The 144,179-nt window shown below is 40.4% G+C and overlaps 6 protein-coding genes and 3 pseudogenes across 9 annotated transcripts; 6 read left to right on the plus strand and 3 right to left on the minus strand.

The window, feature by feature from the left end:
- Positions 1 to 2,862: 2,862 nt before the first annotated feature.
- LOC308361079 (tumor necrosis factor receptor superfamily member 5-like) lies at positions 2,863 to 10,636 on the plus strand (annotated as a pseudogene). The gene is made up of 8 exons: positions 2,863 to 2,980; positions 3,110 to 3,235; positions 3,392 to 3,547; positions 4,293 to 4,380; positions 4,481 to 4,662; positions 7,246 to 7,303; positions 9,695 to 9,840; positions 10,535 to 10,636. The product of its transcript is annotated as a tumor necrosis factor receptor superfamily member 5-like (transcript).
- A 3,839-nt stretch (positions 10,637 to 14,475) lies between these two features.
- LOC308361080 (sialidase-3-like) lies at positions 14,476 to 16,305 on the plus strand (the record flags this gene model as incomplete). The annotated part of the gene is made up of 2 exons (XM_080833324.1): positions 14,476 to 14,709; positions 15,400 to 16,305. The coding sequence occupies 2 exons, from the start codon at positions 14,476 to 14,478 to the stop codon at positions 16,303 to 16,305; spliced, it is 1,140 nt and encodes a 379-aa protein (XP_080689450.1).
- A 6,572-nt stretch (positions 16,306 to 22,877) lies between these two features.
- LOC308361082 (tumor necrosis factor receptor superfamily member 14-like) lies at positions 22,878 to 40,811 on the plus strand (the record flags this gene model as incomplete). Its single annotated transcript, XM_080833326.1, has 7 exons — positions 22,878 to 22,911; positions 30,406 to 30,546; positions 32,381 to 32,506; positions 32,658 to 32,732; positions 40,101 to 40,190; positions 40,467 to 40,554; positions 40,655 to 40,811. 7 exons carry the CDS (start codon positions 22,878 to 22,880, stop codon positions 40,809 to 40,811), a joined length of 711 nt encoding a protein of 236 aa, XP_080689452.1.
- Positions 40,812 to 45,795: 4,984 nt separating this feature from the next.
- LOC308360648 (tumor necrosis factor receptor superfamily member 14-like) lies at positions 45,796 to 70,386 on the plus strand. Its single transcript, XM_080832683.1, has 9 exons — positions 45,796 to 45,872; positions 67,819 to 68,028; positions 68,156 to 68,281; positions 68,433 to 68,588; positions 68,911 to 68,998; positions 69,098 to 69,282; positions 69,500 to 69,552; positions 69,648 to 69,706; positions 70,079 to 70,386. Exons 2-8 carry the CDS (start codon positions 67,911 to 67,913, stop codon positions 69,690 to 69,692), a joined length of 771 nt encoding a protein of 256 aa, XP_080688809.1. The 5' UTR covers positions 45,796 to 45,872; positions 67,819 to 67,910; the 3' UTR covers positions 69,693 to 69,706; positions 70,079 to 70,386.
- LOC308361083 (tumor necrosis factor receptor superfamily member 14-like) lies at positions 53,366 to 60,404 on the plus strand (the record flags this gene model as incomplete). Its single annotated transcript, XM_080833327.1, has 6 exons — positions 53,366 to 53,483; positions 53,610 to 53,735; positions 53,899 to 54,054; positions 54,331 to 54,418; positions 54,519 to 54,703; positions 60,370 to 60,404. The coding sequence occupies 6 exons, from the start codon at positions 53,366 to 53,368 to the stop codon at positions 60,402 to 60,404; spliced, it is 708 nt and encodes a 235-aa protein (XP_080689453.1).
- A 6,914-nt stretch (positions 70,387 to 77,300) lies between the features above and the next one.
- Positions 77,301 to 79,582, plus strand: LOC308360650 (tumor necrosis factor receptor superfamily member 14-like; annotated as a pseudogene). Its single transcript has 6 exons — positions 77,301 to 77,487; positions 78,210 to 78,335; positions 78,482 to 78,637; positions 78,905 to 78,992; positions 79,092 to 79,279; positions 79,532 to 79,582. The product of its transcript is annotated as a tumor necrosis factor receptor superfamily member 14-like (transcript).
- Positions 79,583 to 89,507: 9,925 nt separating this feature from the next.
- Positions 89,508 to 92,645, minus strand: LOC308361084 (tumor necrosis factor receptor superfamily member 14-like; annotated as a pseudogene). Its single transcript has 6 exons — positions 92,459 to 92,645; positions 92,211 to 92,336; positions 91,136 to 91,291; positions 90,102 to 90,189; positions 89,814 to 90,001; positions 89,508 to 89,518 (listed from the first exon to the last, which is right to left on the minus strand). The product of its transcript is annotated as a tumor necrosis factor receptor superfamily member 14-like (transcript).
- A 16,768-nt stretch (positions 92,646 to 109,413) lies between these two features.
- On the minus strand, positions 109,414 to 116,744 carry LOC308361086 (tumor necrosis factor receptor superfamily member 5-like; the record flags this gene model as incomplete). Its single annotated transcript, XM_080833329.1, has 8 exons — positions 109,414 to 109,418; positions 113,476 to 113,684; positions 114,305 to 114,308; positions 115,018 to 115,202; positions 115,295 to 115,382; positions 116,039 to 116,194; positions 116,348 to 116,473; positions 116,582 to 116,744. 8 exons carry the CDS (start codon positions 116,742 to 116,744, stop codon positions 109,414 to 109,416), a joined length of 936 nt encoding a protein of 311 aa, XP_080689455.1.
- A 21,700-nt stretch (positions 116,745 to 138,444) lies between these two features.
- Positions 138,445 to 143,926, minus strand: LOC308361293 (tumor necrosis factor receptor superfamily member 14-like). The gene is made up of 7 exons (XM_080833589.1): positions 143,788 to 143,926; positions 143,536 to 143,661; positions 143,221 to 143,376; positions 142,320 to 142,407; positions 142,044 to 142,225; positions 141,702 to 141,846; positions 138,445 to 138,974 (listed from the first exon to the last, which is right to left on the minus strand). Exons 1-6 carry the CDS (start codon positions 143,903 to 143,905, stop codon positions 141,734 to 141,736), a joined length of 783 nt encoding a protein of 260 aa, XP_080689715.1. The 5' UTR covers positions 143,906 to 143,926; the 3' UTR covers positions 138,445 to 138,974; positions 141,702 to 141,733.
- Positions 143,927 to 144,179: the final 253 nt, after the last annotated feature.

Here is a 144,179-nt window from a genome sequence, read left to right on the forward strand (position 1 = left end):
GCTTGAACTTCTCTGAGCCTGATAGCATTATTGGCCAAAACCATGTTTATGATATCTCTCTCTTGTTCTTGCGTGAATATGGGCCCCCGTCCTCGTTTCAAGTTTATTTGATACATTTGGTCCTCTTCTTCTTTGAGCACGTTTTCCTCCTGCTTCAGGTCTTCCTCTTCCTCTACCTCCACCTCGGCCTCTGGCAGGCCTCCGTCACTTCCTCCTTCTCTCCCCCTCTCAACCGCACCCCTCTTCTTCTAACTCTTTACATTTTGGTTGAAGACAGGTGAACTCACCTGCTGCATTTCTATAGTGCTTAAAACTGTCTGGTGTGTCTACAACTAATCAATCATGTGTCTGGGCACTTGATGGCTGTGTTTAACCAATGGCTCACAGGTGTGGACATTTGACAGTCAGTGTTTTGGAATTGCAAGGATGAGACATCTTGATATACTTCTGTGTCTAATGCATTCAAGTGTGTTTAGTGTGTTGAAAATCACTTGTGTGTAGGTTTTAATAATTGTGTAATACTTTTGATTTTAGTGTTTATTCAATTGTAAAAAACTGTAAAGACAGGATGCACAAGCAAAGCTATTCTGCTACCCCTATACGCCCTGCATAAGTTAGCAGACAGACAACTCCTCCTCCAATCACCACGCTGAGGAGGGTGCTTAGGACTACTCCTCCTCCAATCACCACGCTGAGGAGGGTGCTTAGGACTACTCCTCCTCCAATCACCACGCTGAGGAGGGTGCTTAGGACTACTCCTCCTCCAATCACCACGCTGAGGAGGGTGCTTAGTTCGGTTGTTACACGCTGGCTGCAAGTAGGGCAAACCTACAAGAAATGTAACATAATATGTGCATGAACTTAGGGTAAGTGCTAGGGTTCAAATGTATAGTACAACTAAAAGTAGAAGTACTACATCAACAATCCTACTTAAGTAAAAGGACTCACGCAACGGGTTGTCTCTCAATGTCTAGGCTGTTCCATTTTGATAAAGAATGCCGATATAGCTGCTGGTAAAAATTATGCCTCTACAGATGTCACTACTTCTGTTTGGGGTGAGTGTTTAATGCCACGGGCGGGGTGGGATTACAATTGCACCCAAAGTTCCACTTCTTCAGGAGACAGACTGGGTTTCTGGGCCATGTCGTGGGGGGAAGCGGGAATGGCCACTGACCCAACTAAAGTGGACAACGTGAAAAGCTGTCTCGTTCCTTGTTGCAGAACTCCGGAGTTTTCTGGGTCTGGTATGCTATTATCAACGGGTTTTCCAGGACTTCGCTACGGTTGACAGCCGCCTCTGCACCAGCTGACACACAAGGGTCAGCCTTTTTTGTGGACGCAGAGCTGCAATATTGCGATCCACCAACTTCGGAGAGCACTGTCCGAGGCCCCGGGACTGCCGTTTCCCAACCCCCAGATAGAATAGAAGAGAATATATTTATTTGTCATTGCACAAGTGCAACGGAATTGAGGTGGCAGCTCTCAGACTTCAGTGCAATTGAAAAGTAAAACACAAAAACAATACAAATATATACAATATAACTATAGATACTAATATAAATACTCAGCTTAAGTAAAAACAAGTTTGAAAAAACCCACATATTACACATCATAGAGACAAATACAGGTTAGTTTTGTACATTGTTTAGTTCAACTTTAGCTCTTGGATAGAAGCTGTTTCTCAGCCTGTCTGTTTTTGCTTTGATGGTCCGAAAGCGCCTCCCTGAGGGCAACAGTTCAAATAGGTGGTGACCAAGGTGTGTTAAGTCTCTGAGGATGCTGTGGGCCTTCCTGAGGCAGTGTGTTCTATAGATGTCCTCCAGAGGTGGAAGAGAGTAGCCAATGACTCTGTGCGGTGTTAATGACCCTCTGGAGTACCTTTCTTTCTGCTGCTGTGCAGCTGGCAAACCAAAGCTAGATGCCATAGCTCAGCACTGAATTCACAGAGCAGCGGTAAAAGGACAGTAACAGTTCCTGTTTTAATTTATTCTTCCTGAGATATCAATAGTTCTGAATACTGACGCCAATGACGTCGGGATCGGCGCGGTTCTCGCCCAGGAAAAAGAACGGGGGGAACAGGTAATAGCATACTACTTCAGCCGTTCACTCAGTCGGGCTGAATGGAATTATTGTCTCACCCGATTCAAACTTTTAACAGCATCCGCCACTTTCATACTTATCTGTACCGTGAGGACTCTTTCCATTAAACGTTCAAAAGTTGCTGGCCCATTTCAAAGTCCAAATGGTAGCACTCTAAATGGCCACAACCCCTGGCCGATAGTAAACACAATCTTTGGTCGGGCTTCAGGGGCTAGTTCTATTTGCCAGTACCTACCCGCTACATAAGTCAATATCATTGTATATATCATGTAGTATAATATTATATTAAACACCTAATTATCATGGTGCAGCGTGATTAGCCGCAATGTTACTGTGCAATGTATCGCCTTTCCATAAGATCAGCAACACGTATAAATAATGAGAAGTGACATTGAGTACTGTATAAGCACATACATCTCTACCACAGAGACAAGAAGTGTTATCGAAGCAGTGGCTCCCCACCTCGTTGTCAAACATTGCACTGGCGTCTCACAATACTCACGGTTGCTTAGTAACTTCTGACTTTTAGTACCTTCTGACTCATAAGAAGTCCTCACTTGTTGGTATCATTTCTCTCTTGGGGGTCACGCTACAGGGATCCGGTGACTGCTATACTGAAACTAGAAATAAGATTACAGAGGCAATCTCTTCATTGATTTGATAGATGTATCGGTGAAACTTTAGGACATGAGTTGTTGCACAGCTTTGCAAACGCCATCTTTATATCAATTGGACCCAAAGGCGAGGAACGATGAGGAAATTATGATGAAATTGGTGATTATAGTCCTGATCATCCAGCTGACCATGTCTGGGGTCTCTCCTGCTTGTGGTCGAGCTGAATATCTTATAGGGCAGGAATGCTGTCCTATGTGTGGTCCTGGTAAGTAGCAGTAGTAACTGTATCATAGTAGTACATGACATGCTCCTTCGTTTGAGCTTTCTTCATGTTGCATCAATGAGATAAACCCATGTTTGATTTATGTATTAACTACTTATTTACTCATTAAAGGTTATTATGTACGGAGACACTGCACTGAGTTCAAAAGTACGACATGTCTTCCATGCCTGTCATATACCTACACTGATGCACCCAATGGACTCCAGTCCTGTACATCCTGCACTGTTTGTCACTCAAGTAAGTCAAATATTGCAGCGTTTTTAATTAATAGATCTTTATTAGTTTACTTTTCGTGCATTCTATGTATATTATTTAGGTACATTCTTTGCACTGTGGATTGCAAATTGAAATGTTTTTGAATCAACTTTATAATTATTCTATATCCTATTATAGCTGCAGGTCTAAGAGTGAAGACGGTTTGCAGCTCCACTTCAGACACACTCTGTGAGCCTCTGGAAGGTCACTACTGTACTGACCCAATCAAAGATGGCTGCCGAGGAGCTGTGGAACACACAAAGTGCTCACCAGGGCAGTACGTCAAACAGCCAGGTTAGACAATCCTCTCTAATTACCTTATAGAGACAGAATGTCTTTAGAGGAGGCGGTGAATACACACACATGCACACACACACATACACACACACACACACACACACACACACACACACACACACACACACACACACACACACACACACACACACACACACACACACACACATCCACACACACTAAACATACACACACAGTGATACAGGAACACAAGAAAGGGAACACATTACAGTAGTATGTTAGCTCTCAATCATTTCTTAACTGTTTCTTTTCTGTTTCTGGTCAAGCCTGTGTCCTCCATGTCAAACTTTGTGTCCTAGCTGATAGGGGTAGTGGAGTTTGTTTTCCTTAAGTTTTTGTCGCCTGCAAGATCACAGACTGTTATGCTGTTATTTTTTTGCCTTCTCTGTGAGCAGACATTATGGCAGTTTCTGTATCAGAGTAGTCGTTTCATACGTATTCATGTAGGGTTGGGACTATTGATTACCACCCCCTTCTGTCCACCTGGTAGGATACTTGAACTCAGTCAGTTTCAACCCTTGTCTGATAGAGACGTGGGTGAATCTTCATGTGAAACCTTCTTCTCTCCCTTGATACATAAAATAATAAAAGCTTGTTCCTGATTGAACACCATTCTCTGACGGAGTCTCCATTCATCTGTGGTATTAAAATGACCATCACCATCAACATGTGTCCATAGTGGATGATGTGTGTTTTCCTTTATTTCTGTCTGTCCATGCAGGTACAGCATCCACAGATACTGTGTGTGGTGACTGTGTAGGCGACACATACTCAGATGGATCATTCACATCCTGCAGACCACACACACGGTACGTTCATTCACTTGGAATGTTCCAAGTTTAGCAAGGATTATACACTTAGTTATTTACTCGTGTATCTAAAATGTAACTATTTATGTGATCTCTGTAGGTGTGAGTTGATTGGACTTGTTGTCCTAAGAGAAGGATCATCTTCTTATGACACTGATTGTGGTCAAAGACAAAACACTGTTGCCATTGTAGTTGGTATCATAGTTGCAGTCCTAGCTGCTACATGTGGGGCTGTGGTATTTATATATAATAGAAGGAAGAGAAAAAGAAAAGCTCAACAAGGTAAAACTGTTTCTTATTAAATTATTATCATTATAAAAGGTCTACTGTTATCATGATTGCCATTGTCGAGAATATTGATAAAGACACAAGCATATTAATGTGATTGTGTGATCTTCTCTCTTAACTTTAAAAAAATGTGTTAATTGATTCTTACTTTGAAATTATCAGTCCAGAATATTTACTTCATGATAATGCATATTAAATACAAACTCTCATTTCTGTTACACATTCTATTTTCATTTTTAAAATTTGTTTGTATTAATTTGTTTAGAAAGTTTGGAAATGGACACACAAGAGAGGTCAGGCCATACTGCAACAGAGGTACAGTTATTCACTAAAGCTTATGTCCTTATGTCTGTGTCAGGTCTTTATGCCTTTCTGATCATAATGTTTGTATTTCTGTAGGAATAAAGTGGTAGGATGGCAGCAGACATGTGATCAGAAAGGCTGTCATGACTGAATTTGATTTTAACCATATTTCTGTCTTGTAGGAGACTATACTAAAATCAAAGGAGAATGGAGAATAGTCTGTTACTGAAAGCAGGCTGCTGGCTGTTCCTGTGGTTCCTATGAGTGATATACTGCAGGTAACATCCTGAGGAACAGCCAGAATCTCATGCTTTCTGAAACACTATTTTCCAACAAGACAGAAATAAGGTTAGAATCAAATTGCAACATAGAAACACCATTGCAATTCTAATTGTGTTTATTTAATTGTGTTTTGAAGGCATTCAATGTGAAATAGATATACAAGCACCTTCTTATGTAATCCAACAGTCATGTTTTCTTTTGGACCATGGCAACAATAATCCCTTTCTCCCTCTTAACCCATATCCTCAAACTGTTTTTTAATCTTGCTATTGCAGTCACCAACCTTATTTTCCTTTATTTAATAGTCCGAGCCATCGTGAGATTAATGTTTTCTAAAAGGCCTGCACACATTCTAGCTGTCTTACATGGAGTAGAAATTAATAGTTGGTGGACAAGTTCAAAGAATGATACATGATCTCATCCAGTTTGTTTCTTTCAAGGTGCTTATGGAACAGACTGAACCAGACAGGACTGCGAAACACCTGTTCTCCTCCTGGACCAACTGACCACACTGCACCTCTCTATTACTGCTGTGCTACACCACCTCACTACTGCAGAGACTGCTGCCCTGAGATGCCAGAGTGGGGACCTGCATACCATGATCAGAACACCACTTGCTGGATGATGGGGAGGCCACAAGTCTAGTGTATTGTTCCCTGTATGTTTTACCTAGCAATTCACATGCCCATACAGAGATCAACACGGAAACATTGTATCTTTTTCTACAACTTCAGCTAGGCTGGTTTATTGTGAACGGGAGTCAGAGGTGCCACCTAGTGGTCACCATAAACGGAGCACCTTCAGCTTCGTACATAACATCTATGTTTTTAAGTTTTGATAAGAAAAGCAGGGAAAAATCTGACGTTTTTGGTGGTCCTGGAAAACTAGTCCCTGCTCACATTTTCTTAAAGGCTGCGATTCAGTTTCGGATTCACGAACGGATGTTATTTATTTACACAAGACTTTTTTACTAAAAAGGGTTATGTATGGACAAGTAGAATAAAGAAAGAAAGGACTGGACACACAAACAGACACAAACAAACAGCTGAATGAAACCCTGATAATGTATCTATTTATTTATTTATCTATTATCCTCAAGGCCGCACTGTGAACATCAGTGATTATTATTGCGCTCTATCTGGGGACCCGTTCATTACATGTCTCCTCTGAAAGTATCTGCAGCACTTCAACACTTTGTAATTTTTAGAACTTTATTGTTGAACAATAAGCTGTTGGCAGAAGAGAATTCATCATATAAACGACTAAACAAAATGGTTGTTTAAGGGGAAGATGTTAAAAGGATCTTGAGTATTCTGTAGCCAGAGACTCCTGAGCTCCATGTGTGTGGCCATAATCCTGTGAGCAGCTAGGTATGTTCATACCCTCTGAATGTGTGAATGTTTCATAGGTTTCCTCTCATTTATTTGTAACTGGTATGTTGGCGCCTCCTTCTGGGCAAATGAAAACCCTTAGTCAACCTGAGTCAACCCCGTCTTACAGTCATGTTGATAAAATATTTCTGATGTTTAAAAAAACTAGCCTAACCAAAGGCGTGTATATACTCTATATGTCTATGGGCCTAACTGTGATATCACCTTGTTTTGCTTGTTTTTCCTGTTTTTTGGTAATTATATCCCCTCAATGTTTGCATGTTTCATAGTTTTCTCTTGTTTATTTATATCTGGTATGTTGGCGCCTCCTGCTGGGCAATTGAGAACCCTTAGTCAACCTGAGTCAACCCCGTCTTACAGAGAGCCATGTTGAAATATCAAATATTTCAGACATTTAAAAAACGTGTTACAAATGGTATATAGGCCTTAATATGATATCACATTGTTTTGCTTCTATTTCCTGGTCCTTGGAGGTGAGAGTTTGTTGTTCCGCACACTGAATAAAGGAAGACTTCGTATGACATTCTTTGATCCTCTTTTATGTAAAACTAAAGATTTAGGAGCAAACATTTAAGCTTGCCCTTATCTGTGGTGCTTCCAGAGGGTGGCTAGGCACCTGGTGGTGGGCCCCTGTCACTGCACGCGGGTGTATCAAACTGGTTAGTGTGCAGTGCTGTGGGTGTACAGTTTGCTGTGGGTTGCTTGCCGTGGAATAGTTCACCTTACCACCACTTCTTCGAGTGTGTGTGCACGTGTGAGTGGTGTGGATCCAAGAGCACGCCGTCTGCTAGTCGCCTCCCTCAGGTCAGTCCTTGCACTGCCAACTCTAGTCTAGTATCTTCCCTGTTTTACTATCCAATTAATATATTTTTGTACCTTGCTAACTGGTGAGTCTTGTTTGCAGGTTATCTCATAATCCACCTCTTTACTCCCACTGCCCTTTCCCTCAGTTATCAATAAACATTCTTGAACTGGAATCCCCGTCTGTCGCCTCGTGCATTCAAACCTGTTTTTGCCTTTTGTGTTTAAACTGAGAATAACAGTTTACAAAACAGTATACTGAGAATGAGTATTCCCTGGGCCTACTGGAATAAGCTTTCCCTGGTGTGGTCGGACTATTGCAGTCATTCTGCGGAACACATCGGTTCTTGTATTTCATTACACAGGGCAGGGAGTTCTGAACATGAATACAATTTAATCTTGCCATTCTGGCACCGTTTGTGTGGTGATGTACAGCCCCCCATGAGAACAGTGACTCTACACTCACCGCTCCGGGTTAGTGTTACTTCACTGTGTGTGTGTGTGTGTGTGTGTCACTTCCCTGGATGGGTTAAATGCAGAGGTGGATTTCAGAGTGGGTACCCTGATGTCATGATGTGATCCCCAGACTCGCTCTGCCATAGAATTGTTTGTGACTCATCTCTCAACATATGATGACGTCTTCCCCCTATGTCTTGCAATGTGCCCATGTTCTCCACATGTATAGCATCTGTTGGGAAAGCTTCCTATAGCCGCAGTGGGGTGTGACTTCTTAGAAGTGGCTTGATCATTGTAAAACTGCGTCATTTTAGCAATAATTTCATCCCATGCTGAGAGATGAGTCACAAACATTTCTATGCTATACATGTGGAGAACATGGGCACATTGCAAGACATTGCCAAGACATAGGGGGAATACGTCAAGGCATTGTCTGTCATTCATGTGGAAAAGAGGGACACATAGCGAGGAACTGCAGAGACAACACATCAGAAAAGCAGAACTTTGTTTGTTTTTCTTGTGGAAAGAGGGGACACAAAGCCAGAAAGGTGTAACTCTCTTCATACAAGAAATAAAAGAACTCTTTCAGAAAATACATAGTCTACAGACTCAATTGACATCGCCTCAAGACAAAAGACCCAAAAAGGGATGTTATTATTAACACCTAGCCGGACAAATCACTGCATGAAGAGAATGACTGTAGCTCAGACACGAGGAGCCAACACATTGGAATTCCAAATGATGTTGATAGTATCACACATTGAAAAAGAGTGACTGCAATTATTCGTAGTATGTATTGTATTAATCATACTTTACCGGAATACAGACAAATTGCTGCATCAACCACTAAAGAAACTTCCTTTTTCTTACTAAGACAGATTGTTGAATCAACCACAAAAGAAACTTCCTTTTTCTTTCAAGCTTAACTCTACAGACCACAGACATGCCCCCAGTTTTCTACTCCAGAGAGTTGCTTCAAGATTTCCACATTTAAGAAAGCTATTGCAATTCACCAGCGTGACTGTCAAAGACTGTAATAGTAATGCTAGAACTTCTCATGGCAAGGAAAAGTTATTGTAGTTATAATACACTCATATATATAGGGGTCTTAAAACTCGTAAGCTGATCTGAGCTCCGCAAACACAGATAAATATACATGCACTCGCACGCACACACGCACGCACACACACACACACGCACACACACATGCTCACACACACACACAGACACACACACACACACACACACACACACACACACACACACACACACACACACACACACACACACACACACACACACACACACAGTGCTATGAAGGACCACTATGCCAATAAAAGAAAAATCACGGACCATCTAACTCAGGGGTGTCAAATTCAAATACACAGAGGGCCACATTTTAAAACTCCATCCAAGTAAATTTACTTTAAAAGTAAAAGTAAAAGTACTCATGCAATGGGTTGTCTCTCAATGTCTAGGGCTGTGCTATTTTGATAAAGAATGCAGATATAGCTACTGGTAATACTTATGCCTCTACTGAAGTCACTACTAGTAATAAGTATTAAGCAACAACATTTGTTTATTGGAAAGGTTGGTGTACTTATTGTGCTTACCCTCTGTAATACTTTTCACACTCTATATGGACACAGGATGACAAATGATCTACCATGGATTATCTGCAAAGTTAATACCACTAAGCCAAACCAAAAAAGACAAAGATGTGTATGAACTGCTGCTGGTTGATGATACTATACCTATAACTTAACAACCTATAACTCTACTTTCATAAATAGGTTTCCCCATCTCCTCCCATGGGCCAGAGGAGCATGACCACCTGGGTGAGGAGTTTCTGAATTATCAGACCATGTCAACAACCTCCCTTCAGGACGAAACTGAAATGGAAAGCTTCTGGGCTGGAATGGCAACACGGAAACATAAGGTATAATTTGTGTGGCTACATCTGTTGCTTTTATTGATGCATGCATATATTGTGTCCAGGGTGCGATTTGTCCAAAAACCAGAGGGGGGGATGTTTTTTTTTTTTTTTTTATCATGAAAAAAAATAAACAAGCAATACATAGGCCTAATTCTCTTCATATACATGCATCATATATGTCTATGATATGATAATCGCTGGTAGACGCTCAGTTCTTGTGCTCCCTCTCATTCACGTTGAAATACTGAAACCGAAACTTAAACTTTGAAACTGAAACGCAACTGTTTTGGACAGAACTCGCTAATTCAGTGAACAAATATTTTCATATTCAATGTACAGTAGCCTGGCTTTGCTCATTTCCGTGTTTGTAATGTTATTGTTACAATGTATATACAATGTGTTTATGTGCATGGGGACGTTCGCGAATTTTGAGAATGCCGACAGTTCGGGTAAGGTGAACGTTCATATTTGTCAGAAGTGTAAGAAAACGCTGTCACAACCTGTCTGTTTTTTCATTGTTTTTTTAATAATTGAGGGTTATCCCCCCCATGTATGAAATTCATCCAGCTGAGGTGGGGATGTAAAAACCAGAGGGGGGGTAAATCCCCACCATCCCCCCCGGCAAATCGCACCCTGATTGTGTCATACATGATGCAAACTAGGCATGTTGTATCTGAACTCAATAATGGCCATAAAGATGGCCGACCTGGAGTCCTGTTTCAAATGGGAGTCCCCCTCAGAGGTCATAAAGGCCTCCAAGAAGACCACAGGCCAGTTCAACCTTGCCCACAGATCTTAGGTGCTATGCACACGAAGTCTAGGGCCTCCGAATCGGATTTACTTTTCACACCAATCGAATCTTTTAATTTCGTAAATACGGAGGCTGGCAACGAGTGATTTGCGTAAACACGGAGGCAGCAGATTGTGGTGAACCGACTGTAGTACATACCTCACGCCTGTGGGTGGCGCTTTAGCGCTTTATTTACACAACTGAAAAAAACGTGAAAAACCTAGAAGAAGAGACTTCACAGCACGAGGATAAACACATTACACAAGACATTCAAGCTCCAATTAACAACATTACATTATGATAGTTAATATCAGTGGTCAGACTAAAGGATATGCGAAAATGAATTCTTTTTTCTATTGATAATAAAGAGTTTGGAACAGTAACATGACATGTCTGTCATCCCATTCCCCATGATGCATTGCTCCGAGCATTTTACATACATTTATGAATAAAAAAGCAAATTAAATCGCTGGCCAATTTATATTTGTGGTCATGAAAGTTATGTTACGTCTGAATAAGAAGAATTAGATCAAGATAGGGGGCTAATCAAAAATCAGAAGACTGGGTTAATGTTAGTGAATTCGAGGCCCACCACGAGTGAGATTTTGAGGGAGAACAAGAGAGATAAATACTGGTTGGAGATCGCGAATTAATCACGTGGGCAATGACGTCATCAGGTTGCGTGAAGCCGTGCAGACGAACACCAGCCCCCGTACCGATTCAAATCTACTCACTTTCTACCCCGGACTGCAATCGTTGCAGAAACAAGGTGCGGATAGAGAGTGTTCGTATGGATGATAGGGCTATCTGTATTAGCTATCCGTATCAGTTTGACAAACTAGGCTCCATGTAAACGACACTTTAGAAAACGACTAACCAGCTTCTGATCTGCATCTGATACCTCATTTTTAGTTATTTTTGTCATGTGTTGATCCATTGTATTGCTTAAAAAGGCTACTGTTAAAGCTCTTTAAGCACTTTTTTGTTTGATCGAACGTGTGGTGGGAGACTTTGAATAATGAAATTATGAATCCCTAACTAATCTTGTGTCATTTTTTGCTGAACATAAATAATTAAGTGTACTTAAGAATACAATTATTAACAATGTAGGTAAGGTTTCAGTTAAGAATTAGTTGAATACCATTGTAATCAAAATGTCAATCAACCTACCTTGGTCAAATCTTAAACACAGGTCTATCAATTAATTTCCTCGCCATAGGTGACGGGCAAGACTCTGGGTTGATGCCTATTAAGACGCTGCAATAGGTGCCCCTTACGTGACATCGCAACAACTAGACCTACATTTGGTATGGATTGGTCTACTTAAAATAACTAATGATAATAGATCATGTTAACTCTATCTTAGCCCCCTCTGTCAATATAACCACGCATTTAAGCAATATAGCACGAGTGGGAGTGGGGTAGGTAAGGGATAATCCCACGGGTGTTGTTGCCTACGAACACCACCCGTGGGATTATCCCTTACCTACCCCACTCCCACGAGTGCTATATTGCTTTTATAAAACAATTCTACAGTCAACAAATTAACATTTCAACACAAAGTTATTGATTAAAAATGTTTTATGGTTTATCATCAATGCAAATGTTTCATCGCGGAGTGATTTATTTTTAGCTGTGAAAAGTCCCGTAACTGTAGGTATGTTGACAAATAACCTATAGCATGGAACGTCTCTCGTCCAATCAGAAACAGCTAAATTACGCGATAGAACCCAATTGTTTTATAAATTGTGAATAATAGCAATGATGGACTTCTTTCAACATTGAGCCTCATAATTAGACCTACCTAGGCTACTACTTGGAGTCTTTCTGAGGCTACTTTTATTTCATTTTATTACACGGCTCTTCTTAATGCTGTAGAATGCTCCATTCACTTGAATGGGGCTTCCCAACGTTCTGCGGTCAACTATTTTCCGATAACTGACCGTTGCTATGCAGTTAATGACCGCTGTTTACAGACTTATATTCCCCAAACAATTTTCATTGTTTGGGGAATATAGTGTGCAGAGAGAAGTTAGCAAAGAATTACCTGGGAACGATGTCTTTGTCAAAAAGTCTGTAAAGGAAAGTTGACAACCAAAACAGCCTATGAAGGAAAAAGGAAAGACCATTTTTCTTTCATCTTACCCGGTTTTACTAATGGAAAGCCGACGTGTCTCATATCATGTGTAACAAAATTGTCGCGGTTTGCAAAACACAAACCTACGTATGAAGTTCAGTTGAAGTTGAGTGATGAAATTAAGAATGCAAGTCATGGTGCCCTGGTGTTCTCTGTCATTTCTGCTTAACATCAGCTTGCCTTATTCTTGAGCCTGTCGATCGGTGAAAAAGAAAACTCTGCTATACGATCAGAATCTATATCTGTGTGTGTGTGTGTGTGTGTGTGTGTGTGTGTGTGTGTGTTTGTGTGTGTGTGTATGGGTGAGAGAGAGAGAGAGAGAGAGAGAGAGAGACCAAATAGAAGGTGGGGCTGTCCATCTTCTATGATGCATTAGTTCACAAGAAATCTAGGTGTTCACTAGGAGGAGCCGGTGACACTTTAAAAAGACTCAAGCAGTTGAGCAGACCTCACTTTCCTGCTGAAGTCTGAAGAACAGCACCACTATCATCACCGTCAGCATACTCTTCTATCAGCACCGTCAGCATACTCTTCTGAGGTGAGTTAAAGCTGAGTGTACTCTTCTGAGGTGAGTTAAAGTTGAGTGTACTCTTCTAAGGTGAGTTAAAGCTGAGTGTACTCTTCTGAGGCGAGTTAAAGCTGAGTGTAACCAGTCACAAACTCATTATGTGTCTGTTTGTAGGAAAGAAAAAAAAGATTTGGGTTCCATAAACAGACACAGGAGACTGGAGAGTTTAATAATAATGTTACTTTCCTTCCTGTATGTAAATGGGCTACTTCACAAATTGTAATTTTTGCAATATTGACATTTGATATAGAATCCTAAACTACTCATCCTCAGCCTGTTTTCCAAACAGAGTTGCTTGTTGGGTACAGAGTACACACCTTCGGCTCTGGACCCAGGACACACACACACACACACACACACACACACACACACACACACACAGAGTACACACAGAGTACACACCTTCGGCTCTGGACCCAGGACACACACACACACACACACACACACACACACACACACACACACACACACACACACACACACACACACACACACACACACACACACACACCTTCGGCTCTGGACCCAGGACACACACACACACACACACACACACACACACACACACACACACACACACACACACACAGTTCACACCTTCGGCTCTGGACCAAGGACACATACTCACATTCACTGACTCTATAACCTGTGGAAACATCGTATAACCTGGAACCATTATCATCGAAAAAATATATATGATTGAAAATCATAACCAAATAACCATTTCCTGGGATAAATGCTTTGTTTATCAATGTAATTTCACTTTTAAATGCTTTGGTCTAGTCATTTATTATCACATCTACTGTGGTTTTTCAAGCTTCAGGGACTGAATTTATCTAGGAATAGAACTTAGGAAACCATTTAACACAATATGATCAACCAACTGACCACAGGTTTCAGAATATGCAAGGCAGCAAAAAAGAAAATAATTTTTAGAAGTTCTCTCATGTTTGAGAAAGTTCTCCTGGGCTTGCTCCTCCTTGAGTCAGTCTCAACATATATGACTGCATCTCTGACTACAGAATTCATCTGATAGACTGACTGAAATGATTTGGTCTTCTTACAGAACACACCTTCTTGACGATGGGATGCTCTGTCAGTAAATGTTGTGCCACACTTCTTCAAGAACACACCTTCTTGACGATGGGATGCTGTGCCAGTAAATGCTGTGCCACTAAATGCTGTGGTACTAAACGCACCTCCAGAGAAACACTTGTGTTTGCTGATGACGGCTACGACTTCAGAATTCCAGCTCTTCTTTACGTTAAAGAATGGAAGACATTCCTGGCGTTTGCAGAGAAGCGCACCTCTACCAACGATGCACACGCACAGAATCTGGTGATGAGGAAAGGCACACGGCAATGCTGCTCACTGCAGGTACCCAGTAGAACACCTACACCTCACATGTGTTTAATACTATACTACCACTCACTGCAGGTACCCAGTAGAACACCTACACCTTACATCTGTGTTTAAATACTATACTACCACTCACTGCAGGTAGCCAGTAGAACACCTACACCTCACATCTGTGTTTAAATACTATACTACCACTCACTGCAGGTAGCCAGGAGAACACCTACACCTCACATCTGTGTTTAAATACTATACTACCACTCACTGCAGGTAGCCAGTAGAACACCTACACCTCACATCTGTGTTTTAGTACTATTCCCCTGCCATGTCTACACCCCATACCTGTAGGCAGATGCTGCCTGTGGATGGTGCAGTATATTTCATATTTAGCTCAGAGAGTATAAATCCTGATATGGTTTTGTTGCACATACAGAGTTACTGTATAGGTCGACTGTATAGGGCGCCTCTTCTTATTTAGAAATCCAGATGGTATACACCTTTCACTGACCACTGGTAAGTACCACTAGGATGACTGCTAGGCTCTGGTTACTTACTGGTCAGTGCCTCTGACACTTTCCATTGAACTCTGTTTGGTAGAAGCTTCCATATGGAATGGAATAAAAAAGAAACTACAGTAGTGGCCTATAAATCATGTAGACTGTAGTCTTTTCGTGCCCACTGTTTATTTAAAACTTGTTATGTTATTTCCAGTGGTCTCCCACAGAGGACGTGAAGGAGGCGTCCATAGATGGCTACCGCACCATGAACCCCTGTCCAGTCTTTGAGAGGAAATCAAGAACGCTGTTTCTGTTCTTCATCTGCCTCAAGGGTAACACTTCGGAAAGGAACCTCAAGCCAGGCCAGTCTCGCTTATGCTACGTCACCAGTACAGACTGCGGGGAGACCTGGAGCAAAGTAACAGACTTAACGAGCAGTGTTAACTTTACCAATTACCAAACCTTTGCTGTGGGACCGGGCCACGGGATCCAGCTGAGCAGCGGCACACTGCTCGTGCCTGCCTATGTGAGGGTGTACACTGCCTCTGGTGTGAAGTCCTATTCTGTAGTGCTGCGCAGCGAGGACATGCACACCTGGAAGGCAGGCCAGCCCATCGGCGTGGAGTCCGGGGAGTGCCAGCTGGCTGAGGTGTGTGACGGAGGGGGTAAGAGGCAGGTGTATCTAAACGCTCGCCACAGAGCACCACACCCACGGGTAGAGGCCCTGAGTGAGGACGGCGGGGAAAGTTTTACCCTGCTAAATATGCTAAAGCTAAAGGAAAGGCCTAACGGCTGCCAAGGGAGCGTGTTGGGGTTCCCTGCCAGGGAGCTTCCAGCAGGAGAAGGGGGATCCTCAGAGACGGCTCTGCTCTTCAGCCACCCAACTGTAGGGGAGAACTATAACAGGCTAGACCTCGGGGTCTACCTGAGGAAGTCTCTCCAGGACCAAGACCCCTGGGGTAAACCCCTCATCATCCACAAGGGGGCCAGTGGCTACTCAGACCTCACCTGCTGTGAGGAGGAGGGTCTCTTTGGGTGTCTGAAGGAGTCTGGCGAGGGGAAAGAGAGTCATCGTCGTCAGATCGCCTTCAGAGAGTTCGATCTCAATGAGATAGTTTAGTCATTCAGATGTAGACAGAGAGGAAGCTGTGTGAAGCCATTGCTCTGTGACTGACTACAGACCCACCACAGACACAGGGACTTATTTGTTCTTTGTTGATTTAAATGTGGATCAGAAAATATATTTTTTTACTATTTTTTTCTGAATTTTGAAACAATTTTAACTCCACAGTTACAGTTGTTCGATAATGTTGAATGAAATGTGAAAATGACATGTGACAATGAAATGTGTTTAAAATGTAGTCTGATAAGTGGCTTGCTGTTTGATTATTTCTGAGTTTTATTTCTGAGAGGCAAGTTCTTTTCTGTGACTTTACCGTGATGTCATATCCCAACTCTCATGTTCCATTTCATTAGATCAGCTGTAAACATAAATATTTATATGATTTTTGCTTAAAGTAATACATCATTTAAGTGTTCATATCCAGCGAGCTCCTGCCAGGGCTCTTAATGTTTATGTTTGTTCTAATGATTGCTTTCATTAAAAACAATGCAAATGTTAGACACAAGGAAGTTTGTGTGTGTGTGTGTGAGAGAGATGTTGCGTTGAATAATGATTACAAACGTTATAACAAGTATTAACTCAATTAAACGAGAAATAAGAAGTACAGCAGTGAGCTGATACAAATATATCGTATTTCGAGTAAGTAATACAAATGACAAATCCTTTGGAGGAAGGTTTCAGAACTAATAGTGTATAAAAGTCCTTTAACATCCATCAAAACATTAGGTAGATAAAAATGCACAAAAAAAAACTTATTCAGCAGAATATGTACAGACCATTCAATCCTGTAATCTTATTAACCAATCAAAACAACAGAGTTAAGCGCAAACAGTAAGCACAGATCCAGCAACCAAATAGAAAGAACCCTGACCTTATGTCACACTAAAAGTCTTTCCCAGGCCCACCCAGTAACCATGGAGGAAACAAGAAGAGGAGTGTGTCCCATTCTGCTTGTGTTTCTCTCTGCTAGCGTCACTCCACACCCAACATCACTTCTACATCAGTCTACTGCTTCCCTCACATGGGGAAGAGCAGGTGGCCAGAGAGGGTGGTGTGGTGGTTTTAGCTGTTATAGACCCGTGCGTTGGGCCACAGCTTTACATAGACTACATCTCCCACCTCCAGCTAAATATCAATAATACTAACCAAGATCAAAAGAAGGGACTAGGCCTCATGGTCATGTCATCCAGAAATAAGAGCAAGAGCTGCTGTTTAGTAAATGCAGATATTCATTTTGGATATCCCAAACATGAGTAAGGCCTCAACTGAAGCCCTGAAGGTCCAGCTGCTGCTTCCTCAACCTGCACTACATCTGCCATGGATTTCTAATTTTCCTGTATGCATTTCAAAATATTGCCTTAATGAACAAAATGACCTGATGAGAAGTACATGCAATGCAATGTTTGTCCTGAAATTAATATGTAGGTAATAGGTTCAGGTTTTATGGAGCTGTTCTAGGCCTACATCATCTGAACTGGATTGCATTATATAATGCATATATTTGGGTATCCCAATTAATTGCACCTTTTTACTACCTACAAGTTTAACATGTGTGATCAGGGGCCGTATTCACAAAGCCTTTTATCTTACCACTAGGAGTGCTCCTAACCAGTGGTTAAATTGGGCCGGGGCTGTCCGGGGCGGAGCCCCGGCACATAAGCTGCCGGGTCTGGAGTTCTGCAAAGCAGATCTGCTGCGCAGCAGCTCCAGCCGATTTTGGCAATCTGCCTAGTCCATTCACAAGCAATGTTGTCCTACTCATTTACAACTTTTCCATTGCAAATCTATGTTGTTTTAAAACAAAAATCTAAATAATGGTAGGGAAAGGCTGGCCTAGACATCTGGAGCAAGTTTGAGAAGTAGGCATATCGCGCACGAAACTTGCGCAGCAGCTCCTCCTCCGCGATCAGACAACACAACGTCAATCGGTCATCATCAGACATATCGTAGTAGACAGGTGAATGGCGAGGTAAGAGAAACAAAATTAAAGGTGCACGGTATTTTGAAAGAGGTCGATCATCACCAATAGGCTAATATCATTAGATATGGGCTTGCATTTTCATTAAGCAGGAAAAATTAACCTTAGACATGCAGGGATAGCCTGCTACTGGTGTGTCAACTCGCAAGCGCTAGTTAAAAAGAACAATGCTGCTAATTCTAAATGATTTAGCAAGTAGTCTATGCGATCTCCGAATCACATTTCTCATTCCTAGCTGGATGAATTTCAAACTTATTTGTATCAATGAATCAGCTCTTAATGTGACCTCATCAAACACACTCAAAATCTACAGAGTACATATTAAGCAACATATAAAAAATGCTGGAGTTGTTGGCTGCTTGCTTCACTGCTTGTGGATGGTTGCTCATCATCTGAATCTTCCTCCTGGCTATGCATTGGTCCTTGAACATACACTACTCACAAAAAGTTAGTGATATCTGGCTTTTGGGTGAGTAGTGTATTTTAGCATTGACCCTGTGAATATTTTTTTAGAAAAGTAACCTACTAACAAATACTAATAATTGTATTAGTATTGATTGATTCACATCCATATGAATGGATGACATGACAAACAAGTGGTGGAAAATGGAAAGTATTTGTTAGTAGGTTACTTTTCACAAAGTTAACTTTAACGGTGATGTGTTTTTTGTTTAATTTGGCAACTTATTTACTGCATAATCCTCGAAAGATTTGTGAAATTTGCCCCTCCGGATCAGAGCCCCCCTACATAGAAAATCCCAATTTAACCCCTGCTCCTAACTCGCGCTAAAACCTTTTACGTAGGAGTAATTTCTTAAAAGTGATTCACAACGGCTCTGAGACCTACTCATACTAAGGATAATACCAACTCCTAAGCTTAAGATAAAAACTCCGTTGCTATGGATGACGTCGCTTCTCATGCACGAGTTTAGAAGGGGGGAGGACGGTGATTGGTTGTTGACAGGCTCTCTCATTAAAAACTCATTCGTGACGTCTCTCTAACAATCCCACTATATCGACTGAAAATAAGAGAATAACCTAGGCTTCAAATTAAGTCATATTAAATAGTTATGGACAGTGCAGTTAGCAGAATGCACGCATGATGACAAGTTTGTGCATCCAACGGGAATGACACTTTGCACGTTAAGAGAAATATAAAGCGATCAATATAAAATATGGCAATTGCATGTAATCAAGGCAGTAATAATTAAAGCACCCAGCAAACTGTAAGTCTATTATATTTCCAGCCCTTGACCACTTCAAATATCAGCACATGCGGCCCTTTAAGCCCTCCAATCTTAATTGATCAAAGCGAAACGAACGTGAAACGTAGCCTATAGTCCCAGGACCAATAGCCACTGTCACCCCAGCGGCATCCAGCTGGTAAGTTCTCAAAAACCTGCTGCAGACCGCTCTGCGTTGAAATGCACAAGTCATCGGTACATCCAACTGTTGGATGATGTGGGGTCTACAGTGCGTTGATAGTTTGATGAATTAAACGGCTGAATGATGATCCCCAGTGTCGTCATTTGCGTTTTCCGCGAAGCCAAATAGCCTATCTTTATGTTTCCAAACATTTCACTTCGGGACACATCGTTGTTTAAAGGCGTCATTGCATCCCGCGCTAATTCTACGACAATATTAATACCTTCACGGTTTAAGCAATGTCTTTTATCAATTCCAAGTCGGCTGCAGCCATCTTACGATTTTTTGTGAATAGGTCTTAGTGACTTAGGAGTCCTCATGAGGAGTTTTAAGCTGTCCTAGACTTAGGTGCTACTTTTAGGGATAAAATATTTTGTGAATTGCTCTTAGTAAAAAAAAATTAGGAGTCCTACATTTAAGACTGACACGCCCATTATTTTTAGGAGTTTCTCCTAAATTCGCCACTTATGAGCTACTTTTAGCCCTAAGATTCTTTGTGAATACGGCCCCAGGTGCTTAATTACCCCCCATAACCTAACTCTAAAGGCTACCCAGTAGGTTACAGGTTACGTTACCCCAAATGAATGGAGAGAAGCAGAGGCTGTTACAATATGAAACCAACAGTTTATTAACAATTTGGTGGTTATGACGGCATACCCAACCAGGAGGTGGTCACACTAAATAATACAACAGGAAAACGGAAAAAGAAAGAAAGTCAATGATGGTCGTACAGCTGTGACACCAAAATAAAGAGACACTAGCCTAACCGTGTATTCTTATCAGTAGCTCAACTAACGTGAATATCTATATAGTTACACACAGTTGCAAAACACTGCAAAGAGTCAAAGTGATGGACCACAGGAAGGCACACAGGAAATGTTTAAGCACACACGATTGTTCATACAAGTATTCAGTGGCCATAGAACACACGAGGCCACACACTTGGCCACTAGGGCGTGCACACAGCAAACACACAAAACAGCAGGAGCTACTGATATACAGCTACTTGGTTAACTAGGTTATAATTTAATAGTGGGTCACCGCTTGTACGGAGAGAGGGGAAAAGGGGCGGGAAGGAACAATCCTCAATGAACCTCGGCAAATGAAAGAAAACTACAATAAAAATAACCCGGGGAAAACAGTGGTTAAGAACCTTGTACCGCCGGCAAGCTGTGATCTACAGCAGAGAAAGCAGACATGGTTAGAACGGGAGGCTTTTACAATATAAAACTCTTATTGAGGCTTTTACAATATAAAACAACTCTTATTGAAACGTACTGCATCGCCTACCTTCGGCGTCTGACTATTTGCGTAGTCAAGGGAGAGACGGAGCAGCAACTGGGGGCAGGCCCGCTACACCACAATGATGCCAATCGCAGCTCAAAGCGGCGACAACCAACGTCCACTGAAGGCAAACAAAGGGCCTCATTTATAAAACGTACTTACGCACAGAATTGATCTTAGACTGTGCGTGCGATCAAATCCACGTCTAAGTACAGATTTATAAAAACCGTCTTAGACGTAGAAAAGGACGTATCTCTACGTCTGGTTTTAGTTCGTGTAAGTACATTTCCTTGTGGCAATACTGGAGTACTGCAGGAATTTAGAACTCAAAGCGCCGACACGCAGTTTCATCAACGTCAGCACCACCGTCACCATTAGGGCTAATGTTTCGCTCAATAAAATCAATTAAACTATTAGAACAATTCACACATGAATGAGATTCACGTCTAATAGGTATTCCGTTTTAATTTCACAAGTGTAAAACATTTCGCTCAATCTATAGCCTATAGAAAGTCTAATAGTGGCTTAGTTTTCATTAGGAGATATGGCTGCATTGGCGTTGTTAGAGGATATTGCCAACTGCGCAATAAGGAGAGAAAGGGTTTCTTCGTGATCGCGCAGACTTTTTGACACAAGATGATGTATGGCTGATAAGCAGGTACCGCTTGCCGAGAGCGTTGTGCCCAAATGGCCTCTCGTCTACAGAGGCGCACCAGATGCAACCAGGCCATACACGTTCAGGTTTTGGCTGTTGGATTCCTGGCTACAGGAACGTTCCGAGGAGAAATTGGAGACCAGTCGAGCAATCCCCGTCATCATTAAGCAAAATTTAGCCCGATGTTCTTTGCAGTATTATCCCTCTACATGCCCGCATCCCCGTCATCATTAAGCAGAATTTTGCCCGATGTTCTTTGCAGTAGCCTATTATCCCTCTATATATGCCCGCATCAATTAGAATTCCATACAGTGCCCAGGAACAGCAAATTGTGAAAGAGGATTTCCTGCGTAAAACAGGGTTGCCAATGTATTCTCATCCAGATTGTGCACACTCAAACAGCCTAGGAAGCCCACTTCAATACAACACATGCCCGTGCGCGGTCGGTAGAGGAGCGCACCAAAGCCAAAGCTGCCGTAGATGCGGCTACTGGTGCTTCGGAGACGTGTCTACTACATTTCACATACTTTGCTTTTGCCATTACGCCACCAGACAGGCTTTCTAACGATGTTTTGGCCCGCATCTGCTGTTCCATCAGCAGAACGTCGATGTCAGCCTCACTTTAATTCTTCTGTTTACATGTTTCTTTCTTGCTTGCCACTGTCACAGAGAGTTTGTGAGGATGCGCTCTGTTTGTGCATTGATATTATGCTGATTAGATTAAATAGGGGCGTTTTGAGGGCGGAGATTCAGTTGCGCACAATTTCACGAGCATTTGTGATTTATAACCGAAGGATTGGCGTACACGTGTTTTTTGTGTGTACGTCTGTTTACTGTGGATCTCACTTACGCTCATTTCAGGAAATGTCTTAGACAAAATGTAGGATGGTTTTTACGCAACGTTTTATAAATGAGGCCCATTGTCAGCTTAGTGCAAACTGTGGTTCGCTCACGTAGAGCGACAAAGCATCAACCAATTACCCCTCCCCTCGCACAAACAAAATGACCACTTGGTAGACAGCTAGCCTGCTACAAAAGGAGGGCTACAGTAATTAGTAAATCACGGCAATGCAGCGCTAGTAGCAGCAAGACGTTGTATTAAAACAGCCCACATACCTATGCCACAGCGTGAAGTTGCGACAAGTGTACTCCTCTCGTACTACTACCATCCAGTGACGGCGACTTCTGTCCTATAACATCGGAGAGCACCCCTATATCCGCGGTAGGATGACGTACCCATTTACCACCACCGTGCCCACAGGTGGGTGCAATCAACAGGAGCCTAATGAGCATGCTCACACATGTTGTAGAGGCCAAAGTGTTAAGCATTCAGTGGCGGTCCGTGCATTTCACGACTAGGCCTTCAGCGATGTCCTACACGATGTTAAACTGAGTGAATCCACCTCCTAATACCATCATTATGACGCCATGGCTCTCGAACCAGTATATTTTATACAGAAAGGCAGTATAAGTGAGCATTGCATCACCTTAACATAGTCGAGTACAACAGACTTTATTAATATTTCCGGAGCATTTCAAATCAATACACCCGTATTAACAATACATTAAGAGTAGTAAACTCTAAGTTATATGATCGCTTGGATATTACTGTCACAACTTAAAAATAAAAGGCGATTTTCAGGGATTAGTCTACAAAGTTTTATTAAGTCCACCAAAAGTAGCCTATGTTACTCAATGTGAGGTTTAACAAGTTTAACAAGTAACATCGCATTGTCCCACCTGCAAAGCAGTTTCATTAAACTTCCCATCCTCACGATATCCAGTTTTTCTTGAAAGTTCCGTCTTGAAAATGGCGTTGTAACTGTATCAAAAACTGGAATTATCAAGTTTGTGTAAACTAATTTATTTGAGTTGGTTAATGTAATTATATTTAGTCTTACCAATTGAAACAACTAGAAGAATAAGCATTGAAACCGATGTACGTCGTTTTAGCCAGCTAAAGCTGCTGAAGCACTGCACCGGTCTGCCTCAGTATCCAATCAAAGGACGTTTACGTGTCACGTTCAACACGAGGAAAGAAATCTTCCGGGCCTTCTAGAAGGCCCAGTGTCGCCAACTCGAAATCTTATTGGTTGTCACAACTGTCTGTTTCAGTTCATTCAACTTAAATGAACTGAAACAGCAAGTTGTGATAGCCAATCAGATGTACACGGGCCTTCAATGTGAATTCTGAAGGCCTCAGGGAAGATTTCTGTTCTCTGGGAAGATTTAAAGGAGCGTGGCAACACATGATAGCGGAAATATGATTGGATGAAAGCTCTAACATAAATGAACAACGCTGGAAGCATGAAATGAAGATAATGGACTATGGGGAATCATTTAATACATATTTATGAAAAGAAAATATTAAAATTAAATTTATTTTATTACATTTATTTTCTGATGATGTTTAGGCCAGCAGAGAAGGCCTTGAAGGCCCTGACGGACCGCCACTGTAAGCATTGTATTGTAAATAAGAATTCATGTTAAAAAGATATAATTTTGATTATTAAAGTTAATTTGATGGTTAAAGTACTAAATAGGATAAAAACATGCTAGAATGAAGGTGATTTGGTTAATATGTGGGAAATAGCGTACTGCCTCTTTAAGAGCAAGCCAACTCTGGCTTAATTATGTTTACTTTCTGTTTTGAGATTCAGATCTTGATACCGGTGGAAGCAAACGGTTTTCTTACCTGCAACTGTCAACTGATAACTTTTAGGAATCTTTTATTTCATTTGCGAAGTGTTTTAAGTCAGTTTTGTATCAAAGAATAAAAGCGGAGATTTATATTTTTATTAAAGTAGTGTAAGCCATTGCATTTTATTCAAGATCTTTAAACCTCTACACATGTATTCTCAAAAAGCCAGTGTGAATGATAACATTCAATGGTAACATAGTCTAAACATCCCATTGCATTTGAATGCAATTAAATGCAATTGCATTCGAATGCAATCTTTACCAAAATGGACAATTCAACGTCTCGTCAGCGTCTGAACCCCTGATGCATAATTTAAAAGGGAATTAAAACATTGAGTTTGAGTATGAGTCAAATGTCAATTTACTGCTTCATCATTAAGGCTGAAGGTCATCTCTGTCCTCTCGACTGGAGCCTTCAACTCTGGCAGAAGAGGTGTATGCAATCCCATTTATATATTTATAAAGGAATAATAAACATATGCAGTTGCAGATTTACTGAGGAAAGGAAGACACATGTGTATTTAACTTTCGCTGAAGGCATTGCGTTCCTCCCATGGACTAATCCACTTTTCTTTCGATAATTCCTAAATTCTGTGTTTATTGCAAAAATATTTGAATGCATAGTCAACCTCGAAAGGGGAAGTGCGCACCGCTCCAGTTACCAGTCAGCCATCTTTGTATCCCCACCTAGATTCACTTGTCATTGCTGAAATGAAGCGTTTCTATCTTTGTTTCATCGTTTGTTTATTTAAAAAAAATAAAAACCGTGACGTAAAATATGTACGTTCTTGACAGTCAAAAAACACTTGCATATGGCTGGATTTAAAGTTGATGATATGTAAGTCATTGTGGTTTTAATGCATTTAATTGTAATGGTGTCATGGAATCAAAATACATTTTTATTATTTTGCTCGGCGCCATCTGTATTTATTCTGGCCTGAGGTCCCAAGCGAATGTGAGTTGCGAATGTTGTCCACCAGATGGCGTGCTTATTCTAGGAGCCTGCTCTATTTAATCTGGCCTGATGTTCCCAGTGAATGTGAGTTGCGGATGTTGTCCACCAGATGGCGTACTTATTCTAGGAGCCTGCACTATTTAATCTGGCCTGATGTCCCCAGTGAATGTGAGTTGCGAATGTTGTCCACCAGATGGCGTGCTAATTCTAGGAGCCTGCTTTGTTTAATCTGGCCTGATGCCTGATCTATTTATAGAAACCATTCCTCACAGTCATCCTCACAATTCTCGCTGAACTATACTCACCTTGGACCATCTTAGAACCTGCTAACTTTGACGGTGACGTACTTGACGATTCAATAGGTCATTGACTCGTCACTCTCTTCATTGCGGGTAAAATCCCTTACACTTTTGAACTTTGGCCCTCAGGGTTATTCTCTAAGAGTGGCATAAAGAAGCCATCTGAGGGGGATTGAGAGACTTAATTTAGTTTAAATAAATATTTTGAACATCAGGAAGAAACAAGATAGCAACATGGAGAATGATCCAGAGTTAAAAGTGCAGTTCAGTTCTCCATGCAGTGTGTTGCATAAGCAGGTTGTCAGCCAATCACGTGAAACGTTTCAACTCCTGCCTGTGGAGTAATTTTATCACTGAAGGGCAAGATAAGAGTTGACAGGTCCTAAGGGAACGATGGCTGTTTCACGTGTTCAGGAACCAATCACTGCTTCATGTGTTCAGGACCCAATCACTGCTTCACATGGTCAGGATCCAATCACTGCTTCACGTGTTCAGGACCCAATCACTGCTTCACATGTTCAGGATCCAATCACTGCTTCACGTGTTCACTGCTTCACGTGTTCATGGCCCAATCACTGCTCTAATGTTCAGGACCCAATCACTGCTTCACGTGTTCAGGACCCAATCACTGCTTCACGTGTTCAGGACCCAATCACTGCTTCATCATTAAGGCTGAAGGTCATCTCTGTCCTCTTGACAGGAGCCTTCAGCCCCTGGCAGAAGAGGTCAATATAATCAGATTTATATATTTATAAAGGAATAATAAACATATGCAGTTGCAGGTTTACTGATGACAGGAATGCACATGTGTAATTAACTTTCGCTGAAGGCTTGCCATTGCGTTACTCCCATGGACTAATCCACTTTTCTTTCGATAATTCCTAAATTCTGTGTTTATTGCAAAAATATTCCTCAACCTCGAAAGGGGAAGTGCGCACCGCTCCAGTTACCAGTCAGCCATCTTTGTATCCCCACCTAGATTCACTTGTCATTGCTGAACTGAAGCGTTTCTATCTTTGTTTCATCGTTTATTTATTTAAAAAAATAAAAACAGTGACGTAAAATATGTACGTTCTTGACAGTCAAAAAACACTTGCATATGGCTGGATTTAAAGTTGATGATATGTAAGTCATTGTTGTTTTAATGCATTAAATTGTAATGGTGTCATGGAATCAAAATACATTTTTATTATTTTGCTCGGCGCCTGCTGTATTTATTCTGGCCTGAGGTCCCAAGCGAATGTGAGTTGCGAATGTTGTCCACCAGATGGCGTGCTTATTCTAGGAGCCTGCTCTATTTGATCTGGCCTGATGTCCCCAGTGAATGTGAGTTGCGGATGTTGTCCACCAGATAGAGTGCTAATTCTTAGCCTGACGATGTCATACTCATAATTCTAGTCAGAATATGAGTCTGATGCTGAGCCATTGGGTTGTGATTATGAGGCGTGTTTCAACGAACCAGGAAAAAAAATGCCTCTTCGCTCAATTAGATACCTACAACTAATCAGAGCAACATAGTATGACCATCTGATACATTAAAACTTTTACCGGATCCCGTAAGAAGGACGGCAAAAACATATTTTCAATCGACAAATGCCTTGATCGCGTTTCTCTGTTCCTCTTTCAAAATGAATGCGCTATCAATATCTGTGAGATATGCCTGATCACGTACTTATTAGCAGCAAGGCTATAGCTAGCTACCATTTGTTTGAATGGTTATTTTATCTACGCGTTAGCATAACCTATCAATAATGGTCTGGAGCGCTTCAGTTAAGACCTACAATCCTCGGCAACATTCGTGTTGCACATACACAACTAACCGAGTCAATGTAGACGTTTTAGATAGCTTAAATCATATAAAATATGTCCCACTAAGCTCCCGAGACGGCGCCATCTTTGTTCGATGTATATTCTATCTATCTAATCAACTCAAGCGTTGGTTGGTCATCTGTCCATCAACGTATAAAGCCCGCCCTTACAATTCTATTGGTCAGATCACTTTTCCGAGACGTTTAATCTCTCCCAACTAGCTCAAGTCCAGACTGAATCTACCAGACCAAACATTTTGTGGGCGGAGTTCAGGCTGGTATCCAGGCTAGCTTATTCTAGGAATATCTTTTAATTGATTTTTGGTGAATATTTAAAAAACTCAATTTCATACCGTTTCACTATTATGCCAGATATCAGCAAAATGTCACCTGTAGTAATTAGCTGCCATTGGCAACTACTACAGCAATCATAATGAAAAAATAACTTTTTGTTGATTTTTGGTGACCATTTTAAACATTGACATTTATATTGCTTCACTACGATCAATCAATAAAATGTCACCTGTAGTAAGTAAACGCCTATTATTGGCAACTACTACAGTAATCGGAATGAGTCAATATCTTTCGGTTGAGTTTTGGTGCATATTTTAAATATTTAAATGCATGCTGTTTCATGATGGCAGATATCAGGAAGATTTCACCTGTAGTATGTAGTTGCCTACCACCGGCAACTACTACAGCAATCAAAATGAGAATATGCAATCAGAATGCGAACGCATCTTTCGAAAACGAATATCTGTCGAATATCGAACGTCCGGCTTACTTATTCCCGCTGCCTAAACGCACCTTAGATTATCATAATACAGTCAGATGTAAAACGTGATGTCAGTGTGTGAAGAGGCGCAGCCAATCAGACTTCTTCTATTTGCCTTCCTTGAAAAGTGAGTCAATGCGCTGCGGAAAGTGCAAAGGTAGTAGTTGGTGAGTCTCAATTTGACCACCGTCAGCCATCCCCGACCATTTATCGGAAACGCAACGTTCAACCTTCTCAGCTCAAAGGAATTAAACTCTGTCGCTGTTTGCAGACTGCCGTCAGACGTAACGACCTTGCAAGTTGTTGGTTAGGTAAGGAATTCTATATTACATCTGGTCTTAAATTAAAGCTACCCGGCAAAAGTATCGATTGACAGATTAAGTACCGGCCACAAGTGTCCAAAAGCACAAAAGCCAGGTAACTAAAACCCGTAAAATAGTGAAGAGGCCAATCAGTGGAGCGCCCTCTGCCATAAAAACATGTCATATGCCTTGCGATCAAGGAGGTTTGATTTACGACTGACCCCACGTCTTCAAGCACTGATCAGGAAGCCAGCAGTAGCTTGTGGGATGTGGTGTATCATTGTCCAGGGTCTTTCTTTCCTTCTGGGGAAAAATATAGCTGTGTGGTAAACAACCCCATCAGCTCAAAGTAACAGACTTGACACCTACAGATTAAACCACACACATGTCTCTCCCATAGGCTTGCTCAATGATGTGTGCTTACAACTTGTCTTCTGGGAGGATCGCTTGTTTTAACTTGGCTCCAATCTGTGCAGAATAACATTTGCTCTGTTAGTGGTGAAAATGCCCTTTAGACTGATCCCAGCTGTTTATTAGAGGAGTGGGAAGTGAAGTGAGTGGGAAGTTGGAGTCAGGGTGAGACACCGGGGCAGATATGGATGGTAAACTGCTATTTAAAAGGCAAAAGCCATTTAGAATGGAATCTGCCTTGCAAACATCTCCTGCTTACTTGTTGCAACAACAATATAAACTAAAAGATGTTTCTGTTAGTCAGAGAGAACAAATAATTCAATGCAGAATTGAGCTTTGAGGTTACCTGGCACCTGAAATACCCATGGGTTTTATGTCAGCAACCTGTCACTGGCTTGGTCATAGGTGTTGTTATAGCCCTGGCTTGAAGTGTAGCAACATAATGAGAACACAAAACCCCAAACTTAATTTAGTTATTTATCAGTATAAATGCGGAAAGGGTAGGTGGAGTGTAAGCTGCATTTCCTGCTGCCAGGGAAGCAGCTGCAGAGTGTGTGTGAGAGAGGGAGTGTGAGACCCAAAGTATCTGAAACTGAGGTAAACAATCAATAACACAAAGAAGCAAATACCAGGCCTATAAGATTGTGCCTCAATATTTTACGGTAAAGTTATTAACTGCGGCAGCATTAACAGTTTCTTCATCGACAAACAGAAATGTTGGTGCTGTTACCCAAAGGAGGAATATCATGAGTGAAACTTTCACTCAACCTGCAACTGAAGCTGCTAATGCAGTTTAACACCCCAGTCATCAAGTCTCATCAATCACAGTCTGTTTTGGAGCCACTTAACAGGACAATAACAGACTGCAGTGGACAGTAAGGATCATTATTGCCTCCTGCCCACCCTACAGGACTTTTACACCTGAACACAACAGGATCAGGCAAAATAAATTACCACCCTGAACACAACCTCTTCCAACTTCTTCCCTTCTGGCAGCCCCTCTGTATGCCAAAGCCATCAAACATAAGAACAGTGATATCTACTGAGACATACCTATTCTCATAATTCTGGTTTTATTATCTATTACTATTACATTAATATCATACTAAATCGAGTGGCATACAAATGCTGTACAGTACCCCTTTCCTTTATATCATACAAATGCATCCTATTGTCTACTGTTCACACTTACACTTTATAAACAGTATATTGCTTGTTTCTTTTTATATTACATGTATGTTACATGTATGTAATATGTATCTGTGTATATAGTGTTTGTATATTGTTTTAAGGGCCACCAATGACCAGAGCCCATGTTTTTGTAGGCGTCAACATACCTGGCCTGACATTCTCGTACCAATCTGTCTCTTATACAATTGTAGGAGTTGGTTTTATATGTAAACATAGAAAAGATGAAACTAGAAATAAGAAAATTAAGAAGGCAATGAAATTAATTCTCTTCATTGTTTTGACACATGCATCAGTGTAACACATCTTTACATGAGCTGGACCTGAAGTTGATGACATCATGCCGAAGTTGGTGATTATAGTTCTGATAATCCTGCTGACCGTGTCTGGGGTCTCTCCTGCCTGTGGTCGAGCTGAATATCTTTTAGGGCAGGAATGCTGCCCTATGTGTGGTCCTGGTAAGTAGCAGTAGTAACTGTGTCATAGAACATTACATGCTCCTTCGTTAAAGCTTTCTTCATGTTTAATCAATGAGAATTAATTTCATTGCCTTCTTAATTTTCTTATTTCTAGTTTCATCTTTTCTATGTTTACATATAAAACCAACTCCTACAATTGTATAAGAGACAGATTGGTACGAAAATGTCAGGCCAGGTAATGAATAGTTGTAATGGTTGTAAGGCAGAATTCCCTCTGAGAATGTCCCTGTTCTGGATTACATCATTCACAGTGTTTGGTCAGGGAGATAAAAGGTAGTGGTCACACCACAGCTTCTCAACCTGGACTGTTTGTTTACACGGCAACCCCCATGCATTGTCTTTTCACTGGGCTGTTGAGGTCAGCATGTCAGAGATTTGGGCTGCCGTAGCTCTCCACAGTTGGACAGTTCTGAGTTTTGCTTTGTTAACCCTTGCTGTGAATATTTCGAGCATCACTATATCTAGAAAGTATGATAACGACCGCCGCATAACGAGAGAGTGAGAAGGAAGCCATCGCTGGGCTATCATTTTCCTAGCTGCTGTTGAGCCAGCTAGCCATATGTTCCTCTGTTTTTCAGTCAAGTTCAACCCACACTGTAAAAAATGTGCATAAAATGAATCATGAATAATACATTAATAATTAATAAAATCATGTAATAAAAAACTGTGAATAGAAATACAGTAGAGTATTGCTTATTTCACAATATTAAAATACTAACCGAAATATAACTGTTAATTTTAAATTAAGAATATGCATATTTCTTTGTAGAAATGATATATGGCTGTAATTTACAGAAAGGAAAACTCTAATACAAGAAGCAATGCAATGCAGTTTAAATTACAACATGGTGGTGTAAAAATACGAAACAAAATAATTAATTACTGTTCATTTTAAAGTAAGATTACCCATATTTCTTTGTATAAAGGACTTTTAAGGGGAATCTGCATGAAAAATCAGTTAAATAACAGTGTTATAATGTGACTTAAAAAGTTACATAATGTTGTTTGCTTGGTAATTCACTGTGAAATTCAACGGGATTTGATGTACAATTGACAACAACTGGATGTACATTTTTCTGAAATAATTCGTTTTATAGCATAATAGTCATGCAAAATCAGCATAAATCCAATGTACTTCTTCTAGTTTACTCCGCTTGACTGGGTAATACCAGGACCTTCACTTTTTCGTTGAGAAATTGTGTTGATCGCCTGACTTTGAAACGATCGTTGTATTTTTTATATATTTTTTATAAGTTATACAGCTCAATACTCAACTGACTTGTTAACCGAACTTTAACAAAGTCATACGACTTAACACACAAGTGATTGGCTGTTCAGGTCAGATGACAAGTTTTCACCAACCAGAGACCGGAGTAAAGTTCCAACTTCCGGTTTCAATATGGATCCCATAGGAAATACATATCCTCTACCTACAGCAACACCACATGAATATAACCTGCAGACCTGTAGTACACCACATCCCCAAAGGTGGCTTCAAAACACCAACACTGACTAAACTCGCTCAATTATGGCGAAACTCATATTAAACTCACAAACAACATTTTTAACTTACAGTCTAGGGTCAGGGGTAGCGCACCTTGAAAATATTTGCAAACATTTTTGTGGCTCGAAGTTTTGGTTGGCCCTAAGGCACGTTCCTTGTCTGCCAAATTGTTAATTCTGCACTGCATAAGGTTCATACACGTGTAAATCTTCCAGCTTGGTGTTCTCCGTCATTGGTAACATTTTGGCTGTCCATAGAAGATAAACCCATGTTTGATTGACGTATTAACTCCTTATTTACTCATTAAAGGTTATTATGTACGGAGACACTGCACTGAGTTCAAAAGCACTTCATGTGTTCCATGCCTGTCATCTACCTACACTGATGCACCCAATGGACTGGCGTCCTGTAAATCATGCACAGTTTGTGACTCGGGTAAGTCAAATATTTCAGCAGTTTTGTTTTGCCTTCCTCATTAATTACATTTTTTGTTCCATCTATTTATATTGTTTGTCAGTTCTTTGCACTGTTGATTGCAATTCAAATGTTTTTCTATCAACTTCATAATCACTTAATCCTTATATAGGTAAAGGTCTAAGAGTGAAGAGGGCGTGCAGCTCCACTTCAGACACACTCTGTGAGCCTCTGGAAGGACACTACTGTACTGACCCAATCGAAGATGGCTGCCAAGGAGCTTTGGAACACACACATTTGGGCATACATTATATCAGTTTTTTTATCAGAGTGGTCAGCTCATACTTATTCAAGTAGGGTTGGGACTATTTATTAACTCCCCCTTCTGTCCACCTGGTAGAATACTTGAACTCTGATAAGAGAAGTGGTGGAATCTACATGTGAAACCTTCTTCTCTCCCTTGAAACGTATCATTGTAAAGAATACAAGCTTGTTCCTGATTGAATACCATTCTATGAGTCTTCATTCCTATATGGTATTAAAAATGACCATCACCATCAACATGTGTCCATTGTCATGGATGTCAGGCTAGACACAAACTTAACGAGGATGGAGTTTATTCAGTCAATTACAGATAACAGGTAAACGGTAAACTGATCGGGGTAAAGCGGTTAACTGAACAAACTGAAAATAGTCTAACCTAGGAACTAAATATACAAAAGTAAGAGTAAGAGCAAACAGGGGGATCTTATATTCCGGAGCTTGACGAAGGTATGTCCATACGAAACGAGACCAGACAATAAGCTGTAACTCAGACTATATGCGTTGGAATGCGTTGATCTGTCAAGGTTGACGGATCCCCATTCACTTTGAATGAGGATCGGTCAGGGATCCGTCAACCTTGACAGATCAACGCATTCCAACGCATATAGTGTGAGTCACGTCTAAGTGTAAGGGAGTAAGGAGACTAAATAGTATGGTGGAGGGAGTGACAGGTGTTCATGATTAGGGAATCAAGTGACTGGGAATGTGACTGAGGGAGGTGAGTTGAATCAGGAGAGGGAGTGGCAGGGATCAGTGCTGGCGTACAATCTGTAGTGAGTGATGTGTGTTTTCCTTTATTTCCGACTAATTCTATTTCACACACACACTGATGCAGAAAACAAGAAAGGCAACACTTTACAGTCATATGTTAGCCACTTCATGCTTTCATATCAAGCCGGTCTGTAATTCACTTTTAGCTGGTCTTCCCAAGAAAACAACTGAAAGACTCCAGCTCATTAAAAACTCTGCAGCTAGACTATTAACCAAAACTAAAAGGAGAGAATATTAGTTCAAGTTCAAGTTCAAGTCTTTTATTGTCAGATGCACAGAACCAGTCAGGATGCTTTATATTGTGCATCTGTAGAAATTGGTGAGGATGACTGGATTCATGCCAAACTTCCTGAGTCTCCTCAGGAAGAAAAGGCGTTTCCGGGCAGCTTTGACCACCTTATCAGTGTGGGCAGACCAGGTGAGATCATTGCTGATGTTGACCCCGAGTAACTTGAAGCAGCTGACCTTTTCCACTTCGGATCCATTGATGTGAAGGGGTGTATGCTCCAACCCCTGCCGTCTCCTAAAGTCCCCACTCACCTCCTTTGTTTTACTGGTGTTGAGAGAGAGGTTATTTTCCTAACACCAAGTTGTTAGGGTGTCAACCTCCTCTCTGTAGGCTGACTCTTCATTGTTAGTGATGAGGCCTACGATGGTTGTGTCATCAGCAAACTTCACGATGAGGTTGGAACTGTGCATTGTCGCACAGTCATGAGTGAACAAGGAGAACAGGAGAGGGCTAAGCACACAGCCCTGGGGGGCGCCAGTGTTTGTGATCATTGTGGCTGACGTGCGGTCACCAAGTCTCACCACCTGTGGCCTCCCTGTCAGAAAGCTGTAGATCCATTTGCAGAGGGAGATGTTAAGTCCCAGGTCCACAAGCTTAGAGACGAGTCTGGAGGGGATGATGGTGTTGAATGCCGAACTGTAGTCAATGAACAGCATCCTCACATACGAGTTCCACTTTTCCCAGCCAGCCAGTCGGAGGGGGCGGTGTGCACTGTCAGGGCGATGGCGTCGTCTGTAGACTTGTTGGATCGATATGCGAACTGCATAGGGTCCAGCGTGGGTGGCAGTGAGGAGCAGATGAATGATTTGACCAGCCGCTCCAAGCACTTCATGATGACAGAGGTGCACGCCCTCTTCACTCTTAGACCTGTAGCTACAGGGAGACATTAACATCCATCCTTACTGCACTGGAACTGCAATAAAACGGAAAGTTATAAGAGACATTATAATACAGCGACTGACAACGACATCTCTGTTCTGTTCATGTTGTCTTTCATGCAAGGCACTGCTGAGGTAGATTTATCATTTCAAACTGTTTTCAACCCTTAACAGGATAACTGTTAATGTGACGTACCAAACAAAAAACAACAAATAGTTTTACACAGCAGGAGTGTGTGTTACCTTAACTTACAGGAGTGTGCTGTGGGTTTTCTGTGACGGCGAACTGTGAATCCAGTCAGGTGAAGTTGACACAGATTTTCTTTGATTTTATAGTAGCCTAAGTGATTACGTGATTTGGACAATGAAATTGACAATATTATATTAAACACCTTAATTTTCTTGATGCTAAACGTTTGACACACTGTGACTGTGAAATGTATCACCGTAGGTCGTAATACTTGCACAGCACTGAACTGCAAGTATGTGTACGTTTTCCTGCTTTGGTCCAGCGACTTTAGCAGTATCAGTTAAATCTCTTCAAAGATGTGTGCAACTGCAACTGAATGTGGTTAGCGCGTGCTTGTATGAGTGCTCGAGAGCTTTTTTTTTTTTTTTGTGCGCGAGCATTTTAGGTTTCAGACCACGCGGGTTTGATCAGCCCGGAACATTTGAAGTTCTTTTTCACTTGTGGAGATGAAAGCAGATAGTTGAAGTGTATGAAGTCTAACCGCGATTGCTAACTAACCCTAAATCAATATCTATTCAACTATGGATTAATGTTTTCATTTAGTGAGATATCGTTTAATCTTCTCATCGTTATGTCCGCAGACATGGACTCTGGCGATGTTGCCCATAGACATAATGTCTATGATGTTGCAGACAGCTGCTAGACTTAACGAGATAGCAAAGTCGTCTGCTAGGTAAGTCTTTCCCTTTAGCACTTGACACCAGTAACATACACCACATAATTTTGTCTGCATCAGGGGGATTTTTTTTTTTTTTTAGTTCTTCAGCTTGCAATACTTTTTGACGGTCCCTTTCGGGGTGAAAAGTGAATTCTAACTGAAAGTAAACCCAAACTGCTCATCAATTGCACAAGCAACATGGCTAATTAATCCTCATCAGTTGCACCAGGACGACAGAATAAGTTAGCTGCAGAAAATTTAATTGGTATCCAAATTATTAAAAATGCAGCTATGTGGTAGAGAACGCCCTCAGCTCAAAGTAAGTTCATCTGTGTTAGTGGTTACGGAGCAGACAGCGCTGCTTTCTAGGAATCGGATCTGCGAGAAATCTGCTGCCGGAAACACGCTGATCAGATTCTCTAGAATGCAGAGCTGTGGTTGACACACAGATCTCAACGATTGGCATGTTTCGGTGGTTTCACTGTCACGTTTCGAGTGCAGTACCTGTGCAACTCTTAAGCTACGTTGAAAATGCAGCTGTGTGGTAAACAACACCATTCAGCGCAAAATAATTTCAGCTCTGTTAGTGGTGAAAGTGCCCTTTAGACTGATCCCAGCTGTTTTAGAGGAGTGGGAAGGTGGAGTCAGAGTGAGACACTGATGGATGGTAAACTGATATTTAAAAGGCAAAGGCCATTTAGAATGGAATCTGTCTAGCAGCAAACATCTCCTGGTCACACCTAGTTCCTTGATGGAACAACAGCAAAAACTAGAAGAGTGTTATATAAGTCAGAGATGTTGCTTTTTGAGCAACAACTTAATATTAAAGAGAAAGGGAGGCAGTCACAGATATGTTTACTTTTCTACAAAAAACAGCCATAAAGTAAGAACTTCTACCCAACGCTAGGAGTGCATGGTTAACTGCTGCCAGCAATCTGTGGGTTACCACAGGGTTTGCCGATTTATCTAATTTGGGGCTGCCATGAGAAAAAAATATCCTACATTAGGCTACATCTAGTCTTGAATTATAGCTATTCGACAAAGTAAAGATTCGCCTATCAAGAAGTTACCCTACGCGTTCAAAAGCACAAATAGCCAGGTAACTAAAAACCGTGGGATCATAAAGATGCGGGTGGGGTGTTGATCATGGGAGAACAAGTGGCATTTCGTGGGCATGATGAATCTGCTCTTAGTCTGAGCAGGGGTCATTTCATTAAGCTTGTAAATGCCAGATAGTCTTGAGTTCGATTTGCCTCACTGGAAGAGAGGAGAATGCTACTGGTGTAAAGTGAGTTGGGCAGGATCTTTATATATGTATTTATTTTTAATACCAATCATCAAGAGATTGTCTCTTCGACTACCCAGTTATGAAGAGATAGAGCATAGAAAAGCCTAAATGTACATTTTGTGTTGTACATAGGCATACTTTGATAGCCTCAACCCTACACAGCATGCATTGCAAAACATTTGTAACCTGGATTATATCGTTCTTATTGTGATCTTTGAAACAGAATATCTTTTTTTATATAGTTTAAATGATTACTGGATTTGGAAAATGAAATTGACAATATTATATCAAACTTGCGAAATGATAAGGAACACCGTGATTGTGAAATGTATCATCCTAGGCCCTAGTCTAACAATTGCTCATGTGCTTATCGCGCTTTTGACAAAGATTTCAAGAGATAGCGACGCTCATCAGCGCAAAAGTCTATAGCATCTCTCAGAATCTGTCATAGACCACAGCCCAACCCGAACCCTTCAACCAAAAGCGGAAACAGAGAATAGAGTTCCATTGTTAAAATGTTCAGGTGCAGGCAGGTTTTATGAGTCAGATTAACCACAGAAGCAGCTGCCAATATATGTGGAGGCCACCTCGTAGTCTAACCCCGGTTGCAAACTATCCTCAGTTAAATGGTCTACTAAACTATGGATTCACTATTTCATTTAGGGATGAATCGTGATCTTTTCATCGTATCTTCACTGTTTAAAGCTCAGAGGCTGTTGCGGACTGTTGCCTGCCTTAACGACCGAACAAGTCATTAGGCAAGACTTTTACCTTTACTACTTGAATCCAACAACATAATCCTGCATTCAATGAATTTTGTCTGCATTAGAAGGATTCTTTTTTAGTTCTTCTCCATTCACCCCTTTCGGGGTGAATAGTGAATTCTAACTGAAAGTAAATCCAAACTGCTCATCTACTCCAGAAACAGCATGGACCATTAATCATCAACAGTTGCATCATGATAAACATAATAAGTCAGCTGCTGAAGAATCAATTGGTTGCCAAATTATGAGAAAAATGCAGCTGTATGGTTAACACCATTCAGGTCAAAGTAACTAAAGCAGACTGGACACCTGATTCCCTACACTACGTACAGTACAAGTCCAAAAGCTCCCGATCTCTCCCATAGGCTTGCTCAGTGATGTGTGATTACATGTTTACATGTTGTCTTCTGGGAGGATCACTTGGTTTGAATTGGCTCTGCCCTGTGCCGAATCAAAATTGCTCTGTTAGTGGTGAAAATGCCCTTTAGACTGATCCCAGCTCTTTATTAGAGGAGTTGGAAGGTGGACTCAGAGTGACACACCGGGGCAGAAATGGATGGTAAACTGATATTTAAAAGGCAAAGGCCATTTAGAATGGCATATGTCTTGCAAACATTTTCTAGTTACTCCTGATTCGTTGTTGCAACAACAGCAAAAACCAGGAGATGTGTCAGCAATGAAAGTCGGAGAATCTGACTATGAGTTGGTGGCAGTATTGAGCTGTTTTTTTTGTTTTGTTACCTTTCAGCTGAAATACCCATGGGTCTTACATCAGCAACCAGTCACTGCCTTGGTCATAGATGTTGTAACAACCCTGGCTCATAGGGAAGCAACATAATGAGAACACAAAACCCCAGACTTAAGTTAGAACTTTATTTATTAGTATCAATTGGAAAGGGTAGGTGGAGTGTAAGCTGCGTGTCCTGCTGCCAGCAGTTGCGGAGTGTGTGTGTGTGTGTGAGAGAGAGGGGTGTGGCCAGCTCTTAAAGGCATCTGGCACCTGCAGGTATTCTCAGGTGATTATAGATCCAAAGTATCTGAAAAACAATTAAACAATCAATTAAACAGTTAAACAATCAATAACACAAAGCAACAAATACCAGTTCTATAACAGTGTCCCTCAATATTTAACTACAATTATCGACTGTGGCAGCAGCAACAGTTTCTTCATTGACTTACAGAAATGTTTGTGCTGTTACTCAAAAGGAGGCTACAAATCCAGATTATCTCCACAGTCACCAAGTCTTATCAATCACAGTCAGGTTTGGAGCCACTAAACAGCACAATAACAGACTGCAGTGGACAGTAAAGATCATCAGTGCCCCCTGCCCGCCCTACAGGACTTTTACACCTAAAAAAACAAGAACAGGCTAAATAAATCACCGTAGACACCTCACACCCTGAACACAACCTCTTCCAACTTCTTCCCTCCTGGCAGCCCCTCTGTATGTCACAGCCATCAAACATGAGAACAGAGATACCTACTGAGACGTCCCTATTCCCCTTATTCTAGTTTATCTATTAAATTAATATTCTACATTTTGTGCCTCTATATCATACAAATGCATCCTATTGCCTACTGTTCACATTTACACTTTATCACCAGTATATTGCTACCAGTTATGTAAAGAGCCCTGATAATAGAAAAGCACTAATTAAACTAGAAATAAGAAAATAAAGAGAGCAATGAAATAAATGGTCTCTTCATTGGTTTGACAGATGCATCAGTGAAACTTTAGGACATGAGGTTGCTGCACAGCTTTGTGGACGCAATCTTTACGTCAGCTAAACCCAATGATGAAGCTGGAGATTATAATTCTGATCATCATGATTACCGTGTCTGGGGTCTCTCCTGCCTGTGGTCGAGCTGAATATCTTATAGGCCAGGAATGCTGTCCTATGTGTGGTCCTGGTAAGTAGCAGTAGTAACTGTGTCATAGTACATGCCATGCTCCTTCGTTATAGCTTTCTTCATGTTGCATCAATGAGATAAATCCATGTTTGATTTATGTACTAACTACTTATTTATTCATTAAAGGTTATTATGTACGGAGACACTGCGTTGTGTTCAGAAGTACAGCATGTGTTCAATGCCCGCCATCTACCTACACTGATGCACCCAATGGATGGGATTCCTGTAAACCCTGCACAGTTTGTGACTGGAGTAAGTCAAATATTTAAGCAGTTTTATTTTGCCTTCTTATTTAGTGAGTTAGTTATTTTTTGTGTGCATTCTATGTATATTATTTATGTCCATTCTTAACATTGTTGATTGCATTTGTAATGTTTGTCAATCAACTTTATATTAACTGTATATCCTAATATAGCTGCAGGTCTAAGAGTGAAAAGGGCGTGCAGATCCACTTCAGACACACTCTGTGAGCCTCTGGAAGGTCACTACTGTACTGACCCAATCAAAGATGGCTGCCAAGGAGCTGTGGAACACACAAAGTGCTCACTAGGACAGTACGTCAACCAAACAGGTTAGACAATCTTCTGTAATTACCTTGTAGACACAACTATAAGACTATTGATTAACACCCCCTTCTGTCCACCTGGTAAGATACTTGGTCTCAGTCTGTTTGAACCTGTGTCTGATTAGAGAAGTGGATATACAGTATCTTCATGTTAAACCTTCTTCTCTCTCCATTCTCTGACTGGGTCTTTATTCATCTGTGGTATTAAAAAAGACCATCACCATCAACATGTGTCCATAGTGGATGATGTGTGCTTTCCTTTATTTCTGTCTGTCCATGCAGGTACAGCAATCACAGATACTGTGTGTGGTGACTGTGTAGGCGACACATACTCAGATGGATCATTCACATCCTGCAGACCACACACACGGTACGTTCATTCACATGGAATGTTCCAAGTTTAGCAAGGATTATACACTTATTTATTTACTTGTGTATCTAAAATATAACTATTTATGTGATCTCTGTAGGTGTGAGTTGATTGGACTTGTTGTCCTAGAAGGATCATCTTCTTATGACACTGATTGTGGTCAAAGACGAAACACTGTTGCCATTGTAGCTGGTATCATAGCTGGTGTTGCAGTCCTGGCTGCTACGTGTGGGGCTGTGGTATTTATATGTAATTGAAGGAAGAGGACAAGAGCAGATCAACAAGGTAAGAATGTTCATGTTTCTCATTATTAAATGACTTTCATTATTAAGGCCTCCTGTTTTCATGAATGCAATTGTTGAGAATGTAAATGTATGTTTTTTTTCACCTCTCAACTTTTTGTTTGTTTATACACATACTCATGTACATTCAATATTTGTGTAAATTCAATATTTGTGTTTAAATGTAAACTATTATTTATTATTGCTGTTGAATTTTAATTCTTTAAATGTGTTTGTATTTATTTGTTTAACAGACCCATGTTTGATAAACGACACACAAGAGAGGTCAGGCCATACTGTAACTGAGGTACAGATATTCACTAAGACTTACGTCCATTTCTGTCCTATCTGTGTGCGGTTTATTTGCCGTTGGGCTTATAATGTTAGTATTTATATAGGAACTAAGTGAATTATGTGGTAGCAGTCACGATACGGCAGGAATCATGTGATAATAATGGTGACAGCCTTCTTTTTTTACCACTGAATTTGATTTTTAACATCCTAAGGAACAGCCAGAATCTCATGTTTTCTGTAACACACTATTCTCCCAAAAGACGGAAGTTAGGTTAGAATGAAATGGCAGCATAGAAACACCATTGCAATTGTGTCATGTAATTGTATTTGTATCGTGTTTGTAAGTTATTTGATATAAGACTATATAGGCATTAAATGTGAAATACATACTTACATGTATACAAAAGCATTTTCATGTAATCCACACAATAGGCATGTTTTCTTTAGGAACAGGACAACAATAATCCCTTTCTCTCTCTTAACCCATATACTTAAACTGTTTTTGAATCTTACCATTGCAATCCCCAACTTAATTTTCTTTTATTTAAAAAGTTTTGTAAAAAGCCTGCAAGATTACGGAATTAATTCAGTGTAAAATTCTGTCTGCTTTACATGGAATATGAAAAAATAGTTGGTGGACAAGTTCAAAGAGTAAAAAATTAACTCATCCAGTTTTTTTTCTGTCCAGGTGCTTATGGAACAGACTGAACCTGACAGGACTGCCAAATGACCTGTTCTCCTTCTGGACCAACTGACCACAGTGCCACCTCTCTATTACTGCTGTGCTACACCACCTCACTACTGCAGAGACTGCTGCCCTGAGATGCCAGAGTGGGGACCTGCATACCATGATCAGAACACCACTTGCTGGATGAGGATGTTATAACTCGATCAAAACACATTTTGTTTGTGGTATTTCAGCACCTGCTTTTACTCATAAGGAGGATTATGCTCTTTCTGAAGGAGCCACATTGGACTACTGAAGGATGGGGAGGCCAGGGCACACAAGCCTGTGCCGTCCCAAGTCCATGTTCCTGAGTTTTGCTAGATAAGCAGGGAAGAATCAAACCTTTTGGTGGTCCTCCATCAGTCCCTGCTGTCATTTTCTTAAAGGCAGAATCTGCTAATCAGTTTCAGTTTCGTGTAAGGATGTTATTTGAACTGTTTCTCAAGACTTTTTAATAAAGCAAGGGATATGTATGGACATGTACAAAGAAGGCAATGGACAAAAACACAAAAAAACAGCTGAATGAACGTAGAGAAACCCTGATCATTTAACAATCTGATGTCCTCAAGGCCGCGCTGTGAACATCAGTAAATATTATTACGCTCTGTCTGGGGACCCGTTCCATACATGTTTACTGTGAAAGTATCTGCAGCACTTCAGCACTTTGTATTTGAAGCACTTTATTGTTTAACAATTAGCTCTTTGCAGAAGAGAATTCAGCAAATAAACCCTATTAATTTTTGTAGCGGTGGCTTGCCATCTTTTTCCTCATTGGGGTTACCTACTAACAACACTCACTGTCAGAAAGCTCAACAGAAAAGACTCCCTTGAGGAAGTGGGTGACCGCTTACAGCTTTGGTCCATTGAATGTATTACTGTAAACTGAACATGTGATACCTGTTTGATGTCTCGGAATAATATTTTTGTAGAATAATGTGTAATAATGTAATTATATAATAATGTGAATAATAATGTTTTTTTTTTTTTTTTAAATGTCTGTCATGTTTGGGTGAATTTGAGTGGTCTCAGAATGGTACAGTGGTCTCAGCCTGCAGCTGAATAGATTAGTTTAATCATAGATCTCAGAAACATGTACATTCTGGTGCCAGTGGGCTTCAGGTTGACCCCCTCTGGAGGTGACAAATCCCTTCACTTGTCCTCTCTGTGTGATCCCCCATCAGTGTAAACACCAAATTCCATGTGATGAATTATTTAGCCAAATGTAGGACTAAACAAACGTGTTAAAGGGTAAGATAGTAAAAGGACCTTGAGTACTTTGTAGCCAGAGACTCCTACACTCCATGTGAGCAGCTAGGTATAATTATATCCCCTCAATGTTTGAATGTTTCATAGGTTTTCTCTTGTTTATTTATATCTGGTATGTTGGCGCCTCCTGCTGGGCAAATGAAAACCCTTAGTCAACCTGAGTCAACCCCATCTTGCAGAGTGTTAAAAACATAAATATAAAATATTTCAGACATAAAAAAAAAAACTAGATACACATGGTTTGAAATGTAGTCCTAACTGTGATATCACGTCGTTTTGCTTCTATTTCCTGGTCCTTGGAGGTGAGAGTTTGTTGGTCCACGGTCCACACACTGAATAAAGGAACTTGATCTGTCAAATTCACAATATAAAAACAAATTAATCTAAGGTAAGTACATTGAGCAAGTCAACTGTTTGTTACAGTAGATTCAAATTGTAGCACAGAATACTTTGATGAATACGTGTTTAGCAGAGGGCGTTGGTGTAGGACGAGACATCATCCAGAAATGGCACTGATTTGCTGAAGTATAGTTCCGCCCGAGTGCACTGTACTAGCTAACCAACCTTTCACCACACCCAGTAGCCTTCACTTAGTGTGGCGTTCTATTGACTGGAAATAGACCACTTCAGGTTGAGAGGATAAAATATGTGAATTTGCCAAACCTCTTCCGCACATTAGACAGCACTTCCCTGGACCAATCAGATATTTTGCTCTCAGACAACAGATGAGCTCAATGTTTGGGTGAGCAGTGAGCACACCCCGCAGAGGAGGGGGTGGGGTGAGCTGGCTCATTAGCAGGTAAAGGAACAGGTGCTTGAAACAGGTCGCTCTAAAGGCTGTTTTAGACAGGGTGAGAAGGGTAGGCCTACTATTCTGCTTGATCATTGTGGTATTTTGACCAAAGCATGTTGCAGACATTTCATTGAGCTTTTCAACTTGTGGAAAAATGGCCATGCCAACAGAAGAGATTTTATTTGGTGAGAGATTCCACATGCTCTTAATCAAGTTATTTCTTCTCTTGCATCGCATGTCATAATCTGTAGGGGCGCTGAGTTCCAACTGGTCAATATAAAACTGAAAGTAAATCCAAGCTGCTCCTATAGGGGAGAGTGGGGTAAGATGTGCCAGTGGGGAAGTTGTGCCACCCCTTATTTATAGGGAACCATAGAAAAAATTGGTCAAGTGACCATATTTTTGAAGAGTCAGCCATTTAACTCAGCCTGCAAAGAAGAGAGTCTCTTTGCAAGAGAGATAAGCACATTTAAGTCCAATAAACAGTTTTTTGCCTTCCAAAGTAAAATTTCTATGATCACGGTTTTTTGATTGTTGTGTCTAAACGGGTTTAGACAAGTTTAAAAACATTTCACACATGTTTTAGTGCTTTGGTAAGCTACACTATGAGTCTATATAGTTAGTATGAATTTAGCTCAAAACAGCTGGATGATGCATTTTTTCCAAAAAGGTGGGATTGGGGTGATTTGTGCCAAAGGGCCTGGGGTAAGTTATGCCAGTGATCTGTATAGAGAATTCCATTCAATTTTTTTTCTGAACATGTGTTCATGTAAATTACCTTTAAATAGAATTGGCTCAACTCAGCTTTGTTCTGATGTGTTCAGGAAGCTCTAGGCCTTGTTTAAGAAAATGTACCTTTGATGTGCTCATGTGGCGCAATAGGCTTGTAGAAAATCAGCTTTTGTTGTTGAAAAATAACTTTAAATACACCTTAAATGAGTAATTTTGCATTGAATTTGTCTAGCTTTTATATAGCAACACATTTTCTGAGATGCAAATATACTGTTTTACTTCAATAATCAATGGCACAATTTACCCAAATGTATTCTCTTTAATGGCACAACTTACCCCGCACCGGGGGCAAGTTGTGCCACGAGACTACTTTTTTTCAGTAAGCTATATTTCTTTAATACTATATTTCAGATCCAAATTGATTGTTCCCAAAGATGCACAACATCCTGAAATATATGTACATATTTTAGTTTGAAGCATTACTGTCATGGCCTCGCTTATAAGTCACTTTAAGTAAAAACTGGCACATCTTACCCCACTCTCCCCTAATGAAAGTTCACTTCATGGATTAGTGGTTGACCGCACAAAAATCGGACTGTTTTGCTGTCGGTTCAAATCAGGGCACTCTTCAAACAACATTGATAAATAATCCTCAACAGTTGCACCATAACGACAGAGTAAGTTAGCTAGTATGCTCTTTTATGGGAGGATTGGAAAAGCGGAGACACGTACCAACCCAGCATACAGTTTACCTGATCTGAATCCTAGAGAGGGGTTGCGCAAGAACTCAACCTCTGTGTCTGAACTTAGCAAACTGAAACGCAGCATAAATATTTTCTCTTCTGAAAGCCAGAGAGGCGGAGATTGCGAGAACGAAAGCAAAAATAAAAGGTTAGGGAATCTATACATAACCGATGATGAACGCCTTGCACGTCTTTGATAATGCTGGTAGCAGATGGGACATGTAGAGCGCGATCACGGTGTATTGTCCTATTTGTCGTCTTTCTGTTCTTGAAATATTGGCGCCGTGCCAGAGTCGAGGCAACCTTGACGTTTAAAACAGAGTTGCTAACTAACCTCATTGTAATAGCTTACGAAACCATGCTATACCTTTTGAATTCAGTGAAAGATCGCTTAATATTTTCATCGTAATTTCCACAGAGTTAAACTCAGACGCTGTTGTCGACAACTGCCAGGCATAACAACCTAGCAAGTCGTATATTAGGTAAGTGTTTACTTTTGCTACTTGACCATTTAAAAGATAGTGCACTTGTTTCTTTTTTTAATCAGAGCTGCTGCATGGACCACCACCCCAATTGAATAAAAAGTCTGCAAGATTGAATAAACTTCAGTTCATCATATTCGGTCTTCTGACTCTCATTTAAGTATCAACTCTAAGATTTGACGAGGTTGTTTCGCTACAACATTAAGATTAATGATGTTTTTATTCTATGTCACAGATGAGCTGGACTCTTGTCATTCCTGGTAGTTGTCAAGGTTGCCTCGACTTTGGCACGGCGCCTATACACAGCTGCATGTTTCAAATAGTTTTGCAACCGACTGACTCTATTGCAGCCAACTTTGTGAACAGTGGATCAAAGCTGCTGATCCACGCCACAAACAACATCGCGATTAAAGAGTTGCACCATGATGACGGAATAAGTTGGCTGCAAAGTCAGTCGGTTGCAAAATTATTTGAAATATGCAGCTGTGTATTGGCGCTGTCAAGCTAAAAAGGCACCGGATGCCTAAAAGAGCCCGGATGATGTAATGTTGACTTTCGAACGACTCTTGAGTGACAGTTGCTATGCCAACGCCAATACGTCACCCTAACGCGATTTACCTCAGAGCATCTTGCATTGTACTTTGCTACCTGAGACCAGCTTGCTTGTATTTGACCTACAATAAACCAACCAAAACAACCATGTGCTTGATGTTTGACTTTGGTAGGAAAGTGGTTGATTCGCTAGTTGGTTATAGTATCAAAGTAAGCACATTTCATTAGCTAGCTCGTGCTAGTGTAACGAGCTATCTTGTTAGCTTGAAGCTATTCATCTGTTGTGCTTAAATTAAGAAAGTCCTTAATGTGTTGTGATTTTAAGACATATCTGACGGCACCCACAATTAAATTTGAACAAAACAGGGCATTGTTTGCACAACATTTTACTAAAGAACAACGGGGGCTTGCTAGCTTTGACATGCTAGCGGACATTGCTAACTTACAGGTTACCAGCAGGCAGGTGTAGCTAAAACTTTGTATTCGCTTAATATTGTGCCTAAACGGATACTATGTACTCCGACACTTTTTGGCTATCAGTCAGAGAGTCTCAAGAGTAGTTCGAAAGCCATCAGCTACGTTTTAGTCGCTTAATATTGTCGCACAAAAGGAGGAATTGCTATTAGCAATATAGATGCTAGCGCGCGAAACCTGTTGATGTGTGCTTACTTACAAAAGACCGGCAGCCAATATTAAGCGTGTAAAAAGTACCTGATGGCTTTCGAACAACTCTTGAGACTCTCTGACTGATAGCTAAAAAGTGTCCGGGTGCGTAGTGTCCGTTAAGGCACAATATTAAGCGACTAAAAAGTAGCTGATGGCTTTCGAACGACTCTGAGACTTAAAGCTAATAAGCGCCCGGCCTACGTGGTGACCGGATTACGTAATGCTAACGTTGGCATAGAAACTGTCACTCAAGAGGCGTTCGAAAGTTAACATTACGTCACCCGGGCTCTTTTTGGCATCCGGTGCCTTTTTAGCTTGACAGCGCCGTGCCAAGTCGAGGCAACCTTGACGCTTACAACAAAGTTGCTAACTAACCTCATTGTAATAGCCTACGAAACCATGCTTTATCTTTTTGATTCAGTGAAAGATTGTTTAATCTTCTCATCGTCATTTCCACAGAGTTAAACTCAGACGCTGCTGTTGACAGCTGCCAGACAAAATGACCTAGCAAGTCGTCTGTAAGGTAAGTGTTTACCTTACTGCTGTTTATATTTCTTCCATTGCAATACTTTCACGTTGCTTTCGTTGTGAACAGTGGATTCTAACTGAAAGCTGCTGATAAATGCTGATAAATCAAAGCTGCTGATCCACAAACAACATCGCTAATCAAGAGTTGCACCATGACGTCGAGCTGCAAAATTTGGTCGTTGCAAAATGATTTGAAAAATGCAGCTGTGTGGTAAACAACACCCTCAGCTCAAAGTCACTTAAGCAGACTCGACACCTGATTCCCTACACTACAGTACGGTACATGTCCAAAAGCTACATACGCGTCTTTTTTCAGGCAGAAACGCTTCAGTAACGCCTTGGCAAAGTGCGGCGGCCAAAACAGAAGCGGTGCGCTACCCTGCCTTGCGCTGGAAAGTTGAGAATAGTTCAACTTTTAAGCGCACCTAAAAAACGCCACAAAGACGCAACGCGTGGTGGAGAAGGGGCGCCCACGCAAAGTGCGCCGTACCATAGGAATCAATGCATTTGCTCGCGTCCCGTTTTTAAAAACGCGTATGTGTATTTGAGCCCTTAGGGCTCAGATACACATAGGGCTCAGATACACATAGCCTACGTGTCTTTTTTCAGGCAGAAACGCTTCAGTAACGCCTTGGCAAAGTGCGGCGGCCAAAACAGAAGCGGTGCGCTTCCCTGCCTTGCGCTGGAAAGTTGAGAATAGTTCAACTTTTAAGCGCACCTAAAAAACGCTTCAAAGACGCAACACGTGGTGGAGAAGGGGCGCACGCTTTAAACGCGCCGTGGCATTTCGTTAGTCACGTATCACAAATATCAAACTGCAATCCCAAGATTCAATTTGGACGGGTTCAGCTTCTCGCTTTTTCTCCAAGGTGTATATTGCTTGAGATGAGAAGGGGTGCTCAAATTAAAATCTGGCGCCGTGCCTGTGGTGTAGGCCAATTCAATGTCCAACCTTGACAGATTATGCCAAATTATTAAATAAATGCAGCTGTGTGGTAAACAACACCATTCAGCTCAAAATAAGTTCAGCTCTGTTAGTAGTGAAAATGCCCTTTATGATGGATGGTAAACTGATATTTAAAAGGCAAAGGCCATTTAGAATGGAATCTGTCTAGCAAACATCTCCTTGTTGGAACAACAGCAAAACCTAGAAGCGTTTTATATTAGTCAGAGATGTTGCTTTTTGAGGAACAACTTAATATTAAAGAGAAAGGGAGGCCGACCCCATGTTTACTTTTCTACAAAAAAAACAGCCATAAAGTAAGAACTTTTTCTACCCAACGCCAGGAGAGCATGGTTAACTGCTGCCAGCAATCTGTGGGTTACCACAGGGTTTGCCGATTTATCTAATTTGGGGCAGCCATGAAGATTAATATACTACATTAAATCTAGTCTTGAGTTATAGCTATTTGACAAAGTAAAGATTCACCTATCAAGAAGTTACCCTACGCGTTCAAAAGCACAAATAGCCAGGTAACTAAAAACCGTGGGATCATAAAGATGCGGGTGGGGTGTTGATCATGGGAGAACAAGTGGCATTTCGTGGGCATGATGAATCTGCTCTTAGTCTGAACAGGGGTCATTTCATTGAGCTTGTAAATGCCAGATAGTCTTGAGTTCGATTCGCCTCACTGGAAGAGAGGAGAATGCTACTGGTGTAAAGTGAGTTGGGCAGGATCTTTATATATGTATATGGGCCATTCTACCGAATTGGTGCAAAGTCAGGTCGGAAATATTTTGATTTTTTTTATGTTTTATTCCCAAAACTTTGTCCGTATGTATATTGTACCATATCTAAAGTACACTTATCTAGTAAAAGAACAGTCAATTTTTATATTGTATTTTCAGAATGTGTTGGAATGTTTTTCCTCTTCCAAAAATTGTCACTACCGAAACATCACATTTACTATAGTAAAAAAGTATTATTATTCACCTGTTCAGATTGTGTTTCCTTCCCTTCTCTGAAGAGTATTTTTACAAATATTTCTTGAAGGTTTTCACAATGAAATCCATAAAAATGAATTTTTTACCAAATTTTCAAGTTCAATTTATACAATTCATCAAAATCTAAGTGCAATATTTCTTTGTAAAATGCAAAATACTGATCATATTGATTCCAGAGTTGTTGATTGATGAAATTGAACATACATTAATCCAATCAGTATCATAACATTTTAGTTGATTACTCAATATACTTAATTTTTTACAAAACATCCTGTGTTTCGGTAGTGCTGCACTGTTTCGGTAGTGACATCCAGTGTTTCGGTAGTGACTGCACTGTTGGATGGATGTTCATTTCTCTCCCAAAATCTTCCAAAAGGTGCTCTGGGCCACCCTTTAGTCCACACAACACATTTATTTAAAAAATTATCGGATTGAACTACTTACCATTTCATTTTGTCACTACTGAAATCATCAGGTCACTACCATATGTTTCGGTAGTGACTGTTTCGGTAGTGACAATTCTAGCTAATTTTAAGCATAAATAAAGAATTCTAACAAGCACACTGCATGCAAAGACATCTTTGAAGAGGTGAACACACATACAAACATAAGATTTTCCATGAAACCCCAAAAGGTTTACTTAATTGAAGAAAACATGCGTTTCGGTAGTGACAATTCTTAAGGTTACACGTCGATTTTCAGACTTTGGAACACATTTATATAAAAACTATGGGATTTAGCTACTTACCATTCAACCATGAGGGTCAGAGATGCAGTGTCACTGCATGGTCAAAAATGCAGAGTCGTGGCTAAAACACAGGCTCAGCCAATGGACTAAAACTCTTGTGTTTCGGTAGTGACATGAAAACTAGGGACATGATTTTTTGAGTATAGAAAATTGATTTAAAAATTAAACCCACAATAAATCTAAATATTCCAAGTTCTATTTCAACCCAATCATAAAGATCTTTGAAATTAAATCATTGAAAAAAATCTAAAAAAATTGAAAAGTGTTATTTAAAGGCATTGAAATTTAGATGTCAGGGTTGGGGACAGCTACTTCCCAATAGAAAGTACCCTATAAATGATGATTTTGTATATATTTAGCTTATCACTATCTCATGTAATGCATTGGGTTTATATAGACCATAACATTTTCTAATTAAATATCTATGCCTAAATACCTAATTGTTTTGTAAATAGTTTTTATTGTTGAGGGACTGCATATTACACGAATTCGGTAGAATGGCCCATATATTTTTACTACCAATCATCAAGAGATTGTCTCTTCGACTACCCAGTTATGAAGAGATAGAGCCTAGAAAAGCCTAAATGTACATTTTGTGTTGTACATAGGCATACTTTGATAGCCTCAACCCTACACAGCATGCATTGCAAAACATTTGTAACCTGGATTATATCGTTCTTATTGTGATCTTAGAAACAGAATATCTTTTTTTTATATAGTTTAAGTGATTACTGGATTTGGAAAATGAAATTGACAATATTATATCAAACTTGCGAAATGATAAGGAACACCGTGATTGTGAAATGTATCATCCTAGGTCCTAGTCTAACAATTGCTCATGTGCTTATCGCGCTTTTGACAAAGATTTCAAGAGATAGCGACGCTCATCAGCACATAAGTCTATAGCATCTCTCAGAATCTGTCATAGACCACAGACCAACCCGAACCCTTCAACCAAAAGCGGAAACAGAGAATAGAGTTCCATTGTTAAAATGTTCTTGCAGGTGCAGGCAGGTTTTATGAGTCAGATTAACCACAGAAGCAGCCGTCTCTAGCTGCCAATATGGAGGCCACCTCGCAGTCTAACCCCGGTTGCAAACTATCCTCAGTTAAATGGTCTACTAAACTATGGATTCACTATTTCATTTAGTGATGAATCTTGATCTTTTCATCGTATCTTCACTGTTTAAGGCTCAGAGGCTGTTGCGGACTGTTGCCTGCCTTAGCGACCGAACAAGTCATTAGGCAAGACTTTTACCTTTACTACTTGAATCCAACAACATAATCCTGCATTCAATGAATTTTGTCTGCATTAGAAGGATTCTTTTTTAGTTCTTCTCCATTCACCCCTTTCGGGGTGAATAGTGAATTCTAACTGAAAGTAAATCCAAACTGCTCATCTACTCTAGAAACAACATGGACCATTAATCATCAACAGTTGCATCATGATAACATAATAAGTCAGCTGCTGAAGAATAAATTGGTTGCCAAATTATGAGAAAAATGCAGCTGTATGGTTAACACCATTCAGGTCAAAGTAACTAAAGCAGACTGGACACCTGATTCCCTACACTACGTACAGTACAAGTCCAAAAGCTCCCGATCTCTCCCATAGGCTTGCTCAGTGATGTGTGATTACATGTTTACATGTTCTCTTCTGGGAGGATCACTTGGTTTGAATTGGCTCTGCCCTGTGCCGAATCAAAATTGCTCTGTTAGTGGTGAAAATGCCCTTTAGACTGATCCCAGCTGTTTATTAGAGGAGTGGGAAGGTGGACTCAGAGTGAGACAACGGGGCTGAAATGGATGGTGAACTGATATTTAAAAGGCAAAGGCAATTTAGAATGGAGTATGTCTTGTAAACATCTCCTAGTTACTCCTGATTCGTTGTTGCAACAACAGCAAAAACCAGGAGATGTGTCAGCAATGAAAGTCGGAGAATCTGACTATGAGTTGGTGGCAGAATTTGGCTGTTTTTGTTTTGTTTTGTTACCTGTCAGCTGAAATACACATGGGTCTTACATCAGCAACCATTCACTGCCTTGGTCATAGATGTTGTAACAACCCTGGCTCATAGGGAAGCAACATAATGAGAACACAAAACCCCAGACTTAAGTTAGAACTTTATTTATTAGTATCAATGGGAAAGGGTAGGTGGAGTGTAAGCTGCATGTCCTGCTGCCAGGGAAGCAGTTGCGGAGTGTGTGTGTGTGTGTGTGTGTGTGAGAGGGGTGTGGCCAGCTCTTAAAGGCATCTGGCACCTGCAGGTATTCTCAGGTGATTATAGATCCAAAGTATCTGAAAAACAATTAAACAATCAATTAAACAGTTAAACAATCAATAACACAAAGCAACAAATACCAGTTCTATAACAGTGTCCCTCAATATTTAACTACAATTATCGACTGTGGCAGCAGCAACAGTTTCTTCATTGACTTACAGAAATGTTTGTGCTGTTACCCAAAAGGAGGCTACAAATCCAGATTATCTCCACAGTCACCAAGTCTTATCAATCACAGTCAGGTTTGGAGCCACTAAACAGCACAATAACAGACTGCAGTGGACAGTAAAGATCATCAGTGCCCCCTGCCCGCCCTACAGGACTTTTACACCTAAAAAAACAAGAACAGGCTAAATAAATCACCGTAGACACCTCACACCCTGAACACAACCTCTTCCAACTTCTTCCCTCCTGGCAGCCCCTCTGTATGTCACAGCCATCAAACGTGAGAACAGAGATACCTACTGAGACGTCCCTATTCCCCTTATTCTAGTTTATCTATTAAATTAATATTCTACATTTTGTGCCTCTATATCATACAAATGCATCCTATTGCCTACTGTTCACATTTACACTTTATCACCAGTATATTGCTACCAGTTATGTAAAGAGCCCTGATAATAGAAAAGCACTAATTAAACTAGAAATAAGAAAATAAAGAGAGCAATGAAATAAATGGTCTCTTCATTGGTTTGACAGATGCATCAGTGAAACTTTAGGACATGAGGTTGCTGCACAGCTTTGTGGACGCAATCTTTACGTCAGCTAAACCCAATGATGAAGCTGGAGATTATAATTCTGATCATCATGATTACCGTGTCTGGGGTCTCTCCTGCCTGTGGTCGAGCTGAATATCTTATAGGCCAGGAATGCTGTCCTATGTGTGGTCCTGGTAAGTAGCAGTAGTAACTGTGTCATAGTACATGCCATGCTCCTTCGTTATAGCTTTCTTCATGTTGCATCAATGAGATAAATCCATGTTTGATTTATGTACTAACTACTTATTTATTCATTAAAGGTTATTATGTACGGAGACACTGCGTTGTGTTCAGAAGTACAGCATGTGTTCAATGCCCGCCATCTACCTACACTGATGCACCCAATGGATGGGATTCCTGTAAACCCTGCACAGTTTGTGACTGGAGTAAGTCAAATATTTAAGCAGTTTTATTTTGCCTTCTTATTTAGTGAGTAAGTTATTTTTTGTGTGCATTCTATGTATATTATTTATGTCCATTCTTAACATTGTTGATTGCATTTGTAATGTTTGTCAATCAACTTTATATTAACTGTATATCCTAATATAGCTGCAGGTCTAAGAGTGAAAAGGGCGTGCAGATCCACTTCAGACACACTCTGTGAGCCTCTGGAAGGTCACTACTGTACTGACCCAATCAAAGATGGCTGCCAAGGAGCTGTGGAACACACAAAGTGCTCACTAGGACAGTACGTCAACCAAACAGGTTAGACAATCTTCTGTAATTACCTTGTAGACACAACTATAAGACTATTGATTAACACCCCCTTCTGTCCACCTGGTAAGATACTTGGTCTCAGTCTGTTTGAACCTGTGTCTGATTAGAGAAGTGGATATACAGTATCTTCATGTTAAACCTTCTTCTCTCTCCATTCTCTGACTGGGTCTTTATTCATCTGTGGTATTAAAAAAGACCATCACCATCAACATGTGTCCATAGTGGATGATGTGTGCTTTCCTTTATTTCTGTCTGTCCATGCAGGTACAACATCCACAGATACTGTGTGTGGTGACTGTGTAGGCGACACATACTCAGATGGATCATTCACATCCTGCAGACCACACACACGGTACGTTCATTCACATGGAATGTTCCAAGTTTAGCAAGGATTATACACTTATTTATTTACTTGTGTATCTAAAATATAACTATTTATGTGATCTCTGTAGGTGTGAGTTGATTGGACTTGTTGTCCTAGAAGGATCATCTTCTTATGACACTGATTGTGGTCAAAGACGAAACACTGGTGCCATCGTAACTGGTATCATAGCTTGTGTAGCTGTCCTAGCTGCTACGTGTGGGGCTGTGGTATTTATATGTAATAGAAGGAAGAGGACGAGAGCAGATCAACAAGGTAAGAATGTTCATGTTTCTCATTATTAAATTACTTTCATTATTAAGGCCTCCTGTTTTCATGAATGCAATTGTTGAGAATGTAAATGTATGTTTTTTCACCTCTCAACTTTTTGTTTGTTTATACACATACTCATGTACATTCAATATTTGTGTACATTCAATATTTGTGTTTAAATTTAAACTATTATTTATTATTGCTGTTGAATTTTAATTATTTAAATGTGTTTGTATTTATTTGTTTAACAGACCCATGTTTGATAAACGACACACAAGAGAGGTCAGGCCATACTGAAACAACAGAGGTACAGATATTCACTAAGGCTTACGTCCATTTCTGTCCTATCTGTGTGCGGTTTATTTGCCGTTGGGCTTATAATGTTAGTATTTTATTTATATAGGAACTAAGTGAATTATGTGGTAGCAGTCACGATACGGCAGGAATCATGTGATAATAATGGTGACAGCCTTCTTTTTTTACCACTGAATTTGATTTTTAACATCCTAAGGAACAGCCAGAATCTCATGTTTTCTGTAACACACTATTCTCCCAAAAGACGGAAGTTAGGTTAGAATGAAATGGCAGCATAGAAACACCATTGCAATTGTGTCATGTAATTGTATTTGTATCGTGTTTGTAAGTTATTTGATATAAGACTATATAGGCATTAAATGTGAAATACATACTTACATGTATACAAAAGCATTTTCATGTAATCCACACAATAGGCATGTTTTCTTTAGGAACAGGACAACAATAATCCCTTTCTCTCTCTTAACCCATATACTTAAACTGTTTTTGAATCTTGCCATTGCAATCCCCAACTTAATTTTCTTTTATTTAAAAAGTTTTGTAAAAAGCCTGCAAGATTACGGAATTAATTCAGTGTAAAATTCTGTCTGCTTTACATGGAATATGAAAAAATAGTTGGTGGACAAGTTCAAAGAGTAAAAAATTAACTCATCCAGTTTTTTTCTGTCCAGGTGCTTATGGAACAGACTGAACCTGTCAGGACTGCCAAATGAGCTGTTCTCCTTCTGGACCAACTGACCACAGTGCCACCTCTCTATTACTGCTGTGCTACACCACCTCACTACTGCAGAGACTGCTGCCCTGAGATGCCAGAGTGGGGACTTTCATACCATGATCAGAACACCACTTGCTGGATGAGGATGTTATAACTCGATCAAAACACATTTTGTTTGTGGTATTTCAGCACCTGCTTTTACTCATAAGGAGGATTATGCTCTTTCTGAAGGAGCCACATTGGACTACTGAAGGATGGGGAGGCCAGGGCACACAAGACTGTGCCGTCCCAAGTCCATGTTCCTGAGTTTTGCTAGATAAGCAGGGAAGAATCAAACCTTTCGGTGGTCCTCCAGCAGTCCCTGCTGTCATTTTCTTAAAGGCAGAATCTGCTAATCAGTTTCAGTTTCGTGTAAGGATGTTATTTGAACTGTTACTCAAGACTTTTTAATAAAGCAAGGGATATGTATGGACATGTACAAAGAAGGAAATGGACAAAAACACAAACAAACAGCTGAATGAACGTAGAGAACCCCTGATCATTTAACAATCTGATGTCCTCAAGAACAGACTGTGAACATCAGTAATTATTATTACGCTCTGTCTGGGGACCCGTTCCTTACATGTTTACTCTGAAAGTATCTGCAGCACTTCAGCACTTTGTATTTGAAGCACTTTATTGTTTAACAATTAGCTCTTTGCAGAAGAGAATTCATCATATAAACCCCATTCATTTTTGTAGCGGTGGCCTGCCATCTTTTTCCTCATTGGAGTTACCTGCTAACAACACTCACTGTCAGAAAGCTCAACAGAAAAGACTCCCTTGAGGAAGCGGGTGACTACTTACAGCTTTGGTCCATTGAATGTATTACTGTTAACTGAACATGTGATACCTGTTTGATGTCTCGGAATAATATTTTTGTATAATAATGTGTTATAATGTAATTGTATAATAATGTGAATAATAATGTTTTTTTTTTTTAAATGTCTGTCATGTTTGGGTGAATTTGAGTGGTCTCAGAATGGTACAGTGGTCTCAGCCTGCAGCTGAATAGATTAGTTTAATCATAGATCTCAGAAACATGTACATTCTGGTGCCAGTGGGCTTCAGGTTGACCCCCTCTGGAGGTGACAAATCCCTTCACTTGTCCTCTCTGTGTGATCCCCCATCAGTGTAAACACCAAATTCCATGTGATGAATTATTTAGCCAAATGTAGGACTAAACAAACGTGTTAAAGGGTAAGATAGTAAAAGGACCTTGAGTACTTTGTAGCCAGAGACTCCTACACTCCATGTGTGCAGCTAGGTATAATTATATCCCCTCAATGTTTGAATGTTTCATAGGTTTTCTCTTGTTTATTTATATCTGGTATGTTGGCGCCTCCTGCTGGGCAAATGAAAAACCCTTAGTCAACCTGAGTCAACCCCATCTTGCAGACTGAGTGTTTTAAAACATAAATATCAAATATTTCAGACATAAAAAAAACTAGATACACAGGGTTTGTAATGTAGTCCTAACTGTGATATCGCGTCGTTTTGCTTCTATTTCCTGGTCCTTGGAGGTAAGAGTTTGTTGGTCCACTGTCCACACACTGAATAAAGGAACGTGATCTGTCAAATTCACAATATATAAACAAATTAATCTAAGGTAAGTAAATTGAGCAAGTCAACTGTTTAGTATAGTTTGGCCCGAGTGCACTAGAGTAGCCAACCTAGCTTTTCACCACACACCCAGTAGCCTTGACTCAGTGTGGCGTTCTATTGACTGGAAATAGACCACTTCAGATTGAGAGGATAAAATAGCCTACGTGAATTTGCCATACCTCTGCCGCACATTAGACAGCACTTCCCTGGACCAATCAGATATTTTGCTTTCAGATAACAGATGAGCTCAATGTTTGGGTGAGCACACCACGCAGAGGAAGGGGGGTGGGGTGAGCTGGCTCATTAGCAGGTAAAGGAACAGGTGCTTGATACAGGTCGCTCTACACAAGGTTGTTTTAGACTGGGTGAGAAGGGTGCTATTCTGCTTGATCATTGTGGTATTTTGACCAAAGCATGCTGCAGACATTTCATTGAGCTTTTCAACTTGTGGGAAAATGGCCATGCCAACAGAAGAGATTTTATTTGGTGACAGATTCCACACAGCCTGACTATGTCATACTCATAATTCTAGTCAGAATATGAGTCTGAGACCGGACCACTGGGCTGTGATTATGGGGCGTGTTTCAACGAACCAGGAAAGAAAATTCCTCTTCGCTGAATTGGATACCTAGAACCAATCAGAGCAACGTAGTATTATTACCATCTGATAGATTAAACTTTTACCTGATCCCGTAGGAAGGACGGCAAAAACATATTTTCAATCGACAAATGCCTTGATCGCGTTTCTCTGTTCCTCTTTCAAAATGAATGCGCTGTCAATATCTGTTGAGATATGCCTGCTCACGTTACTTAATTAGCACTCAAGGCTAGAAGCTACCATTAGTTTCAATGTTTTTTTTGTCTACGCTGTTAGCATAACCTTTCAATAATGGTCTAGAGTGCATAAGTTAAGACCTACAATCCTAGGCAACATTGGTGTTGCGTATACACAACTAACCGAGTCAATGTAGACATAAAAAAAGTCGTGTAGATACCTTAAATCATATCAAATATGTCCCACTAAGCTCCCGAGACGGCGCCATCTTTGTTCGATGTATACCGGTATTCTATCTATGTCTGTCCATCAACGTATAAAGCCCGCCCTTACAATTTGAATGGTCAGATCCCTTTTCGGGGCCGTTTAAACCCTCCCAACTAGCTCGACTCCAGACTGAATCTCCCAGACCAAAAATGTTGTGGGCGGAGTTCAGGCTGGTATCCAGGCTAGATTCCACATGCTCTAGAGTAAGGCCACACTAAGCCGATTTTCATACTTTCCGGAACGTATTCGGGTTTAGTCAATCGCTGCCAGACAAAGCTGTGCTGCGCTGTTCTACGGCCACACACACCCATTGAAACTGGTGAATATGCTGTAGTACATATGCAAGGCCTGTTGGTGGCGCTGTGAAGGGTGCTACCGGAAATGGAGAAGGAGACTCGTAGAAGAAGACGACAAGTTACAACTAGTTAAGTTGGTGCAGACAGTTCAGTTTGTCGCCAAGTAGTTGACCATACTGTGCCTTATACATTTCCTATGCTTAAATCATCATTGTTCGACCTGTATGTGATGCATTATGTGCATACCTAATGAAAGTAAGGGTTTTCATGAAGTTGCTACTGTGATAGATCGTGTGTATTAAATACCACATTTTGGGCTACCTTCTAGTGCTATTAGTAGTGATTAGCACGCTAAGCGGAGATTTAGCTATGTTCTGTTCTTATGTTGATACGCTGTAATAAAGATGTGTTCAATCCTGCTAAGATTTCGACTGGATGAGATATGAATGAGATCCATGTTGCCTAGTGTAATGTCCACTATTATATGTATCTGGTAATATTAGTTGTGTAATTCAGTGCAGTGTAAATTAGTCCCCATAAAGAAGACTGCTTTGGTAACTCAGTGAATAAAACGTGCCCTTCTTAGATCGTTGTTTGCCAGCCATAAACAGAACAGAAGACTTACATTTTTTTGTTTTTATTGCGATTGGGAAGATGTACGTGACTACTTGACAGCTTCCAGCGTTCACGTGGGATAATTACGTCATCAGATTCGCGGATTCAAACCCGATTTGCGGCCAGACAGGCCCTGATAGCAGGGTAGATTGCAACCTTCCCACTCCGGAGAGGGGATTCTAACCTTGACGGAAAGTAACGCTCCAAATGGCAGATTTATCTGGCCGGGAGGCCAGTTTGTCAAGTTATTTTCCGCAAAAGTATGAAAATCCGCTTAGTGTGGCCTGCCCTTAAGTCAAGTTATTTCTTCTCTTGCATCTCATCACATAATCTGTAAGAGGGGACGCTGAGTTCCAACTGGTCAATATAAAACTGACAGTAAATCCAAGCTGCTCCTATATAAAAGTTCACTTCATGGATTAGTCAAACAGATGACGTGTGGGTGGTTGATCGCACAAAAATCGTACTGTTTTGCTGTCGGTTCAAATCAGGGCACTCTTCAAACGACATGGAGAAATAATCCTCAACGGTTGCACCATGATGACAGAGTAAGTTAGCTGCAGGAAATAGTGGTTGAAGGCTCAAAGTAATGTAAGCAGATTTAAGACTACATACCCCCGCAAACAGGGGACGTCCCCAGGACCTATAGAAACACGTTTCCCAGACATCACCGCAATGTCCTAGGGACGTCCTGCATTCTAGCCCATAGGCTTGCTCAATGATGTGTGTTCACATGCTCTCATGGGAGGATTGGGAAAGCGGAGACATGTACCAACCCAGCATAGTTTACCTCATCATTTCCTGAACCCTAGAGAGGCGTTGTGCAAAACTTAGCAAAGTAAAACGCAGCATTAATCTTACCTCTTCTGAAAGCCAGAGAGGCGGAGAGTGCGAGAACGAAAGCAAAATAAAAACGGGTTACATAACCGATGGTGAACGCCTTGCACGTCTTTGATAATGCGTGTAGCAGATGGGACATGTAGAGCGCGATCACGGATTTGGTGTAGCCTATTGTCCTATTTGTCGTATTTCTGTTCTTCAGATATTGGCGCCGTGCCAGAGTCGAGGCAGCCTTGACGTTTAAAACAGAGTTGCTAACTAACCTCATTGTAATAGCTTACGAAACCATGCTATACCTTTTTAATTCAGTGAAAGATCGTTTAATCTTTTCATCGTCATTTGCAGAGTTAAACTCAGACGCTGTTGTCGACAACTGCCAGACATAACAACCTAGCAAGTCGTCAATTAGGTATGTGTTTACTTTTACTACTTGAAACCAATAACATGAACAAGCATCCAAGGACTAATTTCTGCGTTACTGGAATTCTGCTTATATTTCTTCCGTTGCAATACTTTCACATTTGCTTTCGTTAACAGTGGTTTCTAACTGAAAGTAAATCAAAGCTGCTGATCCACAAACAACATCGCTAATCAAGAGTTGCGCCATGATGACGGAATAAGTTGGCGGCGAAAGAGTCAGTCGGTTGCAGAATTATTTGAAAAAAATGCAGCTGTGTGGTTAACAACACCCTCAGCTCAAAGTTACTTAAGCAGACTTGACACATTCCCCAAACTACATGTCTAAGAACTCCTGATCTCTCCTATAGGCTTGCTCAGTGATGCGTGATTACATGTTCTCTTCTTGGAGGATAGAATGGTTTAACCTGGCTCTGCCCTGTGCAAAATAACACTTGCTCTGTTTGTCGTGAAAATGCCGTTTAGTTCAGAGTCAGACTGATCCCGGCTGGTTATTAGAGAAGGGGGAAGGTGGAGTCAGAGTGACACACCGTGGCAGAAATGGAAACTGCAAACACCCCCTGGTTACTCCTAGTTCCTTGTTACAAAAAATAAAGTGAGTTCATCCAAAGATCAGGCTGTTACAAAACATTTTGTGAAGTGAAAGTATTTCAAAAGGAATTTTCCTCAAAAGGAGTTCACAAGAGTCCAAAGCTTTAGGGAATTTCCATGCTTTATGCAGCACTTTCACCTTTGTTATCTTTATTCTACATGACGCCCTGTCAGCAGGCCTACCAGCTCAGTTATTATCGATACTTGGTGAAATGAATGTAGGATTAAACATGGTTATAATACAGTGGTGTGTTGAACATGAAGCAGTTTTGCGAAAAGAAGTGCCATGCAGAAAGGGTGTGCAGAGATGAGTGTCTTGTAAGGTCAAGCAGAAAGGCCTGTTTCCAGAAATGAATGTCTTTTAAGGTCGAGCAGAAACAGATGCAGGCTGTTGGAGACAGCAAAGCATTCATGGAGGAGATCCAGACAAGTCAAGTGCAGATGAAACCTCCAAAAACACAAGTTACTATTTACTTGAAATGTTTCTCAGCAACAAGTGAGCAGAATATTCTGATTGGCTGAGCTAGGATAAAATGTGTAGGTTTGAGAGAATATTCTGATTGGTTGGATAAGTTTTGGGTTTTCGATTTGTATACGATGTTGATTTTTGATTGGAAAAGCAAAGTGACGAAATATACCATTTAAAAGATAGTGCACTCGTTTATTGAATAAAAAGTCTGCCAGATTGAATAAACTTCAGTTCATCATAGTCGGTCTTCTGACTCTCATTTAAGTATCAACTCTAAGATTTGACGAGGTTGTTTCGCTACAACATTAAGATTAATGATGTTCTCATTCTATGAAGAAGAGCTGGACTCTTGTCATTCCTGGTAGTTGTCTTAAAATCACAAATGGTCTCTCCCCAAATTGATCTCCACTGGTCTCTTGAGTGTGTGAGCAGCATTCTCAAACCAGCTGAGCCGCAGGAACACATCAAGCTGACATGCTGAAGTGGAGAAGCTGTTAAAGAGCATCAGGGCCTGGGCAGGCACTTGGTCAGGAGGCTGGAGTCAGAGGCACAAAGAAGCTGGTTGATATTAGTAAAAGAACAAAAGGGTGTATGAAGGGCAAGGAAGGAATAAAGATCTCACGGGGGAAAACACGTACAGGAGGTGACACAATTGTAGCAGGACAATCTACACATTGTAGTACACACCTGATGGAACCGAATATTGCTATTCTCCTGTTGTGCCAGTGCTTACATCATTTTGTATCATCTGACTCTGTAACCTCTGGATGTGTACTAGTGGTGGGCAGGGCCGGATTAAGACATTTTGAGGCCTGGGGCTAATTACCAGGATGAGGCCCCTATATCGCCCAGACGCACATCGTGACACGCACACAAACCCACGCCAGGTGCACTGTCACATCAGTGTTTTAAAGTCCACAGAACCACTCTATAAATATGATCAGTTTAAAGCCAAGGATAAAATGTATGTATGTAGTAGACTACACTGTAGACAATAATAAACCAATAATGCAAATGTATACATATTTCCATTCATTCAAAAGCAAAAACAAGGCTAAATAGCCAGGGAATTAAATAACGAATTGATTAAGCATATGCCTATTAGTGAAGCAACAGCTTGGCTCCGCGCCCACGTTTCTATGCGAGAGCACCGACGTGCGGTCAGGGGAGGCAGAGCTTCACCTGACATCATTGAAGTAAAAAAACAAATAACGATCAAAGGAAATAAATATTTTCTACTGGTCTGTGATATAAATGTATTTTCTGCATGATTCCAATCATTTCGAGCAGTTTTATAATCAAAATCCCTGAATTTGCGCATGTCCTGTTCAAACAGACAGGAGACAGCAAGACGATGAGGCAACGACGAGCTGTGCTTCATCTCAGATTGCGCAATACCTCACAAACTGGACTGAGTGTAGAACCTATTTAGTCCTGCTGATCTGACAAAAAACCTCAGTGAAAACCTCTACACTAATATTTGACCATGACTGCGAAAATGGAAGATTCTATAGCTAAGCTAAAACATTTCACTTAGCTATGTCTAACTGGCTTGCACATAATTTGTCTATAATTTTCAACGAATTAGCCTAATCTGCAGCGATATGCGTGAGGATAAGAACTCATACATCTTCAATTGCTGAAAGAATTTACGTTTTATTAGGCCTATTTAGATGGAACCGGGTAGCCTGGCTTGTTACCTGCATCATCGTATTTGAAAGCGCGTTATTAAAAGCGTTTATCCCTGTCTTTAAGATGTGGTGCGAACCAAAGCAAAGTTTAGAAATGTGAATTAATCTTCTTCAGTCTTACTTTGCACTTGAGGGCTTTTGCGATTAGAAGGTCACGGTCCACGGACCAGTCTTTTGGCCCCACTCTCGTGCTTTCTTTGACCGGACATTTTCGCGCATTATAATTTGTTTCACTCTGAATGTTTCTAATGTTATGCGCGGTGCGGTGCCGTTGACTCACTCGACATCGGGCGACCTGAGGCCCCCCTGGTGGCGAGGCCCGGGGCTGCAGCCCGGTCAGCCCATTCGTTAGACACGGCCCTGGTGGTGGGGGGGAAAATCGATTCCGTTCAGTATCGCGATATTTTGCGCAAACAATTATATCGATACAGTAGCGCAAAGTATTGCAATATTTAATTATATAATTATGTGTTTTACTTTTGGGGTTTCTCCATTGTTTTTCTCAGAGTTTACTCTGAAAATATTACATTTGCATATTACATCCACAAGGTAGCGCTTGTTGCGTTGCTTTGTTGTCGTGCATTCAACAGCAAATTCAAAAGGAAAATGGCATCACCATCACAAGCTGTTGCACACGACGCTCCGTCTTGTTTCAAATCGAAAGTGTTGATTTACAAAAGCGAAAAGTAAAGACCTTGACATGCAGTATGGCATCTGCGAATAATGGCACATGAAAATTAAGTACCTTTCGATTACAACAAACTTTAGAGCCCATCTCACAAGGTACCATTTGTAGTTAGTGTAACAAGTTAAGAAATAATTAATATGTGTGCAGTCTTTAATTTTGAATTTTGTGTATATAAGTTTTATTTCGCCAAAATCTTGTTTTCTTTTCTGATAGCTAGGGTTTGTAATTATTATTTGTTGGGTAAGTGCGCCCTCTATTGGTTGGTTTTGGTGACTGCAGTTTTGTGACTTGCTCAGTCTATGTTTTTGCCTGCCTACGAAAGGTACGTGTTAATAGTGTGTTCATAATATAATGTAGGTTTGTAATATATTTGTTTTTGCGTACATTTTGCTGCACACGGTGGTTTATAAATGTGTTTTAGAGGTTTGTTTGGATTGTTTTGGGGCTTTGCTGTTTTGTAAGTTTGGGAATTAGATATGATAGATATAGCTAACCTCGTGTGTTAACTATTTAATTGTAAGCTAGTTTTCGTTTTTCTGTCGTTTTGTAATGTAGCCCATATGTTTCAGTTGTCCTTCTTTTCTTGTGTCTGTCTATGTTTTGCCTGGCAACGAAAGGTCTACATTTTACATGTTAGAAAAGAAAGTAAAGTGGCTTCAAAGAACTTCAGCGTCCTGTTATAATTGCACCTTGAAAACAACGTAGTAGTCGGCGAAGCAAGACCACGCCGGCTACATTAGCGGCCCTATACGGATAAAAAGAATAGCAAAATAGAATGAGAACGGCAGAAACGCAGTCAGACGACGAGACAGTGATACAGGCTGTTTTTCTTCTGTATATGAAGAATGAAACATTCATACCTTTTAATTCAGTTGTACTGGTGGTCCTTTTGTGATGTTAGCGAATGAGAGGTGAGAAGCATAACTTCCAGCTTCGTTTGAAGCGTAACTTTTAGCTCCGGCAAATTGTTTTGTCAGATCAGCAAGACTTAATAGGTTCTACGCATGGCTCAACCCAGTTTGTCAGGGATTTCGCAATCTGAGATGAGGCGCAGCTTGTCGCTGCCTCACCGTTTCGCTGTCTCCTGTCTGTTTGAACAGGACATGCACAAATTCAATGATTTGATTATATCAAATGCTCAAAATGATTTTAATCATGCATACATTAGATTTATAGCACAGATCAGTTGAGAAATATGAATTCATTTTATCTCATATATATGTATATAAAAATGTTCATGCTCTGCCTCCCCTGACCTCCATCCGTGGTGCAAACACCTAAAAAACACAGCAACTTTTTGGAAAAGCTCCCGCAAATTTACAAGTTTTTGCACTTGTTTTTAATGTGTAGAAAATAATTGTAAATTGTAAATGTGACATTTGAAGTGAGTTGAGCAGTCTTATTTTCCTCATTTCTTGTAATGCCTTCTGAATAATATGGGGGACATGAATCGCAATATATCGCAGAATCGAATCGCAATACATGTATCGCTGTATCGCAATATGTAAAGAATCGCAATCATATTGAATCGTGGCCCAAATATCGCAATACTATCGAATCGTCATCTTTGCCAATTCCCACCTTAATGCGTACTCTGTGTGTCAGTCAGTGTGGACACATGATGGCAGCACTTCGATCCCATTCAATTCTCTCCATGGGGTCTCCATGGGGGGTTAACTGCTCTATCTCTAAGCACATGGCAGTGACACAACTAGTTCTTGGCCGTGTCAGTTCAAATCAAATGCGGAATGTTTACATCTGCTACCGTTGATTATACAGTAAATACGTTGTGAAATGAAACAAAAACACACCACAGTTAAATTTGTATTAGTATTGATTGATTCACATCGATATGAAAGGATTACATGACTAACAACTGGTGAAAAAGTAATATGAAAATATTTGTTCACTGAATTAGCGCATTCTGTCCCAAACAGTTGCGTTGCAGTTTATAAGTTTCAGTTTCGCTTTCAGTATTTCAACGTGAATGAGAGGGAGCACAAGAACTGAGCGTCTAGCAGCGATTATCATATCATAGACATATATGATGCATGTATATGTCTGTGGGCACGATCTCAAGCACGTGCAAAAGTTGTTGTTGTCCAATTTCAATCTAGTTTCGAGAGACACATGCGCGCCCAGTCCAATTCCCAGCGGAATCGAATCGTGTGTCCAGGGGTTTACATCGGAGTCCAGTCCAATTACCAGCGGAATCGAATCGCTCGAAAACACATGTGTCCAATATCCAATTTAAATCGGACTGAAATCGGAAATTGGACGCATGTGTCCACACTGAGTGTGGACACATGTGTCCAATTTCCGATTTCAGTCCGATTTAAATTGGATATTGGACACATGTGTCTCCCCAGAACTAGATTCATTGTGTCCGACTTGAGTCCGACTGCACTCCGATGTAAACCCCTGGACACACGATTCGATTCCGCTGGTAATTGGACTGGGCGCGCATGTGTCTCTCGTATCTGATTCAAATTGGACAACAACAACTTTTGCACGTGCTTGAGATCGTGCCCACAGAGATATACATGCATCATATATAATGTATATGATATGATAAACGCTGCTAGACGCTCAGTTCTTGTGCTCCCTCTCATTCACGTTGAAATACTGAAAGCGAAACTGAAACTTAGAAACTGGAACGCAACTGTTTGGGACAGAACGCGCTAATTCAGTGAACAAATATTTTCATATTACTTTTCCACCCGTTGTTAGTCATGTAATCCATTCATATCGATGTGAATCAATCAATACTAATACAACTTTAACTGTGGTGTGTTTTTGTTTCATTTCACAACGTATTTACTGCATAATCAACGGTTCTGTTTCATTTCACAACGTATTTACTGTATAATCAACGGTAGCAGATGTAAACATTCCGCATTTGATTTGAACTGATCTAGATTTGTCACTTCCATGTGCTTTGAGATAGAGCAGTTAACCCCCCATGGAGACCCCATGGAGAGAATCGGATAGGATCGGAGTGCTGCCATCATGTGCCCGCACTGTGTCTTTATCTCACTGAGACCTGAGCCATTAGCAGGAAAGTCATAACAATGAGTTGGCAATGCAGAATCCAGCTGTGAGGTTTTCTTAGTTACCTGGCACCTGAAATACACATGGGTCTTATGTCAGCAACCAGTCACTGTCTTGGTCCTAGATGTTGTTATAGCCCTGACCTGTAGTGAAGCAACATACTGAGAACTGAAAACCCCAAATTGAATTCAGAACTTTATTCATTAGTATAAATGGGAAAGGGTAGGTGGATTATAAGCTGCATGTCCTGCTGCCAGGGAAGCAGCTGCAGAGAAAGTGTGTATGAGAGAGTGAGAGGGGTGTGGCCAGTTCTTAAAGGCATCTAGCACCTGCAGGTAATAACAGGGGATTACAGATAAACAAGCAATAACACAAAGTAACAAATACCAGGCCTAAAACACTGTCCCTCAATATTATACAGTAAAGTTATCAACTGTGGCAGCAGCAGTAGTTTCTTCATCGACTAACAAAAATGTTAGTGCTGTTACCCAAAAGGAGGCATATCGGGTAAACGTACCTATTAAGCCCACGTACCATATAAGCCCACTTGTGACTTCTGAGTCAAAAAAAATAAAAAATACATCACCATTTTTGCAGGTTCATGGTTCTTCCAATGAAGCTGCTTGTTGCATAAACTATACTTTTTATTGTAAGCCAATTAGATTTGTCGATCTTGAAACGAAACTAGACATAAAACAAATTACTAGGGCAATGCAATTCATTTTCTCTTCGTTGGTTTGACAGATGCATCGGTGAAACTGTAGAACACGAGTCTGTTGCACAGCTTTGTGAACGCCATCTTAACGTCAGCTGGACCCAAAGTTGATGGTAAAAACATGGTGAAGTTGGTGATTAGAGTTCTGATAATCCTGCTGACCGTGTCTGGGGTCTCTCCTGCCTGTGGTCGAGCTGAATATCTTATAAGGCAGGAATGCTGCCCTATGTGTGGTCCTGGTAAGTAGCAGTAGTAACTGTGTCATAGTACATGACATGCTCTTTCGTTAGAGCTTTCTTCAAGTTGCATCAGTGAGATAAACCCATGTTTGATTTACGTATTAGAAAACGTATTTACTCATTGCAGGTTATTATGTACGGAGACACTGCACCGAGTTCACCAGTACGACATGTGTTCCATGCACATCATCGACCTACACTGATGCACCCAATGGACTGGAGAACTGTAACTCCTGCACAGTTTGTGACTCAAGTAAGTTAAATATTGCAGCAGTTTTGTTTTGACTTCCCTATTAGTTAATTTTTTGTGCATTTTATGTATATCAATTACAATTATTTGCACTGTAGTTTGAAATTGAAATGTTTGTCAATCAACTTTGTAATCACTGTTCATCCTAATATAGATGCAGGTCTACGAGTGAAGAGGGCGTGCAGCTCTACTTCAGACTCACTCTGTGAGCCTCTGGAAGGTCACTACTGTACTGACCCAATCAAAGATGGCTGCCGAGGAGCTGTGGAACACACAAAGTGCTCACCAGGGCAGTATGTCAACCAGAGAGGTTAGACAATCCTCTGTTATTACCCTATAGAGACATTATGACAAAGTTAGAAGAATAGGTGAATACACACACACACACACACAAACAAACACACACACACACACACACGCACACTGATGCAGGAAAAAAGAAAGGCAATACGTTTCAGTGATACCTTCCAAATATTTGTCAATCATTATTCTACAATATTTTCTATCATGATTCTCCTTTAATTATTCTTCACTTTATTCAAGTGTGTCTTCTAAATAGAATTAGGTTCAAACTGAAAAGTTTCTGGTTTCTGATGAATTGTGTTTTCCTCTGTTTCTGTCTGTCCATGCAGGTACAGCATCCACAGATACTGTGTGTGGTGACTGTGTAGGTGACACATACTCAGATGGAACATTCCCATCCTGCAGACGACACACACGGTATGTTAATTCACTTGGAATGTTCCAAGTTTTGCAAGGATTATACACCAAGTGAGTTACTTACTAATTTAAATGTAACTATTCATGTGATATCTGTAGGTGTGAGTTGATTGGACTTGTTGTCCTAAGAGAAGGATCATCTTCTGATGACACTGACTGTGGTCAAAAATCAAACACTGGTGCCATTGCAGCTGGTATCATAGCTGGTGTTGCAGTCCTAGCTGCTACATGTGGGGCTGTGGTATTTATATATATAAGGAAGAGGAAAAGAAAAGCTTTACAAGGTCAGAATATTAGTGTTTAATGTTTAATGTTCCTGTGATTATATACTGCAGGATATTAAGGCCTACTGTTATCATATTTGCAATTGTCGAGAATATTGATCAGATTATCAGTCCAGAATATTTACTGTATGATAATGCATATTAAATGCAAACCAACATTTCTGTTTCACTGTCTATTGCAATTCTTCAAATTAGTTTGTTTTTATTTGTTTAACAGCAAGGAGTTTGCAAGGAGACACACAAGATAGGTCAGGCCCTACTGTAACAGAGGTACAGGTATTCACTAAAGCTTAAGTCCATTTCTGTCCTATCTATCTGTGTCAGGTTTTATTGCCTTTCTGATCATAATGTTTGTATTTCTATAGGAACAAAGTGAACTGTGTGGTCACAATACGGCAACAGTCACGTGATAATAATCGTGATGGTGAGTAGCCTACTTCTTTACCACTCAGTTTCTGACTGAATTTGATTTTAACCTTACTTCTGTTTTGTATGAGAATAGTGTGTTACTGAAAGCATGAGATTCTGGCTGTTCCTGTGATTATATACTGCAGGTAACATCCTGAGGAACAGCCAGAATCTCATGCTTTTGGTAACACTATTAACTGTGTTTAATTGTTTTTGTCTTCAGGAATTTCATCTAAGACAATAAAGGCATTAAATGTGAAAAGGATATACAAACACATTTTCATGTAATCCACAATAGTCATGTTTTCTTTAGGAAAATGGCAACAATAATCCCTTTCTCCCTCTTAACCCATATACTTAAACTGTTTTTTTAATCTTGCCATTTCAGTCCCGTTCTCCTTCTGGACCAACTGACCACAGTGCCACCTCTCTATTACTGCAGTGCTACACCACCTCACTACTGCAGAGACTGTTGCCCTGAGATGCCAGAGTGGGGACCTGTATACCATGATCAGAACACCACTTGCTGGAAGAGGATGTTATAACTCGATCATGTCTTGGTATTTCAGGACCTGACTTTCCTCATGAAGAGGATAATGGTCTTTCTGAAGGAGCCACACTGGACTACTGGAGGATGGGGAGGCCAGGGCACACTAGACTGAGCCGTCCCAAGTCCATGTTCCTGAGTAGGGAAGAATCATACCTTTTGGTGGTCCTGGACAATTAGTCCCTGCTGTCTTTTTTAAAAGATAGATAGATAGATACGTAAATACTTTATTAACTCAGAGTAAGTGGTAAACCTCCTAATAAAAGAACCCCTATTGGTTCATTCTCCTAACAAAACAATGTCAGAGGGCTCTCCTATTAGGAAGGGTACTACTTACTCTGAGTTAACTTATCAAAGTTTGTCACTAATCCACACACCACGAAGACCCCCCTGGCTCTGTAAATGGGAAACAAACAAAGTGGTTCACACCAAGCTATAAACAATCCCAGCCAATCAACATGGTGCTTTAGGAGCGTGGAAGGGAGAGGTCAAATTTGATTGGCTGTTGAGCTCAAATTTCAACAACCTTTTGCCAAACCAAATTGCACACTGCATCTTTAACATGCTTTCAGTCAGACACAAATGTAGCCAAATGCAGAGAAAAGGTACTTAAACTGAAACTTTAACTCGATGTACTGAAGGAAATACTAGTTGTTTATATTGATATAAGTTAGTAGTTTCTCATCTCACACTCACTCTGATGGTAATACAAGTCAACTGTAAAACTAAATAAAAGTCCACCTTGTTCACTTTCTGGTCTTCACTTTTCGGACCACTCATTAGTGATGGATGACACCACAGTGATTGTGTATTGACGGCCATTATCAAAGGCAAACTCAATGCAGACAGATAGGGCTGGCAGTAGCAGCACTGCAGCAGAAACGTAAAGTTTGTGGTGGGTGGTACTTGTTAAACTGCAGGTAGTTGAAGAACAACTTCCTCTCTCAGACCTTGAGGGTCTTCGCTCCCTTCTCTGCTACACAGAGATATCAATAATTTAAAACACAACACAAGATATTGCTAACTATAAATTACATTTTAAATGATTTGGTATTCTCTTACAGATAGTTAGATCCTCCATCACATCCTAAGTCGAAGGAATGCATTGATTCTTGTTAGGTTGAAACCAAACAGGTTTAGCATTGATCCAGCTTGTTGTTAATAGACACTGAGGATATTGCTGTTAAAATCTCACCTTTAAATCTGTTTCTCCAGCATATCCCACTCGGGTCTGTGACACAAACATGGTCCAGATTAGAAAAAAATCTATAGATAAAGCTATAGATCCATGAAGGATCTGGCCACTAGGGTGCAGTATAACACCAAATGGGTCTCCATACACACACTGTGGTCTGCTGCGGGGAGCAGTGGGAGAGGCACACACACACACACTGAAGGAGATGGTACTGACAGTATTTACTGATTCTTATGAAAAATGACCTCTCGATGAGACAAGTAGACCATCAATGCCACAGTAAGAGCAAAGTGAACAGCCAGACACAAAATGGCAAACAAAATAAAGCTAGCTTCAATATTCTTGGTTATGAACACTTGACTTAACTGTCAAAACCCTTTCTTCTTGCAGTCTCTAGAGCCTTCAAAGATTGGAACTTCTCCACCCTGACCACATCTGGTGCCCTGCCAAGTGCCTTCTGCCTTTACCCACAGAATCTTCATTGCCATCAAACCTCAGTGGGCACCACATGCCTAATAGGCAAGATGGACATTTGTGCAGTGACCATAACACTTCCACCAGCATGCAGCTACCATAACCCTTCCACCAACATGCAGCTGCAGCTACCATAACCCTTCCACCAACATGCAGCTGCAGCTACCATAACCCTTCCACCAACATGCAGCTGCAGCTACCATAACCCTTCCACCAACATGCAGCTGCAGCTACCATAACCCTTCCACCAACATGCAGCTGCAGCTACCATAACCCTTCCACCAACATTTTTTTTTTTTTTTTACTTTTCTAGATTAAGTGAGAAATCTGACCAAGGGTGAGGATCTAATTAGAATATAAAAGACGGTACTGGTAATTCAAAAACGAGTGCATCATTGTGAGAAGGTGAAATCCCTCCCCCTTCTCACAGTGGTCCAAAAGGGGAGAAGGACTCTGATGAAACAAGCACACAGTTCCTACTCCGAAAACAAGCATGGCGCCAGGATTTAAATCAATACACCTCGCCTTTCATGCCAAACAACCTTCCCCCAAAGAAAATAAGTTAAGGACAATAGCACACGATGCAATAACACTTGCATGTTTAAAAAAACCGGTAAGGGCTGAAACACACCTGGGGGCTCAGATATACATACGCGTTTTTGGAAAAACGCGACGCTAGGAAATGCGTGAAAGCGCGCCGTACCATAGGAATCAATGTATTTCCTAGCGTCGCGTTTTTACAAAAACGCGTATGTGTATCTGAGCCCAAACGCGTTTCTACAGGTGCAGACGCTTCAATAACGCCTTGGCAAAGTGCGGCGGCCAAAACAGCCTGGTGCACCTGTGAAGCAGGGCTGCGTGCGCAACCAGGCGATCAAACGTATTCAAACTGTTGGTGTTTGAATAATTGTTGGTTTCGAATTGTATAGTTCCTCGTAGTTAAATACCGCTTAAATTAAGGTTTCATCTATATTTGCCATCGCCGATTTCGTTTGTAAAATACCGTTCAGACCAAATCTAATAGCATCAAAACAGGAAAGAAGTGGTAAAGTAGTTAAGCCCGCCTGTTGCTTGATCTGATTGGCTGCCTGGGCCGAGTGTGACATTGATGAGCGGTGCGCCTCCCTGCCTTGCGCTGGAAAGTTGAGAATAGTTCAACTTTTAAGCGCACCTAAAAAACGCTACAAAGACGCAACTCGTGGTGGAGAAAAGGCGCACACGCAGAGCGCGCCGTACCATAGGAATCATTGCATTTTCTAGCGTCCCGTTTTTAAAAAGACGCCCATGTGTGGCCGTGCCCTATGCATGCGCTGCCGCGTTGAGATTGATTGGAGTCTGTAGAAGCGTTCTGATTGTTCTAATTCTACAGACTCTGGATCACTTGCGTACAGTTACTGACCTTTTCACCACTGTAGACTCGATTTCTAACCACAACGCAACATTTGGGATACATACCGTGGTTTAACTATTTATTTGAGTGAGAGATCGTTTAACTTCTCATCGTCATTATCATGGACTTTTATCTCAGACGTTGTTGTCGACTGCCACCAGACGTAACGAACCAGCAGCTCGTCGATTACGTAAGTATTTACCTTTACTAGAAACCAACATCATAAACCCGCATCCAAGGAAGGTTATCTGCTATAGGGGAATTCTAGTTGCCTATGTGATATAAAACTGAAAGTAAATCCAAGCTACTCAGCGTATTGTCATTCTGAAACTCTGCAATTCCATCAAAATTATTTTAAGTAGGCCTAATGATATATTGCATTCAATTCACATTATATGTTAAAAAATGTTGGTTTTAAGTGATATTGTGTATATAAGTGTATATAGACAACTTATTTATTATATATGTTGTAGACTTCAGTATATAAATTCGGATCCCCATTCAAAGAGAATGATAGCAAGCTCAGACACCTCGCAAATCCTCTCAGACGTATTTTTCAGTTACAATAATGGGGTTTTTACATTGTACAGCGTCTATTTCTCGGTAACTTTATACAAATGAATTGGCCTGATAGTTGTCATGTGTCCTGGTTCACACACTGATGCATTTTAAAGTTAATAGGTCTTCAATGAGTTTGAGTTTTGCAACTGTGGCTATGAACTAAAATATGCTTCATAACTGTTCCCTGTGGCCTTTAAAGTATATAGTGGGTGTAGAAAGGTCAAATTGGCAAATCTTAGAGTCTCTTGATAAACAAAAGGAGTGTCATATCTGCTGTTAGATTTAATTATACCCAAAGGGACCATCAGGTCATTAAGTGACAGAATGAGGAAACAAATAGCACTGAATGTGAGCAATGTGGGATAACTTATGTGGTTTACAAATTAAAGTTGAGACGTTTTCTTTTTACCGAGTGAGTTTGGACTTTTGTCCCTGAGTTCTTATAAATGCAACACACATGTTGGTCACAGTTCCTCTGTAATGAGGAGTATCATGAGGAGTATATCATCAGGACTATGGGGATCTCTCTGAGGCAGACATGTGCCACCATGTGACAAATTATTGACACAACCTGATGTAGAGAAGAACAATAACATGATTGGAGGATGCATGTAGTTCTCAAACCACAGGAACACATCATGCTGACATGCTGGAGTGGAGAGGTTGTTGAAGAGGGTCAGGGCCTGAGCAGGCACTTGATCAGGAGGTTGGGGTTAGGGATCTCACAGGGGAGAACACCTACAGGAAGAGACACAAAGAGCCCACATTGTAGCAGGGCAATCACATACCTGTAAAACCGCATCATTGGACATAAGAGTTAAGGGCTTCATCTCTCAAACAAAGATGGTTTGTCAGGAAAGTCATTACAATGAGTTGGCAGTGCAGAATCAGATGTGGGTTTCCTGGCACCTGAAATAAAACATACCTGAAGTGTGGCCAGTTCTTACAGTTTTTTCTCGATTGCTAAAGCAGGGGTTCTCAAACTTTATGGGGCCAGGGACCCCTCAACGGGCATTTTCCGAGGACACCTCATAATCGCATCCCAAATTAAACCATATAGGCTTAGCTATTTGTAATTTTAAATGCTTTTGGACTTGTTTACTCTAGAAATCATATAACTAATGCCACAATTCAATCATATCACCCCCGTTCTTAAATCACTTCACTGGCTCCCTTTACAACAAAGAATTGAGTTTAAAATACTCCTTCTTGTATATAAATCCCAAAACGGCCTTGCCCCACCCTATATTTCCGATTTGATTTCTTTTTATGATCCATCGCGTTCCCTAAGGTCCTCCAATAAATGTCTTCTCACGACCCCAAGAATAAACACCAATGCTGCACACGGTGCCTTTAGTTACTGTGCCCCAACCCTCTGGAATAGCCTACCTCTGGAGTTAAGGTCATCGCACTCAGTGCTCTCTTTTAAAAAGGGAATTAAAACTTTTTTATTTTCTTCAGCCTATTCACGACTATAGGTATTTTTGTTTTTAACACTTCATTTTATTGTTTTTATTTTTATTTTATTCATTGTATTGTTTTTTATTACATGTATATACATATATATATATATTTTGCTAAGTGTGTTTGTTTGTTTATCTCAAAGCACATTTTGTCTATGTATATCATAGTCAACTGTATGTCTATGTCTTTATGCCTGTCTGTTGACACATAGTTTGTACAGTCCAGTTTATTTACCCGGTCTTGTTGTCACTGAGTGATGGCTACCTTTGGACAATCTGCTGTTGTTTTATGGCTGATGTGATGAGCACTTGTCTGTATTAGGGTTGTCACACAACCACACACCCAATTAGCACAACACCTCAGATCCTTTGCAAAATGAAACACTCTTTTAAAAACTATACACTAATTTATCAAAACCATATTTTGTTACCATATGAAAAACACTTGCAAATGACTTAATTCTATTTGTACCAGTTACACACTGCTGTTGCCTTAAACACATTTAGCAATTCTACTTCTCAGTGATTAGAGTAGTTTAAGAGAAGTACACAGAGAAAGTGCAAATATACAACACATTCACCAAACACAAGACCAATGCTGCAGATTGATACCTATAAGTTGTTTCTCTCCATATACCCAAATCAGTCAACATAGAGAATCACAACAAAACTTGTCCCAGTTTTCACACTACTACAGTAGTGCGCATAACACTATTAGCTCAGCAAATATCAGACAAACACTCAATTCTGTATCCATATTAAAAAGAAGAAAAAAAAACAGTACAGATAAAGTTGATTCATTTCAACCTGATGTATTATCAGGATTTTGACTGAGAGACCTGATGGACATTATTAAAAATGGCATGGTCACCGATAAAAGACAGTCTTGAATTCAAAGTGATCACAACTTTTAGTGTGGACGGTAGGGCTAAACGGAGAAATATTTATGAGTTTCTATATATATGAGTTTCTATACTTACCTGGGTGAGTTTGCTGTAACCTCGTGAACCAAAAGCTCAAATTCTAATTTTAACTCATCATCCACAGGAACACGCAGGCTCTTTCTTCCCTGTTTTAGTTGCGTGTTTTTAACACTAATGAGCGGGGTTAGGCGCTGATGACCAGGCGAGGTTCTTGTTTAATAAATACAATACCGTGCACTATATGCGGTTTGGCAAAGGCGCTGATTGCCCTGCGGTCACAATGTTAGTAAATAAGGCCCTGACTGTCAAATGACCACACCTATGAGCCATCAAGTGCACAAACACATGCTTGCTTAATTGTAGACACACCAGACAGGTTTAAGGACCATAGAAATGCAGCAGGTGAGTTCACCTGTCTTCAACTAAATGGCAAGTAATTACAGGTGAGACCCAAAGTATCTGAAACAGAGGTAAACAATCATTAACACAAAGCCACAGCCATCAAACATGAGAACAGTGATATCTACTGAGTCGCACATATTCTCCTTATTCTAGTTTTATTATCTATTAGATTAATTTACATCTACTGGGCTATCTATTCTCCTTATTGTAGTTTTAGTATCTATTCCATTTATGTCATACTAAATTGCGTGGAATACAAACTGTACACTACCTTGCCTCTATATCATATAAATGCATCCTATTGTCTACTGTTGACTCTTGCACGTTATGTGCAGGATATTGTTTGTTTCTTTTTATATTATCTGTATGTAATAAGTACCTGATCTGTATTTCATATATTGTCTGTGTATTGTTTAAAGGGCCATAAATTACCTGAGCCAAATGTTTTGTAGGTGTCAACATACCTGGCCAATACAAATTATATTGATAACCGTTCCATATGACACATTCAGACTTGCACCAATCTGACACTTATGCATTTGTAGGAGTTGGTATTACAGTTATGTAGAGTACAAATTAATCTAGAAATCTGGATTGCAATATAATTAATGGTCACTTCATTGGTTTGACAGATGCATCAGTGAAACTGTAGGACATGACGTTGTTGCACAGCTTTGTGAATGCCATCTTTACATCAGCTGGACCCAAAGTTGATGAGGACATCATGCTGAAGTTGGTTATAATAGTTCTGATGATCCTGCTGACCGTGTCTGGGGTTTCTCCTGCCTGTGGTCGAGCTGAATATCTTATAGGGCAGGAATGCTGCCCTATGTGTGGTGCTGGTAAGTAGCGGCAGTAACTGTGGCATAGTACATGACATGCTCCTTCATTAGAGCTTTCTTCATGTTGCATCAAGTCAAGTCAAGTCAAGTGTACTTTATTGTCAAAAATCTATGTAACAGGGTTAGCACAGAAGTCTGAAATTGCGTTTGACCAGTCTCCAATGTGCAGTTTAAAACATTTAAATAAGACATTGACAATAATCTCTCTCACACACACACACACACACACACATACACACACACACACACACACACACACACACAGCAGCAAAAGTACAATCAGTGGTCACAAGGTGCAACAGTAAAGTGCCAGTGGCATGGTGAAGTGACTTTGGAATGGTGGTTTTCTTCATGGCATGTGGTTTTCTTCAGTGTGTTGATGAGTCTGATGGCTTGTGGAAAGAAGCTGTTACTCAGTCTGCTTGTGCGAGCCCGCAGGTTGCTGTACCGCTTCCCTGATGGTAGAAGGGAGAACAGACTGTGTGCTGGATGAGTTGTGTCTTTGATGATGTTCATTGCCCGCTTGGAACAGTGTGAAGTGTACAGTTCCTGAATGGCTGGTAGGGGTGACCTGATGATCTTTTCTGCTGTCCTCACCACCCTCTGCAGTGCCTTCTTGTCTGCAGCTAGACAGCTGCCGTGCCAGACAGAGACGTTGCTGGTCAACGAGACAAACCCATGTTTGATGTATGATGTATTAACTACTTATTTACTCATTAAAGGTTATCATGTAAGGAGACACTGCACTGAGTTCACCAGTACGACATGTATGCCATGCCTGTCATCTACCTACACTGATGCACCCAATGGACTGCGGTCCTGTAGATCCTGCACAGTTTGTGCCTTGAGTAAGTCAAATATTGCAGCAGTTTTGTTTTGCCGTCCTTATTAGTTTATTTTTTGTGCATTTTATGTATATTATTTTTATGTTCGTTATTTGCACTGTTGATTCAAATGTACATTTTTTCAATCAACTTTGTTATCACTAATATAGGTGGAGGTCTAAGAGTGAAGAGGGCGTGCAGCTCCACTTCAGACTCACTCTGTGAGCCTCTGGAAGGTCACTACTGTACTGACCCAATCAAAGATGGCTGCAGAGGAGCTGTGGAACACACAAAGTGCTCACCAGGGCAGTACGTCAACCAGCCAGGTTAGACACTCCTCTATAACTATCCTATAGAGACAGAATTACAAAGTTAGAAGAAGAGGTGGATGCACATACACACACACGCACACACACACAGATGCAGGAAACAGCAATATGTTAGCCACTTCAAGAGTTGAGAATCAGAGTCATTATTTCTCAATCATTATTCTTGACTTTATTCTAATTAGAATTAAGTTCAAAGATAAAATGTCAAGTCTGTGTCTTCAATGTCAAACCTGTGTTTTCCTTTATTTCTGTCTGTCCATGCAGGTACAGCATCCACAGATACTGTGTGTGGTGACTGTATAGGCAACGCATACTCAAATGGATCATTCACATCCTGCAGACCACACACACAGTACGTTCACTCACTTGGAATGTTCCAAGTTTAGCAAGGATTACACACAAGTTATTTACTTGTGTATCTAAAATATAACTTTTTATGTGATCTCTGTAGGTGTGAGTTGATTGGACTTGTTGTTCTAAGAGAAGGGTCATCTTCTTATGACACTGATTGTGTTCAAAGACAAAACACTATTGCCATTGTAGCTGGTATCATAGCTGGTGTTGCAGTCCTAGCTGCTACATGTGGGGCTGTGGTATTTATACATAACAGAATGAATTGGAAAAGAAAATCTGAACAAGGTAAGAATGTTCATGTTTCTTATTATTAAAGTATTGTTATTATTAAGGCCTACTGTTATTATCATGGTTGTATTTGTTTAGAATATTGATAAAGACACATAAGACTGTATGTTTTTCCATCTCTCAACATTTAGTTTGTTTATACACATGTACATTCAATATTTGTGTTCATTTTGTGTGTTATGAAATGTAAACTATTATTTCTGTTTCGCTGACTATTTCATTTCTTATTCTTCTTATTTATTTGTTTAGCAGACATATGTTTGAAAAGCGACACACAAGAGAGGTCAGGCCATACTGTAACAGAGGTACAGTTATTCACTAAGGCTTACGTCCATTTATGTCCTGTCTGTGTCAGGTTTTATTGCCTTTCTGATCATAATGATGTATTTCTGTAGGAACAAAGTGAACGAGGTGGTATGATGGCAGCATTCACGTGATCAGAGCAGTCTGAATGGTGACGGTGACGGTGAGTAGCCTACTTTTTTACCACTCAGTTTCTGACTCAATTTGATTTGAACTATTCTTCTTTAAGTCTTGTAAGAGAATAGTGTTTTCCTGTATCTGTGGTTCATACGAGTGAGATACTGCAATATACTTAAACTGTTCTTTAATCTAGCCATTGCAGTCACCACAAATGCTTGCTGTCTTACATGGAGTATAAATGAATAGTTGGTGGACGAGTTCAAAGAGTAATACATGATCTCATCCAGTTTGTTTCTTTCCAGGTGCTTATGGAACAGACTGAACCAGACAGGACTGCCAAATGACCTGTTCTCCTTCTGGACCAACTGACCACAGTGCCACCTCTCTATTACTGCTGTGCTACACCACCTCACTACTGCAGAGACTGCTGCCCTGAGTGGGGACCTGCATACCATGATCAGAACATCACTTGCTGGATGAGGATGTTATTACTCGATTCTGACTTATCAAAACACATATTGTTTGTGGTATTTCAGCACCTGACTTTTTCATGAAGAGGATTATGCTCTTTCTGAAGGAGCCAGACTGGACTACTGGAGGATGGCGAGGCCAGGGCACACAAGACTGTGCTGTCCCAAGTCCATGTTCCTGAGTTTGGTGAGAAAAGCATGGAAGAATCAGAACTTATAGTGGTCCGGGAAAATCAGTCCCTGCTCTCATTTTCTGCGATTCAGTTTTTGCGATTTGCAAAAGGTTTTTTTGTTACTCAAGACTTTTTAATAAAGCAAGGGTTATGTATGGACATTTACAAAGAGGGAAAAAGGAAATGGACAAACAAACAGCCTAATGAATGGAGAGAAACTCTGATAATTTATCAATCTATTATCCTCAAGGCCGCACTGTGAACATCAGTAATTATTTTACGCCCTACCTGGGGACCCATTCCATACATGTTTACTCTGAAAGTATCTGCAGCACTTCAGTACTTTGTATTTTTTGCACTTTATTGTTTAACAATTAGCTCTTAGCAGATGAGAATTCATCATATAAACCCCATTCACTTTGTAGCTGTGGCTTGCCATCTTTTTCTTCATTGGGTTTACCTGCTAACAACACTCACTGTCAGAAAGCTCAACAGAAAAGACTCCCTTGAGGAAGCAAGTGACCGCTTACAGCTTTTGGTCCATTGAATGGATTGCTGTAAACTGAACATGTGATACCTGTTTGATGTCTCAGAATAATATTTGTTTGTCAATGTTTTTTTAATTTTCACACACCCACTCAGGTTTCCCATACAGGAAATGCATACGTAACCTACTTGCACTGTGAGGTGATTGATTTAACATTCGCTTTGAATCCACACATTTAAAATTCAGATAACAGTACTGTATTGAAGGGAGCGAGTGGTTACCCCACCCAGCCTTGAAGCCGGGTCAGACTTATTGGCCTGAAGGTCATGGTGCAGGTGTGGTCCACCGTACACCTGGGTTAAAGACCATGGTGCAGGTGTGGTCCCCCATAGTCCTGGGTTAAAGGTCATGGTGCATGTGGGGTGACTGCTCTTTCCCTTCGCTACCAGTATTCTTCATATAGGGTACACAGTAATTGGATTCTGTACAGATGAGCTCAGTGGTTGTACATGATCTGTTGCCTTTCAGACATTCACTACTTGTCTCACCTTCATCAGATCTAAGTGTGTGTGGGGGTAGATAGTCATTGACGTCAGACGCTTGAATATAATATTACAATAATTTATCTTGTGATCCAAGAGGGCTATCAGTGGAATTTCCCCAACCTTCCTGTACTTTAGTCATGCTTATATAAACAGTCACAAAGCAACCACCCACAATCAACTGTGTAGATATGATCTGTATCTAAGTGATTGGGGTAGTATTAGTACAAATTAATATGTATTCATTCAGCAGAAACGTTTATTTAAAGTGACCTTCCGTATTGTACGAGTACAAATGTTTAAATCCGTATGTATACCACCTTTACCTGGGCAAAGTGCGGCCCCAGGGCCATTTGCGGCCCCTTGGCTGTCCCTGACCGCCCTGCGGAGGTCAATGGTAAATTAGGAATCAAACGTTAAACGATATAAATTGGTATTACTATTAATTGGTACTAACTTATAATATTGCATTACAAGCTTGCTCTCGTGTCTGTGTGTGTGCCATGTGTATTGGTCGTCTGGGCACACCTTTAATACTACAAAGCATGCTAATTATTCATGCTGAATTGAGTTCAGCCTATTGAGTCAAGCCCTCCACAACAGTCCCACTATCTCATGTGGCCCCTTGAGGAAATTAATTGCCCACCCCTGAATACTCTAGGGTTCTCCAGTCTCACTCCAGCCAAAATCATATTTTTTTGTATTCCCTATCGAAAGCAAGCAGAGTTTTGTCAAAGTTTATTTCTCAGACAAGACTGGGCCTGATGTCTGTCTCACTCAGAGGACAGAATGAAACGCTTACTTAGTGAAACACAAAACTAAAAGCTGACTTGTGGTGACACTGCAAGCTTGAGGTGCTCTGTGGGTTTGTGTTCAATGCAACGAAAGCAGAAGTCCATTTGACCTCAGCATGTCAGCTAAATGTTCAGAGGAACTGTGCCAAGACACAAGTTAGTTAGGAAAATAGACATTGTAGGGAAATTCTAGAGCATTTGTACAGTGTTAGCGCTATACAACATGAAAGTAGAGATGTCGACAGAAAAATAACCAAACATAAGATGAAATAACAGATCAGCTGTTCAGAGTGTGTTGACACTGCAAGCGCTTGTGTGGAAAGAGCGTGTCATGTGTTTTAGCGTATGCCTAGAGGTGTGTGATAGCTTGTGATTATCCCTGCTTGAAGGTACGAGTAGGGGATACCCATGACCGCACTAAAGATTGTTTTCAGTGTTTTGCAGTGTCACAGGGAGGAACAAGGGTTTATTTATGTCCATGACTGTCTAATTCTGTCCTGTTAGGTAGCCACACATGACTGCAGTGTCACAGTGACACAAGATTTTTTGTGGCAAAGTTCCTCTTCCAGATGCTGAAAGCACCCCCCTCTGTTTTTTGCCTTTCTGTGGATGTGGAGTGGATGTGGGAGTGGATGTGGATGAGGAGTGGATGTGGAGGAGATGTGGAGTTGATGTGGAGTGGAGTTGATGTGGAGTTGATGTGGAGTGGAGTTGATGTGGAATTGATGTGGAGTTGATGTGGAGTGGAGTTGATGTGGAATTGATGTGGAGTTGATGTGGAGTGGAGTTGATGTGGAGTGGAGTTGATGTGGAATTGATGTGGAGTTGATGTGGAGTGGAGTTGATGTGGAGTGGAGTTGATGTGGAATTGATGTGGAGTTGATGTGGAGTGGATGTGAAGTGGATGCCTCCCACCTCAGGTTCTGGTTGATATTAGACCCCAGAAATGTGACGGTTTCCATGGAGTGCTGAATGTGGCGATGGTGCAGCTCAGATGAGGCTGATAACTGTTGTGTCTTCTGCAAAAGTCAGAGTTCAGAAACTCAGCATGTGTTGCGGCTGTCACCAGCCAGTTGCGTGTTGTTGTATCCTGCTGCACAGGATCCATGGTTAGGCAGTAGTTATACTGGTTAGGTAAGGTTGCTTGCATGTGACAGTGAGAAGATTGGCCACTGTGGGAAGTCCCCAACCAATAGCACAAGGAATTTACCATATTTTCCTGTGTATAACTGAAATTATATGAAATTATAACTAGAAAAGTAAAAGGATCAAAGTCAACCTTCTTCTTAAAGGATTTATGTTTCACCTCAGATGTAAAATATCAGCATTACCATCATATGGAGAGCTCAACATGGATTGGAAGGAGGAAGTGGCTGGTTATTATGCTCAATATATTTATGTTTCCAGTTACCCAGGGCAGATTGACTGGCCACCCTTTTGTTACTTCTCTTTTAGTTATCTTTCAGCAGCTCCCTGCACACACGCACACACACACACACACACACACACACACACACACACACACACACACAGCCAGCTGCTTTTTTATGACCCCTGAACTCATCTCCTCTCCCAAACCCACTCACTGAGAGGAATTAAACAGGCCCATGGACTACTGCCTGATACCTCCAGCAATGTACCTGTTTGACCTGCATGGATTCCCCCTATTTGTTACCTGCAGGAAGTCTACTGTGTGTGGCCTGTTGTGCTTGTACTGCTGGCTTTATCAGGATCAAAGTGCAGAGGATGAGTTTCATTCTGAGGAACCACATGAGTAAACCTCCATATAGTGTCACGAGTTACAAGTTACTTTTCCATTTCCTCATGTTGAGTGTCAGCACTTTCTTGCTTTAATGTGTTAAGCACTGCATGGATACTTCCAAAATAATGATCAGTGCACTAGAAGAATATAAAGCATGCTCTGTGATACATTATAGTTTTTACATCATGTGCACATACTGCTTTATGTTATATTTGTTTTTATATTGTTTATATTCATGTTAAAACATTTTATAACAAGGTTTGTTCAGTGACAGTTATGAATGCTTATATCAGCAATTATAATATATCATAAATATCCCTAAGCCTTAATAATATACTTAGAATACATTATACTGTAGATGAGAATGTTTTGTAGAAAACAAAAGTTCAGTTATATACATATAAAAGAAAGCCAAGTATATTTCTAAAACATTTGAGAACAAAAAACTTATAAAAAATAAATTAAGTTTAAAGCTTAATCTAAGTGTCTTATATTCAAGTCATCGATTTAAACGTTAAAGACGCTGAATCCCATTGATAAAAACAGACGTTAAAAGCTAATGAGCAACGAGTTTTTCACATTGTCACATTTTCCAAGAAATGCGTATGCTGATGCTTTTGGTTTATAAGCTTTTGTTGGTTCAAGAAATCTTTCTCTTTCACTTCTCCTCTATAAACCTGATAAACCAGGCTTGTTCCTAAGACCTACGCACATTAACATACACATACACACACACACACACACGCACTCACACACACACACAGATTACCCGTTACATTCCATTGAAGATGCCCATATCATGCACTGATAGTATTTGGTAAATTAGGAGGAAACCTTCCTTATTTACAAATATTTCTGTTATCTTGGTTATTGCCCCTATACCCTTCTGAGAACCAAGAAAAATTAACAGAATAGCTCAAAAGAGTGAGAGGGTATGCATGAAAAACAATTGTCAACTACACAGGACACAAGTCAATGTTCTCATATTATCTTGCTTTACAGCACAATATTAACTTTACAGCCACTCTTTCACATGACTATCTTGCAGGCCAAGACTTTGGTTGTCATTTTTGATGTTTAGGTTTTTCTTCCTGTTAAAACACACAGCTACATATACAATGTATGGTGTGTTTAATACTTGTCTTACAGAACAACCATTTTCAATGTAATAGTTATGACTATGCCACAAGCATTGATCATCATATTATTCAACTGCTTTCTTTTGAAGTACAGACATGAACAAGACTTGGCACCATTCAGCCTGTTCTCCTTCACCTGGTCTGCTATCTCCAGTACAACATTACACAATCTTGCTGGGACCTGTTCTGCTGGCTTGTCTGCCTCGCTCTCAACATTTATAGAGAACAGCGTAGTCAGCCAAGAGAACTATTTCCAGCGTCAGTTGAGAAGGAACAACAAATTGTACAGTGTTATTTTCCAGGAGCGTTCATGACAAAAATAGTTAACCGAGAATCTCACCATACTACCTCACATGTTAGCCACCCATTCTCAGCTTTGAAAATATTAGAAAATATCTATTAAAATGTCACTTTGTGTACATGCTGAAATTGGCCGAAATTACTGATTTGACCCCAGCCAAAGCCTATCTAGCCCATGTAATGCATAGATACAATTAAAAATGGGAATTGATAAGATTTTAGCGATGGACCAATGGACAAGGGAAAAAAATGAGTACAAACGGGTTTATTACCATTCATTTTCTTTTATATAGTATTCTCTGAACAGATGATGCACAGCATATACAGTATGTATGTAAACATTTACATATTTTTTTAAATAACCAAAAACAAACCTAAGAATAGGTCAACAAACTCTCCAAATGGAAATGGAGATTACTCATATTGTGAAAGCTGGTTTACACAATGAAACAATAGACAATGGCTGTTTTTTTTTTACATGTTGGCTGCCTGCGGTGTATTCAAAACCACAACTTTCACACTCACACCCTGTAGCACCCTATATTTCTACTGTAATTCCTTCATCTGTGGCTCCACCTCCTGGTAATACAGCCAGCTACATATCTCACATTAATCAAACGCATTTATTGTCATCCCTGTATCACGTTTATGCTGTACATTCATCTATGTAAAAAACCCGCAATTGAATCAGCTCTAAGTGCAACCTTTATATATCAATGTTCTTAGGTTTCACACGACTCATTTTGCTTCAAAACCACTCGTGATAATGCAGAAATTCCTTTTACAAGCAAAATCACGGAAGAGCAAACAGTTGAACAGTAGGTAGCGGTCCTGAATAGACTTTCGTAACATTGTGAGTTTGGTGCTTATTTAGAAGATGCACTGTGGGACAGATTTGTCTGTGGCTAAAGGGTTAAACACTGCAGAAGCGCCTTTTGACTGAGAAATATCAATTTTATCCCGAAAGCAGTCGATTATGCTCTGTCGGTACAGACAGCAGCGCACGACGTGCAGCAGTTAAGCGGTTCACTCATGCAATGCTTTCCCAAAAATGTGACCAGTGCCGTCGCTGAGGGAAGGTGAATCATACGGATGAGGACTGGTGGTACAAAGATCCTGACTGTCACCAGTGTGGGAAGAAATGCCACGCCAAGCACATGTGTAAGAATAAAGCCAGAAGCATTCAAGACAGAGAATGAAACAGAAAGGTAACGCAAGTAAGCGCAGTGTTACAGATAGAAAGAAGATAATTCATCATGTCTATGCAAGGAAAAATGTAAGTGAAAGTGATGAAACTAAATCTGACACTGGCTGTGACATATGACTCTATTCCTTGTCCGAAAAAGGGAAATATTCACGAATATCTGTGCTTCCTACAGTAAATGAGGAAAATGGAGATGGAATTGGATACAGGTGCTGCTGTGTATTTGATTTCTTGGGAACAGTATAGAAGCAAGCTGAGTCAATTGCCCCTGAAACCCGCTGAGATTATGCTGAAAACAAGCACAGGAGAGCTGTTGACACCAGAAGGGGTCATCAAAGTACAAGTTCATTTTGAGTAAGCAGTTGGCTGATTTGCCCTTGTACGTAGTGAAAGTAGATGCACTCCCACTGTTTGGAAAGAGTGGCGAGAGTTATTAAACTGAATTTAAAGATTGTGCATGCCATCAAGCAGAGAGAGAAAGACAATTTGAAGACTGTGTTAAAGAGACACTCAGCTGTTTTTTCTACAGAGTTAGGCACAATAAAAGAAATTAAAGCCACATTGACATGTTAGGCCTAACAGTGTTCCCAAATGCTCCGTGTTGAAGCACCTAACTGAGAATAGGGTGATCTCACCATTGGAGAATGGTGACTGGGCAACACCTGATGTGCCTGTAATCAAAAAGGATAGCACAGTGAGACTTTGTGGCGATTTCAAGGTTAACATAACAGAGTCTTGAGGTGTGGGGGCGGGATTAGAGTCCAAGTCAGGTGGGGATCCCAGGCCTTGTTAATAAGGCCAACTGCAGCCGGGAAGAAGCTGGATTTGTGTGCCATCAGAATAGATGTAAAATGTATATACAAACTTGTAAGTTGCTTTGGATAAAAGCGTCTGCTAAATGAATATTGCGTTTTATTAATAGTGGCACCTGTGTCCCGATCAGTGAGACACGACTACAGTGATGGGCACAATGGCTGAGGTAACGTAATTGGAACTCGAAAAAGATTCTTAAAAAAAAAAAAAGATTAACGATGAAACGAAGTTAAAAACTTTCTTCCAAGTGGTGTTCTGATCATGGTATGCAGGTCCCCACTCTGGCATCTCAGGGCAGCAGTCTCTGCAGTAGTGAGGTGGTGTAGCACAGCAGTAATAGAGAGGTGGCACTGTGGTCAGTTGGTCCAGAAGGAGAACAGGTCATTTGGCAGTCGTGTCTGGTTCAGTGTGTTCCATAAGCACCTGGAAAGAAACAAACTGGATGAGATCATGTATTACTCTTTGAACTTGTCCATCAACTATTAATTTATACTCTGGTCTGGGGAACACTGAATTCATTCCGTAAACTTACAGGCCTTTTACAAAACATTAATCTAATGATTGTTCGGACTATTTAATACAATAAAATAAAGTTGGTGACTGCGATGGCAAAATTTAAAAACAGTTTGAGTATATGGGTTAAGAGGGAGAAAGAGATTATTGTTGCCACGCTCCTAAAGAAAACACAACTATTGTGGATTACATGGAAAGGTTTTTGTACATTTATATCATACTTAATGCCTTTATTGTCTTAGACAAACACAATTGAACACAATTCAATCAACACAATTATAATTGCAAAGGTGTTTCTATGTTGCAATATGTTCCTCAGGATGTTACCTGCAGTATATCACTCGTAGGAACCATAGGAACAGCCAGAATCTCATGCTTTTAGTAAAACACTATTCTCCTACAAACCAGAAATATGGTTAAAATCTAATTCAGTCAGAATAGGGTTTTTTAAGGCAAAAGTAGGCTACTCACCATCACCATTATTAATACGGTCATAAGAGCCATTCAGACCGTTGTGAGTGACTGCTGCCATCTTAATACATAGTTCACTTTGTTCCTACAGAAAGACAAACATTATGATCAGAAAGGCAATACAACCTGACACAGATAAGACAGAAATGGACATAAGCTTCAGTGAATAACTGTACCTCTGTTGTTACAGTAGGGCCCGACATCTCTTGTCGCTTTCCAAACGTGTGTCTGTTAAAGACATAAATACAAACAAATTTGAAGAATTGAAATAGACAGCGAAGCAGCCCCACATGTAGCGGCTAGGACTGCAACACCAGCTATGATACCAGCTACAATGGCACCAGTTTGTCGTCTTTGACCACATTCAGTGTCATCAGAAGATGATCCTCTTCTTAGTACATCATGTCCAATCAATTCTTGTAGGATAATAGTGTGATACTGAAAGCATGAGATTCTGACTGTAACACACTATTCTCCTACAAGAGGTTAAAATCAAATTCTGAAACTGAGTGGTAAAAATATAGGCTTCTCACCATCACCATTCAGACCGTCCTGATCACATGACTACACCCAAGGCAATACAACCTGACACAGATTAAAACAGAAATGGACATAAGCTTTAGTGAATAACTGTTCCTCTGTTTCAGTATTGTCTGACCTCTCTTTCTCTATAGACAGCGAAACAGGAATGTTGGATTACATTTAATATGCATTATCATAAAGTAAAATATTCTGGACTAATATTTACAATACACCAGTAAAGATAAAGTGATACAAAATAACACACAAAATTAACACACATCTTAAAAAGTGATTGTAAATGTGAGTGTGTACGTGTATACAGAGAGGAAAATAAACTATACATTCCTATGCTTGTGGCTTAATCAATATTCTCTACAATTGCAATCATGATAACAGTAGCCCTTAATAATAACAATGATTTAGTAATAGGAAACATTTTTACCTGGTTGATCTTTTCTTTCCAATATAAATAGAAATACCGCAGCCCCACATGTAGCAGCTAGGACTGCAACACCAGCTATGATAACAGCTACAATGGCAACAGTCTCAACAGTCTTTGACCACAATCAGTGTCTTAAGAAGATGATCCTTCTCTTAGTACAACAAGTCCATTCAACTCACACCTACAGAGATAATATAAATGGCACATTTTTGATATTCAAGTAAATAACTTAGTGTATAATCCTTGCTGAACGTTGAAAAATCCAAGTGAATGAACGTACCGTGTGTGTGGTCTGCAGGATGGGAATGATCCATCTGAGTATGTGTCGACTACACAGTCACCACACACAGTATCTGTGGATGCTGTACCTGCATGGACAGATAGAAATAAAGGAAAACACACATCATCCACTATGGACACATGTTGATGGTGATAAGTTATAATAAGAATAATATAATAATAGGAAACATTTTTACCTGGTGGATCTTTTCTTTTCCTCTTCCTTTTATTATATATAAATACCACAGCCCCACATGTGGCACCTAGGACTGCAACACCTGCTATGGTACCAGCTGCAATGGCAACAGTGTTTTGTCTTTGACCACAATCAGTGTCATTAGAGGATGATCCTTCTCTTAGGACAACAAGTCCAATCAATTCGCACCTACAGAGATCACATAAATAGTAACATTTTAGATAGACAAGTAAATAACTTAGTGTATAATCCTTGCTAAACATGAAACATTCTAGGTGAATGAACGTACTGTGTGTGTGGTCTGCAGGATGGGAATGATCCATCTGAATATGTGTCGACTACACAGTCATCACACACAGTATCTGTGGATGCTGTACCTGCATGGACAGACGGAAAGCACACATCATCCACTATGGACACATGTTGATGTTGATGGTAATTTTTTATACCACAGATGAATGGGGACTCCGTCAGAGAATGGCGTTCAATCAGGAACAAGCTTTTATTCTTTACAATGATGCACATTAAGGGAGAGAAGAAGGTTTCACATCAAGATTTACCCACACAGGGTCTGACCTTGCAGGCGTATTGAACTTTAAGCAAACTAATTCCACTACCCCTACTTTGACACGGAGGACGACTTGATCAGAAACCTTTCTGTTTGAAATTAATTCTAATTCGAAGACAAACATGAATAGAGTGAAAAATAAATAAAGTACAATCGTGATAGAAAATAGTTAGTGAGTCTGGTTTACAACTCTATCAGTAGCTAATGTATAAAGGAATCAGAATGTAAGGTGCAGAGTTAATAAGGATATGCCATAGTCAATAATTCAATGTATCTCACACCTAGTTGTAATTGTTACTTTTATTTGGACTTGTGTAAAATGTAAAACTTCTGATGTGTTTTCTGGACCTGACCTGCGTGAGGTGGGAAAGAGCTCTCACTTCCTCCCCGGCCAGGCCCTAGTATCTGAGGTGCCTCGGCCTCATTAATACAAGGCTTTTGAGTTACTTGATCATAGCCGGAGCTCTTTAACGGGTCCTGGACTTCCCGACCCCAAGGTAATAATTTGATAAATATTCATGAAGGGATGGAACTATGGGTTGACACCCCTTGTTTTAGGAAAGGATAAAGTCTGTATTGTTACAATGGCTGGCAGAGGAGAGTTAGGTGAATCCCTTGAGTGAAATCTAAGTATCTCTCCTCATCATTGTACATCATTGCAAGATTAAACCTGAATCTTTGGCTGATCATACCTCAGACTCCTCTTCTAACTTTGTCATTTTGTCTTATAGGGTAATTACAGAGGATTGTCTGACCTGGCTGTTCGATGTACTGCCCTGGTGAGCACTTTGTGTGTTCCACAGCTCCTCGGCAGCCATCTTTGATTGGGTCAGTACAGTAGTGACCTTCCAGAGGCTCACAGAGTGTGTCTGAAGTGAAGCTGCATGCCCTCTTCACTCTTAGACCTGAACCTGTATTAGGATATATTTTAGGGTGGTGAACAACAACGCATCACTGGCTCCTCACTCCCCACCATTGAGGCTGTCCAGCGCAATAGATGTTTGCGGAGGGCGCGCATCATCGTGATGGACAGCTCCCATCCCAGCAACAGACTGTTTGCCCTTCTCCCCTCTGGGAGGCGCTACAGGGCCCTCTGTTACCGAACCAGCAGGTTCAGGAACAGCTTCTGCCCTGCGGCTGTCACCCTGCTGAACTCTGCACCATGGTGATAGCCCCCCCACGCCCCCTCACACACCTTCCTCCAGTGACTGTATTTCCACCCTACCCTGGCCTGGACTGCCACAAACCTTCCTCCAACCTCTGAACATTTGTACTAGACTGTTTATAACTACTGTACATTTCTCACCTATAGTGTGTTCATATTTATATCTATTTATTTACAATTTTTGTCCATATTCATCGGATTTATTTCATATCATGCCTCTATCCTCATCCATAACATCTACTGCTACCTTCACCTATACTTACGTACACCTGCACTTTATATACACCTATATCACATCTGCACTAATCACCACTATTGCTCCTCATGTTCTTACTGTTCATAACCCATATATCTAGGGTTAGGGTTACAGTATCATACTGTATATAGCTTTTTATTTATTTTTTCATATTACCACATATTATACACATAGCACTTTTCTGCTTTTTGCACTTCTGGTTAGATGCTAACTGCATGTCGTTGTCTCAGTACTTGTACTCTGTGCAATGACAATAAAGTGGAATCTAATCTAATCTAAAAAATTAAGTTGATTGAAAAACGTTTCAATTGCAATCAACATTACAAAGAATTGACACAAATAATAAAGAATACACATAAAATAAACTAATAAGGAAAGCAAACTAAAACTGCCGAAATATTTGACTTACTCGAGTCACAAACTGTGCAGGATATACAGGACACCAGGCCATTGGGTGCATCAGTGTAGGTAGATGACGGACATGGAATACATGTCGTACTTTTGAACTCAGTGCAGTGTCTTCGTACACAATAACCTTTTATGAGTAATAAGTAGTTAATACGTAAATCAAACATGGTTGTATCTCATTAAAGCATAAAGAAAGCTTTATTAAAGGAGCATGTCATGTACTATGACACAGTTACTACTGTTACTTACCAGGACCACACATAGGACAGCATTCATCCCCTATAAGATATTAAGCTCGACCACAGGCAAGAGAGACCACAGACACGGTCAGGTCGATGATCAGAATTGTAAACACCAACTTCACCATGATTTCCTCATCAAATTTGAGTCCAGCTGATGTTAAGATGGCGTTGACAAAGCTTTGCAACAAACTCATGTTCTACAGTTTCACCGATGCACCTGTCAAACAAACGAAGAGACCATTTATTTCACTGTCCTCTTAATTTTATTATATCTAGTTTCATTTGTGCCATTGATTGTTTACCTCTGTTTCAGACACTTTGGGTCTCACCTGTGATTACCTGCAGGTGCAAGATACCTTTAGGAACTGGCCACACCCCTCTCATTCTCTCTCTCTCACACACATTGCAGATGCTTACCTGACACCAGGACATGCTTTCTCTGACTAATAGAAAATCTCCTAGTTTTGCTATTGTTGCAACAAAGAATCAGGAGTAACTAGGAGATGTTTGCAAGACAGATTCCATTCTAAGAGGCCTTTGCCTTCTTAATCTCAGTTAACCATACATTTTTGCCCCGGCAGTATCTCACTCTGACTCCACCTTCCCACTCCTCTAATAGACAGCTGGGATCAGTCTAAAGGGCGTTTTCACCACTAACAGAGCAAGTGTTATTCTGCACAGAGCGGAGACAAGTTCAACCAAGCTATCCTCTGTTGGAGCCAAATATTAAGTATTATAAACTAATTCACAATCAGAAGTCAGACAAAGGACGCATTGTTCAAAATGGATTTACTGTAAGTAAGTTAGGCCTACAGTAGAGATGCACACCGGATATTACATCTGCCCGTAAACTTCCCGCAAAGACATTTAAACCAACAGTAAACACCACCCATCTTTGCTTCATTGGCTGACCTAGCCAGCCAATTAACATGACCTCCTCATCTGACCCCAACCAAATCAAAAGGTGTCCCTGCAACCTTATACCACACCCATTTTCTAGGTAAAACCCCCTCAACATCGTATTGTGTGTGTGTGTGTGTCTAATCCCTGAAATGTATTATCTTAAATTACTTCTTAATCATTAAATAATTCCTACATTTCCCCCCTTTGTGTCTGATCAGACACACTAAACATTATCTACATTTCTCTATCCAATACACGCTATCAATCCCCTATGTGATAAAATTACCTCTGAACTCCTATAAACCCATTTTTAGCATTATTTTTAACAGTCCATTTACTCCCTCTAAACAAATATAACTACACCCCCATATAATATATCACAGTCTCACTAGGGTGGTCCTAAATGAGATCACATTAATGTTTACAGTCTTAGGTGGGCAATATACGTTCACATAAAAACATACAATACAAAACAATAAACATCCAGTCATGTATCTTCAACAGGACATGAGTCGATCAAGGCCACGTTTAAACAATCCGTCCATAATCCTATACCCAATCGCGTTCGGGATCACCAAAATGTTGGAGCCAAATATTAAGTATTATAAACTAATTCACAATCAGAAGTCAGACAAAGGACGCATTGTTCAAAATGGATTTACTGTAAGTAAGTTAGGCCTACAGTAGAGATGCACACCGGATATTACATCTGCCCGTAAACTTCCCGCAAAGACATTTAAACCATAGACATGTATACATGTCTATGTATACATGTCTATGTTGATGTAGAGATGCACACCGGATATTACATCTGCCCGTAAACTTCCCGCAAAGGCATTTAAACCAACAGTAAACACCACCCATCTTTGCTTCATTGGCTGACCTAGCCAGCCAATTAACATGACCTCCTCATCTGACCCCAACCAAATCAAAAGGTGTCCCTGGCACCTTATACCACACCCATTTTCTAGGTAAAACCCCCTCGACATCGTATTGTGTGTGTGTGTGTGTGTGTCTAATCCCTGAAATGTATTATCTTAAATTACTTCTTAATCATTAAATAATTCCTACACCTCCTAAAATATATCATGTGAAAATGTAATCACACATCACTGAGCAAGCCTATGGAGAGATCATGAGTTTTTGTACAGGTATGTACTAGTGTGGGGAATCAGATGTAAAGTCTGCTGAAGTTACTCTGAGCGTCTGATGTTGTTTACCACATAGATGCATTTTCTAATAATTTGCCAACCGATTGACACTTCTGCAGCTAACTTATTGTGTCATCATGGTGCAACTGTTGAGGATTATTTAGCCATGTTGTTTATCGAGTGGATGAGCAATTTGGATTTTGTTTCAGTTAGAATTCACTATTCACCCCAAATAGGAACGTGCAATGGAAGAACTAAAAACAGGTTCATGTATAACCATAAAGGGTTCATGTTATTGGTTTCAAGTAGTAAAGTACAAACTTACCTAATAGACATCTTGCTGGGTCTGAGTATAAATCCGTGGTAATGACGATGAGGAAACTAACATATCTCTCACTAGATGAATAGGTAAACGCTCTTTTAGTAGGCTTTTAAACTGATTAGTCAGCAATCGTGGTTTAATCGTCAAGCTACCATCGACAGCAAGCACGGCGCCATAGTTGAATTATGTAGCTCACTAGCTTGCAGTCCGAATAGTCCCTTTCCTGAGCAAAAAAAGGTTACAGTCAACGGCACTTCAATTACCCTACTAATCTGGTAACCGCTGTCACAGGCTTTATATTCCTCGAGTGCATTTCGCCATCGTTATTGCTATTGCGTAACGACTCGACGTTATCTTTACAACCAATCAGCACTCAATGTCTTGTTACTATTTCCAGAACACAACGGTTGCAAGATCTTTTGTTGATTAGCACAAGGACATATTCATAATGTGTTTGCGAATTTATTTGTACTGCCTGAACTTCTGTCCAGATATATTGGGTGGTATTGTTGTTATGCTATAGGGATATGGATTTTGGATTAGGTGTTTAATATAATATTGTCAGTTTCACTGTCCAAATCAAGCAAACACTTTCTATAAAAACAAAGAAAATGAGTTTCAAAGATCGAAAATGTCTTGCAATGCATGCTGTGTATGATTCGGGCTATCAAAAAATAATTGGACAAATGGACTGCCTTGTCAGACACTGTAAGAACACAAACTGAACATCGGGTATGGGGCGCTGTTTGTAAAAGGTTGCACGCTCTAAAATCCTGCTCAGTTTTGGTACATTAAGCATTATCATATGGAGAAAGCACGACAATATTCAAAGGTCACTTTTCAAACAATTAGAGAGAAATTCATGTAAATTCCTGTGATAACTTTTCCAAGGATACTTTTTGGCAGTACCACGAAGTTGTTAAATAATATAAATCTTTCATCCAAATGTTAATGTTAAATGTTAAATGTAAATGTTAAATATATAGGCTATGTAGCCTAAATGTTAAATGTAAATGTTAAATATAAACGTAAATGTTTGATGTTATATATACATGTTAAATGTAAATACAAATATCAAATGCAAAATGTAAATGTTAAATGTAAACATAAATGTTAAATGTAAATGTTCAGTCTACATGTCAGACTTGACGACAGAACATTCAAATATTTACGGTTATTCATAGCTCTCAGACAGTCAAGTTACCACAATGGGTACCTTGCGGGCAAAAAGAAAAGCTGAACAGCAAAGATGTTGACTAACAGTGGACATCTACGAGTAGTGCAGCCTACTCAATTACGATCGCCATCTAACACAGATCATACCACAATAGCCAGACAGAGATATCTAGAAAAAACTATTTTTGGGCGAACTTGTGATCCTTGTAATGTAATGGCACTGGTTTATGTGCCGCGTGCAGCGCGCTGTAACATGTATTGATACTGATATCGTGTGTATGTGTGGTAGCGTGCTGATACATGTATTGATACTGATAACGTGTGTAAGCTTTGTGTGGTACCGTGCTGATACATGTATTGATACTGATAACGTGTGCATGTGTGGTAGCCTGCTGATACATGTATTGATACTGATAACGTGTGTATGTGTGGTAGCGTGCTGATACATGTAGGCCAGGGGTTTTCAACCAGGGGTCCGCGGCCCCCTGGTGGTCCGCGACGGCATTGCAGGGGGTCCGCGGATGAGCCAATGTTGATCAGTTCACCATTACATTTTTTTTTTTATTAATATTTTCTTTCTCAAATAAGAAAAATATGTCAATCTAAATAGTCTGAATAGCCACATGGTCTGAAACATACTAATGTATACCCATATTCAGCGAAGAAATTACACTGACAAGTGCTACAGGCAGACTATCTGTGCGGGGGGAGGGGGCGTGTCGACGGGGGCGGTTACAAACACGCGCGTGCAGGTACATCAGTGGGCCGTGAATACTTTCTAGTCAGAAAGGTGGTCCCTGGGACAAAACCAGTTGAAAACCCCTGATGTAGGCTATTGATACTGATAACGTGTGTGGTAGCGTGCTGATACGTATTGATACTGATAACGTGTGTATGTGTGGTAGCGTGATGATACGTATTGATACTGATAACGTGTGTGGTAGCGTGCTGATACATGTATTGATACTGATAACGTGTGTATGTGTGGTAGCGTGATGATACGTATTGATACTGATAACGTGTGTATGTGTGACCTACATCAGTTGATGAGTTCATGAGTTATGTACTGTTACGGACGCTCATATTTTTGTGTTTTTTTTAGCACCCCCTGCTGGGGCAGTTATTGCTTTCACCCTTTTTGTTCGTCTTTTCCAGGCTGATTGCTGTGGCTATCAGGCGCACCTGGCGTTCCCTATTTAAGAGCCCAGTTCCCACCTGAGCTCTCTCTCTCGACCACCAACGGAAGGATTGCGTGGCTGGTCTCCGGCTTCGCCACCGCCTCCGTTACCTCTTTCAAATTCGCTCTCCTGCGTGAGAGCTTACCTTTTTGGCCTTCGGGTCTTTTGTCTTGTGCGGGAATTAATAAATACCCCTGGTTAACTCTACCTCTCGCCTGGACCTCAATTCTTTGTTTAGTGCCCAAGGTGGGCCGTAACAGGAATTGATTGGGGGCTCGTCCGGGAGAGAGACTTCCAGAGAGCATTGGTCCCCCCTGCTGGGGCAGTAACTCTGCTGATCCGGTTAAATGCACTGTTCTGGTTACACTGCGTGTTCTGATATTTGTTGCTGTGACTTGACTGACTTTTTGCGTGTTTTACGCTTTGTTGTAAAATTTCCGCGTTGCCCTTGGTAGCGCTTTGTTAAGGGGTTTTTGAGCGTTGCATTTTTGTGTGACGACTGCGTTACATTGCTCTGCAGTGTTGTGTTGTGCGCTGCTTTGTCAAGTTTCACCATAGCTTGATTTGCTGTACACTTCACCAGTGGTTTTAACGCCACTTCCTTAAGCTTTGCTTAATTCAGTAGCTACGGGCTGCTTCCGAAATCGTTTAGATTTCCCGTGTGTCGTTTGCGGGCGCACTTCTAGAGAGCATTGGTCTAACCTAGTGTTAAATCATATTTTGTAAAAGGCAATTCAGTGTACGTGATGGCGTCTGTAAAAGAGTTTATTGATAAACCTGATGTGGCGTTACTGAAACAGTTAACGAAGGATCAGCTGGTCGAGGTAGCCGCTCATTATAATATTACTCTTACTTACGATGTACGGCGTAAAAAGCATACCACATTGAGTGCCTTAATTACTGGTCTAGTTGAGGAAGGTATCATTCCTAGATTAGATGAACCACTTGAGCTTCACTTTGTCCACTTCGAGCGCGTCGCGACTTCGTTGTCTTGGCCCAGGTTTGCTTGGCCGCTCCTCCTCCAATGTGTGTTGGTAGGGAGGGCCCAGCAAGTCTACTCCTTACTTTCGGTGGAACAGAGTGCAGACTATGAGGGAGTAAAAAGTGCCATCCTGCGAGCATATGAGCTGGTACCCGGAGCCTATCGCTTGCGCTTCAGAGACTTTCGCAAGACCGATGAACAGACTTTCGTAGAATTCGCTCGAGAGAAAGAGCAGTTGTTTAAACGTTGGTGCGCTGTACAGAATGTGGCTGATTACGCGCAACTCTGTCAGCTAGTCCTGATTGAAGAATTTAAAAACTGTCTCCCCGACACCGTCGCTATGTATGTCAACGAACAAAGAGCTACGACCCTTGAGAAAGCCGCTGTTTTAGCGGACGAGTTCGTGCTCACTCATACAGTTGGGATGCGCGGCCGGCTGCGGGAGACTGAGACCTCGCACAGGGTAAGCTCGCTGTCTGAGGGTAGCCCACGCCAAACTGATTGTTTCCAGAGTCCGAGCTCCGACGTTAAGTGCAATTACTGCAAGAAACCCGGTCACCTAGTGGTGGATTGTCCGACGCTCGAAAAGAGAAACGCTTCTGCTGGCACTGGCAACACTCGACGGGCATCCTGAGCAACCAACGCCTTATGTGTTGGAGCCTTATCCTCCAGCCATTAGGTCGAGGGAAGGGGTTATATTTGTTTTTCCTCTTCTGATCTTTAGGCTTTGGTTATGGCCATTTGGGTTTATTCTCTTTAATTAAACCGTCTTTACCTGACGGGCTGGAAAAGTGTTCCGGGTAAACGCCTAATTTGAGTCCCAAGTTAGGAATTGCTTAACTGTTTCTGTGTTTTTCAATAAGATAGATATTTTTTGTAAACATCTAGGACTTGTGGGTTTGAATGTTAATGTGGATGTATTCCTCCTGTACCTGCAGCTAATTTATGTTGGCTAGAGCCACCATTTCGGTGAGAGGGTGTTACGGACGCTCATATTTTTGTGTTTTTTTTAGCACCCCCTGCTGGGGCAGTTATTGCTTTCACCCTTTTTGTCCGTCTTTTCCAGGCTGATTGCTGTGGCTATCAGGCGCACCTGGCGTTCCCTATTTAAGAGCCCAGTTCCCACCTGAGCTCTCTCTCTCGACCACCAACGGAAGGATTGCGTGGCTGGTCTCCGGCTTCGCCACCGCCTCCGTTACCTCTTTCAAATTCGCTCTCCTGCGTGAGAGCTTACCTTTTTGGCCTTCGGGTCTTTTGTCTTGTGCGGGAATTAATAAATACCCCTGGTTAACTCTACCTCTCGCCTGGACCTCAATTCTTTGTTTAGTGCCCAAGGTGGGCCGTAACATGTACAAACAGCAAGTTGATGCTCTCGTATGAATTGATGAGTTACTTAATAAACCAGTCTTTAGAAAAAACTCCTGCTGATTAATTACCTTCTGTTATTCTACAATCCCTTTACTGCATCCGCTGATATTTTTATTTCTATAACATCGTCGCTGCCTGAGCTCCAGTTTTGAGATATTTACATATAGGCTATATCAAATAGAAAATCGCACAATAGCCAGATAACTAAAAACCGGGATATAGTGATGAGGTTAATCAGTGGGGTGGAAAGTGAGAGTGAGACTTGAACAGGGGTTTTTCCATTGAGTTTGTAAACGCTAGTTAGTTATTAGATGTTTTTGCAACACTGAAAGAGAGGAAAATACCTCTGCTCTAAAATTGTCTGACCTAGGTAGTAAAATGCCAGACTGTGAGGAGACAAGCCTGGATTGTGTTTTTATCATTAAAACCCGCCCACGTTGTTGCCAGCTGATTGTAGATGTCTTGTGTCAACTTTTCTCAAAGTAATTATGCGTTTACAAGCTCAATGGAAATACCCCTGTTTAGACTTAAGGCTATATCTAATTAGGGATATTTATGTCTTGTGCCTGCGAATTGCTCTAACCCAATTAGATACATCTTTAAACAGATTTCAACCTGAAAAAAATCTTCTTACCATTTTATTCTGAGGAGGCCTGTCTTCCCCTAAGGGAAGGCTCTCATTAATCCATGCAGGAATGGTGTCATATTGTTAGCAGCAGGCCAGACTGGCAGGTCTTGGTGCTGGGTGTGAGGCAGCGCTACCTGTGCCTACCCATCGGGAGAAAAAGACTGTGAAACGTCATGCTGCAGACAACTCTGCAGTGGCTCATAAGAAGGAATTTTCCACACTTGGCTGAGAGCAGCAGGTGGAATCTGTCATCTGACACAGAGCAGATTCAATATCTCTCTTGTTGGCATTAAAGGAGTAATCGTAGGCCATCACTTCTTGAGATGGTGAATTGGGGTCTTAATGAAATGTCTGCAACATGCTTTGGTCACAATACCACAATGATCTAGCAGAATTGCACCCTTCTCACCTTGTCTAAAACAACCCGGGTCAGTGAGGCCTGTTCCTTTACGTGCTAATGAGCCAACTCCCCCACCACCCTCATCCGCGGGTGGGACTCACCCAAACCTCAAGCTCAACTGTTGTCTGCGTGCAAGCCGAAATTTGCTGATGACACTAGTGTAATCTGACTTATCTCAGGAGACGATGAATCAGCTTACAGAGATGAGGAACAGAAACTGGCAGTCTGGTGCTTACACAACAATCTGTCACTGAACACCACAAAACAAAACAACTCATTCTGGGCTACAGGAGGTGAAGTGCAGGACCGGCCCCACTCCACATCAACGAGGACTGTGTGGAGAAGTTCCTGGCAGCCACTGCACTTTGTTGTTCTCTTAATATTTTTTAGCTTATTGATTGTTGTGTGGTTATATGTTCTCAAGCTGTCCGTTCAACTCCACCTGACTCTGTAAATGGGAACCAAACATAATGCCTTTGGACAGAATCATAAACAATTCGAGCCAATCAGCACTATGCTTCAGGCGCACTATAATGGAGGGGGAACTGCTTTAATCCCAAAGTGGGCTCTCTCTATGACTTGATTGAGACCCAGGGCTGTTCTCTGAGGTTGTCTGGTAAGAACAATAACAGATGTATTGACGTGGACACACACACAAACACACACTCATGACATACGCTTATCTCGACCGAAAGCCATGATTCTCGTGATGGCGTGAACATTGTTAACAGTGAATTGCCTTGTTATTGTGGACCTTGAACATTGTGAATAGCCTTGATATTGTGACCTTGAACATTGTGATAAGCCTTGTTATTGTAAACCTTGTTAACAGTGGCTTTCTCTCATGGACGCACTGCAAATTGAACATGTAAATGTTCTGATCTGAAATCTATCCACCAAAACTGCTACTGCTGATGATTCTCTGCTCCAGCTTCTTTCAACAAACACTGAAAAGAGTTGGGTCCAGCTTATGTAGCTGTAATGGGACAATGTGATGGACAGGTCAAGGGGCATTCTGATAGGCTATTATTAGTGCGATCTGGGGGAGCCCAGAAACTGTCTTGGGGCAACTGAACACCGTCTTGTCACCTTCTCTGCACGTGAACCCAATGCTCAACCCATGTTAAACTGGAAACACAGGATTGGTTGACCTCTCTGTGGGGTGACTGCTCTCTCTCTTCGCTCCAGTTCTGTTATCTGATTTTCAGGCTCAAAGGTTGAGATAACCAATGGTAACAAAGGAATCACTGCAAGTAGTATGCTAGTGACATATCACCATTATTCATACACTCATGAAAGCCATTCAGAGCGTTCTGAGTGACAGCTGCTGTCCTAACACATACTGTAGTTCACTTTCTTCCTACAGAAATACAAACATTATAATCAGAAAGGCAATAAAACCTGACACAGATAGTACAGAAATGGACATAAACTTTAGTGAATAACTGTACCTCTGTTGTTACAGTATGGCCTGACTTCTCTTTCACTATAGACAAACAGGAATGTTAGTTTGCATTTAAAATGCATTTGACCCGTCTGTTCAGCTCCTGAAATTTGCAGACGATACAACAATCACCGACTTCATCCGAGATGGAGATGAGTCTGCATACCGGAGGGAAGTTGAACAGCTCGCCCTGTGGTGCAGTCGCTACAACCTGAAGTTGAACTCGCTCAAAACTGTGGAGATGATAGTGGACTTCAGGAGGAGCTCCCCATCACTGCCCCCCCTCACCATACTCAACAGTACTGTGTCTGCTGTGGAATCCTTCAGGTTTCTGGGTTCCACAATCTCCCAGAACCTGAAGTGGGAGCCTAACATAAAGTCAGTCATCAAAAAAGCCCAGCAGAGGATGTACTTCCTGCGCCAGCTCAGGAAGTATCATAGCTGGTGTTGCAATCCTAGCTAAAGTTTAAGTGTGAACATTAGACAATAGGATGCATATTGATGATAGAGAGGCAATACAGTACAGTTTGTATGCCACACAATTTAGTATGATATTAATGTTATATATAGGAAAACCTGAATAAGTAGAATAGGTTGGTCTCAGTAGATACAGTATGTATAAATATAATAGATAAGGAAACTAGAATGAGGGGAATAGGTTAATCTCAGTATGTCACTGTTCTCATCCTGTCTCCTCAGATTAAATAGAGCAGGCTCCTAGAATAAGCACGCCATCTGGTGGACAACATCCGCAACTCGCATTCGCTTGGGACCTCAGGCCAGATTAAATAGAGCAGGCGCAGAGCAAAATAATACAAATGTATTTTGATTCCATGACACCATAACAATTTAATGCATTAAAACCACAATGACTTAAATATCAACAACTTTAAATGCAACCATATGCAAGTGTTTTTTGACTGTCAAGAACGTACATATTTTACGTCCAGGTTTTTATTTTTTTAAATAAATAAACTATGAAACAAAGATAGAAATGCTTCATTTCAGCAATGACAAGTGAATCTAGGTGATCTACAATCTACAAAGATGGCTGACTGGTAACTGGAGCGGTGCGCACTTCCCCTTTCGAGGTTGACTATGCATTAAAATATTTTTGCATTAAACACAGAAATGAGGAATTATCTAAAGAAAAGTGGATTAGTCCATGGGAGGAACGCAATGGCAAGCCTTCAGCGAAAGTTAATTACACATGTGCATTCCTGTCATCAGTAAACCTGCAACTGCATATGTTTATTATTCCTTTATAAATATATAAATGGGATTGCATAGACCTCTTCTGCCAGGGGTTGAAGGCTCCTGTTGAGAGGACAGAGATGACCTTCAGCCTTAATGATGAAGCAGTAAGTTGAAATCTGATTCATACTCAAACTCAATGTTTGAATTCCTTTTAAATTATGCAATTTAACTAAACATAGCACAAAAAGTAAGGACATTTGTTTTCGGTAGATTATTTCTTTGTTGTAACAATGCTTTTTGGCAATACATCTTATGCCGTTGGAAAGCCTGTTTAGTTCCCTTTTAAATGGTGCCAGATTTGTAAGGAACATGCATTTGTGGGATGAGCAGCAGAGCTAAGTATGTGGGTTGCGCCCATGAAAAAATTGCTAAAATGCTAATTGCTGAATGCTTAACAGTTTATTCTTATGTTGGTATTCACTCTTGTTTTGAGTTGTTTGGTGGATTGGATGATTGAACTCTCGATCAGTAACAAGGAACAAACAACAAGACATATTGGCAATTTTACACTTTTTTCATTTAATACACCCTCAGGAGCCTCAGGAGCGGGTGGAAGATCCATGGGCGTAGGTTTGCATAGGATCCATAGGGACTACTCACGCCCAAAGTTTGGGAAAGACACAATTGTCTCCACCAATATTTTGTTAATTTGAGAATTTGAAAAATATTTTGCATAATTATTTTGCATCAATATTCACGTCTTAATATAATTATCTAACAATGACTTACTCGAAATACGATATATTTGTATCAGCTCACTGCTGTCCTTCTTATTTCTCGTTTAATTGAGTTAATACTTGTTATAACATTTGTAATCATTATTCAACGCAACATCTCTCTCACACACACACACATACACAAACTTCCTTGTGTCTAACATTTGCATTGTTTTTAATGAAAACACTTCACAACGGAGTGGTCAGTTAAGTAACAAGAAGTAGAAAAAATTAACATTAGAACAAACATAAACATTAAGAGCCCTGGCAGGAGTCATTGGATACGAACACTTAAATTATATATTACTTTAAACAAAAATCATATAAATGAAATTAAAACAGCTGATCTAATGAAATGGAACATGAGAGTTGGGATATGACATCACGGTAAAGTCGCAGAAAAGAACTTCAGCCTCTCAGAAATATATCTCAGAAATAATCAAACAGCAAGCCACTTATCAGGCTACCTTTAAAACACATCACATTTCATTTTCACATGACCACGGATATGAATATTTGTCTCAGCATAAGATGACGTCTTCCCCCTATGTCTTGGCAATGTCTTGCAATGTGCCCATGTTCTCCACATGTATAGCATAGAAATGTTTGTGACCCATCTTTCAGCGTATGAAAAATTATTGCTAAAATGACGCAGTTTTACAATGATCAAGCCCCTTCTAAGAAGTCACACCCCACTGCAGCTATAGGAAGCTTTCCCAACAGATGCTATACATGTGGAGAAGATGTGTCTGCTGTAGTGAAAGCAGAAGTCCATTTGACCTTAGCGTGTCAGCTAATTGTTCAGAGGAACTGTGCCAAGACACACATTAGTTAGCAAAAAGAAATTGTAGAGAAATTGTAGAGCATTTGTACAGTGTTAGCGCCATGTAACACGAAAGTAGAGATGAAGACAGAAAAATAACAAACATAAGATGTTACAAAATATGACCGCAGAACTGTTCAGTAGGTTTTAACACAGAATGAGTCATGGTTGTCAGTGTGTTTGTGTGTTTTTATGTGTTTTGTGTATGTAAATTGGTTTGTGTTTCATTTTTATGTATTAAAGGAATTATTTGTGATAGATTTTGATGATTTGGTAATGTAATGTTTTGTGTCCTTCTTTTTTGTGGATTGTTTTGGTATATTTTTCTTTTGCAATGTAGTTTGTTAAAACAGGTCACATAAAGAGGTGTGGAAACAAAGTGAAGTTTCCAACCACCAACAGGTGGCGCTATAGGTGGTATCAGTCAGGCATATGTACAGGCATATGTACGGGTTCGGGCCAGCATCCACCCTAAGACATTTTCTCTGGATCAAACAATGTTCGCAAGAGTTATAAGAGACTTTGTGTCTTGTGGCAAGCACTAACAAGTTGGCAAAGTTTGAGGGTCTGCCACGCCCACACCTTCCGACTAAGACAGACTTTTTGGTGCGTCCAGAGATGATGAAGACGTGTACCAAATTCCGTTAAGCTACGCCAAAATAACTCCAATGCGCAGGGGTTTTTGCAATGTTCTAGGGGGCGCTACAGAGCCATTTTGCTCCATCCATGGACAAAAACTCTACCGAAGATGGACGGTTACAGGCTTGATGTCCCTGGCAAATTTGGTAATTTTTCGAGCACTTTGACATATATGCGATTGAGTTATAAGAGACTTTGTGTTTTGTGGCAAGCACTAACAAGTTGGCAAAGTTTGAGGGTCTGCCACGGCCACACCTTCCGACTATTGAGAAAATCCCATATAACTTTTAGTCGCCCATGGCTGAAGAGTATCCTGACCACATTTCAAGGCGTTACCATTAAAGCTGTCGGAGGAGTTCGATCAGATGCGAGGTGTGCAAACGCCGTCAAAATGCATCTTCCACTCAAAATGGCCGACTTCCTGTGGACCTGCCACCATGGTGTCTAGAGACTTTTAGGTGCGTCCAAGCATGATGAAGACGTGTACCGAATTCCGTCAAGCTACGCCAAAATAACCCCAATGCGCAGGCTTTTTTGCAATGTTCTAGGGGGCGCTACAGAGCCATTTTGCTCCATCCATGGACAAAAACTCTACTGAAGATGGACGGTTACAGGCTTGATGTCCCTGGCAAATTTGGTAATTTTTTGAGCACTTTGACATATATTCGATTAAAACACCTCATTTTTGCTTTTTAATTTTTAACTAGGTGGCGCTATACATGTAATGACTGGTGATGGTATGGGTTGACATGGCCCCTTGACACAAACATACAAGAACAATTTGGTCCTCCAAGGCCCTACGGTTCTCGGGATATTCGAAGAAAACTGTGTCGCGCCACCTACAGGCCAGTTGGTGTATAATCATATAAATCAATTTATTGCATGCCCCCCCGTGAACGGAATTCCACGAAACTTAACGTGCAGTCAGAAGGTGTCATAATGATCCCACACCTCCGATTTCGTGCAGTTCTGACCTTGTCAACTTACAATTAAAATGTTCACTCCATTTTTGCTTTTTCATTTGTAACTAGGTGGCGCTATACATGAAATAAGTGGTAGTAGAATGGTTGACGTGGCCTCTTAAGACCAACATACAAAAAAAATGTGGTCCTCCTAAGCCCTACGGTTTTCGACTTATTCACAGAAAACTGAATCGCCCCACCCTCTTTAAAAGGGGTCCAGTCCGACGGGGGTGCAATGGATCAAAACGAAAATCAATGGTTCCAATCTAGTGGGGCTACATGCTCACCAAATGTCGTGCACCCCGGTGTTTCAGTGTCCCGGGAATCGTTGACAGAAAATCGGCCGGCAGAAAAAAAAAAAAAAAAAACACGACTAAACCTATATGACTGCCGCAGCGCTCTCGCTCGGCGGTCATAATAACAGGTCAGCTGTTTAGAGTGTGTTGACACTGCAAACTTGTGTGTGGAAAGTGCATGTGTCATGTGTCATGCTTGTGATGATCCCTGCTTGTAGGAACGGGTAGGCAGTGGCGGTTTTAGGCACAGGCGACCCGGGCAGCCGCCCGGGGCGGCACTTTTTCATGACACGTGAGGGGCGGCACGAGCACTTAAAAAAATAGTCATAATAATCTGGGCCGCGAAGCGCTTTTCTATTTCTATATATCATATCACTGCGTGAGGAATTGGCAAATTGGCGCCCCCTGCAGCTGCAGGCGCACCTGCTCGCTAAAAAGGTGCAGCGCAATCCTGGGTGAAAGGGGGAAAGAGAGAAAGAGAGAGGGGGCGGCGGGCAGTTCAGCTCTGGGTCTCCCAATAAACATTATAATTACCCTATACTTTTTGTTTTTCTGAATTGTGTGAAATGGCTTATAAAAATAGGTAATACAGAACGATTATGTGGTCACCAAGGGCAAAGTTAATTGGTGGAAGGAGACCACTAACTGCATCAATTTATCCAACTGGTGAAGGTAATAGTGAGCAGAGTAGGCCTATAGATAGATAGATAGTCAGATAGATACTTTATTCATCCCGAGGGAAATGTAATACATCTTTAACAGAGTAGTCTATTACATTATCGATAAAGCTATTGAAGGATGCTCGAGTGGACAAGGTAAAAATGTGTTTTATTTTATCAAGTGTAGCTTAACCAATACTCTATTACTGTAAGGCAACCAGCTAATGTTGAGCACCAACTGAGTTGTTTGCTAGCTAGCGTTAGCTAGCTAATTTGACCATAGGGTATGAACATGTTCATTCATCTGACACTAGGCTAAAGTGTTAGCGAAATCCCGCTAGCCACAACTACATAATGTAACAGCATACAGAGTACTAGGAGGGGATATCGCCCGGGGCGTAATTCCATGCAGAACCGCCACTGCGGGTAGGGGATACCCATGACTGCACCAATGATTGTTTTCAGGAGGAACAACGGTTTATTTCTGTCCATGATTGTCTGTTTCTGTTCAGTAGCCACACAGTGACTGCAGTGTCACACTGACACAAGAAGTTCCTCTTCCAGATGCTGAAAGCACCCTCCTCTGTTTTTTGCATTTCTGAGGTTGGAGTGGATGTGGAGTGGAGTGCAGTGGATGTCTCCCACCTCAGGTTCTGGTAGATATTAGACCCCAGAAATGTAACAGTTTCCATGGAGTGCTGAATGTGGCGATGGTGCAGCGGAAGGAGACATGTTTAGTGTGCTCAGCTCAGATGAGGCTGATAACTGTTGTGTCTTCTCCAAAGGTCAGAGTTCATGAATGAAAACAGCGTGGTCTATGGAGGTGCAGTTGTTGGAGTACAGTGAGAGCATTGGGGACAGACACATTCATGACTCTTCCATAGAGCCTCTTGTCTATCCATAGAGCCTCTTTTGTTGATCCAGGCCCACTGGAGAAGCCTGGGAGGAAAATGCAGAAACTCTTCCCCTTCTTTGCTTTATAAACACAGAGGCAGCTTTCATTTCCTTGACTTCTCACATCGGACACTGACAAAACAAGCAGACATAATATTCAATATATTTCCTTCTATTAAAAATAAATCAATTGTAATCTTACAATATTTAGTGTACATCAGCGCTTAGTTGTATCCTGCTGCTCAGGTTTTATGGTTGGGCATATTGTGGAACTTGTGGGCTGAAGACAGCGCATGTTGTACTTTGAAGGATGGCCTTTACGGATCCTGGCAACAACACGTGGCACAACACTTGGCATGTGTTGCGGTTGTCACCAGACAGTTGCGTGTTGTTGTATCTAGCTGCACAGGATCTATGGTTGGGCAGTTGTTATATTGGCTAGGTTAGGTTGCTTGTTATGAATACTTGCATGTGACAGTGAGATAATTGGCTGCTGTGGGAAGTCCCCAACCAATAGCCCAAGGAATTTAACATATTTTCCTGTGTATAGCTGAAAATATATGAAATTATAACTAGAAAGGTAAGAGGATCAACGTCAGCCTTCTTCTTAAAAGATTTTTGTTTCACCTCAGACCCCAAATACTATCAGCATTACCATCATATGGAGAGTTCAACATGGATTGGAATGAGGAAGTGTCTGGTTATTATGCTCAATATATTTATGATTCCAGTTACCCAGGGCAGCAACACACACACACACACACACACACACACACACACACACACACACACACACACACACACACACACACACACACACACACACACACACACACACACACACACACCCCTAAGAAGGGAGTGTATTGGTGTTCTCTGCCTACACACTGATTCCCAGCTGGTATCCCCAAGCTGCTTCCATGACCCCTGAACTCATCACCTCTCCCAAACCCACTCACTGAGAGTACACTGAGGCCCTGGACTACAGCCTCATTCCTTCACTGAGAGGAAATAAACAGGCCCATGTAATACTGCCTGATTCCTTCCAGAAGCGTACTGGTTTGACCTGCATGGATTTCCCCCATGTGTTTCCTGCAGGAAGTCTACTGTGCGGCCTGTTGTGCTTGTGCTGCTGCCTTTATCAGCAAGTGCAAAGGGCGAGTTTCATTCTGAGGAACCACAAGAGTACACTTTCAAATAGTGTCACAAGTTGCAAGTTACTTTTCCATTTCCTCATGCTGTGTGTCAGCACTATCTTGCTTGAATGGCTACTTTAATGGCTGTGTCAAGCACTGGATACTTCCACAGCACTGACCAGAATAATGTGGCCATCAGATTGCTGTGGGTAAAAAAATGAAGTGCCCAAAAAGAATGTAAAGCATGGTATATGATACATTTCGGTTTTTATATTATGGGCATATACTACTGCATAATGTTATATTTGTGTTTATACTGTTTATATTGTTCATGTTAAAACGTTTCATAGCAAGGTTTGTTCAGTGGAAGTTATGAAGGCTTATCCCATACCCTTAAGAATACACTTCGAATACATAGTAGATGACAGTGTTCAGTTTTAGGTAAAGTTCCGTTTTTTTTTTTTAAATGTACAAAATTGAGAAGGAAAAAAAAATAACAGGCAATAAATACACCTGTTTGCAGTGCAGTCCGACCTCCAGACTTTACTTCTGTAAACTGTTTTATTACTGGACACAGTGAATGATTAAACAGTTTGGAGCTCTATCTTAAGGCTGAATCTAAGTGACTCAGAATGTTTTTATGTCATCCTGTTCCAAGAAATGCATTTATATGTTCAAGAACTCTTTCTCTTTCACTTCTTCACTATAAACCTGATAGACCAGTCTTGTTCCAACCGATATCTGTTGCTTGAACAAGGGTCATGTATGGGCATGTACAAAACCCTGCACACAAACACACCCACATACCTAACTCTTTATCTTCAATGTCCCTCAATAACCCTGATAAATCAGTCTTATTCTTACAGATATGTACTTCCTGCCTTGTCTGGGAAGTCCCGCCCCTCTTCTTCCGGCAAATTTGATTTTGCCTTCAGAAGTTGGTCTGGCAAACTTGCTATACAAGTTTAGTTTAGCATTGTAAGGATCCTTGGAGCCAATCACAAACTGGCTATTGGCGGATTTAAACTAACTACGGCTACGTAACAAAAGCTACAGCAAAGGGAGTTTTTAAACATTGGACTCTAATTTCCTCATTTAGGGCCTGATTTACTAACAGGATTGCGCCCATTTTCTGGCGTAAAATAGCGGTCGTAACGAAAAACGGTATTTACTAAGCTGGCGCAGCGCATATTAACGCTTTGAGGGTGTGTACCTGCAAACAGGTGGGATGGTTCGGAAACGTGGGTGGTAACGTAGGCGTGTAGCGCTATTTAATGGGAGGAGTGCGCCTAATGATGAACTGCGTGGTATTTACTAAACTGCCCGGCGAGCGCACATCTCTGATTTGCACGCTAATTCTCCGCCTCATAAAAGCACGTCTTAACCATGCGCATTTCCACTGAGTCTGAAAACGTTGATATGGCAGCAGCAAGGCAAAGACATAGACAGAGACAGCGAACAGAAATATTTGTTTCAACTCGTATAATTCATATATTCATATATATGAAATTAAACTTTCCGAACGTAATTGGAGAAATTGATCGCACCCACATGCAAACAGTCCCACCTTCAATCCGCGAACACGTTTACCGAAACAGAAAGCACACATATTCAATGAATGTCCAGGTCATATGTGATGCCAACATGACCATTACTTACGTGGTAGTGGTCTGTCCATGACAGTTTTATCTTTCGGAATAGTGTCATTTATCCATGATTGAGCAACGGTGATTTTGGAGAGGCCTGTCTACTTGGTAAATGTATTTGTTTCAGTGGGGATATATTGTAGTGAACCCATGTCCCTTGTAGAACGTATTAATCTCGCCATGTACACATATATATTGTTATAATAGACAGTGTATGCATTAATGCCACCAATAGCGATTTATAATCGTGTTCTTTTAAACATCTCGCTGTAGATGATGGCGGGCAAAACAACAATATAACCCATTGAATCAGGTTCAGTGATTGAGCGAACGTGAACCAATACATCTATCTCGCTATCTATTCGCTATCTATTCGCTGAACCTTAGTTTTTTCTTCCTCGAATCTCCATGGTGGCAGTAACTTGCTGGCAAGTTCTCCAGTCTTTTAACGGCGCGCTAAATAATGATTGCCCAGCGCGTATCTGGCTTGATAAATATCACGGAAAATGCGGGGAATCACCGTGCGTTAATGTGCGCCTGGCAAAGATGCGTTCGCAAATCAATCTTAGTAAATCAGGCTCTTTAAAGGGCGGAGTAAGCACAGTTTGCCCAGCGCAGATCTGGCTTGATAAATACCAAGTAAAATGCGCAAAAACACCGTGCGTTAATTTGCGAACGCAGATTAAGAAGCGCTCGCATATTAGTAAATCAGGCCCTTAGTCTTGTATGGACATTGATTTAGCAAAGAAAGTCACAGACATGCACACACACACACACATGCAGATTACCTGTTACGTTCCATTGGAGATGCATATATCGTATCATGGCAGTATTAACTGCATTAAGAGGAAACATCCCTTATTTACAAATATTTATTTAATCTTAGTTATTACCCTGACTCAGGGATGGATTACTGAATGGCCCAGGGGCCCATGAACCAGAGCCTCTGCGTTAGGTCGCTGTTATGTATCTCTTATTTGTGGTTGAAATTTGCTTGTATTTTGTTTAGTTATTGTTGGCTTTTATTGAGTATACCTGCGCTGTGTTAGAACATGTGTATGTGCGCTGTAAATCCTGTTGAGGTACAGCTGAATTTAGTTATTGTGCTGTTTAAAAAGTATGCTATTACATTTAAGTAATGTCTTGCTGGCGCATCATTTTTGCAGCCGCAGGTGCGCATGCCTTTTACATGTCCAGGCCCAGAGGCCCAAGGTTTCATAATCCGTCCATGCCAATAGACAGATTCTTTATTTAAGCCTGGGGAAATACATTGAGGGACAAATCCCCATTTTGCAATGATGCCGAGATTACAGGGAATTAGAGCGCCACAGATGTAGAAAACCAATATCCATCCAGTGTGTGCGGCGTCCCTTTCTGTGTGCTGCTAGAGGGCAGAAGCCCGAGAGACCACACTGCTGGTTGGACAGATTGGCTACAGTACAGACTCCAGGAACGTATCAGGTAAGGATACTTGGAGAGCAAAGCAGCAACACACATCCTGTTTCTTGGCAACCAAGATGTGAGTGGCTCGGAGACCCACTTGTGCCCCCAGTCTCCCCACCTGATTGCACTCTCGAGGTGTCCGTCAGGGTTTTTCCACCTGGGCTCTATTTTTAAATCTTTTATCCTCAAACAACAATAAAAAAGCAATTTAAATATGTGACAACTGCAAGGGTTGTCGTAGTGAGGATTCCAAATGTATGGTTTGTTTTCAACTCTCCTAACCTGTTTCCCAGGTAAGCCCTGGTGTTCAGCCCTGCTCTCAGACATCTTCTGGACCCAACCTAATCTGACCCTGACGTATCTATGTTGCTGAAACAACAAGCATGCTTTGTTTTTGTCGTGATTCAGCTTAATATGGATTGTAAGCATTTATAGATAGATAGATAGATAGATTAAGGTCATCCAGTAGCTTACATTTACCACACAAACATACATACATGAATCACAGTAAACACAATACAATAAATACAATACACACAATACACATAGGGAGAACATGTACACAGGTAGTGGGGTGTTTACGTGTGCATGTGCATGTGCATGTGCATGTGCATGTGCATGTGTGGATAGTGCAAAGAGTCCTGTGCTTGTGTGTGTGAGGATAGTGCAAAGAGATATAAAAAGTAAAAAAAAAAACAGTAAAGTAAAGACCGTCCAAGGGGCTTGTGTAGCCAGTAATAAAGGATGGGCAGTGGGATGGAATAAAGTGAGATGAGAAGAGGAGGGCAGACGGAGGTAGACTCATGCAGAGAAGTCCATCTCACTCCCCCTCACCTTCTGCGTGGCGTTGTAGAGCTGAATGGCCCTGGGAACAAAGGACTTACTCAGCCTGTCTGATGAGCATGACAGTGACAGGAGTCTGCCACTGAAGATGCTCCTCTGTCTATTGAAAGTACTGTACAGTGGGGGGTGGTCATTGTCCAAGATTGTCAGCAGCCTACTCAGGGTGGCCACAACAGACTGATAAAACATGCCCAGGAGTTTGTTGCAGACATTGAAGGACCTCAGCCTCCTCAGGAAGTAGAGTCGGCTGTGACCCTTCTTGTATATGGCATCTATGTTGGCTGACCAGTCCAGTTTACTGTCCAGATGAACTCCTAAGTACTTGTAGGTGTTGATAAAAGGGAGCTCCAGTAGTCCAGTGTGGCTCCTTCAGGAAGAGCATAAGGAAAGTCAGGTGCTGAAATACCACAAACAATATGGGTTCTGATAAGACATGATCGAGTTATAACATCCACATCCAGCAAGTGGTGTTCTGATCATGGTATGCAGGTCCCCACTCTGGCATCTCAGGGCAGCAGTCTCTGCAGTAGTGTGGTGGTGTAGCACAGCAGTAATAGAGAGGTGGCACTGTGGTCAGTTGGTCCAGAAGGAGAACAGATCATTTGGCAGTCCTGTCTGGTTCAGTATGTTCCATAAGCACCTGGACAAAAACAAACTGTATGGGATCATGCTTATCTCTTTGAACTTGTGCACAAACTATTAAATTATACTCCATGTAAAACAGCCATAATCTGTGGTATGGGGAACACTGAGTTAATTCTGTTATCGTGCAGGCCTTTTACAAAACATTAATCTCATGATGGCTCGGTCTATTAAATAAAAGAACATAAAGTTTGTGACTTCAATGGCAGTTTGAGTATATGGGTTAACAGGCAGAAAGGGATTATTGTTGCCATGTTCCTAAAGAAAACACAAATATTGTGTGGATTATATGAAAATGCTTTTGTAAATGTATTTCATACTTAATACTTTTATTGTATAGATTACATTCCTAAAGATAAACACAATTAGAATTGCAATGGGGTTTCTATGTTGCTGCAATTTGATTCTCTCTTGTTGGAGAATAGGAACCACAGGAACAGCCACAATATTATACTTTCAGAAACACACTATTAAGTCAGCAATATAGTTAAAATCAAAATCAGTCAGTAATTTAGTGGTAAAAAAGTAAGCTACTCACGTCACCATTATTAATACGATCATGAAAGACATTCAGATCACCTGACTGCTGTGCTGCCGTATTACCACATAGTTCACTTTGTTCCTATAGAAATACCAACATTATGATCAGAAAGGCAATCAAACCTGATACAGATAGGACAGAAATGGATAGAAGCTTTAGTGGAAATCTGTACCTCTGTTGGTACAGTATGGCCTGAACTCTCTTTTGTGACATAAAAAAGAAAAAAGACAGCGAATGAGAAATGTAAGTTTGCATATACTGTGCATTATCATAGAAAATATCATGGACGGATAATTACAATACACCAGTAAGAATCAATTATTACAAAATAACAAAAAACAACAAAATAACAAAAAACAAATATTAAAAGGATGTGATTGTGTATGTGTAAAAATTAGACAAAAATTTAGAGAAGAAAAAAATATACATTCATATGGTTGAGTCTTTATCAATCTTCTCAAAAATTGCAATCCTGATAAAAGTAGGCCTTAATAATAATAAATATGAACATTCTTACCTTGTTGAGGTTTTATATTCATCTTCCTTCTATTATATATAAATGCCACACCCCCACATGTAGCAGCTACTGCAACACCAGCTATGACACCAGCTACAATGGCACCAGTGTTTTGTCTTTGACCACAATCAGTGTCATTAGAAGATGATCCTTCTCTTAGGACAACAAGTCCAATCATCTCACACCTACAGAGATCACATAAGTAGTTACATTTTATATAAACAAGTCGATAACTTATCATAGCTAAACTTGAAAACTTTAAAGTGAGTGAGCGTACAGTGTGTGTGGTCTGCAGGATGTGAATGATCCATCTGAGTATGTGTCTCCTACACAGTCACCACACAAAGTATCTGTGGATGCTGTACCTGCATGGACAGACAGAAATAAAGGGAAAACATACATCATCCACTAAAGATACATGTTGATTGTGATGGTCATTTTGAATACCACAGATGAATGGAGACTCCGTCCGAGAATGTTGTTCAATCAGGAACAAGATTTGATTCTTTACAATGATGCGCATCAAGGGAGAGAAGAAGGTTTCACATGAAAATAACAGTCTCGCTCTGACTTTGTAGGCATCTGGAACTTTAGGAAAACAAATTCTACTACCCCTGTCAGTAAGAACACAAAGTTTGACATGGAGAACACAGATTTGACCAGAAACCTTTCTGTTCGAACTTAATTCTTATAAGAAGACACACACAAATATAGTGAAGAATAATTAAAGAGGAATCATGATAGAAAAAAATAAAGAATGATTAAGAAATAATGATTTTGATTCAGAACTCTTTTAATGGCTAACATACTACTGTAACGTGTTCCCTTTCTTGTTCCTAGCATCAGTGTGTGTGTGTGTGTGTGTGTATCTATGTGTGGATGTGTGTGTGTGTGTGTGTGGATGTGTGTGTGTGTGTGTGTGTGTGTGTGTGTGTATGTGTGTGTGTGTGTGTGTGTATTCACCTCCTCTTCTAACTTTATCATTTTGTCTCTATAGGGTAATTACAGAGGATTGTCTAACCTGTCTGGTTGATGTACTGCCCTGGTGAGCACTTTGTGTGTTCCACAGCTCCTCGGCAGCCATCTTTGATTGGGTCAGTACAGTAGTGACCTTCCAGAGGCTCACAGAGTGTGTCTGAAGTGGAGCTGCACGCCCTCTTCACTCTTAGACCTGCACCTATATTAGGATATACAGTGATGATAAAGTTGATTGAAAAACATTTCAATTGCAATCAACAGTTCACAGAATTGTCATAAAAAAATACATAGAAAGCACAAAAACTAAACTAATAAGGAACGTAAACCAAAACTGCTGCAATATTTAACTTACTCGAGTCACAAACTGTGCAGGACCTACAGTTCTCCAGTCCGTTGGGTGCATCAGTGTAGGTAGATGACAGACATGGAACACATGTCGTACTTTTGAACTCAGTGCAGTGTTTTCGTACACGATAACCTTTAATGAGTTAATAAGTAGTTAATACTTAAATCAAACATGGGTTTATCTCATTAAAGCTCTAATGAAGCAGCAAGTCATGTACTATGACACAGTTATGCTACTTACCAGGACCACACATAGGGCAGCATTCCTGGCCTATCAGATATTCAGCTCGACCACAGGCAGCAGAGACCCCAGACAGGGGAGTATAGACCTCAGACACGGTCAGCAGGATCATCAGAACTATAATCACCAACTTCACCATGATTTCATCATCTCCAACTGACATACCTGTCAAACCAATGAAGAGACAATTCATTTAATTGCCCTTTTTATTTTCCTATTTCTAGTTTCATTTCGGCTTTCAGGGCTCTTTACCTAACTGTAATACCAACTCCTACAAATGCATAAGTGTCAGATTGGTACAAGTTAGAATGTGTCATATGCAGTGGTCATCAAAATAAGCTTTATTGGCCAGGTATGTTGACACCTATAGAAAATTTGGCTGTGGTTGTCGTTGCCCTACTATACACTACTATTTTGCCTGTTCCTGTTTTTCTAGGTGTAAAAGTCCTGTAGGGTAAGCAGGGGGCACTGATGATCTTTTCAAGAGTCCTTACTGTCCACAGCAGTCTGTTATTGTTCTGTTTAATAGCTGATCCAAACCAGATTGGACAGAAATTAGTTTTTTTTTTTTTACTAATATCAACTATCTGACTTAATCTCAATTTATTTTAATAATGTCTTAACAAAGTCATGATAATAACTGACCTGTTAAGCCTGGACATCATGTTTAATAGAGAAAACAAAAGTGCAGTATGAATCAAGGATGAAAAAAAAAAACAGAACTGGACTGAGAAATAAACACCCTTCTAAATTTTACAATTCACAGAATGTTCTGTTACACTGTCACCTTAGCCCAAAGTTAAAGTCTATCTAAGGTAACGGTTAAGATGACTCTAATATAAAATCTCCTAGTTTTTGCTGTTATTGCAACAAGGAACCAGGACTGTCCAGGAGGTGTTTGGGGGACAGATTCCATTCTAAATGGCCTTTTCTTTTTAAATATCAGTTTACCATCCATTTCTGCCGTGGTGTCTCACTCTGACTCCCACTCCTCTTATAAACAGCTGGGATCAGTCTAAAGGGCATTTTCACAACTAACAGAGCAATTGTGATTCTGCACAGAGGGGAAACAAGGGGTTTATGCAAGTTTATGTTACTGGTCTCAAAGGTCAAGACTTACCTAACAGACGACTTGCTAGGTCGATACATCAGGCCGCAATATTGTCTGAATTTAAAATCTGTGGAAATGACGATGACGAACATTAAATTATCTCTTACTGAATGAAAACGTTAAACCATATTTCAGTAGTAGGCTATTAAACTGAGGTTAAATAAAAATCTTGTATTAACATCAAGTTGACCTCGATAGCAGGTACAGCGTCAGGATATGAACCTCAGAGCCTAACAGGCCAAACACACTTCCTCAGAACCAGCTGCTGCTGGTTTCCTTGCCACTGCTGCCAGATGTGGGGTAATTCGTAAGAAATCAAAGCCCGTGTTCGCACAGCATATATCCCACATTTTGATCTGTGTTAGGACAAGAAGTCGAGTCTCCAGTGGTGCAAAGGTCTGCAGTGACTGTAGGCAGGTGATCCAGAGTCTGTAGACTGAATAGTTCAGAGTCTACTGTAAACTCTAGACCAATCAGAACGTGTCTACAGACTCTAAACCAATCAGAATGTGTAACGTTGTAAATAGACGTGTAAAACCACATCTGGACACTTTGCACCTAAACAAAAGTCGCACACTTTCTATGTAGACATCAGAAAACGATGTCAAATTCTGAAAAAATACATTCTATGGCATCTTTAAATAAGCAGTGATTGGCTCCTGAACATGTGAAGCAGTGATTGGGTCCTGAACATGTACGCAGTGATTAGCTCCTGAACATGTGAAGCAATTGGGTCCTGAACACGTGAAACAGCCATCGTTCCCTTAGGACCTGTCAACTCTTATCTTGCCCTTCAGTGACAAATTGACTCCATTTGAAATGACTTACGTGATTGGCTGATACCTTGCAAATGCAACACACTGCATGGAGCACTGAACTGCACTTTGGACTCTCTTGATCACTCTCTTATCTTGTTTCTTTACTGGAATTCACAATATTTATTTAAACTGAATAAAGACCAGCACTAATACATTGTGTAATTAATATTGTCTGCATGCATGCAGAATGAGCCATGTGTGGTCACCACAAAATGGGTCAAACTCACCGGTTAAGTAACTACCAGCCATTAGTTGTAACTAAGAGGCACTATACCTAAAGGACATTACAGTACTAGCCTAACTACTCTGGACCCTCTCTCCATGTTGCTATCTTGTTTCTTCCTGATGTTCAAAATATTTATTTAAACTAAATTGAGTCTCTCAATCCCCCTAAAATGGCTTCTTTATGCCACTCTTAGTGAATAACCCTGAGGGCCAAAGTTCAGCATGTAACTAAGAGGCACTATACCTAAAGGACATTACAGTACTAGCCTAACTACTCTGGACCCTCTCTCCATGTTGCTATCTTGTTTCTTCCTGATGTTCAAAATATTTATTTAAACTAAATTGAGTCTCTCAATCCCCCTAAAATGGCTTCTTTATGCCACTCTTAGTGAATAACCCTGAGGGCCAAAGTTCAAAAGTGTTAGGGATTGTACCCGCAATAAAGAGAGTGACGAGTAAATAGCCAATTGAATCGTCAAGTGCGTCACCGTCAAAGTTAGCATGTTCTAAGATGGCCCAAGGTGAGTATAGTTCAGACAGAAGTGTGAGGATGACTGAGAGTGGCTGTTTCTATAAATAGCACAGGCATCAGCGCAGATTACACACCGCAGGCTCCTAGTGTAAGCACTCCATCTGGTGGACAACATCCGCAACTCACATTCGCTTGGGACCTCAGGCCAGAATAAATACAGCAGGCGCCGAGCAAAATAATAAAAATGTATTTTGATTCCATGACACCATAACAATTTAATGCATTAAAACCACAATGACTTACATATCATCAACTTTAAATGCAGCCATATGCAAGTGTTTTTTGACTGTCAAGAACGTACATATTTTACGTCCAGGTTTTTATTTTTTTAAATAAATAAACGATGAAACAAAGATAGAAACGCTTCAGTTCAGCAATGACAAGTGAATCTAGGTGGGGATACAAAGATGGCTGACTGGTAACTGGAGCGGTGCGCAGTTCCCCTTTCAAGGTTGACTGTGCATTCAAATATTTTTGGCATATATAGCATCACATCAAATTTCTTTCTCAGTCACACCTTTCATAGAGGTGCCCAGTGGCGTTGATGTCCTGCTTACAGTTTTTTACAATCGGATACACACTAAAATCAAAAGTGTAACACAGTTATCAAAACCTTCACTCAAGGAGCAAAACAACGGCTCAGATCTGCACAACTATAAGCACATTTAAACATCACACTTTTTGCGAAACCATACACACAAGTGGTTTGCAAAGCATTAAACACACTTTTATGCTTTAGACACAGACTAATATCAAGATGTCACTTCCTTGCAATTCCAAAACACTGTCAAAATACTACACCATGTGGCAATCGGTTGAACACAGCCATCAGGTGCGCAAACACATGATTGCTTAATTGTAGACACACCAATCAGGTTTAAGCACTATAAAAATGGAGCAGATGAGTTCACCTATCTTGAATCAAAATGGAAGGAATCAGAGCGAGAAGAGTGAGGGTGAGAATCCACGGAGTAGGAGGAGGAGGAGAAGGAGAAGGAGAAGGAGAAGGAGAAGGAGAAGGAGAAGGAGAAGCAGAAGGAGGAAGAGGCAGAGGCCGTGCCAGAGGTAGAGGTAGAGGCCGAGGTGGAGGGAGAGATAGAGGAAAAGGAAGACCTGAAGCAGGAGAGGCTCAAAGAAGAGGACGAAATTTGACAGATGACATGCGCCACACTTGTTGACCATGATATTGCCTGTGATGTGGACGAAACTCTCTGGCCTGATCCAGCTAGGAGGAGGGATAATGTTTAGAATTTTCTGTAAAGTATTTTCTTTTCTTTTTTTTTTGGTAATGGATAGAAAGAAATGTAATGTTTTTCCAAAAGCTTGTGTTTTGCAGTTACAGTATGAAAACTGAGACTTGTTTAGTCGTTTTGTTATTGTTCACCATGTTGACCGATTTGGGTGTATGGAGAGAATAAAATACTATTTTCATCATCATTGGTCTTGTGTAGTGTTTTTACTGTATTGTGTATATTCACTTTCTCTGTGTACTTCACTTACACTACTCTAATCACTGAGAAGTAGTATTGCTAAAAGTGTTTTAGGTTTATAACAGAAGTGTGTAAGTGGTACAAACAGAATTCAGGATATGCAATGAGTGTGTTTCATATGGTAACAAAACATGGTTTTGTTAAATGAGTCTATAGATTTTACAAGAGTGTTTCATTTTGCAATGGATCTGATGTTTTTGCTCATTGGGTGTGTGGTTGTGCTTATTGTGTGAGGCGATTGAAAAGCAAAACAAAACAGTCAAAATTGTGTGTATCCGATCGTAAAAAACTGTAAGGTTGCTCCCTCTGTGGCCATTAGGGAGTCTTACCCGTCATTGGACTCATCACCCTCGCGTACACTGGTCATCTTCCTGTCTCAATAGGTAGCTTATCATGGGGTCATTCTGTTATTTGATACTATAGTATAAAAATCTTCTCACGTTTGGAGAAGCATTTGAGAACCATCACAGCCAACGAGACAGTCTGAAATAATTGAGGAAAACATAAGGGCAAGTAAATATAAATATAAACATAAACATAAGCATATATAAATGTAAATAGCCCAAACTGTTATAAAACATCATAGCATGCATCTTCTTTTCATCTGTCCGTGTGTGTGTTCCATGTTTCAGCATATTGCGTGTGTGTGGGTTAGGATGTGCACACCAGTAGCGGATATGAATATTTGTTTCTGGGAAAATCCCTTTCTCAAATTCCAGAGAAGTCGCTCACTGATTCTCTCTTGGTCTTGTCCATGCACTCTATTGAGTGTGTCTTTTTCTGACTTTACCACTTCAGCAGATGAAGCTCTGAAATGTGTCAAGATCTTCTGTCGTGTCTGATTTGTAGTTTGGAAGTAGGAAAAATATACAGTCTTCCGATCTGGTGAAAACTCTTAGTTCTTACTACTTGTGTTGAAATTCTCTCATAGTCAAGCAAACTGGCAAAGTGTGAAGTAACAAATGTTTATTCAGTCAGAGCAATTCCAACAACACTACTAATACAAAGATAGCAATTGCAGATTGTCCCAGCTGAAATCTTGACCTCTACTTGACTCTGGTTGACACATGCGCACTATCTCAACCTCGGTTTTAACTCGTTTTTTGCGCGTGCGCGCGTGTGCGTGTGTGTGTGTGCATGTGTGCATGTGTGCATGTGTGCGTGTGTGTGCCTGTGTGTGTGCGTGTGTGTGTGCGTGTGTGTGTGTGTGTGTGTGTGTGTTTGTGTGTGCATGTGTGTGTGTGTGTGTGTGTGTGTGTGTGTGTGTGTGTGTGTGTGTGTGTGTGTGTGTGTGTGTGTGTGTGTGTGTGTGTGTGTGTGTGTGTGTGCATGTGTGCATTTGTGTGTGTGTGTGTGTGTGTGTTTGTGTGTGTGTGTGTGTGTGTGCATGTGTGCATGTGTGTGTGTGGTTCCATTGCCACAACTGGTTCCCCTTTCCATTGGGTTGGTCATTTGGTGTCTGAGATTATATGTATTAAATAATAAAAATAATGTTGCCCCCCCCTTTCCCCACAAGAATTTTCACACATCCAACATGCATTGATACAACACAAACATAATAAACACACAACCTTAAAACAGTTTTCCAAATATTAACTCCCCCCTTTAAATAGAGCACTTATTTTCAATGTGTGATACTATCAACATCATTTGGAATTCCAATGTATTGGCTCCTCTTGTCTGAGCTACAGTCATTCTCTTCATGCAGTGATTTGTCCGCCCAGGTGTTAATAATAACCTCCCTTTTTGGGTCTTTTGTCTTGAGGCGATGTCTGCAGATTTTGTATTTTCTGAAAGAGTTCTTTTATTTCTTGTCTGTGAAGAGGTACACCTTCTGTCTTTGTGTCCCCTATTTCCACAAGAAAAACAAACAAAGTTCTGCTTTTCTGATGTGTTGTCTCTGCAGTTCCTCGCTATGTGTCCCTCTTTTCCACATGAATGACAGACAATGCCTTGACATCTTCCCCCTATGTCTTGGCAATGTCTTGCAATGTTCAGATGTTCTCCACATGTATAGCATAGAAATGTTTGTGACTCATCTCTCAGAATATGATGAAATTATTGCTAAAATGACGCAGTTTTACAACGATCAAGCCACTTCTAAGAAGTCACACCCCACTGCAGCCAGAGGAAGCTTTCCCAACAGATGCTATACATGTGCTATACATGTGGAGAAGATGTGTACATTGCAAGACATAGGGGGAAGACGTCATCATATGTTGAGAGATGAGTCACAAACATTTCTATGGCAGAGCGAGTCTGGGGATCACATCATGACGTCAGGGTACCCACTCTGAAATCCACCTCTGCATTTAACCCATCCAGGGAAGTGACACACACACACACACACACAGTGATGTAACACTAACCCGGAGCAATGAGTGTAGTGTCACTGTTCTCATGGGGGCTGTACATCACCACACAAACGGTGCCACAATGGCAAGATTAAATTGTATTCATGTCCAGGACTCCCTGCCCTGTGTAATGAAATACAAGAACCGATGTGTTCCGCAGAATGACTGCAATAGTCCGACCACCCCAGGGAAAGCTTATACCAGTAGGCCCAGGGAATACTCATTCTCAGTATACTGTTTTATAAACTGTTATTCTCAGTTTAAACACAAAAGGCAAAAACAGGTTTGAATGCACGAGGCGACAGACGGGGATTCCAGTTCAAGAATGTTTATTGATAACTGAGGGAAAGGGCAGTGGGAGTAAAGAGGTGGATTGTGAAATAACCTGCAAACAAGACTCACCAGCTAGCAAGGTACAAAAATATATTAATTGGATAGTAAAACAGGGAAGATACTAGACTAGAGTAAGCAGTGCACGGTATAGGACTTACCTGAGGGAGGCAGACTGGCAGACGGCGTGCTCTTGGATCCACACCACTCACACGTGCACACACACACACGAAGAAGTGGTGGTAAGGTGAACTATTCCACGGCAAGCAACCCACAGCACACTGCACACCCACAGCACTGCACACTAACCAGTTTGATACAACCGCCTGCAGTGACAGGGGCCCACCACCAGGTGTCTAGCCACCCTCTGGAAGCACCCAGCACCTGATAAATGAATGAAACTAAAACAATTATTGCACCAGGTCAGGAGATACCAGCAGTCAGTCATAAACATGAATCACTCATAGACATTAATAGCAATCACTCACAGACATTAATCACAGAACGGACCAGAACAAAAACAAACATGCACCAGGACAAGCTACAGCACCACCAGCCTTATCCACAGTCACATGCAAACAGAAAACACACAAGACAGAAGCATTACACAATTGGAGAGTTGACAACAAGGAGATGGTACAATGCCAAAGATCCTTTAAGGGTCTATAGATAGCTTTGACTTATCCAGAACTTGTGCGTGTCACAGACATGAGTGGGATACGGTTGAGAAACAGATTTAAAGATGAGATTTTAACAGCAATATCCTCAGTTGTCAACAAGCTGGATCAATTCTACCCTGTTTGTTTCCCAGGTACCGATCCCAGAAACCATGCATTCCAAGGACTCAGGATATGATGGAGCATGGAACATACCAAATACCAAGTAATTTAGAATTTCAGTACAGCTAGCAAAATCTTGTATTGTATCTTGAATCTTCCAATAATTCCTTCAGTTGCCATAGTTTCTTCTACCTTCATGAGCAACAGATCTGAGGAGGGGAAAAGTCGATGGCTAGACACATGGACACGTCTATTGTGTGATTTTTAACATCATTAAGATTCAGTGCGAGATTTGGTTTGGCGAAAGGTGGTTGATAATTGTGCTCAACAGCCAATCAAATTACACATCTCCCTTCCCTGCTCCTGAAGCACCTTGTTGATTGGCTGAGATTGTTTATAGTTTATAGACCACTATGTTTGTTTCCCATTTACAGAGCCAGGACTCTGGAGTTTTTTTTTATTTTTTTTATCATAAACACGTCACAGACTGCTGGAGGTAACAAAAAAATTGGGGCCACTTTTAGAAACTTGTGAAATAACATTTAACCTTTGTTCAAAAATAATAAACACACTTATTTAGGCTTACAGTGACTGTGAGGGGCAAATCCCTGAATTAGAAAAAAAAGTGTATTAGACTGGATTAGATTCATGGTCTGCACCTTTAATACACATAATAGACAAAAACACGACTAAGTATTTCAGCCATTTATTTCAGCCAAATCATACAACATGGGTTTTTACAGCCAACCCTACCAGTATATTTAACTGAAAAACACTCATGTGAACTTGCAGGTTGTTAAAAACGTTACGTTCATCACTCAAGCTCACTACATCCTTTCCCATAGATAATGTGTATTCCCCTCAATTATTACTTTGAGGGTGAACTTCAAGATTTGGGATTTTGTTCCCACACATTCTGTTCAGCCGAACGAGAATATATAATAATATTTTCAATCCACCAAAGACTCCAGTGGGTTAGTTGCTAATCCTCACCTTTGGTCAGCATGTGTGAGAGGCAGTAGGCCGATACTGAAAGCCTCTCCTTGAAACTTCACGAAGTGTAATGTGTATTTGTTATTGCCCAAAAGTTATCTTTCTGAAGGAACAATAGCATGTCTATAAGTATTCTTGTGCTCTGTGTGCATCTTCGTTGATTAAGGTGTGTTTATGTGTGTTCACATTCGAAGGACCAGGAAAAATGAACAGAGATGACGGCAGCAAGCTGAAATGTTTGCTCCTAAGTCTGTAGTTTTAAATAAAAGAGGATCAAATAATTTGACAAAGCCATTATTCAGTGTGTGGACCAACAAACTCTCACCTCCAAGGACCAGGAAATAGAAGCAAACCAACGTGATATCATATTGAGGCCTACAAACCATTTGTAAATATTGTTTTAAATGTCTGAAATATTTGATATTTCAACATGGCTCTCTGTAAGACAGGGCTGACTCAGGTTGATTAAGGGTCTCATTTGACCAGCAGGAGGCGCCAACAGACCAGATAAACCTTCCTTTCCTTGCTGTATGCAGCTTCCAACCATACAGGATGATGGCTGCTAGTGATGTTACAAATGAACCCAAGGCTTCGGAGCTTGTGTCGCGAAAATGAAGCACTTCTTCACCGGAGCGCGTATCGAGGCTTGTATCGTTTTGCCGAGATGACGTCACCGGGGACGTCTGAAGCCTCATTTGAATCAAGTGCTTCACCAAGTGGTTCGTTCGTTCACTTTTCGCGGGACGCTTCGACTATACGACGTCCCAAATTCATCTTGTATTCATGGTAGTTATTGTCAGTGGTTGGAGAACTAGAGATAGTTGGAGATTTAGATTATTTGGTGTTGTTGGTAGTATAGATTATTTGAGATAGAGTTATGGAGCCAGTTAGGAAGAGAAAGACCTTGATCCAGTTGCACAAAGCACTTTCTCCCCCTTTTCAGTGCCCTGCACTGACCAGTTGTCCAAAAGCACTCATTGGTTTTACAAAAGTAGGCTACTGACCAGTATTCCAAAAGCACTTTCACTCTGTTCCAACGGCATCCGCAGTGAAGCAAGAGTTCATTTGACGAGCCAGAACGTCTCTGTGAATGCAGCTCAAATATTTAAATAATTTCTGCCTGTCTGGTCTAAACCCCGCCCTATAGCCTAGGTTTCGTTTTGAGGTTTGACTCGCTCCCTCTACTGCTCAGTGTCAGTTTCAGATATGTGAAATCTTGTCGAGCTATCTGTGTGTGAGGTGTGACTGTGAGCCCGTTCCATCTTTATTCACAGCCGAGGGTGGCGTTTTCTACCGGGGAATCATACTCAGTATGATTTGCCCAAACTCATCCTTTATTTACACTCATTTGGATTACGTTAGGTGCTCGAGACCCACTTGATCATACACTGTAAAAAGTGGTGCTGAATAGAAGTTACCTGCACTAGATTAAAATATAAAGATTTACTCAATTAAATTGAGCTTCTGATTTAACAAACTAATATTGTGTTCAGGGAACATAAATTGTACTACTATATTCTCAAAGCAATAATTTCTCTTAAATGTACTTAGCTTTCTTAGTTCAGGCAAGTATCTAGTAAAGTGAACTCGATTTAATTGACATGCATAACTGACAGGCGCTAGCCAATCAGACCGCGTTTATGCTCACATCTAAAGAGTGGGAACTAAAAAAAAAACATGGCGGACCAAACTCCGTAGATGGACGTATTTGTACCTAAAATGAGTTTGTTTAACTTTTTTTCCCTTATATTTTCATAAAGTTACCGAGAAATACACACCGTACAATGTAAAAACCTCGTTATTGTAACTGAAAAATACGTCTGATAGGATTTACGAGTTGTCTGAGACACCTAGCTAATGTTAGCATGCTACCCTCTTCTACCGGTAAGTCTCACTAACGTCTCCGTTACCAACACAACCCCATGCGCCAGAGTCCTCCTATCGCATCAACTTCATTGGATCAACGCCTTCAGAATGCTTGCTACGGGGTTTCAAGAATCACTCTTCAGGGAATTGACAGTTGGCGAAACCCCAGTGGTGGCAGTCAACATTTCGCTGAAGGTAAGATGCCATGGTGTCAGTCTGAGTGGTGTAAATTGATATGATGACTATTATATCTGCTGGCTTCTTAATCTTTTGTCTAAATTAAACATGTTCAGACAGTAAAACTAAAGCAAGCGTGGTTTAATGTGCAGTTGTTCAAATAGTTTTAGGCTAGCTTAATAAGATAGGGAGCTAAGGTAGCTATCAAGTCATTAACCAGGGGTTTAACCTGATATAGTTTTCCCTGTTTAGGGCAGTTTTAGTCACCCATATATAAATTAATGTCGTTCACTAATTTGCTTGCCGGTCTAGTAAAGTTACTGTAATAAATAGTTTTGCTAGCTTGCTCAGTCAGAACCGTTAACAATCAGAAAAAAACCTGGGAAATGTTGGTAGCGTGGTTTAATGTGCAGTTGTTCAAATAGTTTTAGGCTAGCTTAATAAGATAGCGAGTTAATGTAGCTAGCAAGTCATTAACTAGGGGTTTAACTCGATATAGTTTTCGCTGTTTCGTTAGGGCTGTTTTAGCCACCCATATATACATATATGTCGTTCACTAATTTGATTGCCGGTCTTGTAAAGTTACTGTAATAAATATTTTGCTATCTTGCTAAGAGCGCTCAGTCAGAACCGTTAACAATCAGAAAAAAAGACCGGGAAATGTTGTTAGTGCTTACATACGTCAGTTTAATATTCGGAACAACCGTCATGTACTTTGTGTGGTCTATATTATAATATCATACATATAATAATGATTGAGTAGAATATAATATTTTGTGTTGAAATGTCGCTGTTTCCAAAAGCTGGTTCTCTTGACCGGTCTTCCCATTTAATGTAGTGTTGGTGAACACATAGCCTGTTAGAGGGGAGGGAATGTATTTCGCTCAGTCAATCTACAGACATCCTCGGATTTTTATAATTATAGTAATACAAATAATTAATAAGATAATATTTGTATTATAGCTTTCATTAAATTGATTGAATATGTACGGTAACTGTTACTGTTGTTCCGAATATTAAACCGTCGAATATGTTAGCACAACCAACATTTCCCAGTTTTTTTTTTTAGCCTGATTGTTAAGGGGAAAAACCCGGGAAATGTTGGTAGCGCTAACATATTCGTCAGTTTAATATTCGGAATAACAGTAACCGTACATATTCAATCAATTTAATGAAAACTATGATACAAATATTATCATATTCATTATTTGTATTACTTTAATTATACAAATCCGAGGATGCCTGTAGAATTGATGTGAACAATCACAAACGATTTCTCAAAAAATGTAGCCCTTAAGAAAAATCTGGCTGATCTATTGAGCGTTAAGAATGACTCCCACATGAGAAAATGCCAGATTTTTCACTCTTTGTGACTCTTTCTCTCTTTATTTTTTTTTCTTGCAGATTTTAAATGCAGTGGCAGTGCAAGGTCTGCAGATTCACAACAAGAAATAGAGGTTTGCTTATTAAGCACTACAGACTCAATCATGATTCCTTTATAAGGAACCATGCGCTTCCATGCCCACACTGTGACTGCCCATGTTCTTTTAAATCGTGGAGTGCACTTCGCACGCACTTGTCAAGATATCATTCGCAATATTTGGCTAGATCTGGGGAGGTTGTAAATTTTGTATGTCTGGTTTGTGACTGCAGCTCTCACAATACAGAAAAAGGATACTTTGAACATATTGGTCAGCACTTACAGAATCAAGAAACTGTTAAGTGTGTTTTCACAAATTGTGATTTTCAGACAAATGTATATGGCACATTTACGTCTCACAAAAGTAGAAAGCATTCACCACATTTGCTTATTGACTTTAAAGCAGAGGTGATAAGAAGTTCAGAGCAGCATACTGTTGAGGTGCCGGATATTGCTGAGGATGATTCTTTAACATTTGTCAGTGAAGAAGAAGGGACCCCAGAGAGTTTTGAAGGAGCAGGCGATTTGAGTGTTGAAGCAGTAATTACAAAAATTGGTTCCATATTGTTGAAGTTAGAGAGCATATACCTTGTTTCAAAGAAATGTATCGATGAATTGGTAGATGATCTGCATTTTATTTCATGCTCAGCATCTGGCCCAGTTGTAAAACAAATTGTTGATTCAACTCTTAAGAAACATGACTGTCATGTGGATGAAGCAGTGGTTGCAGAATTAGTTGAAAAGTTGTGCATTGGTAATCCAATAAGCAAAGCACTGAGACCAGATGGCCCTCTTTCTTCCTCTTTTAAAAGAAATACATATTTCAAGAAAAACTTTGATATAGTAGCCCCAGTAGAATACATTCTTGATCCCAAAGAAAAAAAAACATTTCAGTATGTGCCTATTCTAAAGTCATTGCAGCAGGTGTTGTCAAACAGTGAGATTCAGCAGATCGTCTTTTCAAATTTAGAGAATGCTGATGGTAGAAGCAATGTCAATGTCGTCCAGTCATTTCATGATGGTAGATACTACAAAGACAACAGCTTTTATCATGAAAATAGTCCCAGCATCTCCCTTATTCTGTACGTAGATGATTTTGAGGTATGCAATCCGCTGGGGACTTCACGGAAAAAGCATAAAATAACAGCTGTTTACTTTGTGTTGGCCAATGTGCCACCAGAGCTTCGGTCTTCACTGACATCCATTTACCTTGCAATTCTCAGTAATGCCAATGATGTGAAAAGATTTGGTTATGCAAAGGTGCTTGAGCCTCTTTTGAAAGATCTCGTTACTTTAGAGCAGGAGGGTGTTTTTGTTGTTAGTCTTGGCAAAAATATTAAAGGGACAGTTCACTGTGTAGTTGCTGATAATCTAGGGGCGCATTCAATTGGTGGCCTTCTTGAAAGTTTTTCGGGTTCATTTATCTGCAGATTTTGTTTAGGACAACACTCCGAAATTCAGTCTAAAGAAGTGCGGTCTGGGGCATTTTCTCCCAGAACAAAGGAGGCCCATGCGCAAGACCTCCTAGCTGTACTTGAGGATCCTAAATTGAAACACTCACACGGTGTCAAGAGGCAATGTCCATTGACTGAAAAGTTGGAACATTTTCATTTTGTGTCTGGCTACCCTCCTGATCTTCTTCACGATCTTTTTGAAGGCATTGTACCTTATGAGCTGGCTCTGTGCTTTGATCTTTTCATTACGAAAAAGTACATAACACTGAGCGAACTGAATGTCGCCCTTAGGAGATTCCCTTACAAATGGACTGATCTGCGCAACATTCCACATTTGGTTCCACAAAGTTTTGCCAAACGTAGAAGCATTGGTGGAAATGCACATGAAAACTGGACCCTTTTAAGGTTGTTGCCATTTATAATTGGGTCAAAGATACCAGTTGATGAACCAGGATGGCAAGTTATCATGGACTTAAAAGACATTGTGGAGCTTATTGCGTCTCCAGTCCATTCTGAAGAATCTGTTTATTACCTTGACTGTAAAATTTCTGAGCATCGCCATAGATTTGTCCAAATTTTCCCTTCACGTAGACTTCTTCCAAAGCACCATTTTTTGGAGCATTATCCTCAGATGATCCAGGCGTTTGGGCCACTTGTGTCATTATGGACTATGCGATTTGAGGCCAAGCATAGCTTTTTTAAAAGAGTTATTAGGCATACACACAATTTTAAGAATGTGCTATTATCCCTTTCTGTAAAACACCAGATGATGCTGTCATACCACCTACACAGTGCTTCTGTACAGAAGCCAGTGTTGAGTGTCTCAAAGGTGTCATCGGTCCCTCTAGATGTGTTGCATGGAAACATACATGAAACAATACGAAAGAAGCATCCAAGCATAAGAACTGTGCAGTTGTCGAACATAGTTACTTGTCATGGAATCAGTTATGCAGTTGGAATGATTTGTGTTTATGGTTCAACAGGAGGATTGCCAGATTTTGTTGAAATCCTTAAAATTGTTATCATTAAGGATACTGTCAGTTTCATTGTGAGGCCTCTCAGTGCATGGTACGATGAACACTTTAGGTCATATCAGTTAGAGGATACTAGAGAGGTGCATTATCTTGAGCAACAACAGCTTGGTGATGCTTATCCCTTGGCAGCTTACAAAATAGGAGGGAAGCGCATGGTTACTTTAAGGAGACACATTTGTTTGTCATTTTAGGCAACACAAAAAGACCAGGTAGGAGTATTATTACCATAGCTTGTAATTTGGGAAATAATTAAGAATTAATGCAAAGATTAGTATTAACACAGTATACTGTATTTCTTTCTGAGTATTAGCCTGAACAGTGGCTCAGGGAAGTACTCTTGATGTATTTATTGTTCCTCAGGGAAGTACTATAATCTATACCACCGCACTTTGTTTAACTAGTTAAATAAGCTATTCTTACTGTTTTTAGATTGTTGTAATATTGTTATGTTGTTGTGGTGTTTTATGTTGTCCCTCGACGCACCAACAGGAGCAGCACTCCAAATTTAGTTGTATGCGGTACAATGACAACAAAGGCTTTTCTATTCTATTTCTAGCCAATAATCTATTTAAATAATATTTCACTGTATATAAACTAAAGATGAATAATGCTTATCACCTCAAAGCCAATGTAATTAACCAGGCTTTTGTTTATCTTTTTTTACTCTTTCCTAGCGCTCCACCAGGCACAATGGCTTCGCTTGCAATGCTTCGCATCATTCTGGCACAACATGACGTACGAAAACTAGTTTTACCATCTGGAATACCATTGACTGTGGAAGATCTCCATAATGCTGTGAAAGATGAATTTGATATTCAAGAGGAGTTTACCCTGCTGTACATAGACAGAGATTTCGGAGACCAGTACTTCACAATGACCTCAACAGATGTAATTGAAGACAAATCCACACTGAAAATTATGTACATTGCACCCACAACACTCACATTTCACACACTGGATACAGATGAGAACATCTCCCTAAACCATGGTACTTCCTCAGCCTCCTGTAGTTCCTTGGCAGGCTCCTCTGCAGAGACAGTTTTGTTGCCAAGTGATCCATGTTTGGGAAGATCCATCCCCTGGCCATCTGAGTTTACAATTCCAAAATTGGCCTATAACACCGAGCTTATGTTGGACAGAGCACATGAAAGCCATCTCAGGGATGGTAGCCTTTTGAATTCACCGACTATAAAGACTGACATTCTTGAGAGGTTGGCAGAAACCATATACAAGTACACAGCGTATCCATCTGGTGCACAGCTTTGTGCTGTGGCAGAGGCTCTCATTAAGCGACATCCGTGCTTAAAAGAACCAGGCTCGGCCTCTGGTTGCATTGGTTGGCTGTCAAGTCTAAAGTACAAAATGGGGAATTACAGAACGAAACTCAGGCGCCTTGGATGTCCAGAGGTCACAGTCAACTCGGTGAATAAGAAGAAACCTGAAGATTCATCTCCGGCCAGGAATGTAAAAAAACCGAGGAAAGCTGAACTTAATTATCTACCGCTCTATCCAACTGGAGAGACAAAGGACAGTCTGGAACAAGAGCGTAGTGTGCTGATAGATGAGTCAAAGAAGAGGGATAATGCCAAAATTATAAGTGAAAAAATGACAAACACTTTTGCCCTCAGAAGAGAAGAAGTTGTGTGCCAGTGCCCACCAGTAGCAGAGGTAAAAATCAGATGGCCAGCCTTGTTCAGCTTTTCCCAGGTGTGTACATGACTTCATATAAAGTAAACCATAAGTTGCATTGATGTGCTCCTAAATAATCTTTCCAGTTTACTTGACTCTTGTTTTTCTAAGTACTCTTTTTATTACTGTGTTATCTCTAAGATTCAAGAGGAGTTTAAGCGAATAACTTCATCATACCTGCAGTCCAAGTTCATGTTACTTTTAGATAAGTACACACCAAGACTACTGTCTTTATTCAACCGAACAGGAGGTGCAACAGGAGCAAGGCTTCAGACAATTTTGAACAGACATCAGGTACGTCAGGGAGGAATCAGAACTCCCTGATAAGTGTCCTCTTGAACACGTTACAAATATGCAGTCACTCTGAAGTAATTTCTATTTCCTATATCTTTGCAGACAGGTGCATCAGTTGAGAAAACGCGAGAGGTTGCCTTGCGAGGATTGACGGAGTACTTTGGGGAAGGAGACCTCATTTGTGACTACCTGGTAAGCTCCATTTGTTTTTTGTTTCCTCCATAAGTATACGTTTTTCCCTTTTATCCACTGTCTTGGCCAGGTAAGTTCATTTAAGGGGTATTTTGAGTGCCTGCTGATATGTATGTGTCAAACAAAGGGCCATTTTATTTTCGGAGGTGTGCATGTGACCCTAGTGGGATTGACTACCCTGCCAATACAATTATGGGTGAAACACTATATCCTCACCTGAAATCATTGAGAACATTTTCCTTATCCCTGTATTATGGAAAGATGACAAACGAGGCAAACGAGATATTAAAACAAAATCGGATGTGCCTTTTCACAAAGGAGAATCCTATTTACCCCTTCTGTTACGTACTGACTAAAACTGAAAGATGGTTAAATTAACAAATGACAATACATTTTTTTTTTCAGGGTGTGGATATGGACATCTCCGATACTGTCATGCAGGTCTTTGTGTTGCACAAAGAAGGGGCCCAAGAGGACGAACCTGAGAGAATCGGCATTGCAATCGAGGGGGAGGAGGTGCTGTGTGACATCAGCAGTGTGCCAAAGGCTTGCCTCACACTTCTTGGATTAATTTACGCTCTCAATCTACAATATCCAAAAAAATTCAAGCACACTTTTGAGGTCTTTCAAAAACTTTTTCTTGAGCTTGATGATACAAAACTGGCACCAAAAGTTCTTTCATTGAAGAACCGATTGTTAGCATAAATTAATGTGTGGTTTGTTCATCATTTGTGATTCATGATTAGTTTTTAAGGTGTTTTTAAATATTAGGACATTTAAGTGAATGAATTTATGTATGTAGCTTTCCTCTGCAATGTGCCAAAGGCTTGCCTCACGCTTCCTGGCTTCATTTACGCTCTCAATCTAGCGTAAATTAATGTGTGGTTTGTTCATCATTTGTGGTTCATGATTAGTTTTTAAGGTGTTTTTAAATATTAGGACATTTAAGTGAATGAATTTATGTATGTAGCTTTCCTCTGCAGTGTGCCAAAGGCTTGCCTCACGCTTCCTGGCTTCATTTACGCTCTCAATCTAGCGTAAATTAATGTGTGGTTTGTTCATCATTTGTGATTCATGATTAGTTTTTAAGGTGTTTTTAAATATTAGGACATTTAAGTGAATGAATTTATGTATGTAACTTTCCTCTGCAGTGTGCCAAAGGCTTGCCTCACGCTTCCTGGCTTCATTTACGCTCTCAATCTAGCGTAAATGAATGTGTGGTTGTTTCATCATTCGTGATTCATGATTAGTTTTTAAGGTGTTTTTAAATATTAGGACATTTAAGTGAATGAATTTATGTATGTAGCTTTCCTCTGCAGTGTGCCAAAGGCTTGCCTCACGCTTCCTGGCTTCATTTACGCTCTCAATCTAGCGTAAATTAATGTGTGGTTTGTTCATCATTTGTGATTCATGATTAGTTTTTAAGGTGTTTTTAAATATAAGGACATTTAAGTGAATGAATTTATGTATGTAGCTTTCCTCTGCAGTGTGCCAAAGGCTTGCCTCACGCTTCCTGGCTTCATTTACGCTCTCAATCTAGCGTAAATGAATGTGTGGTTGTTTCATCATTCGTGATTCATGATTAGTTTTTAAGGTGTTTTTAAATATTAGGACATTTAAGTGAATTAATTTATGTGTGTAGCTTTCCTCTGCAGTGTGCCAAAGGCTTGCCTCACGCTTCTTGGCTTCATTTACGCTCTCAATCTAGCGTAAATAAGGTGTGGTTGTTTCATCATTCGTGGTTCATGATTAGTTTTTAAGGTGTTTTTAAATATTAGGACATTTAAGTGAATGAATTTATGTATAGCTGAATGAATTTATATATGTAGCCACACTGATTGGGTTTGTGTATGTAGCCACACTATGAATTTATGTATGTTTATAGCCAAGCAAAACCTATTGTTTGTAATGTAATCTATTGTTTGTAATGTGCTACTGTCGTAAAGAAAAAAATAATTTGATTAACTGTTAATTTAATAAACATGAATAAACATGAAATGATTTCTCATTGCAAAAAAATTATTTCAACTCAAATAAACTAGTTTACAACAACTTGATAATTCTAGTTTTTGATACAAAGATAAATTAAGTTAAACTACCATGTTAGTTTCTGGTTGCTACAACTTGATAATTCTAGTTTTTGATACAAAGATAAATTAAGTTAAACTACCATGTTATTTTCTGGTTGCCCTGACTTAAATAAAATGATTAATCCAATGATGTTATTTATGTTCATTATACTTGAAAAGTATTGCAAGTTGAACCAACGTAAAAAGATCCATGCAGCACGTTGCCTTAATTATTTTAAGTTGGTTCAACGCTTCAGTTTTTACAGTGTACCCACAGTTACATTTGCAGATGAAACAACACATGGTATCATAAAATGTTATCCTTAATGAAAACGGAGAGGTGGGGGAGAAAAAGCTGTATTCCTCACAAAGATACCAGATACCATTACATAACTCAGGAGTATAGTTACTCTGGCTATGGCTACAAGTGAGAGTACTGGGATGCAGAACTGGATTCAGCGAGACGTGTGTGTGTGTGTGTGTGTGTGGGGATGAGACTTAAGAGAGCCGATCGCTGTGTCCAGCTCAGGTCACATCCTCCTCTCATTTACGTGGGTCCCAGAAAAAGCAATTGCAATCCGCTCACCCAAAACACTTGGAAATGTAAAACGAGTCATATTTCCTGGTAAATTACTGGGATAACCTTTCAGGCACTGCTAGACACGCAGCTACATTCAGGAAAATGTCCCTCTTGAGCCTTTTCTAACATGCCAAGGCAATGCTGCCATAGACGGGCAAGAGCAGATGGCAGATGATGGCAGCAGAGGGATTACGTGTTTTTGTCCCTGAAAACGTTACTGCTTTCACTCTCAACACAGACATACAGGCATTTCCCCTGACATGGTACTATGTCTGAGGTGGAAAATTGGGTTGACAGATTTCCCTAAAATATCGATCCCAGATTCTCTGGTTTAGTTGGATTATAATCATAAGGAATTGGTCCATTAGGTGGGCAAATGGACACTGATCTTACTGGGCACACCTTACTGGGCACACCATACTGGGCATACCATACTGGGCACAACTGGGCATACCATACTGGGCATACCTTACTGGGCACACCTTACACACAGCTGTCGTCCTGAATCAGTCCGACTAAGTAAGACTCAAAAAGAGGGGTTAAGGGATGTTAAAATTCAGCATTTCATGAAGGCATTCTGACATGTACTTCAACCTATCCTCAGTGTGTGGTGGAAGAATTGCTGTACCAAAGAGATTTGAATCAGTGTATTTTCCAAAACGAGTTTACTCACTGCTACTGCCCCACAAGCTTTTCAGGCATCACAATTAGGATGTGGCCATGAGAAAGGTATCACCACAGAAGAACACATATACGACATGGAGACTCACGGGACTGCTGTGTTGAGTTTGTTTCTGGCAGCCAACCACAGCTGCCTAGCAACAGCTCAATCTTCCCACAAATAATTCATCCCCCATCTCATCAGACACTTCAGCAGCTTGTCTGAATAGGCACTGTCATCACTACCATTCTTTGATATGAATGAGCAGTGTTTTTTATTCTGATATGACCACCCTGACCACAACTAAACGAGTTAAGAGGCAATATTAGCAGCTAGAGTGAAGGCTGTGGCCGTTATAGCAATTTTATCTAACAATTATCACCAAAGCCATTTCATTATAAGTTGTGAGAAATGGGATGAGCTTACTACCTGTATAAAGTTGGTGCCAAGAAAGTTCCGGTAAGATGCTCCCGGTGTAACAGGCCATAGTTTACCCCCAGTCCGGACTATACCTAGGGTAAAAGGGGCCTAGGCTAGATTATACCCAGGGTATATTATGGCCTAGGCCAATTAATACTCCGGGCTATAAATAGGCCCAGGCCAATTTAAACCCCTCAAGCCAGATTATACCCCCATATCATCAGTTGTGTTGAGTGATATACAGTACACAAGTACTACTTCATTTTTCAACATTTTATTGAGGGTTTAGCTTCGTCAGGTTAGTTAAGTGAAAAAGCTAATTGACTTAAATCTTAAAACTCTAAAACATAGACTTTTATTACTTCAACCAGAAAAACGATTAGACTTCCACAAAGGTTAAAGATTACTGCGTCCTCGCTACAATATAAACGTTCAAAGTTAAGCTGTATTGATGATGTATTTTAATGGCTGACATAAGCATTCATAACTGTCACTGAACAAACCTTGTTATGAAATGTTTTAACATGAACAATATAAACCGTATACACAGAAATGTAACATTAGGCCGTATGTGCACATAATATAAAAACTATAATGTATCATACACCATCCTTTACATTCTTCTAGTGCACTTATCATTATTTTTCACCTGATCTGATCTTCATCTGACAGCCAGCATTATTCTGGTATCCATGCAGTGCTTCACACTGCCATTAAAGCAAGCTGGTGCTGACGCACAACATGAGGCAATGAAAAATGTAACTTGCAATATATGGTTTATGTGACGTCCCTCACTCATGTGTGTATTGGTGACAGAGAATCGGACCAGGGGTTCTTCACAAAAACGTTACAAATCACTTTCTATCGTAAGTTTTCTAGAGCATCAGTAAGTGCAACTTATATACATTTATATGCAATCAATAATTTGTAAATAAAACATGTTAATTTATTAAAATATCAAATTATTCACAGAGCGCTCCCAAAGCCTGCTTGACTTGAGCGGAGATGGTCTAGGCTAGCTCTAAAGTACGGCACGGGTCGGGTAGCGCAAACGCCCAAAATACTCTGTTACATTTACTCATGTGGTTCCTCAAAATGAAACTTGCCCTTTGCACTTTGATCCTGTAGATCCAGCAGAACAATAACAATAATAGAAAAAACATAAACAAGGATAGATGAAAAATGGTAACAGAAATAAGTGCAAAAAACATAAACAAATAAAACCATTTAAAAAATGAAAGAAATACAAGCAGACAAAAAAGTAGAATAATAACAAATTTCTGTTAAAACACGCTTAAACACATGGCAAATACTCTTCACACAAACATCACACTTATGAACAGCTGATCAGTTATTTCCTCTCATTTTTGGTTATTTTACTGTCGACATCTCAATCTTTCCTGTTGTATAGCACTGACACTGTACAAAAGCTCTAGAATTTCTCTACGATGTCTATTTTGCTAACTAATTTGTTTCTTGGCATAGTTCCTCTGAAAATGTATCTGACATGCTGATGTCAAATGGACTTCTGCTTTCACTTTCCACCAGAGCACTTATTTGTATCCTAGATGAAGAATAATGTTATCTGGTTTTAAGACTCAAAGGTTTAGATAATCAATGGTAGCAACACTCATACATGTGTGGGTTCAAAGCAAATGTTACATTTATTTAAGTGGCTCTGTGTAAGGAAATAAACATTAAAAAACTAAAATATTATATCAAGTATCACATTTATAGTTTAAAGCAATCCATTCAATGGACCAAAAGATGTAAGCAGTCACCCGCTTCCTGAAGGGAGTTGTGGTGGTGGTGGTGGTGTGTAATAGAGAGGTGGCACTGTGGTCAGTTGGTCCAGAAGGAGAACAGGTCATTTGGCAGTCCTGTCTGGTTCAGTCTGTTCCATACCTAAAAAGAAACAAACTGGATGAGATCATGTATTGCTCTTTGAACTTGTCCACCAACTTTTAATTTATACTCCATGTAAAACAGCCAGAGGCCTGGGGAACACTGAATTAATTCTGTAATCTTGCAGGCCTTTTAGAAAAAAATTCATCAACGATGGCTCTGACTATTAAACAAAAGAAAATGAAGTTGGTGACTGCAATGGCAAGATTAAAAAACTGTTGGAGTATATAAATTCAGAAGAAGAAAGGGATTATTGTTGCCATGTTCCTAAAGGAAACACACCTATTGTGGATTACATTAAAAGGTATTTGTATATCTATTCCACATGTAATGCCTTTATTGTCTTAGATTAAATTCCTGAAGACTAACGCAATTAAACACAATTACATAAACGCTATCACAATTGCAATAGTGTTTCTATGTTGCAATTTGATTCTAACCTTGTTTCTGTCTTGTAGGAAAATAGAGTGTTACAAAAAGCATGAGATTCTGGATGTTCCCTGCAGTATATCACTCATAGGAACCACAGGAACAGCCAGAATCTTGTGCTTTCAGTAACACACTATTCTCCTCCAAGACCAAAATATGGTTAAAATCAAATTGTGTGCTGCAAGTGGTAAGAAAGTAGGCTACTCATTATCACCATTATTAATACGGTCACGAAAGCCTGTCCATATCACACAGTGGCGGTCCGTGCATTTCACGACTGGGCCTTCAGCGATGTCCTACACGATGTTAAACTGAGTGAATCCACCTCCTAATACCATCATTATGACGCCATGGCTCTCGAACCATTATATTTAGGCTATACAGAAAGGCAGTATAAGTGAGCATTGCATCACCTTAACATAGTCGAGTACAACAGACTTTATTAATATTTACGGAGCTTTTAAAATCAATACACCCGTATTAACAATACATTAAGAGTAGTAAACTCTCAGTTATATGACCGCTTGGATATTACTGTCACAACTTAAAAATAAAAGGCAATTTTCAGGGATTAGTCTACAAAGTTTTATTAAGTCCACCGAAAGTAGCCTATGTGAGCTTAAACAAGTTTGTCCACTAAACATCGCATTGTCCCACCTGCAAAGCAGTTTCATTAAACTTCCCATCCTCACGATATCCAGTTTTTCTTGAAAGTTCCGTCTTGAACATGGCGTTGTAATTGTATCAAAAACTGGAATTATCAAGTTGGTGTAAACTAGTTTATTTGAGTTGGTTAATGTAATTATATTTAGTCTTACCAATTGAAACAACTAGCATAATAAGCACTGAAACCGATGTAGGTCGTTTTCGCATTAGCCAGCTAAACTGAGCACTGAAGCACTGCACCGGTCTGCCTCAGTATCCAATGAAAGGACGTTTACGTGTCACGTTCAACGCGAGGAAAGAAATCTTCCGGGCCTTCTAGAAGGCCCAGTGTCGCCAACTCGAAATCTGATTGGTTTTCACAACTGGCTGTTTCAGTTCATTTAAGTTGAATGAACTGAAACAGACAGTTGTGACAACCAATCAGATGTACACGGGCCTTCAATGTGAATTCTGAAGGCCTCAGGGAAGAATTCTGTTCTCGGGGAAGGTTTCTCGGAGCGTGGCAACACATGATAGCTGAAATATGATTGGATGAAAGCTCTAACATAAATTAACAACGCTGGAAGCTATGAAATGAAGATAATGGACTATGGGGAATAATTGAATACATATTTATTAGTGCTGTCAAACGATTAAAATATTTAATCGCGATTAATCGCATTTTTGTCATAGTTAACTCAAAATTAATCGCGATTAAATTAATCAAAATTAATCGCGATCACAAATTGTATCTATTCTAAATGCCCCTTCAATTATTTTTTTTCCATCATTTTTATTTTATTTTAAGGCTGTTATCAACATGGAAAAGTGGATTGGCTTGCTTTAAGCAATGTTTTATTTTATTGAAAAACAACATTGACAAACAGGGCGGTACAAAATAAAATTATAAAGTGCACATTTAAGATAAACATGGACTCAGCCTATAGTGCAGTTAAACCATGGCTTAATATTTTTTGCTGCCAGCTGCCTGTTGACATTTTCAGACAACAGTGAAGCTCGCTTCTTTTGCACAACACAACTTTTAAAGGTAAACTTTCTATTCAGAAGCTTTTTATCATCCATTTCGCTGTATCGCGCTCATAATTCACTCAAACGTGACGTTAGCCTACTACAAAGTTTGGGAGGGCAAAATAACGTTGATCTAAAAAAAAAAAAAAAAATTTTTTTTTTTTACATCGCGTTAATCGCGCGATAAAAAAATGAACGGCGTTAAAATGGGTTCGCGTTAACGCCGTTAATAACGCGCTAAACTGACAGCACTAATATTTATGAAAAGAAAATATTAAAATTAAATGTATTTTATTACATTTATTTTCTGATAATGTTTAGGCCAGCAGAGAAGGCCTTGAAGGCCCTGACGGACCACCACTGATATCACATGATTGTTGCCATTATACCACATAGTTCACATTGTAAAAGAAAATTGACAGAGAAACAGAAAAGTTAGTTTGCATTTAATATGCCCCCCAAAAATATGCTAGTGTGTATGTACGTATATTCATGAAAAAAAAAGTTGAAAGAAGAAAAAAACATGCTTGTGTCTTTATCAATATGCTCGATAACTGCAATCATGATAACAGTAGGCCTTAATAAAAACAATAATTTAATAAAAAGAAACATTAATATTCTTACCTTGTTTAGCTTTTGCTGTCCTCTTCCTTCTATTATATTTTAATATCACAGCCCCAGTTGTCTTTTTCTTTGACCACAATCAGTGTCATATGACGATGATCCTTCTCTAAGGACGACTCTGTTTCGACGGCCTGGTCTGACCTCTCTAAAAATCAATTAATACAAAACAACACACAAAATTAAATCAAATATTGAAAAGGTGTGAGTTTGTATGTGCATAAAATATAAGAAAAGTTATTTAAAAAATACATTTGTATGCTCGTATTTTTATCAATATTCTCGACAATTGCAATCACGATAACAGTAGGCCTCAATAATTATAATTGAATAAGAAACCCTTACCCTGTTGAGCTTTTCTTTTCCTCCCACTTTGAATATATGCCAGAGCCCCACATGTAGCAGCTAGGACTGCAACTCCAGCTATGATACCAGCTACAATGGCAACAGTGCTTTGTCTTTCAACACAATCAGTGTCATAAGAAGATGATCCTTCTCTTAGGACAACAAGTCCATTCAACTCACACCTACAGAGATCACATACATTATTACATTTTAGATACACAAGTAAATCACTTAATGTATAATCCTTGCATAAACATTCCAAGTGAGTGAACGTACCGTGTGTGTGGTCTGCAGGATGTGAATGATCCATCTGAGTTTGTGTCGCCTACACAGTTACCACACACAGTATCTGTGGATGCTGTACCTGCATGGACACACAGAAATAAAGGAAAACACACATAATCCACTATGGACACATGTTGATGGTGATGGTCATTTTTAATAACACAGATGAATGGAGACTCCGTCAGAGAATGGTGTTCAATCAGGAACAAGCTTTTATTCTTTACAATGATGCGCATCAAGGGAGAGAAGCAGGGACGTGCACAGGAATTTTGAAGGGTAGTTGCTCTGCCCTGGAAAAAAGCGGCAACACGTACATTTTTGTCACCAGCGCTGCCAGTCCCCGTCCCCTGATCGCACATTTTTGCCAATGTCATTTTAAACTCTCACTAACCGTCGCTGCCACGCCCCTGTCCCCTGATTGCAAATTTTGGCAATATCATTTTAAACTGTCACTAACCGCTGATGCCACGCCCCCGTCCTCTGATCGCAAATTTTGCCAATATCAATTTAAACCGTCACTAACCGCCGCTGCCACGCCCCCGTCCCCTGATCGCATATTCCGCGATTTTTTAATCTAGGCATGTATGAATTCTGACGAATAATGATGAAGAAATAATGATTCTGATTCACAACTCTTTTTAGTGGCTAAATATTACTGTAACATGTTGCCTTTCTTATTTCCTGCATCAGTGTGTGTGTGTGTATGTGAGTGTGTGTCTATGTGTGTGTGTTGTGTGTGTGTGTGTGTGTGTGTGTGTGTGTGTGTGTGTGTGTGTGTGTGTGTGTGTGTGTGTGTGTGTGTGTGTGTGTGTGTGTGTGTGTGTGTGTATTTACCTCATCTTCTAACTCTGTCATTCTGTCTCCATAAGGTAATTACAGAGGATTGTCTAACCTGTCTGGTTGACGTACTGCCCAGGTGAGCACTTTGTGTGTTCCACAGCTCCTTGGCAGCCATCTTTGATTGGGTCAGTACAGTAGTGACCTTCAAGAGGCTCACAGAGTGTGTCTGAAGTGGAGCTGCACGCCCTCTTCACTCTTAGACCTGCACCTATACCAGGATATACAGTGATTATAAAATTGATTGAAAAACATTTAAAATTGCAATCAACAGTGCAAATAATTGACATAAATGATAAACAGTACATAGAATGCACAAAAATACATTAATAAGGAAGGCAAACCAAAACTGCTGCAATATTTGACTTACTCGAGTCACAAACTGTGCAAGATCTACAGGACCCCGGTCCATTGGGTGCATCAGTGTAGGTAGATGACGGGCATCGGACACATAGTGTATTGATGAACTCATGGCAGGGTTCCAATACATAAGTACCTTTAATGAATAAATAAGTAGTTAATACGTAAATCAAACATGGGTTCATCTCACTGATGCAACATGAAGAAAGCTCTAATGAAGGAGCAGGTCATGTACTATGACACAGTTACTACTGCTACTTACCAGGACCACACATAGGGCAGCATTCCTGCCCTATAAGATATTCAGATCGACCACAGGCAGGAGAGACCTCAGACACGGCCAGCTGGATGATCAAAACTATAATCACCAACTTCACCATGATTTCCTCATCAACTTTGGGTCCAACAAAAGTTTGTGTCCCACAGTTTCACAGATGCATCTGTCAAACCAATGAGGAGATAGAGTTTATTTCATTGCCCTCCTAATTCTCTGATGTCTAGTTTCATTTGTGCCTTTCTAACGTGAGGGCTCTTTACATAACTGTAATACCACCTCCTGCCAATGCATAAGTGTCAGATTGGTACAAGTTAGAACGAGTCATATGGAACAGTTATCAAAATAAGCTTTATTGGCCAGGTATGTTGACACCTACA

This window comes from Sprattus sprattus (genome assembly GCF_963457725.1).
Source record: "Sprattus sprattus genome assembly, chromosome: 2".
Classification (NCBI taxonomy): domain Eukaryota; kingdom Metazoa; phylum Chordata; class Actinopteri; order Clupeiformes; family Clupeidae; genus Sprattus; species Sprattus sprattus.

Bases quoted from the DNA above. Each gene is read 5' to 3' on its own strand.
- LOC308360648 (XM_080832683.1), top strand. From the start codon at position 67,911: ATGGTGAAGTTGGTGATTAGAGTTCTGATAATCCTGCTGACCGTGTCT. The intron at 68,029-68,155 runs GTAAGTAGCAGT...TACTCATTGCAG, and splicing joins CTGCCCTATGTGTGGTCCTG to GTTATTATGTACGGAGACAC. The intron at 68,589-68,910 runs GTTAGACAATCC...CTGTCCATGCAG, and splicing joins GCAGTATGTCAACCAGAGAG to GTACAGCATCCACAGATACT.
- LOC308361293 (XM_080833589.1), bottom strand. From the start codon at position 143,905: ATGGTGAAGTTGGTGATTATAGTTTTGATCATCCAGCTGGCCGTGTCT. The intron at 143,377-143,535 runs GTAAGTCAAATA...ATCCTGGTATAG, and splicing joins TTGCACAGTTTGTGACTCGA to GTGCAGGTCTAAGAGTGAAG. The intron at 142,408-143,220 runs GTTAGACAATCC...GTGTCCATGCAG, and splicing joins GCAGTACGTCAACCAGACAG to GTACAGCATCCACAGATACT.